This window comes from Mirounga angustirostris, unplaced genomic scaffold, assembly GCF_029215605.1.
Source record: "Mirounga angustirostris isolate CCGP_5_RB_7025 unplaced genomic scaffold, mMirAng1.0.hap1 SCAF_8, whole genome shotgun sequence".
NCBI lineage: Eukaryota > Metazoa > Chordata > Mammalia > Carnivora > Phocidae > Mirounga > Mirounga angustirostris.
This window is the reverse complement of record NW_026991716.1, coordinates 70697308-70809873: the sequence shown is the minus strand read 5'-3', so window position 1 is coordinate 70809873 and position 112566 is coordinate 70697308. Positions and strand designations below refer to the sequence as shown.

The following is a 112566-nucleotide window of genomic DNA, read 5'->3' as shown; positions in this document are numbered from 1 at the left end:
CCTGGAAAAGAAAAAAATTGAAACTTTTAAATACATGCTAGCAGTGAGGTATTTCTATATATATATCTCAATTATTATCTGGAGTATTTTTTCTCATTAGTGCTGTTAAAAAAAGCTCTAATATCCCATAAAACTCTACTTTGAAGCAGCTATTTGCACCTAAACTTTTTTTTCATTTTCAGGTAACAAGTTGAGTCTGCTAAAAAAGCAGTCTCAGCATGCCAACTTTGAGAGAATAAAACATTATAAATTGTAATGTTTGGGAAAATACTATAAATGAGCCATTTTGAAAATAAAATCTGGAAAATATAAAGAATTAGGGGTGCCTGGGTGGCTCAGTTGGTTAAGCGACTGCCTTCGGCTCAGGTCATGATCTCAGGGTCCTGGGATTGAGCCCCCGCATCAGGCTCCCTGCTCAGTGGGAGGCCTGCTTCTCCCTCTCCCACTCCCCCTGCTTGTGTTCCCTCTCTCGCTGTCTCTCTCTCTGTCAAATAAATTTTAAAAATCTTAAAAAAAAGAAAAAAATATAAACACTTAAGAACAAGTTAATATTTGAATATTTCCAGCAATGATTTTGTTTTATTTCTCTTACACTAAAATTCATTTTACTTATCCAAGAGACCAGCTTCTATTACAAATTACTTTAGTATAAAGAAAGTTATTTTAATCTAATTATGTAATTTTATACTGATTATGTAAAATAGCATTTTATTGATAAATTTTCTCCCAAAATTTATATTTTGCTTTTAAATTATTAAATTATTTTCCTATCCACATTTTTCTTAGATTAGCGCATAATGTTCTTTTTTTACTGAAGTATAGTTGACATACAGTATATTAGTTTCAGGTGTACAACCTAGTGATTCAACATTTATATATACTATGAAGTGATCACCTAAATAAATCTAGCTACCATTTGTCACGATACAAAGTTGTTACATGCTATTAACTGTGTTCCCTATGCTGTACATTGTATCCCCATGTCATTTTTTTTAATAACCAGAAGTTTGTACCTTTTAATTTCCTTCACCTATTTCACACATTTCCCTACCTTCATCCTCTCTGGCAACCACCAGATTGTTCTCTGCATCTATGAGTCTGTTTCTGTCTTGTTTTGTTTTGTTTTTTAGATTCCACATATAAGTGAAATCATACTGAATTTGTCTTTCTCTGTCTGATTTACTTAGCATAATATCCTCTAGGTCTATCCATGCTATCCCAAATGGCAAGATTTAATTCTTTTTATAGCTGATTAGTATTTCATTGTATACAATTACTACATCTTTTTTATCCATTCATCTGTCGAAAACATAGGCAGTAAGCTCTTGGACATTAGTCTGAGCAGTATTTTTTGAATATATCTCCTCTGGCAAGGACAATAATAGCAAAAATAAACAAATGGGACTACATTAAACCAAAAAGCTTATGCACAGTGAAAAAACACTAATAAAATGAAAAGGCAACTTACTGAATGAGAGAAGATATTTTGCAAATGATAAAACTGGTAACGGGTTAATATCCAAAATATATTTTTAAAAACCCACACAACTCAACATCAAAAAAACAAACAATCCAATTAAAAAATGAACAGAAGATCTGACATTTCTCCAAAGAGGACATAGAGACGGCCAAACAGACATATGAAAAGATGCTCAACATCACTAATCATCAGGCAAATGCAAACCCAAACCATAAGATATCATGTCACACTTGTCACAATGACTTTTATCAAAAGACAAGAAATAACAAGTGTTGTCAAGGATGTGGAGAAAAGGGAACGCTTGGTGGGAAAGCAAAATGGTGCAGTGACTATGGGAAACAGGAGGAAGTTTCCTCAAAAATTAAAAATAGAACTAGCATATAATCCAGCAATTCCACTTTGGGGTATTTTCTGCAAAGAAAATAAAAACACACTGATTTGAAAAGATATATACACTCCTATGTTCATTGCAGCATTATTCACAATAGCCAAGATACAGAAACAACATAGTGTTCTTTGTGACGTTGTAATTATGAGATTGGGTTTGGTCCCTATTATTTACTGATCATGAATAAATTAATATAATTCTTCTGATTAGTTTCTTGCAGTCATAAAAACTAGGAAAACAGTACCTAAGAAGCAGTCCTAAAAATGTTTTTATCAGGCAAAAGTTGATTTCTACAAATGTTCCTACTGAAGATGATATAGGGCTTCTCACACTCAAGTGTATTTAGTAGGGTAAACTACTATACCAATATCATACAAGAGTTCAAAATTCTATCAAGAGAGCAATCCTCATTAAGATCATTTTAAGCTTTCACTAAAATAGAACTTAAAAATAAATGAACGTCTACACCACTAAAAACTGAAATTGGTTGTATTACATACATGAGACTGTAAAGAATCTGTCCAAATTGTAAGGCATGTTGAAGGTAGATTAAGGAAAATTCAGGCAGACCTCAACTCTCACATGAAATGAAGAACATTTGGAAAAAGGTACAAGATATTTAGAGTACATCAACTCTACCCCATTTGTCACTGACTGCAAAGAATGTGGGTGTTCACCCATTAGAAAGCAAGACAAACAATTCTACATGTTCCTTCCACGGCAACATGTGCATACATCATATTCCAATGAGGATAGGAGTTGATGGAGAGATGCCCTACCCTTTGTCCTTGAAAGACAATTCTGTGGTACATGTTTCTCCAAAGGTCCTCAATGGAATAAAGCTCTAGTTGTCCACAGTTATAATGAGCTCAAAAACAACCTTTATGACTTTCTCTTCTTTCTCTGCCTCACATTCTTTCACTCTAGCTTCCTGCAAATTAACTACTTATACCTGACTCCTGTGCTAAGGGAAACCCAAACTAAGACTACTTCCCTTTCCTTGATTCTCTATAATTTTATTCACCCTTTAAGACTTAGCTCAAACAGGGGCACCTGAGTGGCTCAGTCGTTAAGCGTCTGCCTTCGGCTCAGGTCATGATCCCAGGGTCCTGGGATCGAGCCCTGCATTGGGCTCCCTGCTCAGCAGGAAGCCTGCTTCTCCCTCTCCCACTTCCACTGCTCTCTTGCTGTATCTCTCTCTGTCAAATAAATAAATAAAATCTTAAAAAAATAAAAAAGACTTAGCTCAAACATTACCTCCTCAGAAAAGCCTTACCTGACTGCTCTACTCTGATTTAGATACCTCTTTTATTATAATATTATAATTTCTGATTAACTGGAGTCTTTCTCCCACCATCAGATTACAGCGCCCTCCCCCCGCCAGGTATAAATCAGGACACTTTCCTATTGCTTTTGCACCCTAGTGCCTGGTACATGGTAAGCTCTCAATATATGTGTGTTAAATGGGTGACTGAAATGAATTTTAAAAAGAGTAAAAGGAGAAGAAAGAGGAAGAAGAAGAAATATAGACTTCTCTTGCTAACATAAAATAGATCAAGATTTTGTGCCTTAACCTCCCAAAATGCAGCTCCCCATAACCCAACTATATTTCCTTTTTTTGGCTTACAAACTCATCCCATAAAAATAGCCTGAAAAAAGCTTCCATATCTTAACTCCTGAATGAAAGGTAAAGGACTTGGTAAAGTGAAGATGTCTGAGATTTTTTCAGCAACATCAGGAAAATAGACCTATCTTCTTAGCTAACTCCTATAAGAAATTACTTGGTAATTCCCTTGATAGATAATTCTCAGGAACAAAAAAAAGTCACAAGGTTACACTTGGAAAGTTATTCATACCTACAACAGGAGTGGTAGCAAACCCTGGAATGGTGGAGCAAAACCCAGGCCAACAGTGAATGAATGCTGTGCTGTGCCAGGTGGGACATACACAGACAAACCAGGGGTCTGCAGCATGAGCTAAAGAGGAAGGGGCTTGCCGATGGGATGCAGAGCTGTGGCTGCCATGGTTAATAACTGATGGTGTGGTGAGACAGACGGAAACCACTGGCACTTTTAAATGGAACTTTCAAAAACACTAGAAACACTTTATCCCTTTACTTTAGGACAAAGGAAAAGCAGCAGGGATTCCAGTCTTGCCAGAAATAATCAAGTTAACTAGGTATGCAAGTATGACGCTGACTTTTTGTCTGATATGGAAACTCTTAAATTAGGAAAAAAGAAGGCATGCAGTATAAATGTAAACCTTCTACATCAATATATTATAAACTGTAGTTTGTGACCAATTAATGAGACATGGAATCAGTTTATGAATCTTGCCCAGTATCTTTAAAAAAATAAGGTAAAATGGAATAGGTTCAAGTAGAAAACATCAGAGGAATTTACATACACGATGGCACAATTGAGTTTTCTTCCATCTTCCTTTAAAGAAGACTGATTTTGACAATCACCCACAGACAAGATTACCATAGATTGCCATTGTGGAGGTCCAGAAGTCTAACAGAGAAGTTCCAGCATAATGCTGAAGAAAAAAAAATCCAAGATTGGATGTACTGAAGGGGGTAAGAGGAACAGCTTCACTTTACCCCTAACATTCTGCAAATCTCACCCCACACACCCTACTCCTTGGCCAGCTGCCTGTACATGCTTCAAAGGTGGCAAGTGTGAGCCTCTGCAGATGGCAAGCTTTGCAGGTGAGCACATGCAGAAAACCAGCCTGATTCTGTAGGATTGGGAGAAAGTACAACTTGACAATTCAGCACCACCCTAGTGAAAGCAATGGGAGTTTTTCAACAACCAACCTGACTTTGCAGGAATACAATCTTAAGAATTTAAGAAGGAAAAAGAAGTGTAGAGCAAGCTTATCCATAGAAAATGTCTAAGAAATCCTCAGAATCCCTAGCAAGAGTGACAGAAAGTGTTTCTCTTCTGAAGCCCATCAGTAACACTGGAGGATATGACTGCTTCTTCAAATGTGAAGGCAGCAATTCGAGAATTCAAGGAACATGAAAAATTAAGGAAGCATGACACCATCAAAGGAACACAATAATTTTCTAATAAATGAGCCCAAAGAAGTGAAGATCAGCATTTTGCCCCATAAAGAATTCAATATAGTTGTTTTAAGGAAGCTCAGCAAACTAAAAGAAAACACAGACAATTCAATGGAATCAGAAAAACAAGACACTATTAAAATGAGAAGTTTAACAGAGATATAGAAATCATAAAAAAGAACTAAGCAGAAATTCTGGAGCTAAAGAATACAATGAATGAAACAACAAAAAATGCAATGGTGAGCATCAACCGCAGACTTGATCAAGCAGAAGAAAAATCTGTGGACTTAAAGACAGCACATTTGAAGTTATCTGGTAGGAGAACAAATTAAAAAGAATGAAAAAAGAACGAAGAAAGTCCATGTAAATTATGGAACATCATCCAAAACAAAACAAAACAAAAAATAATTTATGCATTGCAGGAGTCCCAGAAGAATGACAGAAAGGGACAGAAAGCTTATTTGAAGAAATAATGGCTGAGAACTTTCCAAATCTGGGAAGAGATTTGGACATCCAAGTTCATGAAAATTATAGGCCCTGAACAGATTCAATCTGAAGAGAGCTTCTCCAAGACACATTATAATAAAACTGTCTAAAATTTAAAAAACAAAGAACAAACCCACCCCAAGACTGAGAATTTTAAAAGCAGCAAGAAAAAAATATTATATACAAGAGAAACCCCATCAGGCTGTGAGGGGATTTCTCAGCAGAAATTCTGCAGGCCAGTAGAGAGTGGGTTAATATATTCAAAGTCTTGAAAGAAAAAAATACCAACAAAAAATACTTTACTCAGCAAAACTGTCCTTTTTAAATGGAGAGATAAAGACTTTCCCAGGCAAACTAAAGCTGAGAGAATTCACTACCACCAGACCTGCCTTAGAAGATGCTAAAAGGAGTTCTTTGAGCTGAAATGAAAGGATGCTAATAGTAACATGAAAATATGTTAAAACATAAGATGCATTCATAAAGGTAAATATATAGTCGAATTCAGAATACTCTAATACTGTAATGTGTTGTATAAACCACTTAACTCTAGTATGAAGGTTAAAAAACAAAAGTATTAAAACTAATGAGTTAGAATAAATTTTAGTGGGCATACAATATAAAGAGATATAAATCATGACATCAAAAATATTAAATGTGGGAGGAGTAAAAGTGTAGAGTTTTTTTATGCAATTAAAGTTAAGTTGTTATCAGCTTTACAGAGACTCATAGCTATAAGATATTTTATGTAAATTTCATGATAATCACAAAGCAAACATCTCTAGTAGACACACAAAAGATACGGAGAAGGGAATCAAAGTATATCACTTTGGAAAATCATCAATTCACAGAGGAAGGCAGTAAGAGAGGAAGAAAAGAACTACAAAACTGCTGGAAACAATAAGATGGCATTAGTAAGTCCTTACCTATCAATAATTAGTTTAAATGTAAATGGATTAAATTCTCTAATCTAAAGATATAGAGTAGCTGAATGGATAAAAGAAAAAGAGAAAAAGAAGGCCCAACTATATGCTGCCTACAAGAGACTCACTTCAGCTTTAAGGACACACACAAACTGAAAGTGAAGGGATGGAAAAAGGTATCCCACGCAAATGGAAACCAAAAGACAGCAGGGGTAGCAACACTTAATACTACAAAATAGATTTTAAGTCAAAAACTGTAACCAGAGACATAGAACATTATTATATAATAATAAAGGAGTCAATTCAGCAAGAAGATATAACAATTGTAAATATATATATACCCAAAGTCAGAACATGTAAATATATTAAACAAATACTAACAAATCTGAAGGGATAATAATACAACAATGGGAGGAGGCTTCAATGCACCACTTTCAATAATGCATAAATCATCCAGACAGAAAACCAATATAGAAATAGTGGACTTGTATTACACGTTAGACCAAATGGGCCTAACAGACATATATAGAACATATCCAATGGCAGCTGAATATACATTCTTTTCAAGCACACACCATTCTTCAGGATATATCATATATTAGGTCACAAAATAAGTCATAATAAATTTAAGAAGTTTGAAATAATATATCTCTGCAAATAACATATCAAATTTGCCATCGGTAATGGGAGGAAACCTGGACAAATTTATAAGGTAGAATTGAGCAACATAGTTCCAAGGAACCAATGGGTTAGAGGAGAAATCAAAAGGGAAGGTGAAAAATATCTTGAAACAAATGAAAATAGAAATACAACATACCAAAACTTATGGGATGCAGCAAAAATAGTTCTGAGGGGAATTTATAGTGATAAACACCAACATTAAGACAAAATGTGATCTCAAATGAACAGTGTAACTTTAAACTTCAAGCAACTACAAAAAGAAGAATGAACTAAGCCTAAAGTTAACAGAAATAAAGAAATAATGAAGATCAAAGCAGAGATAAATAAAATACAGACCAGAAAAACAACTAAAAAGGTATTGAAGCTAAGAGTTGTTTTAAAAAACATGAAGAAAATTGACAGACCTTTAGACTAACAAAACAAACAAACAAAAAACAACAACCAGACTCAAATATGTAAGATTCTAAATGAAAGAGGAGACGTTAAAATGGATACTGCAGAAAGAGAAAGGATCATAAGATACAAATTGGATAGCCTAGAAGAAAAAGTTAAATTCGTAGAAACATACAACCTACCAAGACTAAATCATGAAAAAATAGAAAATCTGAATAGATCAACAAGTAAGGAGATTAAATCAGTATTCAGAAATCTCTTAACAAAGAAAAACCCAGGGCTTGATGACTTCATTGGTTAACTCTACTAAACATTTCAAAAATTAACACCAACATTTCTCAAACTTTTCCTAAAAATTAGATAGGAGAGAACACTTCTAAAGTCATTTTACAAGGCCAGTATTACTTTGATACCAAAGCCAGACACAGGTACTTCAGGGAAAGAAAATTACATGCCAATATTCCTCACGAATCCTCAACAAAATACCATCCAATAGAACTTAACAGCACATTAAAAGGATCATGTACAATGATCAAGTGGGATTTATCCCTGGGATGCAAGGATGATTCAACATATACAAGTCAATACATAAGATATACCACATTAATAGAATGGAGAATAAAGTCTCAATAAATGCAGAAAAAGCATTTAATAAAATTCAATGCCTTTCACAATGAAAACTCTCAATGAATTAGGCATAGAAGGAACTACCTCAACAAAATAAAGACCATGTATAACAAACTCACACCTAACATCACACACAATGGTGAAAACAAGACATTACTGCCTACTCTGACCACTTCTATTCAACATATTACTGGAAATCCTAGCCAGAGCAGTTAAGGAAGAAAGCTTATGAAGTAAAAACAACTAGGACTACATCAAACTAAAGCCTTCTGCACAGTAAAGTAAACAGAAATGCAAAGGCAACGTGTGGAATGAGAAAAAATATTTGCGAAGCATATATCTGATAGAGGTTAATATCAAAAATACATAAGGAACCCTTAAAACCCAATAGCAAAGAGACAGTTTGATTAAAAAAATGGGCAATGGATTTGAATAGACAGTTTTGCAAAGAAGAATATAAATGTCCAACAGATACATAAAAAGATGTTCAACTTCACTAATCAACAAGGAAATGTAAATCAAAGCCACAATGAAATATCACCTCATATCTGTTAGGATGGCTTTTATTAAAAAGACAAGAGATAACAAATGTTGGCAAAGATGCGGAGAAAAAGGAACCCTTGTACACTGTTGGTGGGAATGTAAATTGATGTAACAATTATGGAAAACTATATGGAGGTTCCTCAAAAAATTAAAAATAAAACTACCATATAATCTAGCAATTGCATTTCTGAATATATACCCAAAGCAAACAAAATCAGTATCTCAAAGAGGTACTTGCACTGTCATGTTTATTGCAGCATTATTCACAATAGTCAAGATATGGAAACAACCTAAATGTCCATTGATGGATGGATGGATGAAGGTGTGATATATATATATATATATATATATATATATATATATATATATATGTATATATATATACATATATGAATATAATATAATGAATATATATTATATATATGAATATAATATAATGAATATATATATAATGAAATATTGTTCTGCCACAAGGAAAAAGGAAATCCTACCATTTGCAACAACATAAATGAACCTAAAGGACATTATATTATGCTAACTGAAATAAGCCAGATGGAGAAAGACAACTACTGTATGATATCACTTATATGTGAAATTTTTTTTTAAAAGTCAAATTCATGGAAACACAATAGAATGGTGGTTGCCAGGGGCTGGGGTTGGGGAAGTGGGGACATCCTGGTCAAAGGGTACAAGTCTTTTGTTATAAGATGAATAAGTTCTGGGGCACTCATGTACAGCATGGTGACTATTATTAATAATACTGTATTGTATACTTGAAATTTGCTAAGAGAGGAGATCTCAAGTGTTGTTGCCACAAAAAAAGGGTAACTGAAGTGACAAATGTGTTTATTAATCTGATTGTGGTAATTATTTCACAAAATATACATATATCAAATCATATGGTACATTTTAAATATATACAATTTTATTTGTCAATTATACCTCAGTAAATCTTAGGGGGAAAAGAACCATTTAAAAAAATGTCAAACAATATTTTGCCTACTGGGAATGTAGGTTTACTCCTATTTTTCAATCCTACTCAAACTGTTCTTACATGATTTATGAAATACAATGGCTTTTGGTTATTCTTTATAGAATTACAAACTATGAACCCCATGATGGCATTTTGCTAAATAGTCTTGCACAGAATGGCTTTTGAACATGTATTGAATAAAAATACAAAATAAGAAAATCAGAATGTTCCCATTTTTGTGAACACATGTACACAAGTGCTGGGTCACAATATAAAATGTTGGCAAATACGCGGAGAAAAAGGAATCCTTGTACACTGTTGGTGGGAATGTAAATTGGCGTAACCGTTATGGAAAACTATATGGAGGTTCCTTGAAAAATTTAAAATAAAATTACCGTATAATCTATTTGAAAGTCTCTGCTCTGGAACAGTGCTTTCCCAAATGTGGTTCAGAGCCCACAAATCATAATGGTCCAGATAAAAACATGGCTTCCTGACCTCGCCACGGATATTCTGATTGAATAGGTCTGAAGTAGGACCCAGAAATCTGCATTTTAAAGAAACTACACATGACCCTCACCAAGGCATTAAAGGTACAGACACAGATGATACCACCTCTGGGGTTGCAATGAACAGATGTAAAGAATAGCATGTCATTTTACTTTATAGCATTACAGAGGGCTTCCTCATGATTATAACATGAAGAAGACCTTAATTCTTTTTTTTTTTTTTTCAGAAGTATAGATAAGATACAGTGTTATATTAGTTTTGGGTGTACAATATAATGATTCCCACAATTCTATACATTACTCAGTGCTCATCACAATAAGTGTAGTACTCTTAATATCTTTTATCTATGTCACACATCTTCCCATCCACCTCCCCTCTGGTAATCACCAGTTTGTTCTCTGTAGTTAAGAGTCTGCTTTTTTGGGGCGCCTGGGTGGCTCAGTTGGTTAAGTGACTGCCTTCGGCTCAGGTCATGATCCTGGAGTCCCTGGATCGAGTCCCACATCAGGCTCCCTGCTCGGCAGGGAGCCTGCTTCTCCCTCTGACCCTCCCCCCTTTCATGTGCTCTCTCTGTCTCAAATAAATAAATAAAATCTTTAAAAAAAAAAAAAGAGTCTGCTTTTTTGTATGTGTCTCTGGTGTTTGTTTAGTTTGTTTTGTTTCTTAGGTTCCATAGATGAGTAAAATCCTATGGGTATTTGTCTTTCTTTGTCTGACTTATTTCACTTAGCCTTATACTGTCTAGGTCCATCCATGTTGTTGCAAAGGGCAATATCTCGTTTTTTTTTATGGCTGTGTAATATATTATATATATATATAATGGATGGATTACATGCATTAAACTAAAATCTCTTTTAGGTTCAGCATACTTATGTTAAATTTCACTCACTCATCAAGATGAGTGATTACTTTGCTGAATCAGATAATAGTTTTCCAATAGTAGAAGAATATTTCTTCAGTTTTCTGTGCTATTCACAATGGAACAGCTACAAATAGCATGAACAGTGGAGTCACCAAGGTGTGCTCCATGGCACCTGGAGGTGGCGTTCCTACTGATAACAAGCAGGTGACTGGGCTGGAGAGGGAGGTCATGATGGCTGCCTGGAAGGGACTAGACCCATACAATATGCTAGCCCCAAAGGCAGCTTCAGGCACCAAGGAAGACCCTAATAAATTAGGGTCCCTTCTATCACCAACAAACGAATAGTGGGCTGCATCTGTGAAAAGAACAAGAGTGCCGTCATCTGGTTCTGGCTGCACAAAGGCTAGACCCAGTGGGGCCCTAACTGTGGAACCCATTACAAGCTGGTGCCCCACTAGTTGGCCCACTGAGCCTTTGCACCAACTTATGCAAAATGTGCTGTAAAGTTTCTTCTTCCCAATAAAGACTAGCCATTGGCATTGGCTCCTTCTCCCATTAAAAAAAAAAAAGTTTTAAAATTTAGTTTGCATTAACATTTGCCTCATCACTTCCTTAAATCTAGATGAAAGATAGGCCAACTTTTTCTATAATGGGCCAGATGGTAAATATTTTAGGCTTTGTGGACCATACTGTCTCTTTCAAAACTATGCAACTCTGCCATTGCAGTGTGAAAATAGACACCAATAATATATAAGTGAATGTGCATGGCTGTGTTCCAATAAAACTTTATTCATAAAGGCAGATGATGGGAGAGCCCTAGTTTTCTGAACCCTGGTTTAGACAATCAACAAAACAATAAATGATTACCCTTGCTGCTTGACAATTTCCCTTAAGGCAGTGCTCTCATCATTGTCTACTTCAGGTTACCAACAGGAAGTTACTGAAAGTGAAGTTAGAAAGAGATGCATAGAAGCATGCCATTTATAGCCTTCCTACCACACAGATACAGTAGACATAAATAATAAAATGTAGTAAAATAATTAGGAAGTGATAAATATAATCACCTATGTTTTTAATGTAATTTTTTATTTCTAAATTTATATAATTTAATTTTTATTAATGGCTGTAATTAAAAACTGGCTCATGAAATTCCTAAAAATTTAACAGTTGTTCTCACAAGCCAGTGTGGACCAGCTTCAGCATCCCAGTGGTTCAATTCCAGTGTTCTGCCAGTCTTCTCAGACAACTGAGAACCAATCCAACCCCTGCTCCTTGTTCCCTTTCAAACTTTACAAAAATGTTCCTTCCAAAAGAGGTCGGAAACCTAATTTCTGGGTGTGTATCCTACTAGCCCATAAGCTAATTTTTTATTTTTTAAAAAATGAACCTCCTCTTCCAGTAATTATTTAGGCAGTCTAGCTTTAAGGTAATTAAATTTCTGACCAAACTCGCAGTGTATTGGATCTTACAGAACTCATGTGTTTGTATTCTGAGTCACATTTGGTTTAAAAGAATGCATGTACTCTTTAGAAGTTTCTGAAATTACAGCACTACTCAGCCTGGGAATCAATAACTTTGGGTAGAAAGTAAGATGGATATAAGATCATGCATGTGAGCAGAATCAGGTGATCTGTATTTAACTCAGCCCCAGCATACACAGTGTAATCTTGGACAACTGATTTCACTTTTTTATTTGAGTCTGAACTTTCTCTGTTATGCAAACTAAGGGTGGTAATAATGCTTGGTACGCTTAAAGTTTGTGAGGGCTAATATTGCTAAAGTTATTTGAAAACATTGGCTAATGGGGTTTTGGAAATATAGGTCAACGTTTATCATCTTGACATAAATGTGAGACATTAAAGATTGTAATTCCATGAACCTGACATAAACACTGTAAGCTTTGAAAAATGTGCCTAGATTCTTAGGGCAAATTGAAACTACCAACTGAATTTAGCTTTTTAATTTTTATTTTCATTTTCTTTAATGTTCTCTCCCTTTCTCCCTATGCCATAAGTGATTGAGAGGTGATGGCTGAATTTATTCAGACATGGGTTTTTGTGTGTTGTCTTGGATCTGGAATAGACAGACTGTGGTACCAATTCCACTATTTCCATTTTTCCTTTCTCTGCCCTTCCTTTCTTACTCTAAACTTTCCATCCTCTTTTTCTCTTTCACTCTTCCTTTTTTCTTACTTGCTAAAATACAATGTATACCCAAACATTTTAGCCTGGTGTGACCTTTGAATCAGTTTGAGGCATAAAGTTACATAACAATGTATATGGTTCTCTTTTAAATAGGAGGCAACCTAGATTCTAATGATCATTGAGTCCCTATTTATCAGGCCATTGTATTACCTCATCCTTTTTCTGTTTCCAGGTTGTTTCCAGGCGCTACCTCCCACTTTCCTTATGGGTACACATACCAAAAGACAGCCCTCCTAACATTAATATATCTCTTTAATAAAAGAGACATGAGGGAAGGACATGGGCTGTGGGTAGTTGAGTTCACTCTGATAAAGCATAGCCTTGGCATCATAACACTTGTTCTATGTCTTCTGTAAAGCCCAATTCAGTTTATGATCTAGTCTCATGAGAATGTCAGCCTGGCCCATGGGTCCTTTCAGAGACTGACATATTTCCCTAGTATGAAGAGTCACTGTGACATCTGTTTGCTTAATATCCCAATCTAATTATTCTTTACTAGTATTGTACATAAAGGTAAGTGTTCCAAATCACATTAAGTTGGAAAATATATTTCTCATTTTTTAGTGGAATACCATATTTATACTGAAAAGCTTCTGTTAATGAGTACTTTGTTGAGGACGGTAGTTGTAAAAGGGTCATCTAACCCTGGGTTTTATTTGCCCTTTGTATGTATATGGATTTGAAAGAGAAAACCCTTGCTTTTATAACTGCTAAGATTAGCTACAAGTAATTGTGGTTAGCTTTGCTGAAACTCCTCATCCTAATGATGCAAACAAAAGTCACAAAGCACAGAGCTTTAGATTTCACAGGTGACTCACAAAGACTAGCAATCCATCTTGGAAGTCTTAGCAGGTCTGTTTTTGGGCTGTTCTCCACACATGGCAAGGCTGAAGAATCCCAGGTGTTCTTGCTGAGAGCAAAGTGAGAGCATGAAGATTGCCCTGAGAAGCAAGAACATGCTCATTAAAGTAGGTTTCTGGTGGGAGGTGAATCCAACTGGCAGTTCTGTGTTTCTCCTTGTGGTGACCTCTTTCCTTGTTAGAGAGGGGGTCTGGTGTCCAAATGTATCCGGGTTTAATGAGTTGCAGTTCACTGGGGACCCAGAGAGGACAAAAGAATACCTGCTTGGTGAACCAAGAACAGTATATTGCTTGTTTCCTGGATTCTATACCATTTAAACAATGTAAACGTTTTTCTTTTGTGAGATCTTTCTAACCCTTGGAACTCTGAAATGGCATATGTAAATATAGGAAACGAGAGCTATGACATAAATGGACTAATCCAGTTGGCTATATTAATGATTTCCTTATGATAAAATCACTAAACTCTTCAAAAATGATTTTGCAAGACCAGCAGACATTCATCTCTCTATCGTAAATGAAGGTGGAATAAATCTAGAGAAACTCTTCTCATAGGTCTGCAGATACAGGATGGCTAATCAGGTAAACAATCTTTGAATAATAATAAACTAGGGAATTAGGTCACCATATTGGATTGTTTTATTCTGTCAGATACTTACTAATGGCAAGAATACTTTGTCTTGCTGGGCATATTTCAATGAAATGGCAAGTAAATGTGATTTTGTTTTTTGGTTTTTTTTGGATTTGTGAAATCAAAAGTGAGAAATTATGTATCACGAAATTGTGAATAGCAAAGTGTCAATTTACATATGGTCAAAGAATATAATTTTATATGAAATATAAAGGGTATAATGTCTGTATAAGAAAATGCATGGCAACTAAAGCAGTGTCAATGCTTTAAGAAACACCAAATGTGTATCAGAAGCTAAGCATTAACTTGGCATTAAGTGTCATGAAAAAAGATTTTTTCCTCTGCAACATTTTGAAAGACTTTTCTGTCACTCAAAAAAGTAAGTTTTTTTTTTTTCCTGCCAGTATTCTAGAAGTAAATTCAAATGCAATTAAGGGTATGAAAAACTTTTCTACTATTATTAACATAAAAATTAACTACAAAAGAAAACTGTGCTTTCCAAATCATTGTATTAAATGTCCTTTCTATAGAATCAATTACATACAACTGTTTTATGATATAAATGTGCTTTCTCATGTATAAATGAAAGTTCTAAATCTTTGGAATTTTACTATAAGTACTTAACTTCCTATTATGCTATGGAGTCTATAACTCTGGTCAATTCACTTAATTTTTCTTTGCTTTGTTTTCCCAACTAGAAAATGAGCATCATGATATAGTTCTATCTCCTTATCACACAGATAGGATTAAGTTAAACTGAGCATGACTACATTATTTTTATATGATATGATGAATGTATATATAAAGGTATTAATGCCCTTTTAAAATTTTAAATTAATACAACTGAGAAAAATTTTCAATTTCTCCAAAATTGAATTTTGGAATTCCCAATTTTCCAAATAGGTGAAATATAAGCATATGATCTAAACCATTACTGAGCATATCAGGTCAGCAAAGGAAGAAATTCATGTAACAACATATATTTATTGACCACTTTCTGTAGCCAAGCACTTTACATGAACTATTTTACTTGACTGTCATGACACTTTGAGGGAAATACTACTATAAAATCTACTTTATAAATGGAAAAATTGGGAGTAGCAGAAGTGATGTACCCTACCTAAGTTCATCCAAATGAGTAGTTAGAAAGACCGAGATTTGAACCATCCTGTTTGATTCCACAGCCCACCCTTTTAATTGCACTACTCTGTGACTGCCTCTCCAAAATCAGGTTCCCTGTTCACACAATCCAAGACTTTACAATACTGCATAATGTGTTATCTCAAAATATAAATGGAATGCTGCAGTAGTTGAAGTCAACACACAATTTCTGAGATCTTATCCCATTCTAAATTTCACACTGAAATGCATGCCCTTTTGTCATCCATTATTGTAGGAGGATCTGTTCATATGAGCTAGTAGGTGGGAGATGTGGAAATACTATGTCTCCTGCTCTGTTAATTTTCTGGGTTTGGTAAAGAAAAACTCATTTTCTTTGGAGATGATCAAATGCTTCCCATACAATTCATGAAAGCCTCAAACAGAACATTTGGTCATATATTCATCTGCCCCCTCAAGGACAAAATGTAACTATGCATTACTTGGAAGTTTCTTTCATCTTTGGAATTATAATAGATTTTTTTTTACCTTTTCCACACAGGAATATGTTATGATGGTTCAGGAAAATGACATATTAGATGCATAATTATTATGAATGATCACTGTGGAATAAGTAAAATAGATAAGCCACTCACTGATCTGATGCACTACCTGTACATCTTTTATCGGACTAAATATTTTAATTGTGGCAACCTCTGTAACAGTTATTTTACAAAGAAATACATAAGATTGATTTTTAGAAAAAGGGAAACACATATTCTCAAAGTATAGAGAAGAATGATACAGTGGTCATTTTTTATATATTGATTTCTTAAAAGAATGTATATTTGTGTTTATTGAACATAGAAAAGAGAATTTTTAAGTTATAAGTGATATAAATTGCAATGGCTTTCAGCTAGGGAAAAAACACAATATTTTTCCCCAAATATTTTACATTTAAATGTTTGAGCATCCTAGAACAGGCCAGCTCAGTTTTTTCTGGAATATGTCTATTTTTCTTAATGATATATATTACAAGCAAGTGTCACAGTGAGTTCAACTCACTTTTAAATTCTTAGGAGATTACAAAATGGAGAGCTACTTAAACACCAGGGAAGAAACCCCAATTATTCAGAAACAACCACCTTTTTAAAAAGCTTCATCTAAATGAGGATTTTTGTGTAATGCAAATGAACTCCTTTTACTAAAAGTAGACATTCACCATTGTTATTAACACTTTATCCCCAGGAGGTACAATTGCCCCCCCCACCCCATGCTAAGTAGTAACACAAAAATGCACAGCGATTGTTCTTCTTAGAAAAAAAACTGATGTATTCAATTTGTATTTATTTTATTATTTTGCAAAAACACTAGAACAAAAAGAAAAAATACACCATATAAAGTTTCACTCTACACAAAATTAGGCTTCAGAAAGAACTGTTTTCCAGGCTGCCAGATGTTTTTCCCCTTTATAATAAGTTAACAGCAGTGATATATCAAGGATAGAGAGGAATTCACAAATGTATTAAGTCTCCTGCTGCCACTTTAGTGTGTGTGTGTGTTGTTTTTTTTTTTCCTTAGCAAATGAATAAAATTTGTATTTGGTATCTTCTAACTGAAAAGCTATTCTTAAAGATACAGACATTGTTTTTCCATTAGGCTAATTTGTGTTACTCCATTTGCCTCAACCTGTAACTGACAACCAAGGAAAATGAAAAGATTTGCTCTTGCTTGCTTTCATGAGAAAATACTACTTAAAATGAATTTGTTAAGGTTAAATTAGTCCCATAATTTTCCAGTTCTTTTGACATGGCTCCTAAAAAGTTATCCAAGATTTAAAAAAAAAAAAGTCATCCAAGATAAAGAGACGTATTGATAAAGTCTGGAAGCACAAGAGGGAACTATCGAGGCAAGAAATCTCACCATCCCAGTGCTGCTTGGTGGTTTGGCACTGGAGAGTTAGAGATGGAAACACGCACACGTATGCTCACACACACATGCACAGGGGCCCTTGCACACACATACAAATACAGTGTATACACACACTATCCCATCGAGCAGATTCCCCTACTGTTATTTGGAATTTCTTTAACAAATATCATGCCACACCAAAATGTGGCTAAATCAAATGTGTTAGAAAAGAAGTGAAAAGGAAGGCCAGCCTCTTTCCTGGAAGAAGTCTGGTGTCTGAAGCCCTTTGAAGTTCTAGTATCAGATCAGTGAAGGTTCTCTTGCCCACTCTTGCCATTCTTGCCCATTACTCCTCAAAATGAGGCTAATAATAGCCCCAAGCCTTCACTTTGGTTTTACACATCATCTATTGGATTCCACCTGTAAATGCTTCAGAGACGCCAGGGCAGGAGCCAGGAATATGGGCTGTTATTAAGTGGCATTAAAAGCTCAGAAAATCACTGGACAGAGAACAGGTCAGTATCATTCTCAATGCAATCTTGACCTATTGATCAACACCATAAATATTGGAAGATTAGTTGATGTTAAAGTTAGGGCAAAAACCTCATATCTTCTTAATAAAAGAAGTGAAAACTTGTGACAAAGCATACTCACAATTTCAACATCCCTAATTGCTTTTCTTTTAATCTGGCTTACTCTAGGAGTAAGATGCTATCTTAATGATCACTGCTGTTTTACACATTTTAATTAATGTTTTAAGTTTTGTATTTCTAGCCTGAGGCAATTTTATAAAGGAAACTATTTTCAACAAATAAAACACGTTACCCCAGCAGCTCTTCATCTTAGGTGGCTGCACGGGTGGAATTGAGAACGGTTCCCTTACCCTCATGCATGCCGAGAATACTTGTTATGAAGTGTAGCCAGGGCCAACATGCTAATGGATGTAGCTGAGGAAGGGCTCTGGCTGAGACCATCCTTTCATGTCGCTATGGCCCTGGTCACCAAAAGCCTGCCCTGGACTTCCCATGACACAAAGCCATAGAATAGAAAGGGGAAGGTAAGAGGCAGGCTTTATTCTAGGGCCGAGGCCAAGACAAGTTTCAGTGAGGTGCTTTTTGGATATGCCTGGCACAGAGTGGACACTCATTAAATGTTCAACTGAGGTTAAATCAGTTTGATACAGGCCGAAGGGGAGGAAAAAAGGAGACAGAGCACTGGGGTTAAAATTGCTGTGTACTAACGTAGTATTAAATGTGCTGTTACTAATGAGCAGTCGATTGTGTATCTGATAGCAAATATCTTAGATCATAGTATCTATCTATGAGTTGTATGGCTTAACTGCCTTTCATTTTCTAAAAAAAGATAATTATTTATTTATTTATTTATTTATTTATTTATTTATTTATTTAGAGAGAGCAAGAGCACACAGCGGGGAGGGTCACAGGGAGAGAGAAAGAGAGAATCTCAAGCAGACTCCCAGCAAATTGCAGAGTCCCACGGGGGGCTGGATCCCACAACCCGGAGATCATGACTCGATTGGAAATCAAGGGTCCAATGCACAACTGACTGAGCCATCCAGGCACCCCTGGAAGTTTTTTCCTAATTATATTTATTTTGTAATCAGGGAATTTGTCCTACCCTAGAAACTGAGATCCACATGCTAATGAGGGAACAGTGAAAAATTGAGAATTTCAAGTGAAGTGAAAATCCCTTTAGGCTGGGAACCAACTTACCAGAGTCTGACATCCTTGTAGCTTATAATAAAGGTATCACTTCCAGTTAAGATGTGTGGTGCTCATCCTGGACCTCAGACTTGATCTTTAAAGAACATCAAATATGACAAATTAACTTTGAGAGAAATATATTTAATGACTAGTTTGCTGACATCCACAGGTAAGGCAAAGAAAATTGCCGGTTCTTAAAAACAAAACAAAACAAAACAAAAAAACCACCACTATTTTGCATCTGCTCTCCCTCCTCAACAGCTGCCTGGAGGGCCTGGTTCTGCACGTAGGGGAAGGAGTCCTTCAGGATGAGCCCTGCACCCACGCCTGGGGACCCTGGGCCATCTATCTGGAGCCAACACAATGGGCCAGAGGAGTCTGCTCCTAACTTGTTAAAATGCTCTGTTTGTATCTAGTGAGATAAATATTTACTTCCCTTAACCTTTACTTGTATATGATGATTTTACTCGAAGGGTGGAAAAAAAAAATCTGCTTTGCAGAAATAGAAGTTTTCTGTTAAATGCCCAGAGTTCAACGTTAAAAACAAACAACCACCCAAAAACCCCACAAACTCTATATAATGAACATCTCTCATCTGTTATTACAGAAGTAGTTCTGCTTCAATTTCTCCCTTTCCTGCTTCAGGAGTGTTTGCGAAAGGCCAGTAACTAGCCTGAATGTCTATAAAATGGTATCAAACACAAACCAGCATTTAAAAGACATGAGCTCGTGTGAAACACTGAACAGAGCATTAATTACTTGTTAAGAGTAATTAATGAAAATGACTGAATTTAAACATGTTCAAAGACTTGGAAAAGACTCATTCCGAGTTTCCTCCCAAACACAAATCCAAAATATGAACTTGTATTTGATGTTTGATGTCTGCAGCCTAGACTCTAGTTTAAACTTGTTACATAAGAAAGGCAGGGCTATAGAGTTATTAAGTGCACATTCAAAAAATATTTTAGAAAATGTAATGAGTTAAAGTCTCCTACATTTTTGTAGTTGCGAATAGTTTACTATTGAATGATTGCCTTTCTTGATCATAGCATTTCATAACCAGTTTATATGTGATTAAATTGATCTATCAGACAGTTTTCAGAATACATTTTCTGGTTTGGTAACAGAAACAATTCTTTTTTCTGTCCCTCTAAAACCTTGTTATTCAAAATGTAATCAGTACACCAGTACATCATCTGCATTGAGGCTGTTAGAAATGCAGAATCTCAGGCTCGAGCCCAGAGCTTCTGAATCAGAAACGGTATTTGAACAAGCACTCTAGATGATTTATGTGCACACTGCATTTTGGGAAGCACTGATCTAAAACACAGCTACACATATTTCTTACAAAGGCAAGATGGCATTTTTAATTCTCAGAACTAATTATTAAAGTTAAACCAAAAATATTTTTTAAAATGCCAAATTTTAAACTTTTAATTTTTAATCAATTCAATATAATGAGTATAACAGACTTTTAATGCAACTCTAATTTTTTTTTCCTAGAAATCCCTCCATACAGTTGGAAGTTCATCATAATAGTCCCAAACAACATATAACAAGCAAATCACAAGTTACAGAATAAAAGAAAAATTCTTGATGACAATTATTTACAGCAACAGCAAGTTTTCTCTGATATAATATTTTTTAAATGGGCCAGGTTTATTATTTTGCCCTCATTTAGCAAACACTTTGTGCCTTGTACGCGGTATTTTCAGAATTCATGATAACAGAATTATGCTGTAAGTCCTTCGGCAAAATTGCAAAAAGTTTTGTTCAGAACAAGAGTAACCTCTACTGGATTGCGATTGTCTTTATGGAAGTCCAAAACAAAATTCAGGGTTTGCTCATTTTTACAGAGAAAGAACAACTGCTCTGTTTATTCTGACATAATCTCCCTTCATTTTCTAAAATAAACTAAAACTCCTAATGAATAATATGCTTGTATCCTGAAGAAAACATTATTTAAATAATAATTGAGAACTGTAATATAGCATTTTACTGTCAAATCATGAAATCAGATTTATTTGATTCACTTATATGTGCCAATTACACATTTCAACCTAAATTTAAATATATAATGCATCATCTTCAAGCCTTTAAAAATAAGCTTCAGGGGGAAAAAAAAAAAACTTAAAGGACAATAGTGGTCTGAAGATTTATTCATTTATTTCTTTTTCCCAATTTTTTGAATTTACCAAATATTTAACAATAAAGAATTTATTATTTCATAATAAAAAAACCCTTTTATTTTAAAAAGAACAGAAAATTGCTTCATCTCTAGGTAAAACTACAAAATAATTGCATATTAAAATACAATGTGCATTTCTGATTAGGGTTCTTCTCATCTGCAAACTGTCCATAACATCAAATCTTTTAAATATAGAGATGCTTAAATGAGAGTCAGTTAATCAGAGGCAAACTGCCTTATGTAATTAAACTTGTTAAGTAGTTATGTAAAGTTTAACCAGCAGTGGTAATAAAATGCATAACAGTCTGTCCCCTCTTTCTGACTTTGTAAATTATATATTCTTGATGACAGGATGGAGAAAATTCAAAAAAAGAGAGTGTAACCACAAGAAAGTATATATTTATATACTTTCAAATATAAACAAGAAAGTTATATATATAAATATGTATATATATATGCATATATATATTCTTCAAAGAAGAAAGCATAGTTTTGATTATAGTTCCCCTACTCAAAAACCTTCAACTGTCACCATTTCTTATTGAATAAATTCTAAACTCTTAAGTTCAGCTACAAAGTCTTCCATGATTTTGTCCCAAACAATCTTACCAGGTACCTCCCATTGTTTGCCATCTTCTCTTCTCTTTGCTCCAATCAAACCAAACCATTTGCCAGTTCCCTATATAATCTGAGTTTTTCATTCCACATTTATGTTCACACTGTTTCTGTTGATTGGCATATTCTCTCTCCAATGCTACTTCACCCCCTCACCATAACCCCAACCTGCCAGGAAAAATCCTATTCTGTCAGTTAGGAGGCTTATAGCTTCCTGTAACAGAATAGCCAACTAACTGTGCCTTAGACAATACAGACATTTATTATCTTACATAGCAACAAGTTCTGAGATCGAAAGAGCCATGTGCTTTTATATCATTCTACTTCACTATCTTCATGTTTGCCATTGTCTTCAGGCTTGTTTCCTTATAGTCACAAAATAGCTGCCACTGCTCCAGGCATCCCATCCTCACATATCTATGCCAAAAGGAATAGGGAGGGGAATTCCTCCCATCTATCTTTTTTCAAGGGAAAGGAAAACCCTTTCCAGCATGCCCATCTCTAGTTTCAAAGAAGGTGGGAAATGTTAGCATCTAGCATTTTCAGGCTCCAACATGGGAGGTGGACTGTACTGTCCAGGGGGAGGAACAAGGAATGGGATGGCTGTTATGTAAACAACCAGCGGTTGCCTCTTGTCCTCCAAAGCCCAGATCCAATGACATTGACTCCATTAAGCCTTCTCCAAGTCATCCAGTAAAAGTAATCTCTCCTTTGGTTTTGCACAACACTGTGTATCTTTTATATTCACATTTTTCTTTGTATCATAATGATCTGTGCTTGCCTAATTTTAACTATGAGAACACATAGACTCTATCTTCTTAATCTTTTATTCTTCATATCCTCTAGCAGAGTCCTTGACCCTTAGAAAGTCTTGAATAAATATTTCCTGAACTGAAAACCTCACTAATTTGAACCACAGATGATTCACTTTAGATATTGGGGGAGGAAGAAAGAACCCAAAAAGAAACTTAGGACTTTCACCATATTGGCAATTAATATAAACTCTGCTTTTTCTTTTTTTAAAGATGTTATTTATTTATTTGACAGAGAGAGATAGTGAGGGCAGGAACACAAGCAGGGGGGAGTGGGAGAGGGAGAAGCAGGCCCCCCGCGGAACAGGGAGCCTGATGCGGGGCTCGATCCCAGGACCCCGGGATCACGACCTGAGCCAAAGGCAGATGCTTAACGACTGAGCCACCCAGGCGCCCCTAAACTCTGCTTTTTGATAAACAAACCATATGGGTAACAGTCAGAAACAAAGTTAAAAATATAGAGGGATTGATGTTATCCTCTCTATTGACAAAAGAGAAGAAAGAAAGAAAGAAAGAAAGAAAGAAAGAAAGAAAGAAAGAAAGAAAGAAAGAAAGAAAGAAAGAAAGAAAGAAAGAAGAAGAGAGAGAGAGAGAGAGAAAGAAGAGAGAGAGAGAGAGAGAAAGAAGAAGAAAGAAAGAAAGAAAGAAAGAAGAAAAAGAAAGAAAGAAAAGAAAGGAAGAAAGAAAGAAAGAAAAGAAAGGAAGAAAGAGAAAAAAAGAAAAGGTTCCCAGAAAATGTGCTATCTTCTAAAGAAGACTGGTACACTTGCTACTGGGTGAAGTTAGGCTCCCAAGGGCTCATCCTAATGGTCCCAGATTCAAGCCAACTCAGACCAAAAGGTTTAGGGCTGCCTACTAGGGATGGAGGACTAACGAGCTAGAAGCATTCTGAGTTGCTAAGGATTTCATAGAGAAAGGCTGACATAGCACTTGTGAACTTTAAATATTTAAACTTTTAAGAGGAACAAATTTACCTCTACTGAGTTTTCTGCCACTCACAGCTGAACCTAATCCCAATTAATGCATTCGTTCTCTCCTGGAGATTATCTTAACTTGCCAGAGTCTTTGGAGGTAGTTAGGGAGTCCAGAAGCCATTGCCATTAGGAAAGTCCTCTTGAGTCCAGCCTCAATCCAGCTTGGAACTCAACTCAGCTTGAAGATTGGCCAAAACTAGTTCCATCTAGTCAAGTACCATACACTGTCTGCACTCACTTCTCTTGATGAAATACTGGCAGAGTGTCTAGTTACTCAAGCAAAACGAAGGATAGTAACAAATTGTCAAAGATCCTAAACATCAACATTGCTGACTGTGTTTAGTAAAATGCCATTTTTCTCTACCTCTGAACTGAAAGAATTAAGTTGGGCCTTCCCAATGCCAGAGCAACTGACCTCCATCCAAGGGGTAGATGAGATACGTGGAAAAATCTGACTTAATGGTTCTTTGCTCTTATTTATATTGCTACATCTTTTACCAAAGATCATCAGACTAACATTATGGCAGCCTACACAAGCAAAACAGTCAAATGTAGGGAAAGAAAAGTCAAGTCAATCTAAACATGCATTTTGTATTTTATCCTAAGAGTCAAGTTCATTGAAAAAGTTGTTTCTTTGGACTGAACAGTGATTTTGCTGATATGAGCAGTGATTTTGCTGATATGACAAGTGAAGTCAGCTAAAATAATAAGCCTGTTTTATACATAAAGATGCAAGTTATTTGAAAAATATCCTTATTGCAGTCCACATCAAGGACAGTTTACAAAGGTAGCAGAGGAGTCCCTAAAGCGAGGCCTTGCTAAAGACACTAGGATTAACACCCTGGCAGACACACAAGAAGGGCAGGAATCCTTGTTCTCAGCTTCTCCACCCAGAGGGCAATTGTCCAGCCAAGATTAAGTTGAAAAGACATGACAAATTATTCTAAACTCTAACAGAGAGAATTTCACAACCATCTGATTCAAATGGAAATGCAGACCTCAGATCAGATAACTAAGGTCAAAACATTAAAAAAAAAAAGGCTTGAAATGTCTGATTTATCTACATTGGTTTTATTATACCGATGTTCAGAATTGTCCAAAACTAAAGTTCACTTTGTGGAAAGCATTTCCCAAAAGTAGACGCAGCCAATAGTTTAAAACCGGTCATTTAAAGTCACGAAGGAAATTTGTGAACCCACTTAGATATTGAAAGTAAAATAGTGACACTACTCTTTTTCCAAAAGTGATTCTTTTATAAACTACTGTGATTTATTTTTTTTTAATTTTAGATTTGCAAATCTAAAATACATTGAAATGTAGTGATTTTGTGTTTAGAGTTGAACATCAAAATATAAAAAACTAGGGGCACCTGGGTGGCTCAGTCGGTTAAGTGTCTGCCTTCAGCTCGGGTCATGATCTCAGGCTCCTGGGATCGAGCTCCACATGGGGCTCCCTCCTCAGCAGGGAGCCTGCTTCTCTCTCTTCCTCTGCCTGCCACTCCCCCTGCTTGTGTTCTCTCTCTCTTGCTTTTTCTCTGTCTACTAAATAAATAAAATCTTAAAAAATAATAATAATAAACTAAAGACTTGGAAATTGAAATTAACTTAGTTGGGTCACTTACCCAAGAATCCCATATACTATCCTTGTTAAGGAGAGAAATGTATTATATTCTTAATTTCTCTAAGAATATAAAGCATTGTGGTTATTGTGGTACTTGTGAGAAACAATATAGAACAGTGGTTAAGATGTGGACTCCGGAGCCAGATTTAAACTTTAAGACCTGGGGTTCAAATCCTAGCTGTACCACTTACTAGTTGTGTGAACTTAAGCAGATTGGTTAACCTTCAACGTTGACTCACTTTCCTCATCTATACCACGTTGTCCCATTATGTCCCATTAAAAAGACAAAATGATTTAATATTAATATAGCACTTAGAATGGTGCCTGGGGCATATTAATTTGACATAATGAATTATGAAATATGTCTCTTATTAAATAAGAATCATTTCCTTAAGTAATACAAAATGTCTCTGCGGTACATAATATAAAGCTAATTTAAAACTACCCTACCTATATGTGACCAATTTACTCTAAAAACCATTAGAACATACAGGGTGCCTGGGTGGCTCAGTCAGTTAAGCGTCTGCCTTTGGCTCAGGTCCTGGGATCCAGCCCCACTTTGGGCTCCCTGCTCAGCAGGGATTCTGCTTCTCCCTCTCCCTCTGCCCCTCCCTCCACCACTTGTGCTCTCTTTCTCTCTCTCTCAAATAAATAAAATCTTAAAAAAAAAAAAAAGTACCACCCAAATACCACCCAAAGTTTAATTTGATTAGCCAGCATTAAATTACTAAGATTGCAGATTTGTTCAAGCAATCTCTCCAGTAAATTCATTCTCATTAGAACATCTATCAAAGGATGGAAGAGAAAAAAAAGGGTAGAGTATGGAATGCTCTGACTGTTACGTATAGCCACTCTCCATTCATTCCTTCAGAGGTCGGAACAACTGGCCCTGAGAGCTGACCTGCTAAGTAGTGGCAGCATCTTTAGACTTGACCAGGGAAGCTTTTAATTTTTTTTTAAATTTGAGTGAAAAACCAATATAAAGGACCCTCTTACCTAACTACTGAAATTGTCACTTGTCTGCTCTCTCTCCCTTCATCACTGTCAGAGATTATTCTTCCTGGAGCAAAAAGGTAGTAGAGTCTGACTCCATTTTTTTTAATATTTGACCTCTGACACTCTCAAGCCCCACTTCTCACTCTTCCTCTCTTGCCCCACATCTGGGTAAACCAATAAGAAGACCCCAGCATTCCTTCCCTTGGTGGGGGGGGTGCAGGGAGAGAGTCCAAACAAACTTTGGGAACCCCCACCCTGGCCCCACCCCCTAACCACAATAAAAATCAGAGATACCCTCTGCCTAAGCCATTCTAGACCAGTTTGGATGTCTGCTCTCTCCATGAAGTCCCATTATGTAAGTAATAAACCTTTTCATACTCTCTTGGGCTTTGTGTGTGGTGTCATGAATCTTAAAACCCAAACCAATTGAGGGTGGGGAGGTTGATCCCAGCCTCCGTGGGGCAACCAAAAACAACTGGAGCAGCAAGCAGTGTGGTGTAGTTGATGACCGCATGACCACCTTTGAAGGGAGTCTTCCTTCCTTTGCTCTTGGCTTGCTCACTGACTCTGATGCGAGCTGGGGAGCATGCACTTGGAACCACACTGCTGCCTGTTGTCAAGCTTATGCTTTGAGTTGTGCGTGGCAGTGCTGCCTCTGCCAAGTCCTAGAGTTTCTGTTTACAGATTTAACCTAAATTGGAAGTTTCAATAATTAGAGTTTAGGTACAGGATTATGGGATTGGGGTTGGGGTGGTGTCACAGATCTCCTTAAAGTGGTCCTAGGTCATGTGTCTTGGCCCAGATCAATCAGTATGTCTTGGACTGAATCATGTGTCCCAATTCTATGACCTACACTAGGCTCTGGGGGGCAGCTCTTACCCTGTGACCATTGGTTGTATAGATCCCACTCTAGAGTGCTCAGGGGAAGACTGATACTCTATGCAGTATACAAGCCCATCACATGGCCACTTGTGGGAGGAAGAGTCTTTACAAATTTTACTTCAGTTCATTTATGCTGTTACTTGCAAATTGGCCTGCCTTGAATAGGGTCCCCTCCAACAAAAGGCTCTAGAATCTGTCCAAAGTACATTATAATAGGCACTCCCATTAATGTTTTCCAGGGACTCCTTCACTTAGAGGCATTAGCAACCTCCTCTCAGGCCTCCTAGAGTCTCTGGCCCACTTATGATGACAGTAAGTTGCTCATGAGCCTCTCCTATAAGAATCTGCTCTCCTTACCTCCAGGCTACACACCATTTGAACATCAACTGGTGGCTGCATGTTGGGCTTTTCTGGAAACAAAGGCCCTCAGTCCATGATCCCTATGCCTTGGATCACTGAGGCAGCACCCAGCAGACTGGGCACAGTCACAGAGGTCTCCTTATTAAAATGGAAATAGTAAGTGACAGCGACGCAAGATGGCAGCTACCACAGGCTCGGGAGTAAAAGTTCCTCGCAATTTTCAACTGTTGGAAGAACTGGAAGAAGGCCAGAGAGGAGTAGGAGATGGCACAGTTAGCTGGGTTCTAGAAGATGATGAAGACATGACACAAGATGGACAGGGATGATAATTGGGCCTCCAAGAACAATTTATGAAAACCAAATATACAGCCGTAAAATAGAATGTGGACCTAAATACCCAGAAGCACCCTCCTTTGTAAGATTCGTAACAAAAATTAATATGAATGGAGTTAATAGTTCTAATGGAGTGGTGAACCCAAGAGCCATATCAGTGCTAGCAAAATGGCAGAATTCATATAGCATCAAAGCTGTCCTGCAAGAGCTCTGGCGCCTAATGATGTCTAAAGAAAACATGTAACTCCCTCAGCTGCCTGAAGGACAGTGTTACAGCAATTAATCAAAAAGAGAAACCACAGGCCCCCCCTTCCCCCCCCATTCGATTTAAGCAGTCATTTTCCACAGTAGTACATTTTCTAGATATGTCTTCTAGACCTCAAAGTACTGGAAAGGAAGCTCCCATTCAAAGGCAATTTATCTTAAGATACTCTAAAGGATACTAATTTTTGTCCATTTGAAATATATGTTGTGCTATAACAAAAAATGAATAAATAAATAAAATGGAAATGGTACTTACAAGATAGAGCCAAACCTTGGCCTTCTGTAGGAGGAATTGGCTTCCCCGGACCTTAGTCTCTTGCCAGATGTAATGGTGCTACAGAAAGTCATTCCTCTCCCAGACCCACTGGCCACCTGAAGAAAGTATGTGTGTATTTGATTGAAACTCAGGATGAACTGAGTAATCAAAAAAGGGAGTTCATTTACTTCACCTATGGTAAGATCACCATAACATGTGATGGAGCCCTCTAGGTAGTGAATGCTATCTCCAATCAGGACAATCTTGGTTAAGGACAAGACTCAAGGGTCAGCACAGTTGGCCAAACTTTATGCAGTCATCTTAGCAATAGACGATGTTTGGCCAAAAATTGGTCCAATGTGCCTGTTTTTACAGAATCTTGGGACATTACCAATTATCTGGCCACTCAGACCAATGGCAATAACAATTCCTTATCCAAGGTTACCTCTTTTGGGCTAAAAAACTGTGGGAATTTCTTGCCTCAGATACCCAAAATAAAAATCAAGGTCGTGCATGCCTGTCCATATTAAAGCCAGAATAAAAGGCTTCATCTTATTCGTTCCGGAGTGCCAGACATTATTGATGTTCTTCCACCAAGGCATGTATTTCTCTCCTCAAAGTACATACCACAGACTCCTGAATAAGATATCCAATGAAACTCCAATAAACCTTAATGGCCACATGCTCTAGGCCTCATAGGGAGTCATAATGGCTTACTTAAATGAGTTCAAAATCAATTAAATGAGACATAGCACATTTCAACCATCCATCAAACATCAGTGGTGAATTATGATGAATCTGACTCCATTTGTGATGTCTGAATACTGACAACGTTCAAGCCCCATACCCTCCCTTCCCACTTTTTGCCCCACATCTGGGCAAGCCCATAAAAATACCTGAGTTTCATCCCTTGGCATCTGCTGGGTAGTTAAAGCCACAGAGACCCAGAACCCTCACTCTGGCCCCACCCCCTAATCACTATGAAAAGAAAGCCATGCCCTGCGCTCCCAGAAAATCCCATTATGGGAGTAATAAGCCTTTTCATACCCTCTTGATGCATGTGTGTGATCATCAGTCTTGATATTAAAACTAATTTGAGGAGGAGGTATTTTCTTACTCTCTTGAGGACAACCACAGTTGTGTGTCTCACCCTCCTGCTCAGAGACCTCCGATAGCTCCCCCACTGTCCACTGAATTAAATAGAAACTCTTTATCATAGCTACAGATTTACCTTTCCAGTCTCACTTTCCACCATACTCCTTATAAACATAATGCTTCAAAGGTTATTGTGGCCAGAACACACTAGGTCTTTAATTGCCTCCATTCTCTGTGCTTATGCTGTTCCCTCTGTCCTGAGTTTTCTCTTCCACTCACCATCTCTATTTGCCCCTTCTTCAAAGTCATCTTAAAAGTGAACTCTTCCATAAACCCTTTTCTGAGTCTTTCAACCAGACAAACTCTCTTCCTGCTTTGAACCCTGTACCACACTGTCTGAATCTCTGGTAGTGCTTTATCATATTCTACCCTATAACATAGTCATTCACATCTTATTGCTCCTAAAGCTCAAGGGTTGAGACCATGCGCCCTGGAAACAGACATGAATGAATGAATGAATATCTCACATCTGATTCTTGCTACCTAGTTGCCAGTGGGCAAGTTACCTCTCCTCGCTAAGCCTCAAGGCCTTCCCAAATGAGAAGAAATAAAATCTTACATATGAAGGGTTCTGCCTATGTCTGATTCATACTCAACGCTCAATAAAATGCTAGCTGTTATACTTATCCTCTACTGGATCAGAAACAATTTTATGTCAGAAACTCATTTTTCAATCCAATGCAACAACAGTGCCTGGTATATAGGAAGTATTTAATAAATATCTATTGAATAAATGGTTCATAGGACTTCACTGAAACTTTAAAGTAAATTAACAGTAAGATTAGGACAATTAAATCACATGCATGCAATCTAAATCAATTCTAAATATGCAGATACAAATCATCTAAAAAGAATAGAATTCAGGCAAAGACATCGGTTTGTCTTGAAAAACGCTTGCTAACTTGTAACTAGCTAAGTTAATTTCCAATATTCCTCCACACCCCACACCACCTCTGCCAACCCTGTAACCAATACATGTGTGCACATACACACACACATGCACAGACACACACAGATACTTTCAACTGGGTTATGGGCTTAGCTGTTCCCTAATTTTGTTATTTTAACAAAAAGAAGACATTGTGGATTAAAAACAGTGACAAGTTAATTGGCAACTTAAGGTTTCTTTCTGTTCAAAATCCTGTTCACAGACCATTCAACACTCTGTAAAAAGTTTGATGTGAGATTTAAAATACATAGTGAACTATGCTGGTCTATGTTTAATATTCCTAATTTAGATAGACACCAAAAATATTTTTAGGGGTTAGAAAAAAGATATTATACCTTCTGATGCAGTAATTCTCCTTCAAGAATCTACTTGAAGGGAAAAAGGAAAGCTGTAGAAACACAGGGAGGTACAGTACTGTTCATTAGAACCTTAGCTAAAATTTCAAAAATGTCCTGTATGTGTAAAATATGTGATTGCCTGTGTACTTTAAAACCAGATATAAAATTGTTTTTAATGATACTGGGGAATGTTGACAACACTGGAAGTAAAAAGGCAAGATACAATGTGATATAAACAAATGGCAGTTTATCTCAATATTGAAGCCTTTTTTCTGTAGTGATAGGATAACTCATGGTGTTTTCCCCTGTGTTTTTTAAATAATCTACAAGAAACATGCATGAGTTAATTTTAAAATGTCCCTTAAATGTTTAATAGCCATGTGATTGCCATGACCTGTAAGAAGAACCGCAGAATGTCTAAGTGAAAGATAAAGTCCTCTTTGAAAACAGTTCACTAACTGTATTTTAATACAGAAGCTATCTCATACAAAGAAATGTATATTTGCTAATTGACCCACCTAATGTTTCAGTCAGTCCAGTTTTCCTTTGTGCAAATAGTCACCTTGAAATGTGTATCATGGTTCTCCCTGGGAGAAGACACAGAAGTAGAATAGGACTATGGGGGTAGAGAAGTAGGGAAATTTATAAAATTCCATTTTTAAAAAAAGCCTATCTTGATAACATCCTCAGTTTCTTTAAAACATATTATTAAATATTTACTTTACACAAAAAGTATTACAGGGAGTCCTATTTTAAGGCTCTACTTCCTTAGAAACAACTGTATTCTTACATTAACCACATTAAATTGTGAACCACATTAAACTTACATTAACCACATTAAACTGTGAACCACAAATAAATCCTATTATCATAAAATGTCCGCTAAACATAAACTGCATTTGTTTCTTATAAACATTTACATACAAGTTTGTGACAGAGTAATCGCGATCCTGAACCTTAAGCCATATTTTCATTTTAAATAGCAAAGCAAACCTAATTAATTTCCCATGTGATACATTAAAAGGCACTCATGATAGATTTTTCTTAAAATTCACATAAGTGAGAAACCTTTTGTGATCTGTGGTATACATACTACAGTGAGGACACAGGGACTGTCATGTTTGGTCCTGCGTAGTTCAAGACAGTAAACTAACACATCACCAGCACGGCTGCCAGGATTTGGCCCATCAGCTCGCTGGTTTTCCTGCGTGATAGGGATTTGCACTGATTTAGATTCCGTTTGGTCTAGGCCCTCAAAGAATGGGTGCTAGCATGCACCTGGAGCAGGCACAGGCCGGGGGACTAGACCTGAGCATGCAAAATTGACCGTCTCCATGGTCATGAACTTGGTCACATTTGTTTAATGTTCTCACCAGCTGAGCTAACTCATTTTTTTAAAGATAGAATTACACAAGCTAGCACAGCTTCCCAGAGTTTTATTTTTCTTTTCAAAAGAAATACCACCATTAAATTTCCAAAATAGTTCCTATCACAGACTCAGAGGAGCTTTATGGTAATATGATTGCTATGAAAAAAATTATCTCAAACATATTTAAGGCGTATTGAGGGGTCTGAATCGTGGTAATTTTTAATGCAATGGAAGTGAAATTTAGATCAAACCAAAACATATTGAATGAGTGCAAAGCAAAAACGATAAAACGAATATATTCACAGCAATTGCCTTTTATATTAGACATGGGAACTGAAAGATCTGAAGGTAGGTAATTAGTAATGCCATCATGTGGCAAAAACAGCATGAGAAAGGAGAGTTGGGAACCCTGAGATCTGGTCCTGCTTGTCATTATGTAACATAATGTTATGTCACAATTATCAGTTTCTTCATCTGTAGCCTAGAAAATTGGGCTTGACACATCTAAGAGCCCTTCCAATTTTGAAATACTGAGTTCTTACTCCTGTCAAAAGTATATAAATCACATATTAAATATTTTTTAAAAATCTAGATTTTTTTTAACCATGACCAAGTTAGAGCTGCTAAAATGTTTTAAGATAAAACACAAATGAAGCCAGTTTGCATTTTTTAATCATTTATAAGGACAAGAACAGAAAAATAATTGTACAAAACATCCTCAAAGGACTGTTTTTCTCCATCTCAAAGAAGACAGGATCACCTGGACAATATAGATTATGTTTTCTTAATTATTTCTAATGCAGCACTGCAGTATTACTGAAAGATTTTAAAAAGACATTGTCAAGGTATTTTTCATATATTTTCTAGAAATATAATTTCCTCCCTTCCCTCTCTTTTACCATGAAAAATCCTCGCACAAGTACAAAAGTGAAACCTGAATCTCATCTAATAAATGTCAGTCTTCACTTTATGGTGCTGCTCTCTGAAGGCTGGATGACTGAATGGATTTTGGAGCAGGAAGAAAGCACATGCCAAATTGTTTTTAACCTTGCAAAGCCTCATGGTTGTCTCTCTTAGTGTAGTCTTTGGAGAAAACATTTAAATGGAAAGCAGAAATGATATGAAAGACTCCCAACCTAGAGCTGCAAAGCCAGTAATGTCCTCAAGAAGGTAAGCCCTGTATTGGAACATTAGGCCAAAAGGGCAGAGTAAAACAGAATCCCTAAGGAAATAATCACAGTTCATTGGAGCCTTTTTTTCTTACATCTACTTTAATTAAAAAGACAGAAAACAAAGATATGTTATTTCTAATTAAATACTGAGCATAATCCACATTTGCTGCCAATCAAGATAATGTAAAAGAATTTACCAGTTGTGATTTACTCATTTATTTCAATCCTTTCCCCACTTCTGAAAAAAAAGGAAATCTTGTCTATTATTGATAGTATCAATCTCCATAGCTCCTTTTCCCTTAAAAATTTTTATTGACTCTGCTTCAAACTCTCCCTATTTGTCAGAAAAATCCATCAGCCATAAGGTAGGACTGTGCCCTACAGGCCACCACTGAATCACAGGGGGCAGCAAAATTGATGAAATATATATATATATATATTCATGTATCAAACTGAATGGTTCCATGCAGAGAGGATGGTTACAATTCATGGTCAAATAGTGTATTATCTTATAATCTTGCACTTTAAATAGAAATTTATTGGACATTTTAATAGCTTTTTAAATTGAGGGATTTAGGGGCGCCTGGGTGGCTCAGATGGTTAAGCGTCTGCCTTCGGCTCAGGTCATGATCCCAGGGTCCTGGGATCGAGTCCCGCATCGGGCTCTCTGCTCCTTGGGAGCCTGCTTCTCCCTCTGCCTCTCTCTCTCTCTGTCTCTCATGAATAAATAAATAAAAATCTTAAAAAAAATAAAAATAAATTGAGGGATTTATCAAGCGCTTGTATTTTTCTAACTTTCTTCAAATGAAACTTGTAAAGGATAAATGAAGGGTGTTTCTGCTGAAACAGCTTTGTTTCAAACTGAGGAAATATACTTTCCTCAAAATTTTTTTCTCAAAAACTTATTTTGGTAGGTAATATACTTAAAATTTTTTTTATTATGTTATGTTAATCACCATTACTTTAATTTTCTAAATAAATTTTCAAGTTTATAAAATAAAATTTTTAAAATGGATTACTTTAAGTTTTTAGGATTAGTAATGCATAATGGTACTAAAGATCAGTGTTTAAAACACTTAAAGTTATGATACTTTTAGTTTTATTTCATTTTTCCTATATACCCTTATACTCATTGGATTTATGTAGCACCTATCTTCTAAGGAACTCAGACTGTCTTAGGAGTTTCTAGACTTAGAGTATTATGACTGCACAGTAACAGCCGTTTCCAAACAGTAATATTTTTTTGTCCGAAGAATGTTCTATTGCCATGTATTGGAGAATAGCAAGGAGTAATGTGACAGAAAAGAGAGCAGTACCAAGTTGGGAAGTTCATACAGAGGAAGAAGCAAGGGGATGATAAAGCAAGAAATCGTTACTTCAAAAAAGCCATCCACCTAACAGGCAAAAACACCTTCACTTTATTCCGGATCCTGCTTCAGTGAGTGAATGAGAAAAACTAGACTAATGAAATCTACTGCTCTCCTGGATCTTAGCTAGAGCTCGGTTTTTAACTGTTAAGATTATCATGGGATGAAGAAGAAATACTTCTTCTAAATAGACTATAAGTATTACAATTTGTTTTCCACAGAATCAGCAGACTTACCAGTCAAAGTCTAGCAGTTCATTTCTGAGATGGTATATGTGCCCTTATTTATTAGATGTTTTCACTATTTTTGGCAGGCTAATACCTTCATCATTCCTAGGAAATAATGGCAGCCAGCCAGTTTATGAATTCCTGGTGAACACTTAAAATGTTTAATGGAATATTAAGTACCATATATTTAACCTTTCCTTGGGTAATTAATTATAGGATCTGAAATATCTCCTATAAGTAATAAATACTATAATTTTTCCAACTTAATCTAGTTAAAACTTCGTATTATGACTACAGAGTCTAAAGAAGGAACAGATTCATAAATTTTTAGCCCTATTTTGAAAACTTCTCAATTTAACTCAAAGAAGGAATAGGTAAAGATCTCTAGAACCTAAAGGACTGCAGTCCTATTTCATTTATAAAAATACGGCAATGTAAATTTTATTTCAAATATAAAACACTGTAGAACATAATCAATTTAAAGAGAAAGAAGGCCCTAAGACTTATTGATGCAAGTTTACCTACACTGTATGTTAAGCAATAATGGCTAATGTCACTTTATATAATAGCTTGGAGAGTAATGGAATTTACTTTTAGGCTTCATTGGCAAATAAACTGAAAAAAAAATCTTGTCCATTATCGATAGTTATCAATTGATTAAGCAATTGCTGTTATTTACACCTACATGTGATTTATTCTTCACACAGGTGTATATACTAATATAGAGCCTAGATAAAATTGAAATATTCCCCAATTCTTAAATATGAACTGAACACAACCTATGATTCACTGAGATACTTGTTTATGGATGTAGACATTTATCTCTGGTTATTTCCTCAAATTCATATCCTGTCATAATAGTTTTTTAAACATACAAGTAGGATCTCTGATAAACTACTGACCACGTATGTTCCATTTAAAAATTTTTTTTTAAATATTCTCAAGAAAATCTAAGTTCCAATTTACATCATGATCTTAGGAAATGTTCTTTTAATTTACATTTTTAAATCTTTTATTTTAGGATATTGTGTCCTTAAGACATTTCATTTTAAAACATTTGCATTGTATTTGATTCATACTCTGCTCTAAAAACCCATAAAACAATGTCATATAGAAAGTTTAATGAAGTAAATAATTTTATTCCATTCTAACAACTTAGCCTCAAAAAAGCTCCAAACTGTGAGCTGTTTATCATACAGAACTCTCCCCTCTCACCAACTTTACCATGCTCTTACAAAATTGTTTCATGAATAGCATTAACTTTGGGACCCTGAGAAGTCTATTACGTGAATATTCAAATTCTCTATTTAAGTCCTGAAAGGATCCACCATCTCAAAACTATTTCCAAAGTCTATTTAAGACATTACTTCACTTTCATTTTCAGCTACAACTAATACCTCAATTACCATCAGAACCAAGACATCATTGCCCCAATTATTTTTTTCAAATAGCAAACTTGAACACAACTGTTAATTCTTTTAAGAATCTTTATTGAAATTTTTCTTAACAATTCAGTCTGTTGGATCTCAATGCAGTTTATAAAAAAACTTCAGTATAGTTTCATATAAACTGCAACCAAAAAAGTAATTTACTTTGTCAAAGAAGTTATCTGAAGTTGCAAGTTATTTTTTTGTAATAGGTAGGCAGTAAAATGTAAGCATGCTCTCGGATGCAGGTGCTCCTGTGTACTATGGAGTTACTTTGAAGAGCTTGCTAAGATCTGCAGGCAGTTTATGGAATGCATTTATTTTCTCCACAATTTAAGTACATGAGAATAAAACCGATATTTATGAATAAAGTATTTTTTTCAAAAAAGTTGAGGCAGCTTCTGTTGAATGCTATCTGTGTGGGCACACTGGCTACACCTCGAATTTGTACTAAGAGAAACAGCCAGGAGTCCACGGAGTTCATGCTGAAACTTGAAAAATCTCTCCATACGAGTTGAGTTCCAAGAAAAGGATAAAACACTATGCACAGTTTTTCATCGTCTTACATTAACAAGACACACCAAGAAACTTCACATAACAAGGGAGCAAATTCACTTCACTGCTTTCGGTCAAGGTCAGTGGTGTCCATAGTGGAGGGTGGAAGTGGAGCAAGCCTAGGACAGAATAAAGCTTAAGTCTACATCTCATGCACAGCTGTCCTTGTTCTGTCCTCGAATGTTTCTCAGACATCCGAATTAGAACTGAGGTTGGTTAACCTGGGGTCCGCGTTGATTTCATATCTGTAGTGATACCCTTCCATGTGATCCCTGCAGGCATCTCTGATGTTATGCATCCACTTTTTTATCCCCTTGCGGTTCAAATACAAAACCAGTAGGAAAATGGCGCCTATCAGGGCTAAAACAATACCTAGGAAGACGTAAGAAGTCTGCAGGGATGGAGGGAGGATAGGGTCACATTCCAGGTGGGAGCTGTTGAGTTCCAAGAGGGCCCGATTCCTCATTTTTTCCGGGAATGCACAGGTGAGCTTGGCTTTGCCCTGCACTACCTCTGTCTCCTTGAGCCAGGCCACCATGTCTGCCATGTGACAGTCGCAGACCCAGGGATTGTTGTCCAGGAAGACCCTGACGTGGGGCAGGCTTTGCAACTCTGCCAGGGTGCCATTGTGAAGGACCTTGAGGGCATTGTCCTCCAGGTGGAGGCTTTCTAGGTGTGTCAGGTTGCGGAAGGACACGTAGGTTAGGCTCACCAGAGAGTTGTTGCGCAGATCCAGGTGCCTGAGGCCGGGTAGTTGGGTTAGTACGTCCCGAGGCAAGTACAGGAAGTGGTTGCTGGCCAGTTCTAGGCGCCGGAGCCCGCGAAGCGCTTGGCCGGCTCGTAGGGCAGCCGCCACCATACCCTCGAAGCTCCGGTTCTGCCGCTCGTCGTCAGGGGGCACGATGTGGTTCAGCATCAGTTCCACCAGGGGGCTGGGGGCCGAGAAGCTGGCGTTGCTACCGGAGAAGGCGAAGGCGCTGAGATTGACCAGCGGGTTGTGGCTGAGGTCGAGCTGGCGCAGGCTGGGCAGATGCTCGAAGGCGCCAGCGCACACCTCCTCCAGGCTGCTGCCGCTGAGGTTGAGGGCGGCCAGCTCGGCCAGCGGCGGCCGGCGGGCGAAGGCGCCGGCGGGGAGCACGGCCAGCTGATTGCCGGTAAGGAAGAGGTTGCGCACGTAGGAGGGCAGGTCCGCGGGCACCTCGGTCAGGTTGCGGTTAACGCATTTGACAGTGCGCGCAGCCTCGGAGCACTCGCAGGGCTGGGGGCACTGGCCCGGCAACGGGGGCTGGGCGGACACCGCGGAGGCCAGGAACGACGCGGAGGAGGTGGAGGGCGCCGAGGAGGTGAGAGAGGACGAGGAGACCCAGCCCAGGAGGACCAGCGCCAGCCGCGCCAGCCGCGCCAGCCGCAGCCGCCCGTCCCCGGCGGCGGGGCCCCGGGAGCACCCCCCAGGCATCGCGCGCGGCTTTCCCCGGAGCTGGGCTGGGACGGCGCCCGCTCCGAAGGCTCGGGAACTGGGTCCGGAGGGCGCGGGTCGGCCGGAAGCGTCTGGAGAAAACTTTCCTCTCGTGGGAGCGGAGGAGGGCCGCCGCAGCCGGAACTTGGCTAAACCCCTCGCCACCGGGCGTTCCCCTCCCGGGGTTGATTCCCCCGCCCCTTCCCTCCAGAAAGTACGCACGCCGGGTCGGGACTCAGCTCCGCGCTCCTCCTCCCGCTCCTCTTCCTGCCGCGGCCCCCGGGTGGCACCTCCTTGCCTCTTTTGTTGGCGCCTCGCGCTTGATCCGCTCCGGGACCTGGGACAGGCGGGAGAGAAGCGTGAGGAACGGCGGCGGCCGCAGCTCCCCGAGTGCGGGAGCCGGACTCTCCAAGCCAAGTCGTCCCCACTTGGTTCCCAAGACCTCCCTCCAAAAGTCCGTCCAGGTTTCGCCTCCCCCAGTCCCACGCACATCCTTACCCGGGAGAGGGGCGCGCGGCCCGAGACACCCAGCATAAAGTCTGCCTTCTGCCAGGCCCACACTATATATACCCTTCCAGCCTCCCGCCCTCCTCCTTTCCCGATCAGATTCGTACCCCGAGTCTAACTTCTCGCTTAATCCCCCGCGCCTTCCCGACCAAACTTCTCACTCTCGCAGCTCCTTTCCCCCACCGCCTCCGCTGGCGACCTGCCTTCCGGGGTCTCCGCCCCCGCCCGGACCTCTCCCGGTCCAGGTTTGGATGAGAGGGAAGTTTCAGGTTACAGGAGTCTTTTGATCTCCTTTGGTACCTTCCCGGATTAGCAGGAAGTGGAGGAACTTACAGCTGTCGCCGCCGCCCGCTCCCCCGGCCCCCGGCCCGCGCCCCCGCGAGCCCCTCCGATTCCAGAGGGGGTTCGAGTCATCTCCAAAGAGGAGGGGAGAGGCCGCGAACAAAGCGGCTGTGGGACCTGGACCTACGCCACTCTCCCTCCAGAGGATGGGAAGGGGCCGGCGCTGCCTCCGGGTTTTCGCCCTCGCCGCTTGCTCCCCACCGCTCACCTCCGCACCCGTCACCTCCGGAGACAACCGAGTCCCACCAGAGTCTCGGCGACTTCTCGGCTCCGCGCTGCGGGCGCCGACTCTCCTCGCACCCCAGCCGCTGGCCCAGCCTCCGCCGCTGGGAAAAACCAACCCGGGGGGCGGGGGAGAGCCAGGTCTGCCCGAGAGATGTCTCCCGCCGCGCCGCCAACCTTGGCAGCCCTCGGTAGGGGGATTTAAAAAAGAAGGCTGAGGGGATCTGGGCCGCGCGCCTCCTCCTGGTGGAAATTAACAAGGAGTGTGCCGGAAAAGGTGAGGGAATTCCTTTCTCTCCCCCCCGCTCCCCTGTATCCTTTGGTGGGTCCTCATTTTGCCTACTGTGTTTACCTTGGACAGGAAAACCGCTGGTGAATCTCGTGGAATTTACCCTGATTTGGGCACCTAGGGCCGTAACAAAATAGATTTAGGAGTGACAGAGCAACGCGAAGCACCAGCATCAAGAAATGAGCAGAAAATGTAGAGCGGCAGCGGCAGAAACGCTCAGCAAGCTGCAGGGGAGCTCCGGAAAGTCTTCCCACCAAAGTGATTCCTTACATGCCAACTTGAGGTCTCGGTGTAATTATGCGTCCCCACCTGTCCCGCCCCCGCACTTCTTGGATAGTTACGGAACTTGAGAACCGAGAGAGCCAACTTTAAGGAGGGATAAAAGGATTACTGGAGAGGAGATTCATTCTTGATTCATTAGCTTTTCTCCTCCCCAAGTTAAAAGCAGAGGGAAGAATAAAAAAATAAAAATAAAAAAAAAAGCAGAGGGAAGAAAGAACACAGCAGCCAAAGCATCTAGAAAGAAAAGGCAAATAGCAATGACTTGAGTCACCCAGAAAAGCGGATGTGACAACGGTGTGTCAGCGCAAGTTACTTAAACTGGGAAAGCCTACGAGGTCGGGTGGCGGATGGGAGGTGGCCGCTCTTGGAGGACGGAAGTTTGGTCCAGAAGTCTATCCTCCCAGGGGGTGCCGGGTAGGTTGGGTAGGTGGAGAGGATGGAGTGGGGAAAGGGATAGATTACTTACCTGGAGGAGCTGTTATATCAGAGGTTTTGGGTCCTGAAAGCTCCACCGTTGCTCTCTCAATAACTCTGTATCCCCAATAATTTTCCTGAAAGGGTGAAAAGGTGCTGGTATTCCAGGTCTTCATTTGAAAATTCTCTTCATTTGTGAGAGAAAATGGCAAATAGAGGAAATAGTTGGGGAAATTAAGTTCTGGAAGGTAATATAAAAAAGGACCAAATGAGGAATGCTGAAGTTTGTGCCTGTGACATGGGCCTTTAGCTTGAAAGAATGCCCCAACTCTCAAGCCGATGCCTGATGACTTTTGTGGAAAGAGATAATCTCCACAGTCAACAGCAAAAATGGCCCAGACAAGACCTAGAGGGACTGGAGACTGCCGAGATTTGCACAAAAAGCCAGTTTTGTTAATTTGTATCTTCATGGTTATCTTCTAAGTTTTTTTTTTTTAATTTTTAAAAGTGTTTTGCAACAAGAATATGAAACACTTTGGAAAAAAATCTCAAAAGCTATAGTCATGTTCTGTATCTGTACTGGGGTAGTGGTTACATAAATCTATATGGGTTAAAATTCATGAAACTTTATACACCAAAGAGTTGATTTTACTGTATGATAGTTTTTAAAACAAAATTAATTACTCAGGGGAAAAATTGTAGTAATGCTTTGGCATGGTATTAATTCTGGTTCTGATCTAAAGAACAAGTACTCAAGGAGAATAAGAAGCACTTTAGAATTTATAAAGATAATATGTATTTCTCATCTGATCCTCAAATCAACTTGGCAATATCCCTATCATTAGCACTACTGTCTTGTTATTGATGTTATTCTGTTTTACAAATGAAAAAACTGGAGTTGTGGGCCAATAATAACTAGCATTGACTGAGTGTTCTTTCGCCGGCTAAGCCCCGTGCTGATCGCTTTACAGAAATTACCTCCTGTACTCATTGTGCCAGTATTCAGGTAGGTCCTCTGAATCCAGTTGTACAGACAAGAAAATTGAGGTCAAAAGAAATTATGTAACTTGTTTGAATGAGTGGTGGATATGGGGACCAGGCCCAGATTTGTCTGTGCCTCCGACATAGCCCACCTTCCACCTCTAGCAAGGTTCAGGAGTTTGTGCAGTCCCGCTCAACTGCACTTGTGCAGAACCAAAGCCTCACCCCTGGTTCTCTTTCCCCCTTTCCTCTTGGCAACTGGCAGCTGGTTATGGCTGCTGAATCAGGACCCAAAAACTTGGGGTCATTTCTAGCTCCCTCATTTACTGTGTGACTTCTATATACCTCTCTTTCTTATTCTGTAAAATAGGGCCACCTAATAAAACTTTAAGGCATTTCCATTGGAATTGAGATAATATATGTAACACACTTAGCAAAATTGCCTGTTATTATTGTGCTCTCCTGAACTACTCTCCCTCTCAGGATTTATTATGCAACCACTGTATATCTTTAAGTATGCTAATGATAGGAGTACAAAGATGAAGAGTTTATAGTCTCCTTAAAGTAGAATTGCCAGAATTCGCAAATAAAAAAAATACAGAGCATCCAGTTAAATTTGAATTTCAGATAAATAATGAAAAATTTTTTAGTATATGTATGTCCTGTGTAATATTTGGGGTGTACTCATACTAAAAAGAAAAAATCCATTGTTTACTTGAAATTCTAATTTAACTGGGCATCCCCTTATTTGATCTGGCAACCAAGGAACTCATAACCTGGTGGAAGAAATAGACACAGAAACTAAAGCTTTCAATGTACAGCATTGACTGCAATTTGACATGTGTGTATCTTTCCAATCTTCTCTCTCGTACATATTTTACTTCTGTTTCTGCCATTTTTATATGAATGGGATCATAGTATATGCATTATTCATAATTTTTCTTATTTTAGGACAACCACATATCATTCTATGTCCATAACTATAGGTTTGCTGTCTTCTTTTTTAAAGACCACAAAATATTCCATGCTTTGAATTATTATACCACATTTTTTTAATTGCCTCATTGAAAGACATTTAGATCAGTAACTACTTTTTATTTATTTATTTATTTATTTATTATTTTTAAAATTTTTTTAAAGATTTTATTTATTTATTTGAGAGAGAGAATGAGAGACAGAGAGCACGAGAGGGAAGAGGGTCTCAAAGGGAGAAGCAGACCCCCAGCTGAGCAGGGAGCCCGATGTGGGACTCGATGTGGGACTCGATCCTGGGACTTGATCCTCGGACTCGATCCTGGGACTCCAGGATCATGACCTGAGCCGAAGGCAGTCCTTAACCAACTGAGCCACCCAGGCGCCCCAGTAACTACTTTTTAAAGAAGTTTCCTTTGAGTGAGAAAAGCTTACTAGAATCCATTCTATTTTGATTGTTTTAAGCATTTAATGATCTTACACTTGATCTTAGCCAAAACTTGCCTTACTCCTGACAGCTTGAAAAATTTTTGTGTGAGTTGCTATTTCCATGCTCTAGAGCAGGACAGAGGATTTCAGAGCACATTTGGTCCCCATTTATTCTTTCATTCCAAAATGAAATAAAAGGAGGATCTGAATGTCCTAATGGAGAAGAACCAATTTAGTGTATTTCAATAGGTCACTTTGTAGCCTCCACGAAAATGTTTCGGTACTATCATTTATTTAGATTGTTTCTACAGGATCCACTTTTCTTCTCATGACCCAAACGAAAGTCATTAGTAAGTTGTTGAAATATTGCTGTTAAGTCCTAGGAAGGCAAGGAATAACATGTAGTTAAAAAAAAAAAAAAAAAAAGACGACTGATTATGGCCACCTTCATGAGGCAGAGGGAAGCCAAGTAGTCCAGCATGGACAAACATTATTTAAGACTACTTCATTTTGGTCTCTGCCTTAAATTAGCAAAATAATTGATAAAGGTAAATCCTCTCAAATCTGAAAAATACCTAAAGCAAAATCAAGTATTGGTGAATAACATCAAGCACATATATCATCAAACCATGAACCAACACTTAAAACCAAACAGTCAACATGAGGTTATATATATCCACTCAAAGACAAAAAAAATTTTTTTAATTGTTAATGAAAATAAAACTCTTTTCATGAGCTGATTTCAAATCACCTTAGAAAGAAGTGGGCTTCTTGTCTAAGATATATAAAGAAGGTAAATTAAGTAAATAAGTAAAGCTAAATTAATTAAGTAAAGCTAAATAAATCAAGTAAAATATCAACTAGGATTGGGTCAAAAGGGGACATTTTTTTTCGTGAGTCAGTACAGTGGGGTTTGAGCTAGTAAAAGGAAAATATAACAAAGATGTTTCCAAATTTATTGGAGTTTAAATAAATACTAAAGAAAGAACAAGATAAAAGGCTGTAATAGATGGAGAGTTTAAACTGGTTGGAAATATGTGATTCTTCAAGGGAAAATATTGAAAGAGAAATAAATTACATGGTAATCTGTAGAACTCCAAAGAGCTAACATTATAGGATCATTCAACTTTAAAAGTGTTTCACTTTTTCAAAGCTTACCATATGGCCTCCACCCAGTTGATGTTTTGGGGGTACAAAGATAGATAGCATAAAAATCCCTACTGTCAGACTAAACTCACGGTCTAGTGGTGGAGGCAGACTATCTAACAGTTACAAAACATGGCAAGCACCAGGGTCAGGGGCACAGTGAGGAGATTGTCTGGAGAAGGCTTCACTGGGGAAGCCATGCTTGAATAACGTTTTGAATTCTTAGTAAGAACTCATCAGACCAGCTATGGGTGAATTGGTGGAAAGACTCCGAGACCTTGTTCAGTTCTAGAGAATACAAGGGGAAGAGTACAGCACATTGGAGGGAGTAGTACAAGGTCAGATTTGAAATATAGTGGGATCAGATTTCTTCCCTCCATTCTAAAAAGTTTGACTTCATTCTATAGTGCCGGGGAGCCTCTGACCATATTCAGCTGGGAAATGACAGGACCAGATGTGCATTTTAGGAAGATCACTTTTGCTTTCTGTTTGAAGGATGAAATATGGGCAGAGAAGACTGAGGACAGGGAGAGAATTTGGGAGATCCAAGTGCTAGTTGTTGCAAAACCCGACTAAGTAGTGGTAAAAGATTGGCAAGGCAGGAACAGATTACATAGACCAGTGGTTCTCAACAGGGTGACACTATCTCTGGTGAACATTTTGGATATCTGTGGAGGCATTTTCTGGCTGTCCCTGTGATTGACATTTAGTGTGTAGAGGCCAGGGATATTAGACATCCTGTAATTAGAGGGATAGTAATATGCAATGAAAAGTTTTTCTGCTTCCCACATGACATTCAAATACCCATCTAGACATTCTTGTAGATGAAAAACCAGATTACAATCATCTCAGCCTAGAAACAACTCCATTTTACATTGAAACTGCAAATACTTATAGTATGATTTTAATATACACTGAATTTTCCAGGAATGCAGCTGCCATGTTCATTGAAGGAAGAATATATATTGCTTTGTTTGGAACTTCACAAAATTATTTCTGACAGCTCGGCCACTCATGCTATTTGAGTCACCAATACAACCCAACTGTATCAGTTTGCATTTGTAGTTACTGCATCCACAGTGAATCTTACTTCAAAATGTCTAATAGAAAGAAAAATTATTTTCACTGTTTATTTGAATATTGGTCTACTTTCTCTTAAATACTAGACTATAAATAGGTGGAAGTATATTACCACCGCATTAGGTCTTCTAATATAGTTATGCCCAAACATTTATAGGTCATTAATATTATTTAATGTTTAATTATTCTCCTTTTATTTCTCTTTTATATTATAGTTAATATAGTATATACTTAAAATGTATGTGTGAAGGTAAATTTTATGTAAAGGGGGCTTCATAAAATATTTGTTTTAAAAAGGAAACGGTTTTAAAAGGGTTCAAAACATCATATACAAATATTTAAGAGCTAGACACTATAAGTTGTGGTGACTTATTCAGTATGGAGGTGAGAATACAGACATTTATCATTCTAAATATTATAACGTTAAATTTCTATATTTTCAGTGATGTCCAGGAGAAATTCTAATAATTCTAGAATGAAGAGTCAAATTTGGCTGTAAGAAGCTGAAAAATACCTAGAGTAAAGGATAAAATAGTGAACTTTGTTTAAAGAAAAATCTACCTTATTTGGTTGAAATTATTTTTTTCAAAGGAAATTATGATATTTAAATCAGCGATATTACCTAATACTTTTTCTAATGTACAGTAATTCAACTTTGAAGGTGACACTGAAGTTTTTCCATTTCTCTAGTCCTTGCCCAAACTGGGTTCTAAACCAAAACTGGAATTCAGTCAAGAAATGGGAGCAGTTGCAATTGTAGCCATCATCCGAATTCAATTAATTTCAATTAAATTTAATACAGTTCAATAAATGTTTATTAATGTGCCTTTTTTGTGGTACTTACTTTGTCTTCCAAACAGAGCCACCTCCAAAGCCAGAAATTCTCCTTTAAAAAATTTCAAATCCTGGCAGATTGACAGACAATCTATTGCATGTCCATGGCAGAGGTTCAGCAGACAGACTTGGGCCAAAGCTGGATACATGATCCACGCTTCTCTAATGTATTTTATAAGTCTTATTCAGTGAGCTAAAGTACATAGGTTAATAAGTTGCCTTCTAGAACTGCTTGAAATATTTGAAGCCAGTAAGTGAATACGTATCAGATTTAGTTTAGATCCCCATATAAAAGCCCAAGAAGAGAGGACTAAATATATTGTGTATTTTGGAATAGAGATTTATCACATCACCTTGGCAGTGGAAAAAAAAAAAAAAAAAGGAAGTTAAGAGTTTAACTAGGGAGACAAAATCAAACCAGTGTCAAATCATATGGTCTGAGCAGTGTAGATGATGGTAGAAAAAAGGATTTGGGTGCAGAGTACATGCCAAAGGATGCCTGTACTGAACTTGAGCAAAAACTTTTTGGAGGGTTGTTTAGCATCAAGAAGTACTTGAACCCAAGAAAATTTATGTGATGACATTTGTGAAGGGATGATATCCAAAATAGTTTACAATCAGTATGGTGCATGAAAACATGGACTAATAAGTGTTCAATAATCAGACGGGGTGGCACCTGTAAGCAACCAATAGGACTTTGTTGGTACAAGCTGCCTGAATGCAAACATATATAGGAGATAGATGATAGATAGATGATAGAGTTTTCTGATAATCTCATCAACTACACACCACAGTATGGGCAATCACTCTAAAATTGTTCCATGATTTCCAAGCTTTACCATAAGGAACTGAAAACTTCTTTAAAATAAGAAAATAACCAGTAGTTATGAATAAGCTGAATTTAGTCATAATTTATTAGATAATTTTGAAGTATATGATGAGTGTTTCTAGGCACTGTACTGAGAACTGAGAATGCAATGGTGAATAAAACAGGCAAGGGCCCTGTTTTCATGAAAACTTACTATTTCCACTAGTTTATTAAATCAATTATCAGAAGTATGGGAAATCTAGTTTTCTTTTTTAATTGAATGTAAATATTTTGTTATTAAATATAGAAAACACATAGTGTAACAAAAACATGTATAGTTACTGCTCAGCTTTATAAATCCTAACATTTGGTTTCTTTTTCAATTTTCTTTTGCATATAATTAAAGTGCATAACTTGGTAAGTTTTGACTTATGTATACACCCTTGAATAAGGAAAATGAACATATTTATCACCCTCAAAAGTTTCCTCATGACCTTTACTAATCCGTCCATCTCACATTACCTCCACCCAAACCCATCCTCATGCAACCATTGATTTCATTTCTGTCACTATAGATTAGTTTGAATTTTCTGGAGTTTTATATAAATGGAATCATAGAGTATGTGCTCTCTTTTATCTGGCTTCTTTCACTTGCATACTAAATTTGAGATTCATCCATGTTATTATGAGTATCAATAATTCATTCCCCCCCTTTTTTTAACTGAGTAGTATTTCATAGTATGGATATAGGATATTTTGTTTATTCCTTTACCTGTTGATGAATATTTGGTCTGTTTCCAGTTTGGGGCTATCACATATAAAGCTCTGATAAAAAAATCATGTTCAAGTCTTTGTGTGGACACATGCTTTTGTTTCTCTTGGGTAAATTACTGGAGGTGGAATGGTTAAGTCATATTGTAGATTCATTTTTAACTTTTTCAGGAATTGCCAAACTGGTTTCCAAAGTGGTTATACTATTTTACATTACCACCAGCAGTGAAGATTTCCAGTTAGTCCACATCTTTCTAACACTTGACATGGTTAGACTTCTTAATTTTAGATATTCTAAAAGGTGTGTAGTAGTATCTCATTTTGCTTTTCATCGGTCAGTGATCTTAAGCACCTTTTAATGTTCTTGTTTACCACCTCTGTATCTTCTTTCATGAAGTGTCTGATCAGTTCATTTGCCCATTTTCTAAATTTGGCTGTTTGTTTTCACGAGATTTTTTTTTTTAAGATTTATTTATTTATTTGAGAAAGAGAGAGAGACAGAAACAGAGTGAGTGAGTGTGTGTTCGGAGGCACAGAGAGATAGGGAGAGAGAATCTCAAGCAGACTTCACACTCAGCATGGAGCTGGATGCAGTGCTTCATCCCATGACACTGAGATCATGACCTGAGCCGAAATCAAGAGTCCAACGCTTAACTGACTGAGCCACCCAGGAGCCCTATGGGATTGAGTTTTAATTAAGAGTTCTTTACATATATATTCTAGCTATCAAGAAAGAATAATAAACTAGAGCTGTGCAGCTAGACAAATACTGCTGAAACTCCCAATTTAAGGGAAAAGTAAAGAATCCCACAATCACTTAAGTAAAAAAATGGCATTTTTAAAGGAAGAAAAATCTAATGATTTCAGAATTTTTTTCTGCTCTATTAGTTGTTAGAAGAATTTGGAGCACCAGGAAAATCCTGATTTTTAAAAAAAAATTTATTTATTTTTAACATACATAATTCATTTAAACAGTTGAAAAAAAGTAACAAAAAGGTATACAAGAGAAAGTCTCTTTCCACTCCTCCTGTCCCTCAGCTATCTGGATAACCTATCCACAGGCAACAAACTTTTATCAGCTTTTCTTGTGTATCCTTCTAGTCATATCTTATGCACATGTGTGCAAATTTACTTTCACAAATGATTGAATACTTCACATTGTTCTGCACTTAATTTAACTGAACTATAAATGTCAGAGACTATTCCTATTACTATAATAAAGAACTCTTTTATGGTTAGATGGTATCCATTGCACAGTGTATTATCTATCTATTGCTGTGTAATAAACCATCTCAAAACTCAGTGGCTTGAAACAATTCTTTACATGTATAGCGTATGCACCTGCAGGATCGGATAATCTGAGTTGGACCTGGTTGGTAAACTCTACTAATCTGGGCTTGCTTGTGCTTCTAGAGATTGACTGGTGTCCCAAGATGAGTGGAACAGCCTTAGCATGTTCTTCTCTTGACAACTGTAGAAGCACAAGAGAAGGCAAGCCTAATCCAGGTAAGTCCTTTTCAAAATATTGTTGGCATCACATCTGTCAATATGCTATCAGCCAAAACAAATCATGTGCTAAGGGCCCAGAGCAGGGAATTACACCCCATCCACAGTGGAAGAGCACTACAAAATGACACAGTAAAGGGCGTATATAGAGGAAAATCTAATGAAATGGGGCTATTGTGCAATCTACCACAAACTGATGTGACTTAATTTATTTAAACAACCCGATATTAGAAGGTTTTCTGCTCTTTGCTATTACAAACAGTGCAGCAATGACTAATGAGTATATACGTCATCTTTTACATTTACCAGTATATCTCTAGGGTAAATCCTTGGAAGTGGTTTAAGGATATGGGCTTTTGTGATTTTGATAGGTATTGTCAAAGCACTGTTCAGAGATTATTGTAACAATTTATATTCTCACCAACAGTGTTGGGACTGTGTTACCAATTTTTCATCCTTGCCAACCTCGCATATGAAAATGTAATCTTTGTATAGCTCTAATTTGTCTTTTTGTTTAATTATAAGTGAGGTTGACAATTTCTTTATATGTTTAAAACCCACAAATACTTCCTTTTTAAATCCATATGTTCATATCTTTTGTCCATTTTGTTCCAGTGGATTTTTTTCTTTTTCTAATTGATTTGTATGTATTGAAGAAATTAGCACTTAATTTTTTAAATTAAGGGCACTCAAAAACAATAATTCCTCTTAATTAAGAACAACAAACAGGGCGCCTGGGTGGCTCAGTTGGTTAAGCAACTGCCTTCGGCTCAGGTCATGATCCTGGAGTCCCGGGATCGAGTCCCGCATCGGGCTCCCTGCTCGGCAGGGAGTCTGCTTCTCTCTCTGACCCTCCTCCCTCTCATGCTCTCTGTCTCTCATTCTCTCTGTCTCAAATAAATAAATAAAAAATCTTAAAGAAAAAAAAAAAGAACAACAAACAGAATCATAGACCAGCTAGTTCATTAAAGAGAGTCAGTGAAAGAGAGAGCTAAGAAACCTTCTAAGGTCAAAACACATTTCAGAGACTGACCTCAAAAACTACCCCTGCTTGAATTTGTTAATTTAATGTCTTAGTCAGCTCAGACTGCCATAACAAAATATCACAGATTAGGTGACTTAAAAAATATAAATTTATTTCTCACAGACTGGGAAGTCTAAGATCAAGGTATTGCCAGTGTGGGTTACACACTGAGGCCTCTTATATTGGCTTGTAGGTAGCAACCATCTCTGTATGTCCACATGGCCTCTTTGTGTACAGGCAGAGAGGAAGCCCTTCTTCTTTTAAGGACACTAATATCATCATGGGAGATCCACCCTCATGACCTCATCTAAACTAATTACCTCTCAAATGGCTTAACTCCTAATACTATCACATTGAGAGTTAGGGCTTCAACATGTGACTTTGATGGGGGTGGAGGAACGCAAGCCCCCATAACATTTAGTTAATTTAAAACTTTATTAAGTAAAGAAAATAATTCATTTTAATTATAAAAGGTACTATAAATGTATGCCTCTTATTTCTTCTCTTAACTGATTTAAAACACAATTGTATAAAATACTATATATATAATTGTATGATTGGACCAGAACATATAGAAATATAACATATTTGCCAACAATAGTACAAAGAAGTTTGGTGTTAGCAAAGTCTTGTTGGACTAAGGAAATGACACTTTTTGGTAACTTGAATCCATGGAACATATGTAGAGAACCAAAAAGAGTAAATAATAAGGTTAATATAACAAACTCTGTAAATAAAGCTTGTTTTCTTCTCTTTACTCAGCTTAATAGACATAAAATTATACAAAGTAATAATTATAACAATATATTGGTAGATTAGTTATATATATATATATATATAAAATATATATATAATAAATGCATAACAATAATAGTCCAAAAGAGAGAATAGAGTTGAACAGAAATAATGTTTCTGTATTGCACTGTAATTAAGTTTGTATAAACCTAAAGTAGATTCTGATGAGATGTATATAGTAATCCCTAGAGCAATTATTGACAAAATAATTGACAAAAGTACTTTTAAAATCATGAAAAAATAATTACAGTAATTAAAGTATAACTCAAAAAAATTTATTTAATGCAGAAGAGGGCAGTAGGGGGAATAGAAACAAAAAAGGCATGAGACAATAGAAAGTAAAAATTTAAAAACTAAAATAGCAGGCACAAATGCAATTATATCAATTATAACATTAAATATGAATGGGTTAAATAATTTGGTCAAAAGGCAGAATTGTCATACTGGATAAGAAAACATGATCCAGCTATATGGTGTCCACAGAAGAAGCACTTTATATTCAAAGATACAAATAGATTGAAAGTAAAAGAATGGAAAAAGGTATATCATATAAACAGCAACCACAGGCTAATATAATATAATATAATATAATATAATATAATATAATATATAATAATATTAAACACAGTAGACTAAAATGAGAAATGTTACAAGATATAAAAAGGATGTTCTGTAATGATGAAAGGGTCAATCTACCAGGACATTATAATTATAAACATATATGCACCTGACAGGGGAGCCCTAAAATAAATGAAGCAAAAACAAATTGAAAGGAAAAATAGAAAACCTGACAATAATAATTGAAGAATTCAATACCCCCTTTCAATAATGAATGGAACATCTGAGTAAAATATCAACAAAAGAAATAGAAAACTTGAATAGTATATGCAAAATAGACCTAACAGACATATATAGAATACTCTATGCAACAACAGCAGAATACACCTTTGTCTGAGTATATGGAACATTCTCCAGGATAAACCACATGCTAGGCTATAAAACAAGCCTCAATAAATTTAAAAGGTTTGAAAATGTAGAAAGTATTTCTCTGATCACAATGGACAGAAATTAGAGATTAATAACAAAAGAAATTTGGGATATTCACAAATAATGAAGAAGTTAGACACAACATAACTAAAAAAACCAATGGGCCAATGAAGAAGTCAAAAGAAAAAATTAGAAATTACTTTAGGATGAATAAAAATAAAGATACAACCTACTGACAGTTAACAAGTGCAGCTACAGCAATTCTTAGAAATTTATAGCTGTAAATGCCTGTGTTAAAAAAGAAAAAAAAGAAATAGCTCAAACAGTGATCTAACATTCTACTTAAGATACTGGAAAAAGAAGAATAAATTAAATCCAAAACAAGCACAAGGGAGAAAATCATTAGGACCAAAATTAATGAAATAAATAAAAAATAATAAAGAAAATCAACAAAATCTACAGTTGGTTCTTCAAAAAGATAAACAAATCAATAAAGCTTTAGTTAGACCAAAAGAAAGACTCAAATTACTAAAATCAAGAATGAGTGCAGACATTATTACCAACCATAATTTCCCCTGGGGGAAAGTGGGAACATGTGAGTGAATGCCCAGCTTCCCTAGCCATGCAGGATGTTGCTCAAGAGGCACACTTTTTTCTCTTCTCACTTAAACTACTGAAGTGATCAGCAAGACCAAGGGTTGGCAGAGGCTGGGAACACAGCAGCCAGGGCTCCAAACTCATTAAAGGGATGTCATTAACCACTTTTTCCTATTAACTGACTTGTGAACTCCATCAGGAATCCTACCCCCAAGCCACTGGGAACATCTTGCCTGTAGACCCCCACAGCTGACCCATAGATAACCCCATCTCACCCATACCTCTCACCATCCCACCCCCCAGGACCAGCTCCCAGCACATGCTTCCTCAGACAGCAAAAAACAGCCTTTGAAAACTACTAAGTGCAGAAAGCCAGCCTGACTCTTTGAGATTGGGAGAATGCTCACAAACTTGAGCATTTCAGGCTGCCACTCTAAGGAAAACAAATAGGAGACTCTCAGCACCCAATACAGTTTTGCAGGATCAAGAGAGGACAAAGAATCTTAAAAATTCCCCCAAGAGGGAACATGTATGGAGTGGGCACATTCATAGAAGACATCTGAGAAAATACGTTCAGAGTTCCTAGCTGGACTGTGACCAATATAGGTATCTATTTCCTGAAGCCAGTCAGTAAAAACTAGAGGAGGTAACTGCTTCTTCAAATGAGAAGACAGCAATGCAAGACTTCAAGAATCACAAAAAAGCAAGGAAACATTACATTACCAAAGGAACATAATTATTTTCCTGTAACTGACCACAAAGAAATGGAAATCTATGAATTCTCTGACCAAAAAAAGAATTTTCAAAATAATTGTTTTAAGGAAGCTCACCAAACTATAAGAAAAAACAGACAACTTAATGAAATCAGGAAAAAAATACATGAACAAAAAAAGAGAGCCAACAGAAATATTGAAATCATAAAAAAAAGAACCAAGCAGAAATTCTGGAGATGAAGAATGTAATGAATGAAATGAAAATGCAATGGTAAGCATCAACAAGAGACTTGATTAAACAAAAGAAAGATCTGTGAATCAAAGACAAGGCATTTAAGATTATCTAGTCAGCTGAGAAAAAAGAAAAAAAGAATGAAAAAAATTTGTGAACACCTACATGAATTATGGGACACCACCAGAAGAAACAATATTCAGAATCCAGGAGTCCCAGAAGCAGAAGAGAGAGAAAAGGGGACAAAAAAGCTAATTTAAAGAAATAAGGGCTAAAAACTTCCCAAATCTGGTCAGAGATAAGACATCCAGGTATCTGAAGTTCATAGGTCCCCATACAGATGAAACCCAAAGAGGAATTCACTGAAACACATGATAATAAAACTGTCAAAAATCAAAGACAAAGAGAATTTTGAAAGCAACAAAAGAAAAGAAACTCCACTCATACAAGGGAACACCCAGCAGACTATGATAGGATTTCTCAACAGAAACCTTGCAGGGGCACTTGGGTGGCTCAGTTGGTTAAGCTTAAAAAAAAAAAAGAAAGAAAGAAATCTTGCAGGCTGGGGGAGAGTAGGATGATATATGCAAAGTGCCAACATGAATACTTTGAATACTTTGCAAAGCTGTCCTTCAGAAATGAGGAATTTTTTTTAAAGATTTTATTTATTTATTATTTGGCAGAGAGAGCACAAGGAGGGGGAAGAGGGGGAAGCAGACTCCCCACTGAGCAGGGAGCCCAACATGGGGCTCTCTCCCAGGACCCTGGGATCATGACCTGAGCTGAAGGCAGGTCAACTAATCAACTGAGCTACCCAGGTGCCCCCAGAAATGAAGATTAAAGACTTTCCCAGACAAGCTAAAGCTGAGAGAGTTCATCACCATGAGCTCTGCCTTATAAGAAATGCTAAAGGGATTTCTTAAGCTGAAATAAAAGGACACTAATTAGTAACATAAAAACATATGAAAATATAAAACTCATTAGTAATAGTAAATATATAGTCAAATTCTGGAATACTCTAATACTGTATTGGTGGTGTGTAAATTGCTTACCTCCAGTATAAAAGAAGACAAAGGTATTAAAAATAACTGTAGGTGCAATAATTTTTAATGGATATACAATATACAATATGAAAAGATACAAATTATGGCATCAAAAACATAAAATGGGAGAAAGAATAAAAGGGTAGAGTTTTTGTACGTGATCAAAGTTATGTTGTTATCAGCTTAAAGTAAACTGTTACAAGTTTAAGATGTTTTATGTAAGCCTCATAGTAGCCAAAGCAAAAGCCTATAGTAGATTCAGAAAAGATAAAGGAATCAAAGTATACCACTGCAGAAAATCACCAAATCACAAGATAGAGAGGAAGAAAAGAACAAAGGAACTACAAAACACCCCCCACCCAAAACATTAACAAGATGGCAATAGTAAGTCCCTAGCTGTCAACAATTAACTGTAAATGAATTAAACTTCCCAAAGGACAGAGTCACTGGATAAAATAAAAATGAGATCCAACTATGTGATGCCTACAAGAGACTTATTTCAGCTTTATAAACACACATAGGCTGAAGCTGAAAGGTGAAAAAAGACATTCCATGCAAATGAAAATGAAAATGAAAAAAGCTAACTTCTATCAGAAAAAAATTAGACTTTAAGTAAAGAACTCTAACAAGAGACAAAGAAGGTCATTATATAATAATAAAGAGGTCGATTCATCAACAGGATATAACATATATGCACCCTCATTGGAGCACCTAACTAGATTAAACAAATTTTAACAGATTTGAAGGCAGAAATAGACATTGCAATAATGGCTGTGGACTTCAATACCCCACTTTCAACAATATATATAGATCATCCAGACAGAAAATATAATAAAGAAACATTAGACTTGGACTATACTTTTGACCAAATGGACCTAACAGACATATACAAAATACTCCACCCAGCAGCAACAAAATACATTTTCTTTTCAAGCACACATGGAACATTCTCTGGACTAGCTTGTATGTTAGGCCACAAAACAAGTGTTAACAAATTTAAGACTGAAATCATACCAGGTATTTTTTCCAAACACAATGGTATGAAATGAGAAATCAGTAACAGGAAGAAAGCTGGAAATTTTACAAATATATGTGGAAATTAAACAATGCACCTCCGAACAACAAATGGATCAAAGAAGAAATCAAAAGGAAAAACAAAAAATATATTCAAACATATGAAAATGGAAACACAACATAGCAAACTGCAGATAAGCAATTCCCCCCCCCTTTTTTTTAGGATGATACCAGGATGTTTTTACAAAATTGCTGCAGGAAAACATGATTAGCAGCTAGCATCCTTTGGCTCACTGTGCTAAGCAAGCAATTCCAGCACCAACTTCTCAAGAGAACCTTACAGCTGAGGAGTATAGAGGAGGTCTTTTTTGCCAGATAGGAGCACGCACCTTGGTAAAGACTCCTTTAGGGAAAATTTTTTTGGTTACCTCTTCAGGGATAGTTGGAAGGACCATCACACCGTCTTCATTCCTCCAATTAACCAGGGTGTCAACTCTCTTTTCCAATGTCAGCTTGAAAGAAATAACTACTTCGAGAATCTCATCAAAGTTCCTCCCAGTGGTAGCTAGATAGAGAATGACAGCTTCAATTTCTTATCAGGATCAAAAATAAACATTGCACAAGCTGTCAGAGGCATGCCCTGTTCATTCTTCTCTGCTGGGTCCAAGCATGCTCAACAGGATAGTAAACTCCTGATTCTTATCATCAGTGATTGGAAAAGGTAACATTTCTGTGGACTTCTCACCATTGTAAGCATTGATACCCTTGCTCCAGGCAGGGTGGTCTTCAACATCATCTACTAAAAGAGTAATCATCTTTAACATTCCTCTTGGTAAATTCTGGTGCCAGATTTGCTGCTCTGCCAAGCTTTGTAGTACACACTGGGGTTAAGTCTCCAGCCTGGGAAAAAAGAATGCCCCATGTGACTCTCAGAGAGTCATGAAAATGGATGTGGCCAATGATAGTATTGGCCTCAAAGTTGGGAGACTTATCCCCAATAAGGGGTCATCCAGCCAAAGCAGCAGCAGTGATGTGGGAGGATAAGGAGGTACAACAGCAGGTGCTACCAGGCAGCTGGTTCTTTTGATGGAGGTCAAAAGCAGTTCTAAGAGGGCAATTCTAAGCAGGCACTAAATGCCTAATTAAGAAAAAAGGAGTATTTCAAATCGACAACCTAAATTTATACCTCAAGGAACTAAAAAAAAAGAACTAAGCCCAAAGTAGCAAAAAGAAGGAAATAACAAAGATGAGAGCAAAAATAAGTGAATTAGAAACTGAAAACCAATAGAAAAGATCAGTGAAATGAAGAGTTGTTTATTCAAAACATAAACAAAATTGACAAGCCTTTAGCTAGACTAAGAAAAAAAGAAAAAACAAAAAAATCAAAAATGAAAGAGGAGACATCCAACAAGAGATGTAACAATTGCAAATATCTGTGTACCCAACATTGGAGCACCTAAATACATAAAGCAAATATTAGTGAAAATAAAGAGAGAAATTGATGGAAATACAATAATAGTAGGGGACTTTAATACCCCACTTACATCAGTGAATAGATAATCCAGACAAAATCAATAAGGAAACAATGTCTTTGAGTGACACATTAGACCAGATGGACCTATCAGATGTATACAGGACATTCCATTCAAAAACACATTCTTTTCAACTGTACATGGAACAGTCTTTGGAATAGATCACATGTTAGGCTACAAAATAAGCTTCAGTAAATTTAACAAGATTGAAATTATGCCATACATATTTTCTGACCACAACAGTATAAATTTAGAAATCAATCACAAGAAAAAAATTGGAAAAAACACAAACAAATGGAAGCTAAACAACATGATACTAAACAACAATGGGTCAATGAAGCAATCAAAGAAGATATTAAAAAATATATGGAGACACATGAAAATGAAAACATAATGGCCCCAAATCTTTCAGATACAGCAAAAGCAGTTCTAAGAGGGAAATATATAGTGATACAGGCCTACCTCAAGAAACAAAAAAAGCTCAAGTGAAAAAACTAAACTTAGACCTAAAGGAGCTACAAAAAACAAATAAAATTCAATGTGAGTAGATATAAGGAAATAATAAAGATCAGAGCAGAATGAAATGACATAAAGACTAAAAAAAAAAAAATCATTGAAACCAAGAGCTGTTTCTTTGAAAAGATAAATCAAATTGATAAAGCCTTAGCCAGACTCATCAAGGAAAAAAAAAAAGAAAAAGGACCCAAATAAATAAAATCAGAAACAAAAGAGAAGTAACAACTGACACCACAGATATACAAAGGATTGTAAGAGAGTGCTCCTAAAATATTATATATGCCAACAAATTGGGCAACCTAGAAGTGGACAAATTCCTACAAACATACAATCTACCAAGACTGAATCATGAAGAAATACAAAGTCTGATTAGATCTATAGTAAGGAGATTGAATCAATAGTCAAAAATCTCCCAAGAAAGGAATAGATGTCTTCACTGGTGAATTCTACCAAACACTTAAAAAAAGATTAATGCTAATCCTCCTCAAACTCCTTAAAAACTGAAGAGGGGAGAACATTCCAAATCATTTTATGAGATAGCATAGCACTGATACCAAAGCCAGAGAAAGACACTACAAGGAAAGAGAATTCTGGGTTAATATCCATGATGAACATAGATGAAAAAATACTAACAAAATGAATTTAACAGGACATTAAAAGGATCATACATCATGATCAAGTTAGAGTTATCCCTGGGATGCAAGGATGGTTCAATATACACAAATCAGTAGATTAACAAAGTGAAGGATGAAAATTGTGTGATCCTCTCAATAGATGCTGAAAAAGCATTTGACAAAATTCAACATCCTTTCATGATAAAAACTCTCAAAATATTAGGTAGAGAAAGAACATACCTCCACATAATAAAAACCAAATATGACAAGTCCACAGCTAACATAACAGTGAAAGTCCAAAGACTTCCTCTAAGATCAGTAACAAGACAGGGGTGCTTTTCTTTATTCGCCATATTCTATTCACTATATTACTGGAAGTCCTTGCCAGAGCAACTAGGCAGGAAAAGAAAGGCATCCAAATCAGGAAGGAAGAAGTAAAAATGTCCCTATGTAGATGACATGATCTTAAATATAGAAACCCTTAAAGACTCCACCAAAAAAATGTTAGAGCTGCTAAATTTAGTAATGTTTCAGGATACAAAATCAACATATGAAAATCAGTTGTGTTTCTGTATACTAACAATGAGCTATCCAAAAAAGATGTTAAGAAAACAATCCCATTTACAATAGCATCAAAAAAAAAAAGAAAAAAAAAAAACTTAACCAAGTATTAACAAATTTAACCAAGTATTAACAAATATAACCAAGGAGGTAAAAAAACCTGAACAATAAAAACTATAAACATTACAGAAAAAAATCGAGGAAGACATAAATAAATGGATTGGAAGAACTAATACTGTTAAAATGTCCATACTACCTAAAATGATCTACAGCTTCAATGCAATCTCTATTAAAATTCCATTGGCATTTTTCACAAAAATAGAATAAACAATCCTAAAATTCATAGGAAACCATCTGAAGATCCTTAGGGAGCTATAATTGTGTTGGATGTGCCCTAATAAAATTGTGAAAAATAGGCAATAATAATAGCTAAGATTTTTTTGAGTTCTATGTAGTGAGCATTTTTAACAAGTTTTCTTTTATTTATTCTTCATAATCCCATCCTGAGGAAGGCACTATCATTATTATTGTTTTATAGATAAGGAAAATAGGTTGCAGAAAGGTATATTGTCTAACATCACAGTAAATGGTGGAGTACTTACACTCCTGTAGACTGATACAAGAAGCTATGCAATTAATTGCTAGGTAAAGAGTCATCTAATCATGGTAGACTTGAGTTCATTCAAAACTCAACTGAAGACCAAAAATAAACCTTCAACTATATGGCCAAAGAAATCTTGACAATGATATCAAGAAAACTCAATAAAGGAAAAGATAGTCTCTTCAACAAATGATGCTGAGAAAACTAGATATCCACATGGAAATGATCCTGGATCCCTAGATTATACCCCTCACAAAAATTACTTGAAGAAGATTAAAGACTTAAATATAAGACCTTAAACTATAAAGTTTTTAGAAGAAAAAGGGAAAAAGCTCCTTGACATTAGTCTTGGCGATGATTTTTTTGGATATGACACCAAAAGTGTAGGTAATAAAAGCAAAAATAGACAAATGGGACAACATCAAATTAAAAGTTTTTGCACAACAAAGGAAACCATCAACAAAATGGAAAGGCAACCTATGGAATGGGAGAAGATGTTGGCAAACCATATATGAGAAATGGGGCTGATATCCAAAATATATAAGGAACTCATAAAACTCAATAGCAAAAAGAAGTGATTAAACAATTGACAAGGGACCTGAATAGATATTTCTGTAAAGGAGGAGGAGGAGAGGGGGTGGGAGGAGAAATACAAATGACCAACAGATCCATGGAAGGGTTCTCAGCATCATTAATCATCAGGGGCATGCAAATCAAAACCACAGTGATTCTGGGTATATATTCAAAAGAAACAATCCCATGTTCATTGCAACATTATACACAGTAGCCAACATATGGATATAGCCTAACTGTCCACTGATGGATAGAGAAAGAAAATATCTATTTTACCTAATATCTACTATCTATTCTGATAACGAAAATGTGTTACATGTACAGGAATATTTTCAGCCATAGAAAAGAAGGAAATCTTGCCATTTGTGACAACATGAATGAACTTGGAGGGTATTATGTTAAGTGAAATAAGCCATACAGAGGAAGACCATGTATGTTATCACTTATATATGGAATAAAAAAAAAAAAGAATGGTGGTTGCCAGGGGCAGAGGGTGGGGGAAATGGGGAGATGTTGGTTATAGGGTACAAACTTTCTATTACAAGATGAATAAATTATGAGGATCTAATGTACAGTATGGTGACTATAGTTCATAATATTGTATTGTCTACTTGAAATTTGCTATGTGAGTAGATCTTACACATTCTCACCACAAAAGTAAAAAATAGTAACTATGTGAGGCGATGGATTCATCACATCACACACTTCAAATATATATCATTTTATTTTGCAGTTATACCTCAATAAAGCAGGGGGAACTATAAAACTTTGCTGAAAGATGTTAAGAAGGCATAAATACATGGATAGACATCTCTTGTTTGTGTATTACAAGACTTAAGATGGCAGTATTCACAAATTGGTCTACACAGCCAATACAATCCATATTAAATTCTCAGTTGAGATTTTTACAGACATTGATAAATTGATGATATAATTTATAAAGAAATGCACAGGACCCAGAGTAGCCAAAATCATCTTGAAAAAGAAGAACAAATTTGGAGGATTCACACTTGATCACTTCAAAACATATTACATAGCTGCAGTAATCAAGAGAATGTTGTGGGGGCATAAAGATAGTCTAATAGATCAATGGAATAAAAATGATGGTTTAGATATAAACTCTCACCTTTGTGTTCACTCAGTTTTTGAGAAAAGTGCCAAGACCATTTAATAAAGGAAAATTGCTTTCAACAAATGGTGCTGAGACAATGGGATATCCACATGCAAAAAAATGAACTTAGGCTCCTTCCTTCTAAAAAAATGAACTCTAAATGGATCATAGACCTACATGTAAGAACTAAAACTATAAAACTTTTAGAAAAAAATGAATAAATCTTCATGACCTTAGGTTAAGGAAAGCCTTTTTAGATATAATAAGAACACAAACAGTAACAACAAATATATTAAAAAACTAAAAACTTTTATGCTTCAAAGGACACCATCAAGAAAATGAAAGATAACCACAGAATGGGATAAAACATTTATAAATCATATATCTGATAACAGATTTATATCTAGAATATACAAAGAATTCTTACAACTCAGTAATAAAAAACAAACCAATTTTTTAAATGGACAGAGGACCTGAATTGACTTTTCTGTTGACAAGGATGTGGAGAAGGGGGAACACTCTTGCACTGTTGGTGGGAATGAAACTGGTGCAGCCACTCTGGAGAACAGTATGGAGGTTCCTCAAAAAACTAGAAATAGAACTACCCTATGATCCAGTAATTGCACTACTGGGTGTTTACCCAAAGGATACAAAAATACAGATTTGAAGGGGTATATGCACCCCAATGTTTATAACAGCATTATCAACAATAGCCAAATGATGGAGAGATCCCAAATGTCCATTGACTGATGACTGGACAAAGAAGATATGGTGCATATATAATAGAATATTACTCAGCCATCAAAAAGAATGAAATGTTGCCATTTGCAATGATGTTAATGGAGCTAGAATGTATTATGCTAAGTGAAATAAGTCAATCAGAAAAAAGCAAATATATGATTTCACTCATAAGTGGAATTTAAGAAACAAAACAGAGGGACATATGGGAAAGGAGGAAAGAAGGAAAGAGGGAAACAAACCATGGATACTCCTAATGATAGAGAACAAACTGAAGGTTAAGGGAGAGAGGTGGGTGGGGGGTGGGCCAGATGGGTGATGGGTATTAAACAGGGCACTTGTGATGAGCACTGGGTGTTGTATGTAAGTGATGAATCACTGAATTCTACTCCTGAAACCAGTATTGCACTGTCTGTTAACTAACTACAATTTAAATAAAATTGTGTTTGATGCAGTGAATATCCCACTATTGAATCTACATCATGAAAAGTGTATTATTTTTTATCTTCTTTTTTCAGACAGGGTGACTCATCTTTTTTCTTTAGGAAAGAGGGTAAAAGAAAGTTCAGTTCCCATTAAAAGTGCTGTAATATAAGTTCTAAACTTTTTTTCTGGAAGTTAAAAATCATTCTAAAAACCTATTAGCTAAGAAGGTATCAGATTGATTATTTAAGTATTTCAAATTGCACTAGGATTAAAGTAGCTGATTGAGACTCTAGTTTGTCATCCATCCATCCATCCATCCATCCATCCATCCATCCATCCATCCATCCATGTAGTCCTTCAATAGGTGTTTTCCTTGGCAGTGAGAACACAAGAAAGGACTATAGTCTGATGTAGAAGTCAACCATGTAAACAACTAATTGCCATACATGAGGTATCATAATTTGCATGGATAGTGCATAGAATGGAGCAATCCATACTGTGTGAGGTCAAAACATTTCAAGAAGAAGGTGGTGTTAAGGTGAGTATTAGAGAATGAATATGACTTTACCAGGCAGGTAAAGAAAGTGTCTGTGTGGAAAGTCCTCTGAGTAGTGTTGAATGTTCAAAAACAAAGAAAGAAAAAATATGACATGTTTAGGGAACCACAAACTTATTGGTATTGTGGGAGAATGGGATACAAGGAGTAGTTTGAGGCAAGGGGTGTAAGGGGCTGTGAATGTTACACTAAATGTATAATGTACTTATTCTGGAGGTGATGAGGTATTATGAAGGCTTTGAGGAAAGAGTGATATGCTCAGAATTTTGCCTTAAAAAAAATCTCTTCAGTAACAGTATGGAGGATGAATTAGAAAAAGGAGGAACTGGAAGCACTGGTTCTCTCCTTCCTAAAGAAAAAAAATGAGTCACCCTGTCTGGAAAAAAAAAAAAAGATAAAAAAATAGTACACTTTTCATGATGTAGATTCAATAGTGGGGTATTCATTGCATCAAACAACAGAATTTAAGTAGGTACTTCAGGAGCTTGGTGTTATGAGAAGTTTTGAAATTTCAACAAAGCTTATCAGAGCTCACATAAAGAAAATATATGTAAATACTAATTTGGAGGTAGTGATTGAAGTGTTTTTAAAGAGTTATCTAAATAGCCAAGACGATCTTGAGAAAGAACAGAGCTAGAAGTATCACAATGCCAGATTTCAAGATATACCACAAAGCTATAGTAATCAAAACAGTATAGTACCAGCACAAAAATAGATACATAGATCAGTGACACAGGATGGAAATAAACCCATGCCTATATGATCAATTAATCTACGACAAAGGAGGCGATAATATACAAGACAGTCTCTCCAATAAATGGTGTCGCAAAAACTGGACTGCTACATGGAAAAGAATGCAACTGGACCACTTTCTTACACCATACACAAAAATAAACTCAAAATGTTTCTTTAAATGTAGACCTAAAACCATAAAACTCCCAAAAGGAAATAGGCAGTAATCTCTTGTACATAGGCCATTGCAACGTATCTATGGCTCTGTCTCCTCAGGCAAGGGAAGCAAAATTAAACTATTGGGACTACACCAAAATAAAAAGATTTTGCACAGCAAAAGAAGCCATCAACAAAACAAAAAGGCAACTTACTGAAGAAGATATTTGTAAATGATATATCCAATAAAGGGTTTATATCTAAAATATGTAAAGAACTGATACAACTCAATACACACACATCTGATTAAAAAATGGGCAGAGGACTTGAGTAGACATTTTTCCAAAGAATACATAGGGATAGCCAACAGACACATGAAAAGATGCTCAACATCACGAATCATCAGGGAAATGCAAACCAAAACTAAAATGAGATATCAACCTCACACCAGTCAGAATGGCTAATGTCAAAAAGAAAAGAAATAACAAGTGTTGGTGAGGATGTGGAGAAAAGGGAAACTTCATACAGTGTTAGTGGGAATGTAAATGAGTGTAACCACTGTGGAAAATAGTATGGAGGGTCCTCAAAAAATTAAAAATAGAAATACCATATGATTCAGTGATTCCACTACTGGGTATTTACTCAAAGAAAACAAAAACACAAATTCAAAAAGATATTCACCCCTGTGTTTATTGCAGCATTATTTACAATAGCCAAAATTGGGAAGCATCCCAAGTGAGCATGAATAGGTGAATGGAAAAGAAGATGTGGTGTGTGTACATATAAGGTGTATTACTCAGTCATAAAGAAAAATGAGATCTTGCCATTTGCAACAACATGGATGGATCTAGAGAGTATTATGCTAGGTGAAATAAGTCAGACACAGAAAGACAAATACCATATGATTTCACTTACATAGAATCTAAAAAAAAGCAGAAAAAAGGAACAAACAAAAACAGAGACAGAATAATAAATACAGAGAACAAACTGGAGGTTGCCAGAAGGCTGGGGGATGGGTGAAATAGGGGAAGGAAATTAAGAGGTACAAACTTCTAGTTATAAAATAAATAAATCACAAGATCAAAAGTACAGCATAGGGAATATAGTCAGTAACACTGTAATAACATTTTATGGTGATGACACTTATCCTGGTGAGCACTGAAAAATGTATAGAATAGTCAAATCACTATGTTGTATACCTTAAACTAATATAACATTGTGTGTCAACTATGTTTCGGTAAGTTTAAATACTAATAATAAATAAATAAAAAGTTGTCAAATATATATTGTATATAGCTAATGTGACAAATACATTTTATTTTAAGCAATTCATTATAACATTTTTTAAGTCTTTGGACAGAACGGAAAATGTACTTATCTCAAGTTGTACCTAATACCTAATATGAAAAGTATAGAATTCCTACTTATTTGAGCATGAAATGTTATTTATTATAATTCTTTTTTTATTTATTATAATTCTGAATAGCTCTACTCAGCTTGATTTTCTATTAAAATTTCTGTTACAAATTCTTTCATGTGTATAATCTCATTATAAATTGGTTTCTGACTAAGAAAAAAGACACCTAACATATCAGTTTCCATTTTATGATAAAACCTTTATTGAGAAAATATTTTCATGCTCAAGAAAGCTGCAACAATATATTGTCAGTACAAATAGTGTACAATTTTTTCCATTGTTTGCTTTTGTATTCTTAAAAGCTTGTGGCTTAAAAACATACCACAAAACATTAGATTTTTCTTTATGATTGAGAGTTAGAGAATGTATTCTGCTTTGTCTCTTGAAGGCGTTTTTAGAGTCCAGTGTAGTTATTACTGAGTTAAAGGCCCATCTCAGACTTCTCGTCTTTTCTAAGCCCAAGGCTGCTTACTACTAAACTTCAACTGGTGGGCTTACCAGTGGACCATGTTTAAAGAAATTTCCAAGGCATGGAATTTGGGTTAGGCTTAGCTATTATCACAAGAAATAATAAATTGCTTGGTGCAGAAATAATTTTTCTATCTTAGAATATTCACAGCCCTTCGTATTTTTCTTACAGATCTTATCTCTTTCCACCTTGCTTTATGGTTGCTTATATGCAATGTTCATTCCCCCCCACGATATGAAAAGTAAGAGACTGAGTTTTACTGATCTTTTTTATAACTCACACCACTTTTTACAGGGATTTAGCATACAGGAGTTACCTAATCGATGGCATTCAAATGTCAAAATTATTCAATTAATTTTTTTAACCTCATGTATAGAATTGTGATAATGCCAAAGAGAAAATGTTAGCTCCACCATGATTATAAACATCAATGATACAATAATTAAACTTGCTCTATAGAATAGCTTATATGCAGATAGATGTCATTTTCTTCCTCCCTCTAGTTCGTTTTCTTGAATAGGTAGCCGCTCACTGCAGTATTTCCTGTTAAGAGGGCTCTGATGTTTTAGCACCCTCCAGAGGCCTCCAGGGTATTCCCGCACTTGTCCTTGGAGGATATGCAGGTGTGCTGTTAGCAGAAGCCCACAATTTTGCATTAGAGATGTAAAGGTTGCCAGAACCTGCGACACCTGGTATGTCTTCCTGGGTCTGAAGCAGCTTTTTCCAGAAGGTACATCTCAGTAGCTTAAGGAACCTGGCATTTAGGTCACCCAACTCTAGAGCTGATCATAAGTCAGAGATGCATGCCCCTAAGAGGTATAGAAGATGACCTTCAAAATGCGGAAAGAAAATATTAGAGCCTCCACTTACATATTTTGTCTAAAAATATTAAAAAATTATACTTTTTAAAAAAGATTTTATTTATTTATTTGACAGAGAAAGAGAGAGTGAGCACAAGCAGGGGTGGAGCAGCAGGCTGAGGGAGAAGCAGGCTCCTGGCTGAGTAGGGAGCCTGATGCAGGACTCGATCCTAGGACCCTGGGATCATGACCTGAGTCGAAGGCAGACGCTTAACCTACTGAGCCACCCAGGCATCCCAAAAAATTATAATTTATTATTAATGTTTAATACACAGATTGCCAAAATATGGAACTGAGTACATCCTGAGGAAAGAAGGGGAGAGGTAGATACCAGTGCTGTCCTTTCTTTGTTTGCTTCAATTTATCACAGTTTACTAATCTTAACCTTACTCCTAATCCTCACCATCACCAAGTGTAGCAGACACTGTAGATACCACTCGCCATTCTTGCTGAGCACAGCTGAATTCACCTGAGGTGCAGTAAACAGTTTGCAGCACGCTAAAATTTAGCCTTCCACCTCTAGCACCAGCATCTCTCTTCTCTGCCTGATTCTCCAGCACCATGGGAGTTTGGAGTTCGCTCTGCCAGAGACAGGTGTAACCCAGAAGTGGAGGGGAATTAAAGCCACTGGCAACAACCATCAACCAATGGGAAATGAAAGTTGGTGGATAAATGTGCCAGCTGCCTCAGTCATCAAGGAAAGGATGATTCTGAGGTATGTCCAACATGGCTTCTGAGAGGTCAGTATTGTGATTGAGCCCCCGGCGGCAACGTGCTCCTGTGCTTCCAAAGATCACCTCCCAAGAAAATGACCTGCATTTGGTCCTTCTCTCCGGAGCTGCTAGTGAGGGAATCCAAAAAGTCAGATGAGATATACTGTGATATACTTGTATACTGTTAATTAGTTAACGGAATGAAGGCTTACATAATGGAAATATTTTTTAAAAGATTTTTTCCAAGAAACTTCGTAAGATAATACTGATATATAAGAGTGGGTGAACAAGAAACTAACATTGCTAATACTTCTCTAAATCCAAGAAAAAGCTCATCGTCAGCCAAACTGCAATACAAAAGTAATGAAAATCTAATCAGATCTAACAAGAATTGGGCAAAAAATCAAAATTGCCAGGCGCCTGGGTGGCTCAGTTGGTTAAGCGACTGCCTTCGGATCAGGTCATGATCCTGGAGTCCCGGGATCGAGTCCCGCATCAGGCTCCCTGCTCGGCGGGGAGTCTGCTTCTCCCTCTGACCCTCCTCCCTCTCATGCTCTCTGTCTCTCATTCTCTCTCTCTCAAATAAAAAAAAAAAATCTTAAAAAAAAAATCAAAATTGTCTAGGACTATTTTAAATAGGCATTTACATCCATTATAATGATAAACCTCACCCTACTTGTATATTGTGCCTTGAGATAGTAATGATTATATGATACATCACAGTTGATAAGGCATTTAACTGTATTGCTTAATCTTTATGTTTCTATTTCTGTGTTTCATAACATACTTAATGTATTAGTAAAGTGATGTTTGTACAAAATAACACATTTATAAATAATTTACAAATTTGTCCATTTAGCATGTTCCTAAATGGGGGTACTTGCTAAGATTTCTTTGCTATTAAGAGTCGTCCATGATCAAAAATCATTAAAACCATTGTGTAAATGATACTAGACTTGGTAACTATGTAATTATCAGAGATTACCCATGTTGAAATTTGGTTTTACAGGGGTGCCTAGGTGGCTCAGTTGGTTAAGTGTCCCACTCTTGATTTTGGCTCAGGTCGTGATCTCAGGGTCATGAGATTAAGCCCTTCATCCAGCTCTGCATTCAGCAGAGTCTGCTTGAGATCCTTTCCCTCTGTCCCTCCCCTCACTCACATGCCTTCTCTCTCTCTCTCAAATAAATAAAATAAATCTTTAAAAAATTGATTTTACAGAGCACCTGGGTGGCTCAGTTGGTTAAGCATCTGCCTTCGGCTCAGGTCATGATCCCAGGGGCCTGGGATCGAGCCCCACATCGGGCTCCCTGCTCTGTGGGAAACCTGCTTCTCCCTCTCCCTCTCCCCCTGCTTGTGTTCCTCTCTTGCTGTGTCTCTCTCTGTCAAAATAAATAAATAAAATCTTGAAAAAAATAAAATAAATAAAAAATAAAAAATTGATTTTACAGATGAGAAAGGTGAGTTCCAGATTGTTTAAGTAGCTTTTCCAGGATTGCACATGTGATTGCTCATAGAATCAAATTATAAGCAGTCTTCTGATGTTCGGTTCAAAAATCTACCACAGAGTGTAAGACATCTGAAGTGACTTTACCTTCATTTTGAAGGCATTCTTGCCTCTGGCACACATTCTCTTCTGCTGTCTGCTCTCTGCCCCTCTCTCATCCATGACCCATCTTGGCTCTCGGTTTCTTCATATTCTTGACTCCTTTACATTTATTGACATTAATCCATTCCTCTATGTGGACTTGTCTTTTACTTTTACTCTAGAGCATCTACTCACTTTGTCCTAAATGGCAGCTCCATATTATGTTTTGTCCTGCCTTAGAGCCTTATCTTCTCAACTCGGTGCTACCCATTGTCCAACATGACAGGGCTAATATTCACCAAGAGATCCAGATACAGCTCCTGAGGTCTAATTTTGCTTTGGGTTATAGGAACCATGCTGGTTGTTTGCATCTCTATTTGTTATTGGGCCAATGGACCCTGCTTTAATCTCCAGTTTCCCTTTAAACTCTGAACTAACTTGGTTCTGAATTGCTCTAGGATTAGTTGAAGGGTTGGAGGAAGCTGAAAATATGAATTTACTTCCAGATCTGTATCTGTAAGTTTGTAAACTGAGTAACCATTGTATTCTCATAGCTATAATGGAAAAATAATTAGGGTCTTAATGTAATACATAGAAGCAGAGCAACAGGAAATGTAAGGAAGTGCAGTGATTGAAAGCATGGATTTAAGGCCAAACAGTGATGTAATTCTGGCTCTGCCATTTATTAGCTGTATAAACTTGGACAAGTCAGTTCACTTCTCTATGTCTATCTCCCCATCTATAGAATAGGAATAATTGTACCTAATTCAAAAGAAATTTATAAATATTAAATAAGGTAATATAGCTAACACATTTAGAGTAATGCCTGGTGAATAACAACTGCTGTGTTAGTATTAAACAGTAGAGTAATCTTCATGAAATATAAATGTTAGGTATTCATTTATTCACTTAGCAAATGTCTGATGGTCTATTTTGGTATACAAAATTGGGGTAGGGAACTCTAATTAGAACTCTAATTAAAGCATAATACACAACACTTAATCTCAAAAGAAATGAGATAGGATGAGGGTTTGGGTTAAAGCAGCAGAAATGATAATGGAGATGAATGGACAAATTTTTAAATTTAAAAATGAGAATACACAGGATATAGTGACCAATTAAATACAGGAATAAAAGAAAAAGAGATGTAAAAAAATGCGTATTTTACCCATACTCAGGCTTGTATGTTTATATAAACCATGTTTTAGAGTGAGGGAGGGACTGTGGAAGGATGAATAGGCTTTGGAGGAAAGATAATGTGTTTGATTTAGATATTTCTAGTTTGTGGTACCTATAAGTAGAGATGAAACTGAAGCCTAGGAGAAAGAAACACTGGAATTTGAATTGAGATGATTGTTGAGGACATAGGAGTCATTGAGTTCACCCAGTGAAGATATTTAAAGGAAGAAGAAAGCAATGAATCGTGGATCACTACATCAAAAACTAATGATGTATGGTGACTAACATAACATAATAAAATTAATTTAAAAAAAAAGGAAGAAGGAAATCCAGATTAGCCCAGTATTTTAAAAAGAACAAGGGAAGAATAAATCAGCAAAGTCAAAAAATAGTCAGAAATGTGGAAGCACTGACAGAATGTAATGTGGTGGAAACAAAGGATGGAGAAAGGTCTAAAGGTCCAACACTGGCCACTGCTGTGGGAAGATTGAGTAGGATGAAACTGAAAATAAAATAAATAATGATATCATAATCAATTAATGAGCAGATGGGAGGTTAGGACATGGAGACTTCTCAAGAAGTCTGCAAGAAAGAGGAGAGACATGAAGCATTCACTTGAGTAGTAAACTGAGTCCAAAAAGGGATTTGTACAATTCTAGGATGGAGAAAAGCTTGAGCATGTTTTTAGGCAGAGGATAAAAGTAGATAGAATAAATATACTATATGAAGTGGGGAGGTATTTATTTAGAGAAAATTTTCTCATAACTGATAAATTTCATAAAGAGATAATATGACAAGTTCAATAAATCAATAACTGAGAACAATATTTGAATTGAAACATTTGTGGATGAACCTAATTTATGAAACCACCTATAACTTGTTGGCTGTTCTCAAGCAAAAAAGTGTTTCCTCTATGGAGCTCTTTCAATTTATAATCCTTTACTGCTTCTGAAATGAATGAGAATTCTTTTTTTTTTTTAAGATTTTATTTATTTATTTGACAGAGACACAGCGAGAGAGGGAACACAAGCAGGGGGAGAGGGAGAGGGAGAAGCAGGCTTCCCTCGGAGCAGGGAGCCCGATGCGGGGCTCGATCCAGGACACTGGGATCATGACCTGAGATGAAGGCAGACGCTTAATGACTGAGCCACCCAGGCATCCCATGAATGCAAATTCTTAAAAGATGTGGCTAAAAGTCTAGACAGCTTTATCGAGATGAGCTATCACCTCTTTCCAGTAGTTTTTCTAGTCAGGTGAGAATGGAAAATGCTGGAGAGTGTGCGACCAAGAGAGCAAGCGAGAGAGAAGGAAGTGCCTCAACTAACCAGGCATTCAATCTCCCAAGGGGATCTCATGGTGTAGGGATTAGCTTCAGTGTGTAGGACACATGAAGAATATTGACTAGACTTTGTTAGCCATAAATATTCCACAAAGAAGTCAAAAAGCCTTTTCCAAAATGGATGGAGATCAGTGGCCCCACAATAGTCACAGAAATGAGAAAAAGGGAATATGGAGAGGAATACAGAGTACTTCCATCTTAGTAAGTAGTTTGATTAAAAAAATAAGTGTTAAACATTATGTGTTAAAGAAGTGTGATAAACCATTTTGACTGCCAGATACCATTTTGAGCTTTTCCAGAATCATACTTGTCATACTTAAAGTTTAGAAAGACCTAACAGCTACTTCTTCACAATTTTGCCTAGAGTTGACCCTGCAGGCAAGTGAAGAAGGTCCTTTTAGCTCAGTTCTCTAGATGGCTCCAATCCCAGTACATCCTCCCTCCAAAGGAGCTCTGGTCTCCTGGTCAGTGAAAAGAGTGATGGGGGATAAGTACCTCTCCAGATTTTTCTCTCATGGAGGCAGCAGCAGCAGCAAACAACTCACTTCAGTGAAAGCTTCTCTGTTGAATTCTCACTTTCTTCTTGGCCATCTATTGTTAGCAGGAAAAGAATCTAATAGACCAATTCACGCTGAGTTGCTGATGACTGATAATGGTTTATTATGATATCCCTTCGAGCTATTTACATTTGAGCAAAAGAAAGCATTAACTCTGAAGGTAGGAATTTTAAGTACTTTGGAATGCTCTAGGGAGATGTGTGAAGACTTAGGGCTCTTCCTAGCACTTCACCAATTATATCATATAAACAACAGCCTGCTTTTAGCTCTATTCTTGGCAGGCTACAAGGCTGAGGATACTAAGAATAATAACCATGTGACCAGGGTCTCAATCCTAAACCCTCCCTAGAAAGAAAAGTCTTCATGATTTAGGAAGACAGGTGAAATACCTCCTTCCTTTGTGTATGGATTAGCTGTAACAATAAAATGTATCTTGTACTGATTGTTTTTACTCCATTGGTTACAAAATACATCCCCAACAGTTTTCCTAATCTGAGAAAGGAAGAAAGGGAAAAAATGTAGTTTGTAGAAACTGTATTCTAGAAAAAGGAGAGCCTCAAGCTACCCTCAGGAAGTAAAGAATTTTCATTGATGAAAAATTTAGCATGCAAAAGCACTGAATATATATTTATTAGTCAGGTAGTAACATTTGTAGAACAGACAGAATATTAACTGTTGTGGGCAAATATAAAGGAGACAGTAAGAAACTACTAAATTTATGAAAACAAATGTGAGAGACAGATATATAAACCAGAGCAACCGTGTGTGTGTGTGTGTGTGTGTGTAGAATGTGGATGAAGAGCATAATAAAGTTATCAAACATTGCTTTAAGGCAAAGATAACAGCAATCCCTGTCCTTACATAGGGCAATTACTTTCACGATTTTCTCTTCGTTTGATCCTCATAACCATTGCTGAGAACTTAAGTATTAAGACACTAAAAACTCAAGTATAGCAGAGATCCAGAGAAAAGAAGAAAGGTTTGTTTAAAAGGTCATGCAGCAGGTGGACAGTTAGGAGGAGGGATAAAAAAGGAGTCAAGATAAGGTCCTGCCATTTGGCATCATTATTGGCTTGAACATAATTTTACTGTTTCTTCTGTTCATGGAAATTTAAGTTTACTCAAGTTATAATAATTTCTCACTGTTCATGTATAAAACATCTTATTGCAATTTAAGTATTCACCACTCCTGTATATTTAGCCCAAGATGATCTGACACAGATATGAAATGACATAGGAGGCTCTTCATTTTACATTGTTTTTAATGGGAAATGTTTGAAAACAACTTAAGTGTCCATCAGTAAAGGGCCAAGTAAATAAGTTATGCTTCAGCCGTACAATAGAATATTATGCAGCTGTCAAATAGAATGAAGCAGCTCTCTATTAATATGGAAAGATCTCTGTATCAGTTTCCTAGAATTGCCCCAAAAGGTGCCATAAACTGTATGATGTAAACCAACAAAAATGTATTGTGTCACAGTTGTGGAGACTAACAGTCCAAAATCAAGGTGTTGGCATAGTCAGTTTCCCTCTGAAACTTGTAGGGGACATTCCTTTCCTGCTTCTTACTAGATTCTGGTGATCTGCTAGCAAGCCTTGGCATTCTGTGGCTTGCAGCTGCATCATGCCAATCGCTGCCTCTGTTTGCTGTCACAAGGCAGTCTCGCTGTACGGCTCTGTGTCTTCTTATAAGGACACCAGTCCCATTGGATGAAGGGTCCACCCTATTCCAGTATGATCTCATTTTAACTAATTACATCTACAATGACCTTAGTTTTAAATAATGCTACCTTCTGAGATACTGAGGGTTAAGACTACAACATATTTTGGTGAGGGACACAATTCAATCTGTAACAATCTGCAAGGTAAATTAGGTGAAAAAAGCAAGGAGCGGAAGAGGGTATATAGCATGATATCTCCGTGTAAAAGAAATATGCACATACGTATTACATAAATGTTTATACATGCATTAGCATATCTCTAAAAGCATTCATAAAATACTAGTGGCTTTCAAACAACTACATAGCTGGTAGAAGTAGTATAGAAAAATCATACTTTTTGGGCGCCTGGGTGGCTCAGTTGGTTAAGCGACTGCCTTCGGCTCGGGTCATGATCCTGGAGTCCCGGGATCGAGTCCCGCATCGGGCTCCCTGCTCGGCAGGGAGTCTGCTTCTCCCTCTGACCCTCCTCCCTCTCATGCTCTCTGTCTCTCATTCTCTCTGTCTCAAATAAATAAATAAAATCTTTTAAAAAAAAAAGAAAAATCATACTTTTTAATTATTGCTTTTTTGTACTTTTTGAATTCTGTTAATTATTTTTTTTTAATCCTCTTCCACAACTATTCTTCAGTTACCTTGATTCTATTTAACATTTAATTTCTTCAAAGAGTAGAAGAAGGTATTCAGATTTTTTGAGCTGCTCTGGTAAGATTAATCCTAGAGAGAATTCACTCCATTTAATGCCTGTCCAAAATATTCAGTAGACGGAGACAGATAAATCAGAACCAGGATGAGAGACTGAGCTCAGAAATTACACAATCAGAATCTGAAGCAAAGCAGATGCTTTATGGTAGAAAGTGAGTTCAGAGTCTCCAACACGATTATCCTCAATGTGAGAGGAATGTGGATGTCATGGTCAGGAGTGGCCAGATAAGCCCCACAGTTGTGGTGCAGAGTGCAGTACTTCCTAAACCCTCCAGTCCTAAGAATCATCTTTTCTTGCATGCAGATTTCTAGGTGTCTCCCCTGGAGAGTCAGGTCAGTCAGTTTGAGGCTCTGGACATAAAATGTGTGTATTTAATACATGCAGAAAGAAAGTTTGGAAAACACTAAAGAGCAGAGAGAAGAGAACACTTGGTGTTATCTCTTTCTCTACTTGACTCTGCTTAAAATTGACCCTGATCCTAAAGCAGAAGCATGATACTCAGTTCAGGACTACTTGGATGGCCTATCTTGTGCCATAGCATCCTGCTGTTATCTTTTATTCATTTCTGCTTTTCCCCAGTAACTCAAATATAAAAAGTTCCCTGGCGTAGGTTTTTATTTCACCCTGCATCATTTAGATCCCATGGGAACAGTCTTCTAGAGAGTTTCAAGATAGAACAATCCTGAGAGATCAAAATCTAGGATGGAATTGGATCAAGATCTAGAATGGAAACTCCTTGGGATGAAAATGACATCTCTTACAGGTACAGAATTAGGAAATCTACTGTTGACAAAAAATGTTCCAAACCATATTTGTCAGGAATAAATAGTATGCTACCTAAAACAGGATTGGTAGTAAATAAATTTGAGAAATACTAATAATTATTCCCTTAAAGATTCACAATGCATATTATTGTAGTGAAGGCTCTAAGAAGTCCTTGATATAAAGAAATTTAACTTTGTTGAACTCAGAATTTATAAAATGTACTTGACTACAGATCATTTTCTTAGATTTTACTTATTAAAGTATTCTTACAGAGCTGAGGTTCCAAGGAGCACAGTTTGAGAAACATTACTATAAATGCTTTTATATCTCATTGGCCAAGAGTTTGGAGAGTAGTTTGGGAAAGAAAATGTTTTCATAGAAATGAAGTCAGCTGAGTGGATGAGACAGGACTAGTTATTGGAGCTTTTATTTATTTAATAAACATGTATTGAGCACCATCTAGGAGAATAAACTAGACAAAGCATTTTTTCCATAAGCATATAAACAAAGGGATTTTTTTTAATAAACCCCTCTATTAACATGCATTATTTTGTAATTTTGTTTTAAAAAATTGTAGACATTTTCTGGCATATTCTCCTTCACAGAATATTCACAGCTTGATTAATAGGAGAGCACACCAGCTTGCTGGGCCAACAAGTGTTGATTTATTGGCTCAAAAAAAATACCAGACTATAAGAACATTGAAGTATTTATTTTTCAGATATGGAGTACAAATGTTTTGGTTTATAGTGAAATTATTTAAATGGCAATAAAATATTAGAGTTAATGGCAGACATAAAAATAATGATGGAATGAGTCTTCCAATTAAACATGGCAATTGAACCTGGTTGCTTATTTTTACACTCTCCTAAAGCCCCACATAAATGGCAGCAAAGCCACTGTTAAAAGGAGTAAAGCCATTATAACAAAGAGAACGGGTGGGTAATAACAGTAACTAAGAGATATCTTCAAGATTTTAGAAAACGGGGAGTACATGAATGAGTGTTAAAAGACTGCTCAGCAGAGCAAGTGAAGCCTAACTACCTGTGATGAGAGATATCCCAACAACAATTGTACCCATTGAACTATCAATGCCAGAAAGGCCCAGGATTTGATGATACTGGTTATTCCTGAAGAGCCAGGCTATAGAGTAGGATGAAAAAGAAGAGAATTAACCAAAAGACTATAAACAACAGTTAGACCTTCCAGATGCCCTCTTCAGCCAATAAAGTCAGGTACACCATTTTAGACCCTGGTAGAGGGCAGGATGAAGAGCCAGATTTACCATGAAGCTAATGGAGGCAAGGCCTTAGGCTCCCCATTTGCACAGGTCCCTTCCAAGGCCCCATATTGAAGTTTGCTGTATAATTTTATATATTTTTTTTGTCTGGAAGAGGGTCCCCGAAATTGTATAAGCTTTAGGTGCCACCAAACCTAGATCTATGTTAGACAGAGTGGAGAGGTTGGGCCAGGAGACACCATACTAAAAATAAGGGGATTATGTGAGTCCGTGGGAAAAACAGTTCTTTCACCCCTTCTACAGCTCAGCTCCCAAAGCTCTGGTGGCCAGGTTTATACTCCCAGGCAAGAGATAAGAAAAAAAATGACCAGGGGCTCCTGGGTGGCTCAGTTGGTTAAGTGACTGCCTTTGGCTCAGGTCATGATCCTGGAGTTCTGGGATCAAGTCTGGCATCGGGCTCCCTGCTCAGCAGGGAGTCTGCTTCTCCCTCTGACCCTCCCCCCTCTCATGTGCTCTCTCTCTCTCTCATTCTCTCTCTCTCAAATAAATAAATAAATAAAATCTTAAAAAAAAAAAGAAAAAAATGACAAGCTCAAAATAAAAAGTCTACAGAAACTGACATTTATAGGAGCCCATCTGTCTATTCAGGGGATCCCTACTCCAACCCAATCTCTCTTCAGCAAAGCTCACCAGTTGGCAAATTCTGAAGTTTAAGAGCCTCACTTTTAAGTATAAATAGCCAAGAATCACCAGAGGAGAGGAAGGCCTGAACAACAAGAACAAACCTTAAAATAAATATAATCATAAAGGAAAAAGAGAGGTGCCTGGGTGGCTTAGCCGGTTAAGCATCTGCCTTCAGCTCAGGTCATGATCCCAGGGTCCTAGGATCATGCCCCATGTCGGGCTCCCTGCTCACCGGGGAGCCTGCTTCTCCCTCTCTCTCTTGCTCTCCCCCTGCTTGTACTCATTCCCATTCTCTCTTTCTCTCTGTCAAATAAATAAATAAAATCTTAAAAAGGAAAAAGAAATGTTGCATCCATTTAAAAAAGTTTATATGCACATATATAAATACATAAATATACACACATGCATATACACATTCAAAAAATAAGACAAAAATTTTGGATATTTAAAATATGATAACAGATGGATTGAAATATAACACTGAGGGAATTGGATTAATAACAAAGATTCCAGAAATAAACTATAGAAATAATGAAGAAGAAATTATCAACGAAATAACAGAAGCAGATGCACTAGCTGTGAAAATCTGAGTTTCTAAATTGAGTCAACTAAATGTCCAGCACAAAAAATACATAATAGTAATAATAGTAATAGCCAATGTTTACATAAGTCTTGTTATGCACCCAGCACTGTTCCGAACATTTTGAAGTGTTATTACTACCCTCCCCAAGATCCAATGATATGGGCACTAGTATTATCCTCATTTTACAGCCAAAAGAAGCACAAAGAAGTTGCATAAACTGCCCAAAGTTATGGAGCTAGTTAAATAAGAGACCCAGCAGCCTGACACCAGAATCACTACACTATCTGCCTTTCCAGAAAAAATTAGATCTTATGAAAGTCAAATTTTTGAAATTTTTGAACCCTAAGGCTTCCAGTGGGGGAAAAAAAAATAGGTCACATACCAAGGCCTGGCAACAAGAATGGCATCAAAATTCTCAGTAGTGCTACTGAAAGCTAGAAGGCAATGGAGCAATTCTTCCAAATTTCTGAGGAAAAATCCTTTTCAATCTAGAATTCTATACCCAGGCTCTCCATCAAGAGTGAGAGTGGAATAAAAACATTCTCAATCATGTGAGGTTGCAAGAATTCACATCCTGTGCCCTCTCCTCAAGAAGCTACTGGAGGACTAAATCAATAAAGGAAGGTGGGGTATCCGCAGAAGGACCTCTATCAAGGAGAGGGTCAGAGGGAAATCCTGGAAGATAAAGGGATGCTAGGGTATCAGCTGTGTCACAGGCCCAGAAAGCTACCAGACAAGACTGGAGCAAGAAGGCAGAGGTCTCTGGAAGGAACGATGAAAGAGGAAAAAGAGGAGAGGAGGAAGAAAACCTGGGAGATTAACTGTAGTGTTTGACCATATTGAGAGAAGTTGTAGAGTCTGGCAGCATGTTTAGGAATGAATTTGTTCTCAGCAAATGCAAAACTAAACAAATGCAAAAACGAGGCAATTTCAGATTCAGAGAAAACAAGAGGTTGTACAATAAATGAAAGGTAATCATAGTACAAGTTATGCCTCAGTGTTGAGTAATATTTGTCTAGTTATACCAATGAAAACATCAAAAATGTTGGTGTAACTATATTGGGTGGATAGAGAAAGGGAGCATGTTTCCTTTTCTCTTGTCCTTCTTTATTTTTTTCTTTCATATCATGGGTCACTTCTGGAATTATTAGATTATTTGGCTACTTGTCTATTATTTACCATTTTATACCCAAATGTAAGTTCATAAATATGGGGACTTTGTCTTATTTACTATAATATTCCCTATTATTTGCAGGAAGACAGAGGGCAGGGAGTGTATAATTGAAGTAGAAAACTCTTTAGATCCTTTAGAGTAGAAAATCAGTAGACAACGTTCAATATTGAAAAATCTGGGGAGCAGAAATTGGGAGTGTGAAGGGATAAAGCAGGAGAGAGCTATGTTCTACTGTAAGTCTTTTAGTATTTTCTGATTCTTAAATTATTTACATGTATTACTTTGATAAATAATAAACTTTGAAAGGAGAAAACATATAAATGGATATTATAAGGTTCTGTATAGCAAAATGAAGTTTCATTGTACATTTAAAGCAATTAGTATTTTAGATTTATTAATTCCACAACAATATGTAGAATCAGTTGAATGAAGTAAGAGATTAGAGGAAAGAAAACCAGAAAGGAGACTTTGAGATGATTAAGCTGATACATGCTGAGACCCTGAACTAGATGGTTATCCCTGAAATTAGAATAGTGACATATTGGAATATATTTTGGAAGTTAAAAGTATTTAAAAAGATATCCAGGAATGACTACATCTTCCATAGGCATCATTCATAGTCCTTCTCAAGTAATTTTTCAGGACATTAGAAATAGTGAGTACAATCCTATAACTTAAACACTTAAGTTAAAAGAAATCATTTATAGCATAGATATTGATTGCTATAAACCTTATTTATAGCAATCTTCCTTTCAGGACATTTTTATAGTTGTACTGTCCATGATGAGCAAAAGTCTTTACAGTTCTTTGGAACACAGGGTAACTTTCAAAGCATGAGATGAAATTGTAGTACCTATGTCACATTATTATCTACAGCTCCACAGGTTCAGGTTCAGAACTCACTAGCTTTTAGAAGTCAACATCCTCTGATTTTTAGGAATTTTCTGCCATATTCCTGATAAAGACCTTCAGTTATTTCTCAACCCTTTGAACTACCCAAACACCTTTTTTTTCCTGCCCTATAGCATTTACCTTATTTTGCCTGGTATAATTCTGAGTTATTTTCAACATTCTTATGAGTTGATAAGGCCACCTGGACCAGGATTTATACCATAAAGGTGCTCAATAAAGATTTTTTGAGTTGAATTGAGTATCCATATTTGTAGATGCTTGTAGTAATTTAATAATCTACTCCCTTCAAGAGGAGAGGAGCTCAGTGTGCTCATCGAATAAGGAACTAAGCTAGATCAATTGTTCTTAACCCCAGCTGCATGTTAGAAATGTCAGGAGGACTTTGTAAATATTCTGATGTCCAGCTCAATAAAATATCTGGGTAATAAAAAAATTCTCTTGTTGATTCTAACAGAGACCGAGAACTACTGAATTAGATGATCTACAGCTTTGATTCCCGAACTTGATTAAGTATCAGAATCACCTAAGAAGCTTCCTAAAAATGTATCCTTTCCAGCTCCAAGCTCTGTGATTATGACGAAGTGGCACTCAGAACACTGCTGTTGATTTTTCTAATTTAGTGAATTAGATGTGACAAGTTACAGAGACAACTAACTTACTGGAGGTGGTCCACTTAGGAACAATTTTAAATTTGGACTTGTGTACAAGGAATTGATGAACTAGGAGGGCAAATGTAACTGTCATTTATCCCTACTCATGTTCCCCTTCCCTGCAGATGTCTCTCTCTTCTACTTGGCTTAATTCCTGCCTAGAATGGAATTTGGGGGTTGGAGCAAGTCAGCACCTACAAGCTAGCTCCAAGACCCTAGGGAGCCTGAATGACATTACTGAAATGCTTTATGTAATGCTATGCTTGCAAAAGACTATTGCTCTTTTACCAGAAATAGGTATTATCTAATAATAAATATTCTCACCATTTCCTCCTAATACCACATGATAAAATATTCTTAGCACTATTTTTGCTGCAAATAAACATATCAATTACTAAATAACAATATCTTATTTATTTGATCACTTCACAGTCATAAGCTCATAGAAGCCTTATGACAGTCTGTCAGATAGGTTGAGATATCCTCATTTTGCACATGAGAAAACTGAAGTTAAAACTTGTTATAGCAGTAAAGCCAGGTCTCTGTCACCTGGTTCCAACTCTAGTGCTCTTTCTATTCTAGTATGTTCACTGTCTCTTTGGTGGAAAGAGTGGAAAGTTTTCTTTTTTAAAGAATGTCAGATTTCAAGTTTCAAATGTGCAGTTTACTTTCTGATGCATACTTCCCTTTGAAGAAGAGAATGTCTGGGGTGGTGGACATTCCAAGCAATCAGACCAGTAGTTTTATACAGTAATTTTATACATTGCTCATATTTGTCATTTTTCTATCTGGAAATCACTGGCCATATTAAAAGCTATAAATTTCCTGCAAAACTGCTAACAGTACAACTTTGAAATTGATTTTAATCCTATAATAATGGAGAAGAGTTTGACATGCAAGTGTCAAAGGATTGGTTTTCCATGTTGGTGTAGTGGGCCCTTAATACCTGGTTCTTGAAAATAATATGATAGGCACCCTGCTCATCGTGCATGCATCAACAAGACACAATTTGACCTTGCTGTGCAGAAAAAAAAAAAAAGAATGTATGTTGAAAAGCCAAAAGGAGACTAGAGTGTTTATATAGAGGGGTCTAATTACAAGTATTTAAAACATAAAATCATGGTTTAGAATCTCTTCACACAGAAAAGCTTTTCTCTACCAGCTGTATTTTTCCACATTCTTTTCTGCTTTTGTGGCAATCAACTCCTTTGTTACCCTTCCAAAATGTTTAAATAGAATAGAGCTGTATTTTGAGAGACAATTAGAAACTCTAGAGCCCTACAAAAGGTTAAAAACACAAAGAGAACTTTTCTAATTAATCCTCTTAGTTTTACTTCATTTTAGAATGTAAGATGGGGGGAAGAAAACCTGAATGGGGCATTGAGACCTTATTTCCAGCCCTGGTTCTGCCACAAACTTATTATAACCCTTGGGCATATCACCTAACTACTCAGAACCTGTATTACTGCATCTGTGAAATGAAGGCACTAGCCTAGAATGATCTTTATTCCCAGCCAGAAGATTCCATAATGCTACATTTTTATAATTCTTAAATTTAATCCTCATTCTACACTGAACATATCTGAAATCTATAATTTTAGTAGATCCTCTCTTAAGAAAGTATTTTGCTGTCACTAACACTGTTTTTCAAATGGTGGTCCTCAAGCTTCCATATAACAGAATCACCAGGAATGCCTATTTAAAATGCAGACTCTTTTGTTGTTCCATACAAATTTTAGGATTGTTTTTCTACTTCTTTGAAAAATGCTGTTTGTATTTTCATAGGGATTGCATTAAATCTGTACATTGCTTTGAGTAGTATAAATATTTTAACAATATTTGATTTTCAAACCCATGACCATGAAATGTCTTTCCATTTCTTCGTGTTATCTTAAATTTTGTTCTTCAGTGTTTTATAGTTTTCAGAGTACAGGTTTTTCACCTCTTTGGTTCATTTTATTCCTAGATATTTTATTGCTTTTGATGCAATTATAAAGGGGATTGTTTTCTTAATTTCACTTTCTGCTGCTTCATTATTAATGGATAGGAATGCAACAGATTTCTGTACATTGATTTTGTATCCTGTGACTTTACTGAATTCATTTTTCAGTTCTAGTAGCTTTTGGTGGAGTCTGTAGGGTTTTCTATATATATAGTATCATGTCATCTGCAAATAGTGAGAGTTTTACTTCTTCCTTACTAATTTGGATACCTTTTCTTTCTATTTTTTTAAGATTTTATTTATTTATTTGACACAGAGAGACACAGCGAGAGAGGGAACACAAGCATGGGAGTGGGAGAGGGAGAAGCAGGCTTCCCGCCTAGCAGGGAGCCCGATGTGGAGCTCAATCCTAGGACCCTGGGACCATGACCTGAGCCAAAGGCAGACGCTTAATGACTGAGCCACCCAGGCGCCCCATGGATGCCTTTTCTTTCTTTCTGTTGTCTAATTGCTCTGACTAGGACTTCCAGTACTATGTTGAATAACTGGTGAGAGTGGACATCCTTGTCTTATTCCTGACCTTAGGGGAAAAGCTCTCAGTTTCTCACCATTGAATATGATGTTGGCTGTGGGTTTTACATATAAGGCCTTTTATGTTGAGGTGTGTTCCCTCTAGACTTACTTTGCATAGGGTTTTTATCATGAATGGATGTTGTACTTTCTAGAATGTTTTCTTCTGAATATATTGAAATGATCATGTGGTTTTTATCCTTTCTCTTATTGATGTAACATATCACATTGGTTGTTTTGCAAATATTGAGCCAAACTTGCATCCCAGGGATAGCCAAAGCAATCTTGAAAAATAAAAACAAAACTGGAGGTATCACAATTTCAGATTTCAAGTTCTATTACAAAGCAGTAGTCATCAAAACAGCATGGTACTGGCATAAAAATAGACACACAGAAAACCGAGAAATAAACCCACAATTATATGGTCAATTGATCTTTGACAAAAGAGGAATTAATATAAAATGGGAAACAGTTTCTTCAACAAATGGTGTTGGGGAAACTGGACAGCAACATGCAAAAGAATGAAACTGGACTATTTTCTCTTACCATACACAAAAATAAGCTCAAACTGAGTTAAAGACTTAAATGTGAGATCTGAAACCATAAAAATCCTTGAAGAGAGCGCAGATAGTAATCTCTCTGACACTGGCCATAGCAAAGTTTTTCTACATATGTCTTCTGAGGCACAGGAAATAAAAGCAGAAATAAGCTATTGAGACTACATCAAAATAAAAAGCTTCTGCACAGTGAAGGATATAATCAACAAAACTAAAAGGCAACCTACTGAAGGGAGAAGATATTTGCAAATGACATCCAATAAAGGGTTAGTATCCAAAATATATAAAGAACTTATAAAACTCAATACCTAAAAAACAAATAATCCAATTAAAAAATGAGCAGAAGACATAAACAGACATTTCTCCAAAGAAGACATACAGATGGCCAACAGATGCATGAAAAGATATTCTGCATCACTCATCATCAGGGAAATGCAAGCCAAAACTACAACGAAATACCACCTCACACCTGTCAGAATGGCTAAAATAAAAAACATAGAAACAACAAGTGTGGGTGAAGATGTGGAGAAAGGGGAACCTTCTTGCACTGTTGGTGAGAATGCAAACTGGTACAGCCACTGTGGAAAACAGTATGGAGCTTCCTCAAAGAGTTAAAAATAGAACTATCCTGCAATCCAGTAATCACACAACTGGGTAGCTACCCACAAAATACAAAAACACTATTTTTATAGCAGCGTTATTTACAAAAGCCAAGATATGGAGGCAGCCTAAGTGTCCACCAATTGTAAATGGGTAAAGAAGAAGTGATGTATATATACAATGGAATATTATTCAGCCATAAAAAGGAATGAAATCTTGCCATTGCAACAACATGGATGGAGCTAGAGAGTATAATGCTTAGTGAAATAAGTCAGTCAGAGAAATACAAATACCCTATGATCTCACTCATATGTGGAATTTAAGAAACTAAACAAATAAACAAAAAAGAGAGAGAGAGAAACCAAGAAACAGACCCTTAACTGTAGAGGACAAACTGATGGTTACTAGGGGAGGTGGGTGAAATAGGTGATGAGGATTAAAGAGTACACTTATCATGAAAAAATAAATAAAATAAAACAATAAAAGAAATAAATAAAAATAAAATACAGACTCTTGGATCCTGATCCAAGCCTACTAAATAGAAAATTTTAGGATGGGATCTAACATCCAGCAGGGTGACTATAGTTAACAATACTGTATTGTATACCTGAACTTCCTATGAAAGTAGATCCTAAAAGTTCTGAGCATACACACACAAAATGGTAATGCTGTGTGATGATAGATGTGTTAACTAACCTTACTGCGGCATTTTACAATACATACACATATCAAATCATCACGTTGTACACCTTAAACTTACGTAATGTTATATGTCAATTATGTCTCAGTAAAACTAGTGGAAACATTTTAAAAATAAAATCATGTTCCTAAAAAAAAAAAATCACAGTATGGGAGGAGGGATTTGAGACTATGTGTGTCTAATGAACTCTGGGCTGATCTGTATTTCCTGTAAAGTTTGAGAACAACTGAGAATCCAGGAATGAACAGGAGAAGGGAGGGAAGGGTGACAGGAATAGTGATAATTGCTACCTAAATATGGATGAGGAAGAAACAGGTGTAGAGGAAAAGAGGGAGTGATCTGGGTGTCAGAGGTGGCCTTGGAGAATGCATTTCTTTGTTGCTCACACTGGTTTCATGTTTTAACAGACTGAAATCAAGCACTATCTATGAGAACTGGTTGTGTAGAAATGCCCCACAGCCATAGCATCAACTAATACAATGGGTGTCTAGCCTTTGTGTTCCATGATATTCGAAACCAAGGAGGTCATGGTTATGTTTTATGAAAGAGAAAATGACCTTCCTCAAGGAACAGAGAGAAAACTGAAATAAATGATAACCATTTAGGATTTCTGAAGATTTTTTAAAGAGTGGAAATAAACCCTTTGGTGAATTAAAATATAGTCTTTTCATGCTTGGGGATTTTGTTCAAATTTTATTTATCCTCTTTGGGGGACCATCTGTTATTCTGGAATGTTTTTTTTTTTTTTCTGTTTTTTGTTTGTTTGATTTGTTTTTTTAAGTAGGTTCCAAGCTAGGCATGGAGCCTAATGTGAAGCTTGAGCTCACAACCCTGAGATCAAGACTTGAGCTGAAATCAAAAGTCAGATGCTTAACCAACTGAGCCACCCAGGTGCCCCTATTCTGGAGTGTTTAAGCTAGATCATTTATGGGGATCCATGAAAAAACACAGGTTTCATCAGCATGATTTCATACCATGATATATACTTCTAAAGTGATTGTCCATGTAGGTTCTGTGACAATATTGCCTTTTTAGCACAGACACACATATATACAAAATAGGAAAATAAGGGAAAAATCCCATCCAGTGTCTTAACTTCATTCAAGATCATGCCAACTCATCTCTTGACAAGTCAGATGTCCCATGTGAAAGGACACTGAACTGCCCAAGGCATTTGAAGTTCAAATAAATCTGCCCTTGACTTTAACAGAGAGATGATCAGGTGGAGGAGCTGCTCTGGCTTAGAAGGCTCTTTCAAGAACCACAGACATGTGGGTACACCCCAGCACAAGAAAGGAAATCCCTGCAACCTTAAAAGGATTTCGAGGAGTAATGACAACATAATAGCCATACTTTTGGTTTTGCATTAGTGGAAGAATGAATTTCTAAAATTATGATAAGCAGGTTCCTGTGGTTCTTTAGCTCACATTCATGCTTCATCTAGTGAAGAGGAGAATAGAAATAAAGGGGAAAAGGTAAGCACAGTATTTCATTACCCTCTTCCAAGGCTTCCTAAACAAATGAACAACTTTCTTGTGGAGGCTTTCCTTGGCTATTCCTTCTTCTCCACTTTGTTTTATTTTTGCATAATATTTATGCCTTATTTTGTTTATTGCCTGTATCCACTTCACTGGAATCTGTGCTCCATGAAGGTATGGATTTCTCTCCACACTGTTCATAACTATTGCCCCCATGCCTAGAGAGTTTCTGGCACTGAGTAGGTGCTCACTAAATACTTGTTGAAAGAATGGGGGCACCTGGGTGGCTCAGTTGGTTAAACGACTGCCTTCGGCTCAGGTCATGATCCTGGAGTCACAGGATCGAGTCCCGCATCGGGCTCCCTGCTTGGCAGGGAGTCTGCTTCTCCCTCTGACCCTCCTCCCTCTCATGCTCTCTGTCTCTCATTCTCTCTGTCTCAAATAAATAATAAATAAAAAAAACAAAAAACCCACATATTTAAAAAAAAAAAAAGAAAGAATGAATAAATTCTTATTAGATTACTGCCGTCCCACATTCAGTGATAATTAGTATATTTTATGCAGTTTTGGAATTATGTCCCCCCTAAATATGTCAACAAAATATTTAGGGAGTTGGACCGAAGTGGAATGTTTACCAGTCTGCTTATTTCTGGCTTTAAGATGAGGTAATTTAGTCACTGAGAGCTGCAGCTCTGGAGTTGAGCTGTCTAGGTTTGAATCCTGACTCTGCTGCTTACTAGCTTTGAAATCTCCAGCAAGTTAATTCTCTGTCCCTCAATTTTCTCCTCTGTTAAATGAGATAATAATAAGGTGGCTCTGAGTATCAATGTATCTAAATGGGGTCTTGCACATAGTACAGAAGAATAACATTTATTGTGGTTGCTTTCCTGTGAGTATCCTGAGTTATTTCTTCCATCAATGATGCTTTCCATAGGCCATGAACACACACTTACATTTGTATTCTTGACTTAAATCTGAATTTCTTGGAATATGTAGCTGCATGACCCTTATGAACATCGGAAGGTGCAATTTGAGTACAGGAAAAAAGGAAGGGCACTCTTTGGACACTGAAGCCCAGGTCACAACAACAATGAAATAATAACTATTATTTGTTTAATATTTTAAATCTATCTATTCACCCTTTTACCTATCTACCCATCCATCTATATACCTATCCTACTGTAATTGTATGGCCTTATCTCTGAAGTTATTTGTTTATGGATGTTTCTTGTTTTAAAGAATAAACCACCAAACACACATATAGCAATTACTTTATGCCAGGTACCATTCTCAACACTTAGAGAAAATTTCCCATTTGCCAGCGTAAACACCCATGTATTTGCTCACTTCTTTAGAAATTGTTTCTAAAAATTTCAAACTCAGAACACACTTGCATGTATAGTTAATGTTATTGTTCTTATTTGTTCTGATTGAGTCATATAGGTTTTATGTGAACATATTCCTGCCTTCTGGAGTTAACAGTGGAGGTCCATCACCATGGTCCTCAGTAATAATTAAATAATAATATGTAAACACAACCCAACATCTCTGAGGATTTTTAAGGGACTCACAATTTTCCGTAAGGTTCCTAGCTGCCTGCTTCTCCACATGTACCTCCTCCTAACATACCTCGCAGTGTGAACAAGCCCCATTCTCTCTGAAGGGCTCCACCTGGGACCTTCATCTGTCTTCTTTCATGCCCCCTGGAGCACTAATTTTACAAAGCTGTTACTTGAAGCCGACTTTTACTGATCTTTTGAGGGAGGAATGGCATGGTGGAAGAAGATGGGGTGAAAGGAACAGGATAACAGTAATTTTGACAAAGAACACAAAATAACCTTCAACAATTTCAGACATCACTAGTCCTAGCATTTATGACCATTTCCCACCACTGACAATTTCTCACTGCCTGTTTCCTGCCATATCTTGAGGTTCCTGTCTTCCATAACCACTTTTGCTTTCCTTTCTCCCTATTTTCCAGGCCCTTTACTCATCTACTCACTCTTATCTTCAAGGTTTCTCCCAGAAATATGAATATATTCTTACTCCCCACCTCACCCCAGGCAATGACAAGGGGGGGCTTTCTTAACCAAGATAATCATCTTATTATGATCTTTTCCTTAACAGAACCATCTACCCCAGGATTGAATTATGATATTCCTATGGCAGTTCCAGAATTTCTATGTAGAATGGGCTTTGTAGGGATTGTCTAATGGAAAGGGAATTAAGAAAACTTATCTTGAAATTATACTTGCATAGCAAGCAAACTATTTTTAACTTAATCATGCAGCAAAGTCCTGGCAGAAAGCAAAATTCTGTTTAATGGGGTTTAAGTAAAGAGACTTTAATTAAGGACGTGTCTCCAGAAGTGTGGGCAGGTTAGAGAAACCAAAAACAAACACTGAGGCACCCAGGGACAGCGCCAGTGGGAAGCCATTACACCCCTAGGCCTGAAGGAGCAAGGGAAGGAAATAGTGTCTCTGAGCCTGGTGACAGCTGGAGCCATGGAAGAGCCAGGAGGAGCTGTTATCATAGGGGTTATAGGCACCAAAGCAGGGAGGGAGTGGGGAAGGAAATACCCTGATCTCCCATTCCTCTTGCTCTCCCAGATGCTTCTCATGGGCTGAACCCAACTAGAAGCCAGATGGCAGGGGAGCCTTGCTGAGGTCATTTGCCAGATTCCCTGTCCATGGTCCAGAACAAATGGGGTGGGTTTGGGTGATGGAGAATAACCAGAACAGATAATGTATTTATTTGGGCCTCACTTTGAAAGCAGAAACTGAGGAAGATTAAGGATGGCTCAACCACTGCTGGCCACTTCCTAAAAAAGAGAGAGGGAGAGAGGGAAGCAAACCATAAGAAACTCTTAACTATAGAGAACAAACTGAGGGGTTGCTGGAGGGGGTGGTGGGGGGGGATGGGCTAATTGGGTGATGGGCATTAAGGAGGGCACTTGTGATGAGCACTGGTGTTATATGTAAGTGATGAATCACTAAATTCTATACCTGAAATCAATTTTACCATATATGTTAACTAAATAGAATTTAAATTAAAATTTGAAATAATAAATAAATAAAAGGCAGAAGCAAATTCAGTTAAGTTTTAATTCACACAGAAATTTTCCCTCCCAATACACTGGAAGATTGTTGGGAGATGGGTTAGGCCACCCCACCTTCCCTACTTTTGGGAAAAGCTCTGAGTTACAGGCAGAACAAGGGCAAGGGAAGTATTCAGTGTTCACCTTGTCTTATCACCAAGATTCCTACGTCCTTTCTGCCACAAGTTAGCTTGAAACAATCTGTGTTGTAAGAAATAGAAAAGCAATTTTTTTAAAAGATTTTATTTATTTATTTGACAGAGAGATAGAGAGACAGCACAAGTAGGCAGAGTGGCAGGCAGAGGGAGAGGGAGAAGCAGGCTTCCTGCTGAGCAGGGAGCCCGATGCGGGGCTCGATCCCAGGACCCTGGGATCATGACCTGAGCCGAAGGCAGCCGCTTAGCTGACTGAGCCACGCAGGCGTCCCGAAAAGCAATTTTTGAAGCATAAAATTAAGCTGCAACAACCAATCCAGAAGTCAAGCTAAGCACCTGGAGAAGCCAACACAATTGAGGATGTACACTTTTGAACTCTAAATTCTTTTTTATTGCTTCTAAATTCAAGATCTCAACCAACCATGAGAAGAGTTTACATTACTCTGAAATCAGTGAGACAAAAGCAAATTACTAAAATAGATAAGAGAATGGATACAGGATTGATTCTTTCCTCAGGGCTGAATATTAATATGAAGGATGTCTGTTTCTTCACAAAGAATGGATGCTGCAATATAAACCCCTAGGTGCTTCCAGCCAACTTGGTTGCCTGCCTGGCCCTCCTTCATCTGGTTGTGTTTGCAATTGCCAAGGGAGTGGTGGAAGAATTTCTGGAAGACAGTTTCAACTGAACTCCTTAGATGGGTCAGTGACTACCTCAACTCTTGGGAGCATGCAGATATGGCTCTGACCTGCAGGTACCTGGGGTGTACTATGGTGTCAAAGAGAGACTGTCATGGCTCACAGCTTCCTAAACCCCTGTAATTTCCTCTAAGTACTGAAAGTGATAAAGATGTCTTTTGTTATTTTAATGAGGTGACTTTTGGAAAGCATCTAAGGATGGTTACCAGGAAAACCAACCATGTGATTAGAGGGTTGGAACTTTCAGTCCCACCCCCTGACTTCTGGGGACAGGAGTGGGGTTGGAGGTTGGATCAATCCCCAATGGTTAACAGTGCAATCAATCATGCCTATGTAATATAACCTACATAACCCCCAAAAGGTGAGGGTTCAGAGACCTTCCATTTTGGTGAACATTTGGAGGTGCTGGGAGAATGCCTGCCCAGAGAGAGCATGGAAGCTCCAAGCCCTTTCCTCATACCTCAACTTATCCATCTCTTCTTTCTGTTTCTGAGTTATATCCTTTTATAGTAAGCTGATAACCTAGTAAATAAAACATTTCTCTGAGTTCTGTGAACTGCTCTAACAAATTAGTCATACCTGAGGAGGAGGTCTTGGGATCCTCTGATCATATAGCCAATCAGTCAGAAGTACAAGTTACAATCTGGACTTGTGACTAGCATCAGATGTGAGTGGAGGATTAGGGGAGAGTCTTGTAGGACTGAATCCTTAACCTGTGGAATCTGATGGTATCTTTTGGTAGATAGCCATCAAATTGAGTTGAATTGTCAGATACTCTGCTGATGTCCAAGAATTTCTTGGTGTTGTGTGGGAAGTTCAGCTCTCCCACCTAATACACATGTTGGAATTGGGTCCAGGAACCCCAAAATTATATAAGAATAAATTTAATTAGCCAGTACTCTTGGTTGGATGTAACAGAAACCCGATTCAAACCAGTGTAAGCCAGCAATGTCCACAATAGCCAAACTGTGGAAAGAGCCGAGATGCCCTTCAACAGATGAATGGATAAAGAAGATGTGGACCATATATACAATGGAATATTACTCAGCCATCAGAAAGGATGAATACCAACTTTTGCATCAACATGGATGGGACTGGAGGAGATTATGCTAAATGAAATAAGTCAAGCAGACAAAGTCAATTATATGGTTTCACTTATAATTGGAACATAAGGAATAGCATGGAGGACATTAGGAGAAGGAAGGGAAAAATGAAGGGGGGGGAATCGGAGGGGAGAAGAACCATGAGAGACTATGGACTCTGAGAAACAAACTGAGGATTTTAGAGGGGAGGGAGGTGGGGGGTTGGGTTAGCACAGTAATGGGTATTAAGGAGGGCATGTACTGCATGGAGCACTGGGTGTTATATGCAAACAATGAATCATGGAACACTACATCAAAAACTGATGATGTAATGTATGGTGACTAACATAACATAATAACAAAATTTTAAAAAAAAGCTTAAGCCAGGAAAAAAAAATTGGCTTATTTAACCTAAAAGTCCAAGGGATGATAACTTCCAGAATAGAACCAGGTACCTAAAATGAAGGTATCATTCTCTACATTATTAATTTACTAATTCTGCTTTTTTGGGTATTAGTTTTAATTTGTAGGCTGGTTGTGTCTACACAATGGAGAAGATGAGTCCTGACAGCACCAGATTTATACAGTCCTTCTAGTTCATGACCTCAAATGAGTAAATAACCCTCTCTCCTTGATCATCCATATCAATCCTAGAAAAACATTCTGTGTTCCCTTGAATCACTTGTCCATCCTTAGACCAGTCACTGTGTTTGAGGAGGAGTACAATACTCTTGTTGGCCAGCCTGAGTCACAGGTTCATTCCTAGTAGGATAGGTGAGGCCATGCGTTTCATAGCTCTGTTTGTAAAAGAAACAGTTCTCCAAACTGGAGTCTGAGCAGACAAAGAAAGGTAAGAAAATAAATATGGATACAAAAATTACTAACTTACTAAATAAACAGGGCGGTCTTTAGCTGTGGGTGGCTGAATGAAAGATGTGAGCAACCCAAGCATGTGAGAACACATTGCTTGCCACCTATTGAGCAAGAGATACAAAAAATAGCTCCCTTGAAGAGAGTACACTGCTTGAACAAAAAGAGATGTTTTCCTCATTCTTATAATGTAAACCTATACTACCGGAGTAATGATAATTCCCATCCCCAAAACATCTTTTTTTCCTAGCAAGAAAATAAGGGATCTCTATAGACATTAACTCACCTCATTACTCTGAAAATAAAAACCAGTTTAGGAGTAAGAGCTATTATAATTATTTTATGGGGTGGGGGAAAGGAAGAGAAAATGTCTTCATCCAAAGTCAATGCCTGGTAGACTGAATACAGGCAACCGTTAATTTGGAAACTCTCCTGACATAATAGGATCGGGGTGCCTACCTCTGGATTCTCTCAAGCTCAGCATCCCCCCAGAGCTGTGTTTTAGGAAGACCATCTTAGCTTTCACCCTTTGAATTATTCTCTCCAGCCTCTCCCTTCTGACTGGTCAGTGTCAAGGGGTCTTGGACTAAGAGAGAGCTTGAAGTTAGTGCTACAGATGAGCTAACCCAGAGAGTCCTTTCCCCTCTCCATCCTGTTCCCCTGCTTCCTCCAACCACCAGAAACATTAACTTCTAGACTCTGCTCAACCAGCATCTCTTTTGTGCATTCTTGAATCACAGAACTTTTCTTATTTTTGTCCTATTTGTTTAACGTGCATCCTTCCCCATTTTCTCCCAGCCCCCATCATTGACAAGATGATGAAGCTCATGTTAATTCATTCTTGTATCTACAGCAGTTTTTACACTGCCTGACATATAGTAGGTACTCAATAAATGTTGGTTGGATGAGTGAGAACTTGGCCATTATTTGTAAAGTAGTGGTTCTCTGGTTTGTTAAGAGACAGAATAGAATTCAGGGTGATTTTTTGCAGAACTCAAAGTACTATGGATATCCTAAACTTAATTAAATAGCTAAATAGATAATTTTATATTAAATTGAGTTTCATACTTGATTTTATTGTGGAAAAGTAGCATCAGTATCAAAGGTTTAAGGAAAGCAGTAAGATGTATAGCTTAAGATGAGCATTAGAGGCCAACAAACCTAGGTTCTGCTACTGGCTGTTCTTGTTGTTATTACTTCATAATGAATTACCCCAACACTAACATAGCAACCTAGTAGTTCTCACTTGGAATCTGTCATGCATTTGCAGTCAAATTTGGGGCTGTAGGCATCTGAAAGCTTGGCTCTGCTAGAAATTTAAATGGCTTACTTAATGACTTACAGTTGATGCAGAACTGATGATCAGAGTGTCTATCTATGGCTTCTCTAGCAGGGAGAGATTTCTTACCTGCCAGTTAGCTTCTCCCAGAACAAGCATCACAACAGAGCCAGGTGGAAGCTGCATGACCTTTTCTGACCTAGCCTCAGAAATCACACAATATCTCTCCTGGATTCTGTTGGTTATAAGTGAGTCACTAAGGCTGGCCTAGTTTCAAGGGAAGGGGACATAGACTCTGAATGGGAGAAATGTAAAAGACTTTGTGGACATGTTTAAATCTACCACATTAGCTCTACCACCTAGTATTTGAGCAGTGTAAGGGAAAATTAGTCATTTGTGTTTTTTTCTCTATATAATAGGATCCTTGTGAAGATTAAATAAGTTGATGTATGTAAAACAGTAAGCTCTCAGATGTTCTTTTTTTTTATTATTTTAAAGATTTTATTTATTTATTTGACAGAGGAGAGACAGCGAGAGCAGGAACACAAGCAGGGGGAGTGGGAGAGGGAGAAGCAGGCTTCCTGCCAAGCAGGGAGCCTGATGTCAGACTCGATCCCGGGACCCTGGGATCATGACCTGAGCTGAAGGCAGACGCTTAACGACTGAGCCACCCAGGCACCCTCAGATGTTCTTTTATTATTGAGAGAAAATATATGGGGAAAACCCTTTAAACCAAGAAAACCTAATAATTTCATCACCCTGAAAATTGGGGAAAGACCACTAGTCTCTTGTATTTTTCTGTAAAAGTTCCTTGTGGGATACCAGTGTCCAATTTTAGCATAATTTTAAAAGCATTAAATTCTAACAATATTTTTGTACATCTAATAATCATTCCAAGTTCTGAACATCTGACCTAAAAGTGAACTTTTGAAACCCAACTCATGTTTGTACTTGCAAAATGGTTTCCATATGTGTGCATGTATATACATTTATTATGCTAATAATACATAACCTTACTATTCCTCCAAAGAGATGAAAGAAAAAAGTTTACGAGAAAAAAATCTGTTAGTCATCGACTGATATGACTTTGCATTATGCTAAAAAATACCAGAAGAGAGACAGATGGTTGATCTTCATTTAACACAAAAGCAAGAACTTTAAAGACTATCAGAGCCTTTGCTGAAATATCCACGTTGATTCAATAGCTAGAAACACAATTAGTAAAGAATAGGAAAATCATGGATGACGACAATCATCTTTGTAATCAATCTTTTATAAATTCCCTGTGGGTAATTAATTTCATATAATACTATCCAGTACTGTAATTTCCTCCCTGTTCTTTCCCTTCCCCCAAGCCCAGAAATACTTGAAATTCAGTACAAGAACTCTTGCCACAGAATTATATTAAAAGATGTAATTAACAGGAAATTCTGCATAGCATATCTATCAACTACAAGGGGATTATTCTCTATAGAGATCCCATGGATTCCTCTGCTTGTAGAGCCCATTTGCCTCAATGACAATCTCTGACGCATTGTTTGTCATCCAGAGAAGCTGTGGCAAGACGTTGGTTTGCAATTACTTTTATATTCCACTTCCCAGGGCTTTCTGGAACTCTTCATGCAATGAATCTTGAAAGTGACCGAGAATTTTCTCTTAGCTCTTGGCCTGTGGAATCATCATCTCTCCTCTCCAGAAGCCCTCACTCCATTTTTCTGGCTGTTATCTATTCACTTAACACCTTCTGGGAAGCCACTGAACAAGAGAAACAGTTGCCTGCAGAACCTGGAGAGATATGAGAACTCTCTTTGCTGTTGCTAAAGGGAGGGGAGCTTGGACCCTTTGCTAATGATCACCATCTTGTTTCTATGATAACTTTCTTATCTTGGACAGAGTAATGTCCTCTCTGCACTGGGTCTTCTAATGGCCTTATTGCCTTTCTCATTCTTCCAATGCTTCCTTACAATATATCCCTTCACAACAGTCTCATTTTGGGAGATATACTGGGGTATGCACAAAATGGGAGAGGAAGAACCAGCTCCAATAATAATGACTTGACATTAGTAAAGAAAGGAAGTAATACAATCAGCCAATGTTCTTGAATATTAATGAGCCTTAAATGAATTGACCAACAACCAAACTCTATTCTCAGCTCTCCTGGAAAGATTACTGTCTTTGTTTGCTGTCTTCCTTAAATCCTCAAGTATTGGGGGTTTTTTTCTTTGTCTTTTCATTGCTGCTTTGCTTCACTAACCTGATATTCCCTTTGTTGACTGAGAAGGCTCTCAATGATTTTGTTAAAGAAATGTCCTTCAATAGGACATTTCCTTCATCAGACTTAGTTTTCTTGTTTGACGTTATCCCTACAGATATGCATGTGTGTGTATGTGTATATGTGTGTGTGTGTTTGTGTCCGCATAATATATATGAATTAAAGAATCAGATATTATTTCAGTGAGACAGTATGTTAATAGAAATGGTTTATTTGATAAATCCAAGACTACTTCTTATTTGGAAAGTTGTTAGATGTTGGGCTCAGAAGATTTGAGACACTGAATATAACAACACATAGGATAGGTAGATCATAAAATGCTCTGGAGGTCATGGATACTGGTGGCTTTAGAGAAAGGTTCTGCAAAGAGATAGGAACTGTTGTACCCAATGTAGAATACTGCAAAAGGACAGCTGAGCAGAAATAGACCTTAGAAATCATAGAAGAAAAGTGTTCATATTGGGTCTTTCAGATAGCTAATGTCTCAAGTTTATTTGCTTATTTTTCATTTTTAATAGTGGTAAAAACATGTAAGATAAAATTTACCATCTTAACCATTTCTAACTGTACAGTTCAGTAGTGTTAACTATATCACATTGTTCTGCAACAGATTTTCAGAACTTTTTCATCTTGCAAAACTGAAACTCTCTACCCATTAAACACTCCTTATTTCCCCTTTTCCCAAGTCCCTGGTGACCACCATTCTACTTTCTGTTTCTATGAATTTGACTATTCTAGATACTTCATATAAGTGGAATCATATAGTATTTGTCATTTTGTGACTGGCTTATTTCACTTAGCACAATGTCCTCAAGATTCATCCATTCTGTAGCATGTGACAAGATTTCTTTCCTTTTTAAGGCTAAATAATATTCTATTGTATGCATATACATTGATGGACCTTTGGTTTGCTTTTACTTCTTGACTATTGTGAATAGTGCTCCAAATGGGCATGGTTGTACAAATATCTTTTTGTGACCCTGCTTTTAATTCTTTTGGAATTTTTTTTGGATATATTGCTGGGTCATATGGTAGTTCTGTGAGATTGCTAGATCACACGGTAGTTCTATGTTTTGAGGAATCACCCTACTGTTTTACAATAGCAGCTACACCATTTTATTTTTTTCTTCCAAGATTTTATTTAAATTCAAGTTAGTTAACATACAATATAGTATTGGTTTCAGCAGTAGAATTTAGTGGTTCATCACTTACAGAAAACACCCAGTGCTTATCACAACATGTGCCCTCCTTAATACCCAACACCCATCTAGCCCATCCCCCATCCACCTCCCCTCCAGCAACCCTCACTTTGTTCTCTATAGTTAAGAGTCTCTTATGGTTTGCCTCTCTCTCTGTTTTTATCTTGTTTTTCTTTCCCTTCCCCTATGTTCATCGGTTTGTTTCTTAAATTCCACATATTAGTGAAATCATATGGTATTTGTTTTTCTCTGACTGACTTATTTTGCTTAGCATAAACACTCTATTTCCATCTACATCATTGCAAATGGCAAAATTTCTTTTTTTAATGGCTGAGTAATATTCCATTTATATATAAACCACATCTTCTTTATCCATTCATCAGTTGATGGACATTTGGGCTCTTTCCATAACTTGGCTATTGCTGATAATACTGCTATAAACATTGGGGTTCATGTGCCCCTTCGAATTGGTATTTTTGTGTCCTTTGGGTAAATACCTAGTAGTGCAATTGCTTGGCCATAGGAAGTACTATTTTTAACTTTTGGGAACCTCCATACTGTTTTCCCGAGTGGCTGCACCAGTTTCATTTCCACCAACAGTGTAAGAGGGTTCCCCTTTCTCCACATCCTCACCAACATCTGTTGTTTCATGAGTTGTTAATTTTAGCCGTTCTGACAGATATGGGGTAGTATCTCATTGTGTTTTTTTTTTTTTTTTAAGATTTTTTATTTATTTTTTTTTGAGAGAGAGAGAGCACATGAGAGGGGGGAGGGTCAGAGGGAGAAGCAGACTCCCCACTGAGCAGGGAGCCCGATGCGGGACTCGATCCTGGGACTCCAGGATCATGACCTGAGCCAAAGGCAGTCGCTTAACCAACTGAGCCACCCAGGCGCCCTCATTGTGGTTTTGATTTGTATTTCCCTGATGATGAGTGACGTTGAGTATCTTTTCATGTGTCTGTTGGCCATTTGTATGTCGTCTTTGGAGAAATGTCTGTTCATGTCTTCTGACCATTTCTTAACTGGATTATTTATTTTGGGGGTGAATTTGATAAGTTTTTATAGATTTTGGATACTGACCCCTTAATCCAATATGTCATTTGCAAATATCTTCTCCCATTCCATAGGCTGCCTCTTAGTTTTGATGATTATTTCCTTCACTGTGCAGAACTTTTTATCTTGATGAAGTCCCAATAGTTCACTTTTGATTTTGTTTCCCTTGCCTCTGGAGACATGTCTAGTAAGAAGCTGTTATGGCCAAGGTCCAAGAGGTTGCTGAGTATCATGTCATCTGTGAAGAGTGAAAGTTTCACTTCTTTGTTGTCGATTTGGATGCCTTTTGTTGTCTGATTGCTGAGGCTAGGCTTCCAGTACTATGTTGAACAACAGTAGTGAGTGGACATCCCTGTCGTGTTCCTGACCTTAGGGGAAAAGCTCTTAGTTTTTCTCCATTAAGAATGATATTAACTCTGGGTCTCTTGTATATGACCTTTATGATATTGAGGTATGTTTCCTCTATCCCTACTTTCTTGAGGGTTTTTATCAAGAAAGGATGCTGTATTTTGTCAAATGTTTTTTTCTGCATCTATTGAGAGATCATATGGTTCTTATCCTTTCTTTTATTAATGTGGTGTATCACATTGATTGATTTGGAGCTATTGAACCACTCCTGCAGCCCAGGAATAAGTCCCACTTAATCATGGTGAATAATCCTTTTAATGTACTGTTGGATTCGATTAGCTAGCATCTTTTTGATAATTTTTGCATCCATGTTCATCAGGGATATTGGTCTGTAATTTTCCTTTTTAGTGGGGTCTTTGTTTGATTTTGGAATCAAGGTAAGCTGGCCTCATAGAATGAGTTTAAAAGTTTTCCTTCCATTTCTTTTTTGTGGAACAGCTTCAGAAGAATAGGTATTAATTCTTCTTTAAAAGTCTGGTAGAATTCCCCTGGGAAGCCATCCAGCCCTGGACTCATGTTTGTTGGGAGATTTTTGATTACTGATTCAGTTTCTTTGCTGGTTATGGGTATGTTCACATTTTCTATTTCTTCTTGTTTCAGTTTTGGTCATTTATATGTTTTAGGAATTTGGTCAATTTGATGGCACATAATTGCTCATAATATTCTCTTAAAATTGTTTGTATTTCTTCGGTGTTGGTTGTGATCTCTCCTCTTTCATTCATGATTTTATTTGGGCCCTCTCTCTTTTCTTTTTGATAAGTCTTGCCAGGGGTTTATCAGTTTTGCTAATTCTTTCAAAGAACACACTCCTAGTTTCATTGATCTGTTCTGGGTTTTTTTTTTTTTTCTATATCATTTATTTCTGCTCTAATCCAAACTATTTCCCTTCTTCTGCTGGTTTTGGGTTTTATTTGCTGTTCCCTTTCCAGCTCCTTTTGGTATAAGGTTAGGTCGTATACTTGAGATTTTTCTTGCTTCTTGAGGAAGGCCTGTATTGCTATATACTTCCCTCTTACGACCGCCTTTGCTGCTTCCCAAAGGTTTTGGACTATCATGTTTTAATTTTAATTTGCTTCCATGTATTTTTTTAATTTCTTCTTTAATTTCCTTTAAAAAAAAAATTTTACTTAGGTATTTGATGGAGAGAGAGAGAGTACAAGTAGAGGGAGCAGCAGAGGGAGAGAGAGATGCAACCTCCCTGCCGAGCAGGCAGCCTGATGTGGGGCTCGATCCCAGGACCCTGGGATCATGACCTGAGCCGAAAGCAAATGCTTAACAAACTGAGCCACCCAGGCACCCTTCTTCCTTAATTTCCTGGGTAACCCATTCATTTTTTAGTCAGATGTTCTTTAACCTCCATGTATTTGTGGACTTTCCAAATGTTTTCTTGTGGTTCACTTCAAGTTTCATAGCATTGTGGTCTGAAAATATTCATGATATATCAATTTTTTGTACTGGTTGAGCCTGATTTGTGACTCAGTGTGTGATCTATTTTGGAGAATATTCCATGTGCACTCGAAAAGAATGTGTATTTTGCTGCTTTAGGATGACATGCTCTGAATGTATCCGTTAAGTCCATTTGGTCCAGTGTGTCATTCAAAGCCATTGTTTCCTTGTTGATCTTCTACTTAGATGATCTGTCCAGTGCTGTGAGTGGGGTGTTAAAGTCCCCTACTATTATTGTATTATTATCAATGAGTTTCTTTCTTTAAGTTTATTATTAATTGATTTATATATTTGTTTGCTCCCAAGTTGAGGGCATAAATATTTATAGTTGTTAGATCAACTTGTTGGATAGACCCCTTTATTAAGATATAGTGCCCTTCTTCATCTTTTATTACAGTCTTTGGTTTAAAATTTAGTTTGTCTGATATGAGTATGGCTACTCCAGCTTTCTTTTGATGTCCATTAGCATGGTAGATGGTTCTTCACCCCCTCACTTTCAATCTGGATGTGTTTTTGGGTCTAAAATGAGTCTTTTGTAAGCAACATATTGATGGGTCTTGTTTTTTTATCCATTCTGATACTCTATGTCTTTTGATCAGAGCATTGAGTCCATTTACATTCAGAGTAATTATTGAAAGATATGAATTTAGGGGCACCTGGGTGGCTCAGTTGGTTAAGCATCTGCCTTTGGCTAGGTCATGATCCTGGGGTCCTGGGATCAAGCCCCGCATCAGGCTCCCTGCTCAGCGGGGAGCCTGCTTCTCCCTCTCCTCGCCCCCTTCTTGGGCTCTCTCTCGCTATCTCTCTCTGTGTCTCTCAAATAAATAAAATTAAAAAAAAAAAGAAAGATATAAATTTAGTGCCATTGTATTACCTGTAAAGTCATTTTCCTGTAGGTTGTCTCTGTTCCTTTCTAGTCTTTGTTGCTTTTGGTCTCTCTTTCCCACTCAAAGGGGAATATTTCTTGCAGAGCTGGTTTAGTGTTCATGAACTCCTTTAGTTTTTGCTTGTCTTGTAAACTCTTTGTCTCTCCTTCTATTCTGAATGACAGCCTTGCTGGATTTAGTATTCTTGGTTGCATATTTTTCCCATTTAGCACAATTGAATATATCATGCCACTTATTTCTGGCTTGCCAAGTTTCTGTGGACAGGTCTGCAGCTAACCTTATGTGCCTACCCTTGTAGATTAAGGACCTTTTGTCCCTAGCCGCTTTCTGAATTTTCTCTTTGTATTTTGCATATTTCACTATGATATGTCTTGGTGTCAACCTGTTTTTGTTGATTTTGAGGGGAGTTCCCTGTGCCTCTTAGTTTTGAATGCCTGTTTCCTTCCCCAGATTGGGGAAGTTCTCAGCTATAACTTGTTCAAATAAACCTTCTACTCCTTTTTCCCACTTTTCTTCTGGGACTCCTATGATACCGACATTATTTTAATTTGTGGAATAACTGGGTTCCCTAAGTCTATATTTGTGATCTAGTAGTTTTCTTCCCTTCCTTCCAGCTTCATTGTTTTCCATAATTTTATCTTCTTTATCATCTATTTTTTCCTCTGCTTCTTCCATCCTCATTGTGATTACATCCAGTCAGTTTTGCATTTGTTATAGCATTTTTTATTTCGGCCTGACTAGTTTTTAGGTCTTTTATCTCTGCAGCAACGGTTTCTCTGATGTCTTCTATGCTTCATTCAAGCCCAGTTAGTGTTCTCATGACTGTTGTTGTAAATTCTGGTTCAGATACATTGCTTATATATCTTTTGAAGAAATCCCTGGCTGTGATCTCTCTTTGATCTTTCTTTTGGAGAGAATTCCTCTGTCTTATCATTATATCTAGATTTCTGTCTTTTGCGTGTTATGAAAGCTTGTTATATTTCCTGCTCCTGAGAGTAATACTGTAGTAAGAAGGGGTCATACGCTGTCCAGGGCCTCGCACTTCAGGAAGTGTTTCTGGTGTATGCTGGCAGCTACACCATCTTAAATTATCACCAACAGTGCACAATGTTCCAATCTCTCCTTATCCTCACCAACACTGATTATTTTCTGTTTTTTCAATAGTTGGCCTCTGAATAGGTCTGAGGTGATACTTCATTGTGGTTTTGATTTGCATTTCTCAAATGATTAGTGATGTTGAACATCTTTTCTTATGCTTGTTCACCATTTTTATATTATCTTTGTAGAAAGGCCCATTCAACTCTTTTGTCTGTTTTTTAAATTGAGGTTATTTGTTGTTTGTTATTGTTGTTCTTTGTAGTTGTAGGAGTTCTCTATGTATTCTAGACGTTATTCTCTTATCAGATATCTGATTTGCAAAGATTTTCTCCCATTCTGTAGCTTGCCTTTTCTCTCTGCTGTTTGTGTCCTTTAATGCACAGATTTAAAGTCCCATTTGCCTGTTTTTGCTTTTGGTGCCTGTGCTTTTGGGATATCCAAGAAATTATTGCCAAATTCATTGTCATGAAGCTTTTCTCTTATATTTTCTTCTAAGAGTTTTATGGTCTTAGGTCTTACATTTAGATCTTTAATCCATTTTGAGAATTTTTGTATATGGTGTAAGATAAAGGTCCAGTTTCATTCTTTTTCATATGGATATCCAGTTTTCTCATCACCATTTGTTGAAGAGACTGTTTCCCATTAAGTGTCCTTGATATCTTTGTCGAAGATCATTTGACCATATATGTGAGGGTTTATTTCTGTACTCCAGTTTATTTCTGAATGAACTCAAATATACCACAATTAGGTAACTCTTTATATATAGATAAAATGCACAGCTTCTTGTATCAGTCTGCATGAGTGTAAATACCCAGCATTTGTTAACTATGTGATGTTAGATAATTTACCTTTCTGTGCCTCACTTTCTTTATTTGTAAAACAGGAATAATGATAATACCTCCTGCAGAATGGGATTGTGAAGATTAAATAAATAAAACTTGTTAGAAAAGTCCTGATACATAGAAAGAACTAAAAAAAAAAAATCTTAGCTGTTATTATTGCCTAATTTACCTTTCTTATGATTTTACTAGGGCACATCCAATACAGTTATAGCTTCCTAAAGATCTTCATATCATAGCAATTCCCTCAATTCTAGATACCAACACTATTCATGCCTACTGTGCACTCTCCATTGGTGTCCCAGTGCCAGGGGTTTATTTTTTTATTTTATCTTAACCTCATAAAACCACTTTGCTTGTGCCCTTCTATGCATCCCACACTTTCTCTGAATATAGGAAATAAAGAAAGATCAATATTGGGGAAATATAAAAGAAGGTAAAGGTCTCTGTAGTTTCTCCAAGTTGGTATTCAGTACATATTGATCGATGAAACTGAAATAGGTTTGAGAAAGATCAGAGACTTCCCCCCCACACACTTTTTTGTAGTCTATTGTGAAGTGACTAAGGTCAGATGGAGAATGTGAGGGGGTAGAGGAAAACTAAAGTTTTGTAGGACAGCTTAATTTGAAATTGACAGGCAGCTACCACAAAAATGTCCCTGGTTTTTAGAAAGCTGCACTGCCCAATTCCTTACCTGACTGATACTATTGCTTGAATAAGGCTAGAACAAGCTTACATTAAAAGCAGTATATTCAACAACTATGTTGTATACCTAAAACTAATGTAACATCGTGTGTCAACTATACTAAAAAACACACAAAATATGATTATATGAACTATACTAGCAGCAGAACAAGTCAGAGCAAGTAAAATCATAGTAAATTTAAGGAAAATTGTATAAATCTAAGCAAAAGTAAGCGTTAATATTTTTGCCATGCAGTGTGGTTTGGTGCAACTGGGGTTAGCCATATCTCTATTCTTACAGTCCTTTTCAGATGAATTCTTTCTGTTAGAACTCATGTTCTTTTCATTACCTTTTGATCTCTTTCCCTTTCCATAATAAAAGACCTCTGGAAAATCAGAAGTATAAATGTTGTTTATAAAGATTCTTCTTGTTCCAATATAAATGCAAATTAACTATGCCTGAGATATCAATGTCCAACTGATCTCAATATAAAAATAAGTCAACCATGTTGCAGTTTTAATTAAATTGATACCTGTCTTTAGTTCACATTATTTTATCCCGGAAAAGACTAAAATGTTTAAAGTGGATATTAAATATTAAGAAAGCTTTTATTCCTAATATACTTAATACAGTATTTATCAGCATGTAATTATCAAACATGGAAGGTTAATAATTTTTTAAAACCTTGGAACATAATGATTTCATTGTCAGAGAAAACTTTCATGGAAATTTTTAAAAGCAAAGACTCAAAATATAATTGAATATTGTTTCTGAAATGAAAAAACTTCCAAAATTATTCGAGAGACTAGCAAGATATTTCCTTCATCTTTCAAAAGTTTCTCTTATAGAAATAAAGAGCACGTACTTTATGGTTTTACTCAAAACCTATAGACTCATTTATAGTCTTCTATTGTTTCTCTAACTAAAATAAACTCAAAAGTAGGAGAATTGCATGTTATTTCAAACCAAATCCTGTGTGTATGTTTGCATGCATGCATGCATGCATGTGTGGAATCATAACTCACTTTTGGTGCCCCCCCTTTTCTAAATCTAATCCTTGTTTATATAGCCAGCCAGATGCATGGCAAGCACATCTAAGGGACACATTAAATATTTAAATAAGTGAATTGTTTTCTTTCCATTTGTTTTTCAAAAGAAAAAAATGGTTTTCTACTATTTTTTCTGTTTGAATTTTGATGGGATTGAAAAAAGATGTCATACAGTCATTGATCCAAAGTTGTCAATTTTAAACTTATTTATATATGTAAAAAGAATAATATTGTGGTGCTCTTTGGCCCTCAGTAATTCCTGTTTCCAAGTTATGACAAGGCTCCCACATTAAGAGCTATCTGTACTTGGCAGACTCAAATCAAGTGTTTCTTTCAAGAGGTAGAGAGAACAATTCATCTGCAATTTCAGGCTGTGACACTGGGTTCAGTGCTATGGGGGAAAAGAAGAATATGATGTAGAGGTCTCTTACAGGGTGGAAGAAAAAGAAAAAAAGTCTCTCCCCTTCCAGAGGAAGATAGTTAGAGGTTGGACGATCAACTGCAGTTGAGCTTTGAGGGAAGATGCAGGTAGGAATAGCGAGAGCAGCACAATGGACACAGTTACACTTCACTACATGCGAGTCAGAGACCACTTCAGACTAGCCATCAGGGGGTGAAGACCAACAGAAAATAATTAATAAATGCCAAACAGCCACATTGCTAAAGTATTTTCCCCTATGGACATTATCTTGAGTTTTTCTACTCAAGGAACGTCCCTAGTAAGGAGCTGATCTTTGATTCATTTGTTGAATCAAAACCCAAAATTGTTGTGTTCAGGTTCATATTTACCTGAACACAACCATTTCATCTGGAAGTTCTTTTAATTGGCAAGTTAAAGTGTCTCTTGTTCTGTCTCTCTCTCTGTACAGTTAAAAATGGTTATATGTGGGGGTGCCTGGGTGGCTCAGTCATTAAGCGTCTACCTTCGGCTCGGGTCATGATCCCAGGGTCCTGGGATCGAGCCCCACATCGGACTCCCTGCTCAGTGGGAAGCCTGCTTCTCCCTCTCCCACTCCCCCTGCTTGTGTTCTCTCTCTCGCTGTGTCTCTCTCTGTCAAATAAATAAAATCTTTAAAAAACATAGTTACATGTGTTTTACCACAATTTTTAAAAATTAAAAGTTAAATTTTTTATTTCTTTATTTTTTTTTAAAGATTTTATTTATTTGAAAGAGAGAGAGAGAGCACGAGAGGGCGGGGAGGGTCACAGGGAGAAGCAGACTCCCCTCTGAGCAGGAAGCCTGATGCAGGGGCTCGATCCCAGGACCCTGGGATCATGACCTGAGCCAAAGGCAGACACTTAACTGACTGAGCCACCCAGGTGCCCAAAAGTTAAATTTTTTAAAGGTGTCTATTGTTCTTTTACCTACTTCCCACCCCAGTCATAGGAAGTAAAGGAGTTATCCTTCTTTGCATATCTAATAAAATAACTATAATTTAACCTTGAACCCCCCCCCACACACATACACACACACAAAAAGATATACACACATAGTATCTCTTAAAATTCATAAGGCTTTCCATCCTAGGACCCTTTTCAAACTAGCCTTTCTTTTAAGGGTTTTTGTAAGTGAAATCCCTCCAGGGTTTGGGATCACACCTGAAACGTGATCTGGCATTGGATTTGTTTCTTCTGAGTCCCTCACAGTCACTTAATTATATTCACTCACATTTCACTAATAAATATAAAAACAGAATTGGGCCCAGGCTTGTCCTCCCTCCAAATCCCCAAATCTAGAGTCTCTGAGGAAGTGAGAGCTTTGAGGAGGTCATGTGTACATATCACATTCTAAAGAGAACTTTTGCGGGTAGTTGGTTTCACAAACTGTTTTAATAATAATGTAAACTTTTCTCAGTATTTCTTCATCCCTAATATATACTGGTAGCCAGGTCCCCAAACTCCTGCTTTTTTCACATGTGGAACTATTACCATCCATGTCAAAAGCCTCTATCCCTTGGGGCACCTGAATGGCTCAGTGGTTAAGCATCTACCCTCTGCTCAGGTCCTGATCTCAGGGTCCTGGGATCAAGCCCTACGTCTGCTTCTCCCTCTGCCCCTCCCCCAGCTCATGCCCTCTCTCTCTCTCTCTCTCTCATATAAATAAATAAAATCTTTTTTAAAAAACCCTTTATCCCTAGATAAAAGCCAATAAAATGAACTGAATTGAAGCCAGGTTGGACTGCACCATTCATGAACTATGTGACTGGGCAATAACTTATCTATTTGACTTTTAATTTTCTCCTTCGCAAAATGGGGATAATTCAAATTTCTTGAGCTTTGTTGTGAGGATGAAATAAAATAATGAATACAGAGTGCTTAGGCAATCTGTGTTGCTATTATGAGTATCTCCTTTGCCCCTCACACTTGTAAATAAATTCCCCTGTACTTTCAGCATTTTCTTTTTGTCCTTTTCAGAGCATCTATTATGGACTGGATATAATGCTAACTTCTGGTGATCCAAAAATGAATAAGATACAGATAACTCAAGATGTCCTTAGAGTAGCAGAAGACAAATGCTCCAGAAGCCCAGAATGGGGAACAAGTGAATCTGTTCAGAGTGGGAGGAGGGTGAAGGAAGACTTTTTAAGAGAAAACATTTGAGTTGCACAGAAGGGGAGAGTGCAGGCATCTCATGGTGTACTTCTTGGGCCTCTTCCTTATGAAGAGGGTGCCAAAGGTGTCCATGAACCTCTGGGCTGCAGGTGAAACCCCGCTTTCTTCAGATGGACGGAAACCCCTCTGTGATAGGACTGAAACACAGAAAGGATGTTTCTCCTCCTCATGGAGAAATAAAATCGTTGTTCCCTCATTCATGCGTGTTTCTCCATTCTTTTCTTTACTCACCAAACAGTTATAGAGTATCAGTTAAGTACCAGACTCTGTGATAGATGCTACGGATAGAAAGAGATAAGAAACTCAGTCTAGTAAAAGAGACAAACAAGAAAATCAAAGATTATAGTACACTGATGAGAGCTCTAAGAGAAATACACTTGGGGGGACTGGGTGGGGGAGCAGTGTTAGGGTGACCAACTATTCCAGTTCACCTTCTACTGTCCCCATTTTATCAATGAAAGGGAAACCCCTCAGTCCCGTACTAACTGGGATAGTTGGTTTCCCTAATTCAAGGCCAGAGTGGGCTCCCTTCATGCAGCCTAGGGTAGGGGCATGGGAGTATAGTCATATTAGAATTGATGTCCAGCATAAATGTAATAAAATACCAGATGGACGAGGACATTGAAACCATTTGTGAAGTGAGTTGATTTAACACATGGGAACTACATTACATTGAATCCTGGTGCCCACAGTTCCTAGAGCTGTATGAAGATTAGGTGATTTAAATACTTTTGAGCACCTGTTATCTGAAAAGATAATTCTGACAAAGTCATTGCCAACAAAAAGCTTACAGTTCAATAAAGGATAAAGCTGTATATAAAAGTCATGATGCCGTAAGGTAGAGAACAACCTGAAACCTTATCTGGATTTCAGAGAAGGAGTCCCTTTGGAAGGCCCAGGGATGACTGCCTGGAATGAGTGTGGGAGAGCAAAGAAATAGCAGAGAGGATGGGAAAGAAGGCTCTCAGGTGGAAAAGCAAGAGCTCCTCCACAGAAACAAGCAAAAAAGTCACCTGACACCTTGGGCCCCAGGACAACAACTGAAGTGTGGGACAGAGAAACTCTGTCTACACTCTCCTAGAAGCTTAATTTTGTCTCCCTCAAACTCTCACTCCTGCAAAAGATTCCCCAGGAACTCTGAAACTGTGCTTATTTGGAGTTAGCTGGACTATGGTTATACTTTTTCTTTTTGTAAGTAGTGTCAATATACTAGGGTTTTTGTTACCTGAGAGCTTTCTTGACAGTGCGAACAGGGATTTAGTTGAACAGGCTGTGGACACTTTAGTAATTATCCCCAGTGTGTCTATTAACCAGTTTATCTTTCAAGCTGATTCTGAATGATAATTGGTAGCAAAATCCAAGTTTCCCGATTTCTTTTTCCCAGTTGCTAGTGCTCTGAACTCCCGTCAATTCAACCATACCATTCACTGTTGCTTCTCTCTTGGCTCCCCTCCTCCAACTCTTGCTACCACAAAACATAGTGTTCATGTCTCATTTCTCAGCAAAATTAGGAGATGTGTGGAGTGAATTCACATTAATATTTTAGCTAACAACACCTTGAAGAGTCTACAGACCATTTACCAAGGAAACTAAATTATTTCAAATACTTGTGTTAAAGTAAATGAACCAAGGCTTTCCTGATGTAATAGGCCAACATTTTATTGTGGGTATAACCACAACTCCCTGATCTCCAAAATTCAACAATCTTTATTAGGTTCTTTCTTCATTAGTGAGAGTAAAAAATGTCCCCCTATAGATTTTTCCACAACTGTTAGTAGTGGAATAGGGCATTTTTTTTCTGAAGTAATTCAAACTAATATGAAATCCTTTTGTAATACAAAATTGTCTTTAGAACACCTTAGAATTATTGAAAACGATAAGTAGAATTTATTAAGGTTATGAATCAAAGAGAAATGTGTGTTCTTGTTATCATTAAAAAAAAATTTAGAGGTTAATCTTTTCCCCATGTTTTGGCTTAGCAATGACTCTGGCTTTTTTTTTTTTTTTTTTTTTCCTCTCCTAATAGGTTCTCTTTGGTTCCAAGGTATTCCCAGCTACTGAGAGTCACAAATTCTGTCTGAATAGGAGGGTGACCTTTTCAGAGAGGAGCCAATGCTTGTAAGCTAAGATACAAAGGAAGGGAAAAATAGTTTGCTGAATGACTGAGGGTGTGCTGGAGGAAGAAAGCTCATTCCAAGCAGCCCCCCCTCCAGCCCTATTCCTACCGGAGGCATCCAAGTGTGCCAACTCCATCTTTCCATTCCTCCCTGAACTTACTGGCCTAGTAGACCTGCTAGCTGCAGACACGGTCGTCTGCTCAGGCTCTTTGATGTCTAAAATTCTGCCTCAGTGTCTGCTTGTCTCTTGCAGGGAGGAAGAAGCATCTGGCACCTCAGCTCTGTGAAACATCACCAACTGTTCCTGGGAAGGGGAGTCAAGAAGCAGCCGACCTGCTTTAGGAGGGCAAGTGACCTGGGTTACTCCTGCCCACTGCCAGTCACACAGATTACACTTCTCTGGATATGACCCAGTGTCCTCAATTCCCCAGGCCTAAATACACTTAAACTTCCTTCTCCAAACTGCTTTATATTCCTTACCCACCCCCTCCATTCTCCCCTCCATTCTTAGCTCTTAAAAATATCACAGACGCTGCAGTTGTCACGTGTCTCCTGACTTTTCATCATAGCTCTGCATACCCCTTTCGAATATCCTTTTCCTTTCTCTCTTTTTTTTTTTAACCTCACAATTTTGCTTTTTGGCAACCAACCAAGGATTTCTCTATGTGACTTAAAAGAAATATTACAAGACAAACTGTCTCCTGGTACAAGAGCTACAAAATTATTTGCATATGTAATCTCTTCCTGTGCCTCCTGCTAGCCTGGGACTCTTCTTCGCCTCCAATCCTGGTGGTGTAACAAAAGAATAAATTATGGTCCTACTGATAGAACATTAAACTGACAATCTTCTGAGGCACAGGCAATTTTCATGGAAACCAAACAAAATTCAAGATTATACATTTTCTTGTAAGTGTATTTCTTTTTCCTGTCTGCCCTCTCACATAGTATCAGTTTTCTTGCCTTCTTTTTATTCAGTTTCCTCTCTGAAATAGGAAACAATACATCTAAAGCTGACTGTGAACCAATCTCCCAGCAATTGAGCTATACATGCCGATAGGGAACTAAGGTATGGCAAATCAGTTACAAGGCATTCAGGCTTATAATTTAAAGATTTGGCTAAAATTAATAAACTGTAGCAATTTTTAAAAGACTGAACGAATTACCTAATGTTTTGCCTCCTTCCTGACTACTTTGGGAAGAAGGGAAAAATGAAAATAAAGGTGTTTATATAGTGCCATCTAGTGGCAGATACATCCAAAAAAAAAAGGAAGAAAAAAAATGCTCTGTTTCCTCTCGGAATTGTTTAAAGGAACCCAGAAAACATTTGCTACTGTTAGGGTCTGGTCCCAGGTTTAATTCTAGTTTTGTTTTACCTCCCTGAGGAAAATGCAATTCTGGGGCTCTTTTTGGTGTCACTGAGAGTTTTAAGTTTTAATCTGGTTTGTAGAGAGCCAAAAAAGATGAAAAATCTGAAAATCCAGAGCAATTACTGCCTTAGTATTTTTTTTTTTTTTAAAGATTTTATTTATTTATTTGAGAGAGAGACAATGAGAGAGAACACATGAGAGGGGATAGGGTCAGAGGGCGAAGCAGACTCCCTGCCGAGCAGGGAGCCCGATGTGGGACTCGATCCAGGGACTCCAGGATCATGACCTGAGCCAAAGGCAGTCGCTTAACCAACTGAGCCACCCAGGCGCCCCTGCCTTAGTATTTTAACTAAGGTTTTCCTTGCCATCCCACCTCTGCCTGTCTTGCTAAAACAAAACACTGATTCTGCTAAGAATAGGAAATGTTAACAATCTAAGAAAACTGCAATGATCACGCTACTTAAAACAGAACTCTGCTCCCCTCTTCTGTCTTAAATCTGTAGCTCTAAAATTTTAAATATTTATGAATATGAAGAAGCAAAGTTCTCTTCAATTACATTTCTTAAAGAGATGCACATCTATAAGGACAATTAACAGAGTTTTCAAAGTTGGCCCACCGTTAGCCAGGTTCAAAATCAATAAACAACCCTCCCCCTCCACATGAAGAAGGAAAACAAAATTTAGAAAAACAATAGCCCAACCAGAAAATACTGTCTAATTAATCTGTGTTTCCCAGAATCAGCTCGTCCTTTCAAAGACCTATCTCTAACTTGTAGTTCCTCTGACTGTGATATATTTCCAGGACCAAGTCTCTCTCCTGCCCCACACTTACCAGCTGCTGTTTCCAAAGCACTTCCCCCTTGCTTAGCAGGGCTCTCCTCAAACCTGCCTGTAGCAATCATCACCTTCTTCCCAAGTGGTGACAGAGGTGGATTCTTAGCACGCTGACCTCAGAGACTTTGAGTTTCCCGGGACCTCTTCCTGTTGTGCATTCTTTCATTCTGTCATGAGCGTGTGGATAAACTAATAGTTGTGAATTTGAATTGAAATATAAAACATGCTGAGCAAATCTAAAATGCCTTGAATAGTAGGAGGTAGTTAAATGGATGACGCTCAGACATCATATGATGTTGGCTGAGATATTGTTGTATCTGCTGAGTCAAGGGGCTAAATCTGTAATTTCCCAATACGACCCATCATCTGGAAATCTCTCCATAAATACATTTGCTCTTCCTCTCATGGTTCCCTGACACTTATGAAAGGGTTTCTTTGGCCTTAATTTCTTCTTCATTAAGATACTCATAACTGGGAAAATGAACATAATTTTTCAGGATGGCAGATTTAAGCATGGTATACTTTTACCATGCTAATTACAAGGCGAGTAATTGAATGGGGCACATCTGTCTAAAGCAGTTTCAATTCCAAAAGACTCCAAACCTCTGTTCTTAATTTCAGCTAAACTACCATAGAATTTTCCTTTCAGAAACAGGACAGTGACCTCTTGATCTCTATGGTTTCAGTATCGCCGAAGCCCTCAATTCAAAGGCTTCTGCTTTTGTGATGGCATTAGCGGTGATTTTATAATTGGTACTTAGAATTGATATGCAGTGAAATTTAAATGGTTGTTGAGATCTTTGTTGATTAAAGATTTTTAAATTAAATACCAGTTTAGTATCTGGTGTTATTTGAAAGGGCCAATCTTCCACAGCAGGAATTTTAGTGGAAGAATGCCAAGCAATGCTCACTTTATGTCTCACTTCCAACCTCTCTAGTGGTGCCAAGTTTATTATAGGTTAGAAACTGAACAGGATCTAGCAACCCACTTCTAAAATGTAATCATTTAATTTCCATGTAATTTCATGAAGGCAGTTTAATTATTTTATAATTACATAACCAGAACATGATGTGATTCAAGGTCGTGATGAATGTACTATCTTACAACCTTAAATGTGGCAAAAAAAAAATTAATCAAATCATATACAGAGATTCATTTAAAGTAATACATAATCTGTGTTGGCATCTCCTTCTCTCTTTTTGAGGTGATATAGTAAGAAAAGCCTTCCTTCTATGTTATTCTGATTTCTCTTAGTTCTTGGACTTTCTAATTACCAATGCAACACTATTTTGTGCTGCCCTTAAAAGTAGAATAATTAAACCCAATAGTAGGATAGAATA

General features: G+C 37.2%; 1 protein-coding gene, 1 long non-coding RNA gene and 2 pseudogenes across 5 annotated transcripts; 2 read left to right on the top strand and 2 right to left on the bottom strand.

Annotated features, from left to right (window-relative positions):
* Positions 1–27970: 27970 nt before the first annotated feature.
* LOC123837023 (ubiquitin-conjugating enzyme E2 variant 1-like) lies at positions 27971–28600 on the top strand (annotated as a pseudogene).
* Positions 28601–36708: 8108 nt separating this feature from the next.
* TPBG (trophoblast glycoprotein) lies at positions 36709–40453 on the bottom strand. 4 transcript variants are annotated; one of them, XR_010413681.1, is made up of 4 exons: positions 40304–40385; positions 40097–40150; positions 39731–39987; positions 38871–39010 (listed from the first exon to the last, which is right to left on the bottom strand). XR_010413681.1 is itself a non-coding variant. In XM_064597809.1 (3 exons), coding segments are annotated over exons 1-3 (1662 nt in total). In that variant the 5' UTR covers positions 40306–40453; the 3' UTR covers positions 36709–37404. The 4 variants fall into 4 exon arrangements, 2 of the variants coding, with proteins under 2 accessions (XP_064453879.1, XP_064453878.1); XM_064597809.1 differs by lacking the exon at positions 39731–39987 and having other exon boundaries at positions 36709–39010; positions 40304–40453; XR_010413680.1 differs by lacking the exon at positions 40304–40385 and having other exon boundaries at positions 40097–40227.
* Positions 39890–112253, top strand: LOC135365577 (uncharacterized). The gene is made up of 4 exons (XR_010413682.1): positions 39890–40021; positions 40106–40729; positions 49164–49256; positions 109278–112253. It is a non-coding gene; the product is annotated as an uncharacterized LOC135365577 (long non-coding RNA).
* Positions 55999–58676, bottom strand: LOC123836459 (peroxiredoxin-6-like; annotated as a pseudogene).
* Positions 112254–112566: the final 313 nt, after the last annotated feature.

What these genes read in the sequence shown, in the direction of transcription:
- TPBG (XM_064597808.1), bottom strand. Translation starts at nt 40,206, where the DNA reads ATGCTGGTGCTTCGCGTTGCTCTGTCACTCCTAAATCTATTTTGTTAC. An exon ending in CAGCGGTTTTCCTGTCCAAG is followed by an intron (nt 39,011 to 40,096) that starts GTAAACACAGTA and finishes CGCCTGTCCCAG; the next exon opens with GTCCCGGAGCGGATCAAGCG.